At 33.6% G+C, this 138,120-nt stretch overlaps 5 protein-coding genes, 2 long non-coding RNA genes and 1 pseudogene across 8 annotated transcripts; 5 read left to right on the top strand and 3 right to left on the bottom strand.

Annotated features, from left to right (window-relative positions):
* The first annotated feature begins 1,621 nt into the window (after positions 1-1,621).
* On the top strand, positions 1,622-2,011 carry LOC145953838 (protein FAR1-RELATED SEQUENCE 5-like). The gene has a single exon (XM_083067599.1). It carries the CDS (start codon positions 1,622-1,624, stop codon positions 2,009-2,011), a length of 390 nt encoding a protein of 129 aa, XP_082923725.1.
* A 5,852-nt stretch (positions 2,012-7,863) lies between these two features.
* Positions 7,864-9,159, top strand: LOC145953833 (uncharacterized). Its single transcript, XM_083067598.1, has one exon. The coding sequence runs from the start codon at positions 7,864-7,866 to the stop codon at positions 9,157-9,159; it is 1,296 nt and encodes a 431-aa protein (XP_082923724.1).
* A 948-nt stretch (positions 9,160-10,107) lies between these two features.
* On the bottom strand, positions 10,108-13,370 carry LOC145953831 (uncharacterized). The gene is made up of 4 exons (XM_083067594.1): positions 12,693-13,370; positions 11,453-12,589; positions 10,869-11,371; positions 10,108-10,594 (listed from the first exon to the last, which is right to left on the bottom strand). Exons 1-4 carry the CDS (start codon positions 13,368-13,370, stop codon positions 10,108-10,110), a joined length of 2,805 nt encoding a protein of 934 aa, XP_082923720.1.
* A 24,422-nt stretch (positions 13,371-37,792) lies between these two features.
* On the bottom strand, positions 37,793-41,000 carry LOC145959066 (putative disease resistance RPP13-like protein 1 pseudogene; annotated as a pseudogene).
* Positions 41,001-69,355: 28,355 nt separating this feature from the next.
* On the top strand, positions 69,356-70,592 carry LOC109789725 (uncharacterized). The gene is made up of 3 exons (XR_002238858.3): positions 69,356-69,725; positions 69,853-69,894; positions 70,331-70,592. It is a non-coding gene; the product is annotated as an uncharacterized LOC109789725 (long non-coding RNA).
* Positions 70,593-74,963: 4,371 nt separating this feature from the next.
* LOC145953921 (uncharacterized) lies at positions 74,964-91,027 on the top strand. The gene is made up of 3 exons (XR_014431142.1): positions 74,964-75,430; positions 87,164-87,252; positions 90,413-91,027. It is a non-coding gene; the product is annotated as an uncharacterized LOC145953921 (long non-coding RNA).
* Positions 91,028-108,743: 17,716 nt separating this feature from the next.
* LOC109793158 (uncharacterized) lies at positions 108,744-111,070 on the bottom strand. Of its 2 annotated transcripts, XM_020352622.3 has the most exons (8): positions 110,898-111,070; positions 110,633-110,775; positions 110,247-110,305; positions 109,940-110,006; positions 109,775-109,826; positions 109,578-109,670; positions 109,363-109,446; positions 108,745-109,240 (listed from the first exon to the last, which is right to left on the bottom strand). In XM_020352622.3, the coding sequence occupies exons 3-8, from the start codon at positions 110,300-110,302 to the stop codon at positions 109,005-109,007; spliced, it is 588 nt and encodes a 195-aa protein (XP_020208211.2). In that variant the 5' UTR covers positions 110,303-110,305; positions 110,633-110,775; positions 110,898-111,070; the 3' UTR covers positions 108,745-109,004. The 2 variants fall into 2 exon arrangements, with proteins under 2 accessions (XP_082933193.1, XP_020208211.2); XM_083077067.1 differs by having other exon boundaries at positions 108,744-109,240; positions 110,247-110,775.
* A 10,463-nt stretch (positions 111,071-121,533) lies between these two features.
* On the top strand, positions 121,534-122,082 carry LOC145953920 (uncharacterized). The gene has a single exon (XM_083067687.1). The coding sequence runs from the start codon at positions 121,618-121,620 to the stop codon at positions 122,062-122,064; it is 447 nt and encodes a 148-aa protein (XP_082923813.1). The 5' UTR covers positions 121,534-121,617; the 3' UTR covers positions 122,065-122,082.
* Positions 122,083-138,120: the final 16,038 nt, after the last annotated feature.

The raw sequence follows: 138,120 nt of genomic DNA, 5'->3' as shown, positions 1-138,120 counted from the left end.
TCCGATTTTAAAATTCATTTTTGTACTAGTATTTCTTTCCATAGAACAAGTAAGAGTCTTTCTCTTACAAGACCACCTGCTGACATTGCGCACCCCTCTTCTTTCTCTTTGTGGCACTCCTCTTCTTCTTTTTTTTCCCCGCACCTCGCACACCCCTCTTCTTTCTCTTTCTGGCACTCCTCTTCTTCTTCTTCTTACTGTTACGGAAAGTTCTTTCCGGAATTATATAAAAATGTTCCGGAAAATACTTTCCATAATATTAAATTCTTATTCCGGAAAGTATTTTCCGGAAATGTTTTGTTACATAATTCCGGAAAGTACTTTCCATAATATTAAAGTTACTATTACAGAAATTTCTTTCCGGAATTATATGAACAATAATTTTACTATTCCGGAAAGTACTTTCCGGAATGCTAATGACTGTAAAAGTACTTTCTAGAATGCTAATGATTGTAAAAGAGCCTTTCTTATGCTGGTTATGGTGAGGCTAGTCCTTTTTTTCTATTCAGAATGACTGTAAAAGTATATTACTTAATGACATTGAGCGGAAAGAGACTTTGGGAAGAAGAGGGGTGTGGAGTGTGGGGTGCGGGGAAGGAAGGTGTAAATTTAGGAATTTTATATATTTTTTTTTAAAAAGGGGGTGTATTTATACGAGAGTGAAGGTGTGTTTATCATCAGCCAACTTCTTTAGCTAGTAGCTACTAAGCAAAGCCCATAAATTGAAACTAAAGCCCAAAACGTGGACCCAAATTTGTTATTCTTTGTTTACTATCCTAGTTAATTTTTTTAATCACCCCCAAAATTATTTAGTGCACGTCTACATGCTGGATCAAAATTCTCTGCCTCCAATTGTTGTTCCCAAACCCTGTTCTCTCAATCACAAAATGTCATCTCAAATAGATTATCACGTTATTACTTTTAATTTTAAAAAAATGTAATCGATTTTCATGTCCCATTACGATTTTTTTTATTTTTATTTTGATTCTCTCAGTCTTCTTTTTGTTTATTCCTTTTTCATGTAATGTTGTTCCTTTCTATTATTGATCATACTCTACCTTTCTTGCTTGTTGTGTGTGCCCTCCATCATCATTGGCCTGGTGTTATACAAATTGTTGCTCTCTAGCTAACATCTAGCCCCCATTTTCAAGCTCTTTGACAACACTTGTGCCTCCACTCATCACTCTTGTTGCTTTGTCTCTCTCTGACGAACAAATCTAAAAATACATTAAAGACTCTATTGACAGGGTTTCACATAACTCATTCTCATGTTTCTCATTACCTTTCGGTTTCTCCTACTCCTATTCTTTTTCTCCGGTTCACATTACATAATTTATGGTTTTCTTCTTGAATTAAGATTTATTTGATCTCTTTGAACATCGTGTTTGTTTCATTTTGTTTGACTCTAATTTTGTAGGATTGTTACATAAGTTCATTCTTTATTTCATGCATATTTGATTCTTGGTTACTTGTTCAAAGCATTGTGTTATGGTTGAATAAGAACATCAAAAAATGGCCATTGATAATGTTGATGAATTTGAAAGAAAAAAATAGATATGATACAAGATACAATTCCTGGTCAAATTTATACCAAAAGTTGGGATGGAGTTTGAGACTGAAGATGCAACATATAATTTTTTACAATGATTATGCTTATAGAGTGGGTTTCAGTGTGAGGATTAGCAAAGGGCATAAAGATAAATATGGGAAGATAGTTAATAGAGTATTTTGTTGTTCATGTGAAGGATATCGTGGGAAAGATAAGCGAGAAGATAATGTAAAAAATGCTCGACCAAAATCAAGATTTGGTTGTTTGGCAAAGATGAAAGTTAATAGTCGTTTAACAAGAAAGTATCGTGTAACTTCATTTATTGCCAAGCATGCACATGAGACTACAACTCCTAGTAAGAGTCATTTGTTTAGATCTCAAAGGAAAATGACAATTCCTCAAGTAGCCAAGGTGCATTTAGCTGATGATTATGGAATTACTCCGAAAGCAAGTTGTGAGTAAATGGCTAGGCGAGCTAGTGGTCGTGAAAATCTTGGATTCATTCTCGAAGACTATAGAAATTATTTACGTTCCAAGAGAACAATGCAAATGAAGTCAGGAGTTACAGGTGGTGTGCTAAAGTACTTGCAAAAAATGCAATTAGAAGATTCTAATTTCTTTTATGCAATACATGTCAATGAGGATGACTTAATTACTAATATCTTTTTGGATGATGTGAAGATGATGATTGATTATTCATATTTTGGTGACGTTGTTTGTTTTGATACTACTTATAGAAAAAAAATAAAGAAGGTCGTCCATTTGCAATGCTTGTTGGAGTTAATCATCATAAGCTTACCGTTATTTTTGGAGCAACATTATTATATGATAAAATGACCAAAAGTTTTATTTGGTTGTTCAACACTTTTGCTAAAGCTATGTCAGAAAAGAAACCAAAGACTACTCTTACTGACCAAGATGCAACAATGGCAAAGGCATTAGCTTTGGTATGGCCAGAAACATGCCACCGCCTTTGTATTTGACACTTGTATCAAAATGCACTAAAGAAATTGAGTATAGTGTTTGGGAAGTTTCAAGACTTCAGTAAGGATTTTAATAAATGCATCTATGAATATGAAGAGGAAGAAGAGTTTATAGTAGCTTGGAACAATATGCTTGAGAAATATGATCTTAAAGACAATAGTTGGTTAAACAAAATTTTGCTTTAAAGGAGAAATGGACATTAGTTTATAGTCGAGAGAACTTTTGTGTAGACATGACTACCACACAACGAAATGAAAGTATGAATAATGTATTAAAAAATATGTGAGTTATCAAAATTATTTACTAAGATTTTTTCATCATTTTCAGAGAATGGTAGAGGATCGTCGATATGAGGAATCAAAGGCAGATTTTAAAGCAACCCAAAGAAGTTTAATTATGTAATTGGATGTGGAAATTCTACGGCATGCAGCAACAATTTATACTCTTGCAATATTTAAGATGATCTAACACGAGGTATCATGTGGGTATGATTGTAGTATGTATATTTCCTCTCAAAATGGGGGAAGTTATTGAATATAAAGTTACCTCATATAAGAAGTTATTTCAACATACCATCCATTATGACTTCTCTGTTGGTTTAGTGAAGTGTAGTTGTAAGAGGTATGAGTTTGTAGGGATTTTATGCTCACATGCTCTCAAAGTTCTTTTTTCAAGAAATGTTATGAAAATTCCTACTATGTATGTTTTAAAGAGATGGGAAATGGCATACCAACTAACCATTCTATAATCCATGAGGACCCTAAGGCAAGAATAGGTATGAGCTATAAAGACATATGTAGGATGCAAGTTTAGTTAACAACAAAAGGAGCGATAACTGAAGAAACATATAATATAGCTATTGTTGAGCTTAGAGGAGCCTGAACTTGATGAAGATCAAGATTATCTCTGAAGCTTAAAAGAGTTTTGATGATCACAAAATGTATGTCGAGGACAACAACAAACACCAAACAACTTGGAAGACAAAAACAAAGTCAAAGAAAATGCTATGTAATAGGGATTAATATATAAATTGTTTTGAATGAGTTTATTTGTTGTGTGTGTTGTGTGCATAAGAAAAATCTATATCTAATCTGATTAGAGAGTGTATGATGATGAGTTAAAGGGACTAAAAAGTTATTTTGAGACTTAAAACGAAGTTTTGAAAACTAACTCAAAATAATCGATTATCATTAAATATAATCGATTATTCCAGCAACAGACAAAATGGGATGCCTTGCTGTAATAATCGATTATTTGTGACATAATCGATTATCCCAGAAATGACTCTCTGGAATAATCGATTATCCAGCAAAATAATCGATTAAATTGTTCTTGGTTGGTTTCCAGAAAACCTGAAGAGCAAAATAATCGATTATTCTTTAAAATAATCGATTATTTGGTTTTGAAACTTTTATAAATAGTTTGAACATTTTGAAACTTCAGAACAGAGTTAGAATTGATAATCAAATTTAGAAAAGCATTTTTGTGGAGTCTTTGTGACAATCTTGGAGAGTTTTCTTTGTGAATCCAAGAAGAGAAACGTTTGTGAAAAACTTAGAGAAAGGATCATCACCATCATCACATTCTTGAAAGGGGAAGATTAAGATTTGCTTCTAAATTCTAGGTGAATTCGTTCCTTAATTCTTTGTGAATACTTGTAAAATCTTGAGAAGGGTTTCTCAAGTGGTAAGGATTCTTATAGTGGGTTTCTACAAGAGGTGCTTTCTTGGGGTCAAGAAAGTGGTTATCTTTAGTGTTGAAGTATATGCATGTGTGGTGTGCTTGTAAACATTCTTCATTGAGATAGTGGAACAAATCTTGATCAGGTGCTGATTGAGGACTGGATGTAGGTCACATGTGGAGTGGCTGAACCAGGATAATTTAGACATTTTATTATCTTCTTCTACCTTTATCTTTTACTTTGAGTAATATCTTGATTGTACATTAAAGAAGATGATTCTTGATTAGCATGTGTGTGTGAATATTGGTGGTTTAAACTGAATTAAAAAATTACATTTGAACCTCATTATTTTATAATCAAGAAGGCATATAGAATTCATTTTTCCATAACAAGTCTTTAAGGAAACTTCATTGAAAATTCAGTCTTAGAAAAGTTTAAGTGAAATAAAGATCCTAAATACTCTAAAATTTTAAAAGGGTCATAGAATCCAATTCACCCCCCCCTCTTGGATTGTGCCATTCTTTTCTAACAGCTATTAGTTATTTGAGCAAGGTCATGAATGATATAGATGTTTGTCTTGAAGGTGTAGAGACAAGGAAGTTAGTACTAGTGATGGTTCACTTATAAATATTGAAAATGGTTGGTGTAGTGGGAATAATGATAATGTGAAAGGAATAAAGACCAAAGAAAGATTTTGAGGATCATCTACTAGGCCAAAATGTATTCTTGAAAGAAGAAAAAAGAAGAAAACTATGCAACAAGATGAACCTTCCATGAAGAACTTAGATAATGAATTACCTTCATCTAAATTTAGTCAGGTATTCTCTAATTTATTTTACTTTTTGTTTTTCATGCTAATTCATAATCTATATGATAATTTGTAATTGGTATTAAAACTGTATTATTTAGTTTTCCACATATGTTGCCAACAATACATTCATGGATTCAAGTAGTAACATGAGCATGACAGAGTTGTTACAGGTGATAAATTATAGTGCCTTCTATTTTTGTTAGTTTAATATTTTTTTAAATTACATTTGTAAAATGAGGTATATGTATATGTACAGGCAAAGAAGGACAAAATGATCTGTGAAGTAATTTCGTCATAGAGAGTTTTTATAAACATCAAGATGTTTCAATGATTCTAGTTTAAAATTTTGGTTTTATGTATTTTTCAAACTTTGCAAATACACTATTGCAATTTAGATATTTTTCTTGGCCTTGTATCGTAGAAATAAAATTTCTCACTTTATTAGATAATCTTAATATGATCAAATGAGAAATTCATTTGATGTTATTGTTAATGCAAAATAAAAATTATAACAATAAAATAACCTTTGATCTTTTTTATTATTAATGAATTTATAATACATCAATACAATTTTACTAGCTCATATTTGACGTTTACAATTGAGTACGTAGTTTGCAATCTTTACATATCAAAAGTCAAAATGTATTTTAGTCTTCAACAATCACATATAGTTGAAATTCAGAATCTAATGCATTCAGTGATGCATCCTTGTGTGTTTGTAGTCTTAGTGAAGCTTTGTGTTTGGTAAAGGATCCATTGATTTGAGTCTGCCCAATCATAGGAAAAATGTCAAACATTAGATTAAAAACAGAGGAAAAATGTGCGCTTATATATATATATATATATATATATATATACATACAATGACGGACACACGTTGGAGCTTTTGGGGGCAGTTTCCCCCACTAACTTTTCAATTTTGTTTTTTAATAATATATAAAATATTATATTATCTTTATTTAAAATTTAAAAACAAAAAAAATTAAATAAAAACTAAAAAAGTTATAAAATTAAAACTGAATTTAAGTTTTGTTGCAGGAACGGATGCACTAATTTGTGGTCCCCACTAACTTTTCAGTTTTTTTTGATAATTATATAATATTATATTATCTTCATTTAAAATTTAAAAACAAAAAAAATAAAAATAAAAACTAAAAAAATTATAAATTTAAAACTGAATTTAAGTTTTGTTGCAGTTATCTTTAAATGAGAAAGGAAATTTTTTTAAAAATATTTTAATATGTTATAATAATTAACAACAAATTACATGTTTTAAAAAAATGTTATGCATTTAAATTGTAAATCAAGATAAAAAAAATTATAAATTAAATAATATATGTGTTTTATGTTTTAAAAAAAATCATAAGTTGTTATTAACGTCTTTTTAGATATTTTATATCTTTTTTTTTGTTTTATTTTTATTTTTTCTAATTCTTTTTATATTTTGAGGTTCTCTTCTACCTCTAACATATTTTAAAGTGTAGAAGAGTAAAATTGGAAGAAAAAAATAAACTTCTTCTTCCATCTATACTCCTTCTTGTTTGAATAGCTAAACTATACATTTAAAGTGGTCTTTGAGGTTAGTGTATTTAAAGTTATTATTTTTATATTTCTTTATTTGAATTATTTTTTTTATTTTCAATGAGAAATTTAGTATTTTGATTTTGATTTACTCATTCTATTTTTATGTTTAGAAGAAACATTGTATATTATGAACATTACATTAATTAAAATTATATTGCTTTTAGTTGTAGCAATGGAAAGATATTTTAAAAGAAAATCATCTTCAGAGCAACCATCTTCTCCTCAAATACATGTTGAAAAAGAAGTCAAATTGGGTCCACCAGCCAAAAAAATATTTTTAGAATGTGATTTGGAAAGGCTTGTTGATGATCCTTGTTTAAGGCCAAAAATTTCAGATTATCATCCAAGTGATAGAGATGAAGTTAGAAGATATTATTTGCAAAAGGGTCCTTGTCAACCAAAAGAGATAAATTTTCCACAAAGACAATTTGGAGATACCATTCGTAAATTTAATCCGGATTGGTATTTAAAATATGGAAGTTGGTTAGAATATAGTCAAAAGGAGGATGCAGATTATTGTTTATATTGTTATCTTATGAGATCACATGTTGGGGAACATAAAGGTAGTGGTGATGTATTCATAACAGAAGGTTTTACAAATTGAAAAAAAGTGAGAGATTTCAAGTTCATGTTGGAGGTCCAAATAGTTTTCATAATCAAGCATGGAGGAATTGTCAATCTTTGATGAAACAAAAGCAACATATTGAAGTTGCAATGTGTAAGTAGTCTGATCAAACTAAAAAGGAATATCAAATTCATTTGACTGCAATAGTTGATTGCATTCGGTTCTTATTACGCCAAGGATTAGCTTTTCGTGGTAATGATGAGTCAATGTCATCAAGTAATAAGGGAAATTTTCTTGAACTTTTAGAGTTTCTTGCTGACCACAATGAAGTTATTCATAAAGTGATAAAAAATACTCGTGGAAATCTTAAGTTGATAGCTCCTACAATACAAAAAGATATTGTTAGATTTGCTGCTAGTGAAACTACTAAAGTTATACTTGATGATCTAGGAGATAATTTGTTTGCTATTTTGATTGATGAATCTTGAGATATCTCAGTGAAAGAGTAAATGGTTGTGGTTTTACGTTAAGTTAATAAAAAGGGACAAGTTATAGAGTTTTTTCTTGGCCTTGTTCATGTTTCTAATACTAATGCTTTATCATTGAAAATAGCTTTGGAGTCATTGTTTTCAAAATATGGATTAATTTTATCAAGGTTGCGTGGACAAGGATAAGATGGAGCAAGTAATATGCAAGGTGAATTTAATGGTCTCAAAAGCTTGATATTAAAAGAGAATTGTTCTGCATTTTATATTCATTGTTTTGCCCATCAACTTCAATTAGCTCTTGTTACAGTGCAAAAAAAACATGTTGGAGATGCATTATTTTTTAACTTGGTTGCTAATATTTATAATGTTGTTGGAGCATCATGTAAGCGTCGAGATATTCTTCAAGAAAGTCAAATTGCAAAGGTGAAAGAAGCACTGCAAAAAGGAGAAATCTCTAGTGGGCGTGGCTTGAATCAAGAAACTACAATAAAAAAGGCAGGAGATACTAGATGGAGCTCACATTATGATACATTACTTAGTCTACTTTCCTTGTTCCCTTCCACGATTGATGTGCTTGAAATAGTTGAGGAAGATGGCATGAGTTTAGCACAAAAAGGTGAAGCATGTGCTTTATTGAATTCTATTCAAACTTTTGAATTTGTTTTCACCTTACACTTGATGAAAAATATTTTAGGGATTACTCATGAGTTATCTCAAGCACTGCAAAGAAGTGATCAAGATATTGTAAATGCTATGAAATTAGTTTCAGTGTCCAAACAAAGGTTACAAGCAATGAGAGATGATGGTTGGTCTTCTTTGCTCAATAATGTTTCATCATTTTGTGAAAACCATAACATTGTGGTTCTAAATATGAATGACACTTTTCAAACACAAGGAAGGTCAAGGCGTAGGGTTGAGAAAGTTTCTAATCTACATCATTTTCAAGTTGAATTATTTTTTCAAGTGATTGATCAACAACTTCAAGAGTTAAACAATCGTTTCACAGAAGCAAATATTGAGTTGCTTCTTTGTGTAGCATGTTTAAATCCAAGAGATTCATTTTTTGCATTTGACAAGGAGAAGTGGATTCGTTTTGCTCAATTTTATTCTTCTGAATTTTCTCCAATTAAACTTTTGGCATTAGATAATCAACTTGAAAATTATTTCATAGATGTATGTTTTGACAGTGCTTTTTCAAAATTAGAAGGGATTGGTGATCTTTCTATGAAACTTGTGGAGACAAGAAAACATGTTGTATATGCATTGGTATATTTGCTTTTAGAGCTAGCCTTGATACTACCAGTGGAAATTGCATCAGTTGAAAGAGCTTTTTTTGCTATGAATATCATTAAGAATCGGATGCGCAATCATATGGGAGATGAATGGTTAAATGATTGTTTAGTTACTTATATAGAGAGAGAGGTTTTTGATAGTATTGAAAATGAGCAAATCATTCAATATTTTCAAACTATGAAAACTCATAGAGAACAATTATGATATGTATTTATCTTTATAGAAATTTTATTTTATATTTTGACAAATTTATGTATTTAAATATTGCTCCCACTACTTAAAATTTCTAGATCTGTCACTGTATACATATATATATATATATATATATATATATATATATATATATATATATATATATATATATATATATATATATATATATATATATATATATATGGAATACCACAATGATAATGGAAAAGAAAAAAAAATGGTGGAACTTATATAAACATATTATAGAAACTAGATTAATTCATTACTGACATTAATCTCAGCAAGTGTTGCATGTTGATAGGACCAAGATACATGGGAGCTGGTTGTAGTATTTAAGTCCAAGAGCTTTAACAGTGAAACATACAACCATTGAATTAACTACAAAAGACAAATCAAGCTTGCTTTCATATGTGCTTTTTGTTCTTGGAGACCTCAAATGCAATGGCGTAGTAGAAAAAGTTTGGACCAACAATTCAAGAAAGACATGTTTTATTACATATTCTCTACATAGTTTTGAATGATAATTATCATACCTAGTTAGATTTGATTACATGTCATATTACTAAAGTATAAAACCAAAAGCATATTTGTACAACTTTTTTTTATTAGTTGGTTTATGGTTACAAATTGTTATTGAAATTTCTCACTCAAGGTACTAACTATACCATTAAATTTCTCTAACATAAATGTGTTGCTTTCTTTTAGACAAATATTATATAAGGCATGTGGATGGAAGTCCTATCATTTTTAAAGCAAAAAGGAAAAGAGTGATACAGTCAATGGTCTTTTAGCCAATCAAGCTAAAGTTACAACTAGGGGTTCCCAAGCCACGAATGTTTTCTATGTGATTGGTGTATCTGAAAATTCAGTAAAGAGTGAAACAAATAAAGCAATTTGAAAAGTGATTGGTTTGACCATACTACAATCCCACAATGATGCCTATCTAATAAATTCAACATCACAATTTTCATCATTTTTAGCTAGATTTACAGCATGATCTAAGGGTTCACTTTGATATGATTGCTGGATATTTGGATTTGATCGTTCTTCCATATTAAAGAAATCCCTTGTTAAAGTCTTCATAACATAGTTTTTATTTGCATCAAAAGGATCTTGAACGTAGAAACATTGATGAACTTGAGAAGCTAATACAAAAGGATCATCCATATAACATCTCTTGTTAAAGAAAACATAAATAAGGCCATACTTATCCTTTTTAACTTCAAACCAATCACATCTAAAGAGCACAAACTTGAAGCTACTAAAATAATCCACCTCAATTATTTCAGTAATTCTTCCATAGTAAGTTACTGGCTCTATCCTTGGGTTTTCATCTTTGGAACTTGCAAAGATTTTGGTTACCGACTCAAGTGTCACACCACTATTTTGTGTTTTACGTCTAGCATCACGTTGTTTTGTATGAAATCTGTAACCATTAATGACATAGCCAGAAAAGCATCAAGCAACTTTATTTGGTCCTCTAGAAAGCTCCTTAAGTTGGTCAGAAACATCTTCCAACAAAGCACGCTTTTTAAACCATTCACCAAAATCTTTACATTGACTCTTAACTTCAGTCCATCTATTTCTTTTTCTAAGATTTTCATTCTCACTTTCATGCTCCTTACAATTAAAATTGCACATGTAAAATAATGAGAAAAAGTTCCTTTAAGTAATGAAAACTTACAAGTACAATTATTTACCTAATGAAATCTTGGACATCATCACAATTGAACAAGATGTAACGGTGGATTTGACTCCTTGACTGGCAATCCAAAGAAACTGGCTCACCTTTTTCCTTTCCTCCAATTGGATGACTAATGGTTGAAAAGAAACTTGGACTTTCAAGTTCATTAGAATCACATCTATCACTATTCCTTGTCACTCTATTTAGTCTTGTTTCCACACCATTATGCAAGTACTGTGAGCACATTGTCAAACATTCTTCAACCAAGTATCCCTCAGAAATAGAACCTTCAGGGTGATTTTTATTACGAACATAACTCTTCAATTTACCTAAATATCTTTCTGGAAAGTACATCCATCGAAATTGAACAGGTCCTCCCAATCTTACCTCATTCACTAGATGTATAGGCGAATGACCCATTACATCAAAGAAAGTAGGAGGAAAAATTGTTTCAAATTGGAAAAGTGTTTCTATAATCTCTGATTGCAAGATATTCAAATCAGTCTCATCAATAACTTTCTAACATAAACAACGAAAAAAGGAACAAAGACGTATTAATGGGTGGGCAACTTGGTTAGACAATGTACTTATCACAGCTACTTGAAGCAAGTAATGCAACATGAAATGTGCATCATGACTCTTATAGCCAACAACTTTTCTTTCATTAAGATGAACACATCTTGAAATATTTGAAGCACAACCATCTGGTAGCTTTGCATTCTTTAAGATACCACAAAAAATAGTCTTCTCACTTGCATTCATTGAAAAACATGCTTTAGCAAATGTTAGATGTTTACCTTGATTTGTCTCTTTAGGGTGGAGTTTCTTTTTGATACCCATTAGTTGTAAGTCAAGACGAGCATTCTCGTGATCTTTTGTCTTTCCTTTGATATCCAACAAAGTTCCAATTATATTATCAAATACATTTTTCTCTATGTGCATCACATCAAGGTTATGACGTAATGCATTGTGCTCCCAATATGATAACTCAAAAAAAATTGAATTTTTCTTCCATGGATCTTTAATCTGTTTTTGATTCTTACCAAACACATTGGTGAAGTTCTTTAACAACTCTAAGATGTCTTCCCCTTTCAACAATGTTGGTGGAGGCCTATATTTTGTTTTCCCATTGAAAGCTCTTGCATTTGATCTATATTTATGATCTATAGGCAGAAAAACACGATGATCCATATAACACATCTTAAAACTATTTTTCAAAAGCATTGAATTAGTGTCATAATTACAACAAGGACATGCTAATTTCCCTTTTGTACTCCACCCACTTAACATAGCATACCCAGGAAAGTCACTAATAGTCCACAATAGAGCTGCTCGCATTTGGAAAGTTTGATTTATTGATGCATCATATGTTTCTACTCCTAAATCCCATAACACCTTTAACTCTTCAATCAATGGTTCAAGGTACACATCAATGTTATTCCCCGGTGATTGTGGTCCAGGAATCAATAAAGATAAGATAGAATACTCAGCCTTCATGCACCACCAAGGTGAATAGTTATATGGTATCAATACCACAGGCCAGGTACTATGCTTCGTACTCATAGTTCTGAAGGGATTAAATCCATCACTAGCTAGTCCAAGTCTTATGTTACGTGAATCAGCAGCAAAGTCAGGATGACGTTTATCAAAGTCTTTCCATGCCTCTCCATCTGCAGGATGCCTCAACTTCCCGTCTTTTGAACGATCTTCTTCATGCCACCTTAATGAACTAGCAGTCTTTGAACACATGAACAATCTTTGGAGTCTAGGAATTAAGGGAAAATGTCTCAAAACTTTGTCATACTCCTTCATTTTGAATCCACCGAGGAGTATGACAAACATGACAAAAAGTGTCATTTTCATGGTTTCTCCAATACAACATGCAATCTTTAGGACAAGCATCAATCTTTCTATACTCGAGCCCTAAGTCCTTTATCATTCCTTTAGTTTTATTAAATGTGTTAGGAATGTTCAACTCAGGCATTGCTTCTTTTAACAACTCTAAGAGAGCGGTGAGTGATACATTGCTCCAACCATACAGACACTTCAATAGATATAGTCGAATGATGAATGTCAATCTAGTGAAGTTTTTGCAACCTGGATATAACTCTTGCTTGGCTTCTTCCATGAGATTATAGAACCTTTTGGCATCTTCATTAGGACCTTCATTAACTTTATGTTCTTCATGCACCACATTTCTAAATCTTTCATAGAGCAGTCCATCAATATCATCAAATTCATCTTCTTCATCAACCATGTCATCATCAAGATCGTCAGGGTTTATAAAATGTTCACCATGAAGAATCCAAGTATTATATCCTTTTTCAAACCCAAATCCTATTAAATGATTGAAGACTACTGCTCTTATCCTCCACAAAGCATTGTGACATTTAGCACATGGGCACAATATCTCTTGTCCTTGGGGTTTCCCTTTTGTGTATGCATAATTTAGAAAAAACTCAACACCATTAATGTACTCTGAGCTATCTCTTGGGAATTTCATCCATTCCTTATCCATTGAATGTACTAGATAAATTTCAAATAAGAAGACAAAAATTATCTAATTATTAAAAATATGCTACACTTTTCACACACTAAAGCACCCAAAATAAAATTAAAAAATAAGAGATTTAAGGAAAATCGTAAACAGAAAACACAAAATTCATACTCTTACACTCAATAGGAAATAATAATAAGTACAAAGAGATACAATTTAAGGGAAGAATTTTAGAGTACTAATAAGTATTTAATTAAACATTACCTTTGAAGCAAAAACCTTTGTTCTCGAATCTCCTAATAATGTCACCGACCTGAAATGAAACTACTTTTTAGTTGATCATTCCATCTTTATTTTAATAATTTAAATAACACTAAGTGCCAAAAATCAAATCATTCTCAATGAAGTGACTGTCACTATCAACTATATATCACAACTACACACACTAGTTACGTTATAATTAATTGCAAGAATAACCTTGTTGTGAAAACCACAAAACACAGCCAGTACTACTCGTACAACAATTAAAGCACTAGAATGGTATGCACATTTGTCAAGTCCACTAAAATTTTATCATTCAAACAAATTAAGTGCCCATATGTGCTAAAGATGAAACAAAAGGCTCTAGAATATTAAAGCACCAATATATTGGGGTTCAATAAATATGTGAAATAAATCAATCATATTTAAATAAAGAGAAAAGAGAATTTTGAGATGGGGTGGTGGATATCTAATTCCCTATTTATTTTAGTAGAAAAAATTTAGCTTAATTATTAAGATTTTCGTAAAGTGCACCAGGTATGTGTGATATATATAAATAAGGTGTTTAAATAAAGTTGCTGCAAATGTTGCAGCCACTGAACTAGTGCAGACTAGTGCAGCTGGTGTTGGCTCTCATGCACGTGCACCGTTTGAAGTTGATGTTGCACCGCTTGAAGCACTTGTAGCTGCAGCACATGATTTCCAAGGGATCCACCAATCCACAGGTGCAGCTGCCAATGTCTCTGATCCTACACCCTTTGGAGCTAATCCTGCACCACTTGCTGGAAAGGATGTGTCAAATTTTGTTGGATCCAAGGCTGCTGCTCATGCTTCCACTGCAGCAGGTGTAGTAGCAAATGAAGTTCCTGCACAGCTTGTAGCTGATTCTAAGGCTGTGTCAGATTTTGCTGCATCAAAGGCAGCAGCTCATGCTTCCACAGGTCGAGGTGTTGCTGCACCTGTGGCTGTGAAGGCTAATTAATCCAACCCGTACACGCATCATTAACAATTTCCATGCATCAAGGATTTATAAGTTAATTTATATATAATATAATATGAAAAGTATTCATTTTACGTCACTTTGTTTTTATGTCTTCTTTATATACTGCTAGTACATGTACATAAATATAAAATAATGATGCTTCGACACTCTCGGGCAAGTGGTTGGAGAAGAAACAAATGAAAATCAAAGAGAAGAGAGAGATAAATTATAATAAAAAAGAAAGAAATGGGTATAAAATAGAAAAATAGATCCTGAAAAAATATTAAGGCTGGTATTTTTTGTATGTGTATACATGATTCTCTTGCATATTACTAATTGCTAATGCATAAATTATTGTGGTTGAAATATATATGACGGAGGAGGGTAGCTACTAGCTAGGGCTTTATTATAGTACTAACCCATGGTGAAGGAGTTGAACATTTTGGCTAAGGCATCAGATAAGCCTTTTTAGCTTTTGTACATATGCAGCGAGTTATTTTTCTGCACTAATATTAGTTAAATAAATAGAAACTAACATAATTTAAAGAATAAAGACCATGCATATGAACATTAATATTATGGAATAGAACATGCTAGATTATAGGAAAAATTGTTGCACGAAATTGGGTCCTTCAATCTTCACTCTAATTACTCATGTATGGTTTGGGCAAGTCACTGGTTCTTGCTTGGTCAACTTTTCTTCCTAACAAATAGCATCATTGCGTGGAATAAAAGACCTCACTTTGAATCTTTGACTGGAAATACGAGTACTGGCTAGTGACTTATCAGTGCCGTGGGGTAGAAATATAGTGAGAGATAGAGAACCAATTTATTATGAAAATGAATTTATTAACTAAAGAGATGACTAAACTATATGTACATATCACAAAATTCCGATTACAAGTAATCATATAAATCTCTAAAAGTTTGTGTGGTCAAAGTCGAATTAAATGTACACTTTATTTAATTAGTGGAGGACCTAGCTATTGCATGCAACTTGGACACAGATTAAGAATTAATATTCATGAATCCAATAAAACACACGCATATAGTATCACTACAACATTTTCACCCTATAACAACGTGTATAAAGTGTTGCATATGAGGAAAGCCAAAGCTGTGGTGTGGAACATGATCCAGAGGCTGCAAAGGTGTTGCACATGGTTCTCTTGATCCGTCTCTAGATGGCATGCCATCCCTTGAGGATTTATCCAATGAGGAAAGCCAAAGTTGTGGTGTGGAACATGATCCAGAGGTTGATTCAAGTGATGGTTCACCCCCACTCAATCCATATAAGCCTTAATACAAAGGTCCTAGGACCTGGAATGAACTTGCAACTGGCTACTATGATGAAATAAGTCAATTTGGTTTTTAATTCTTATTTTTTTTCTTCATCAGAATATATCTATTGAAAAATTGGAACAGGGTTCTTATCGTAAGGCAACAAATTCTACTTAGGATTTCTCTTGTATTCTAAAAGGTAGCTATTACAATTATTTTATAACTAAAACTAGTCATGGATATAAATTGCGACTGTAGTCATAATTGTAGTGTATTGTAATGAGTTAAAAAACCTTTAGGTTGTCACTATAATCTGATTGCAGGCTGCAATTTAAAATTATGCTAATTACATTAAATATTCTTCATATTGACTAACATATGAGAGCATAACTGTAAGCTATAATCGTAAGTCATAACCAAACTTCAATCTTTATTTTCAGGACGCTTTATGCAATCACACCAACAACCAACAGGCTCAAAATGACAAGGACAACATATCAAAAAATAAAAAATAATGAATACAACATCCAATAGCTCAAACCAAATTTACTATCACCATTTCTATCAATAGAGCTCAATCTCCAAAACCACAGCAACACTCAGCAACGCCAGGGAAAACACAAAGCATACACAGAATCTACAAAAGCTGTGAAAATTTACAAAACCTCTCTTATCTAGCTTCTCCTTAAGCTAAAGTGCAAAAGCTTATTTGAGCTTTCACTAGAAGCTTTGTTCATTTTAGCTTCTCATTATCTTCTCCTATAAGTATCCAATGAAAAGTTTTATCCAAAAAAATCTTAATCCTACAATAAGAACTGATTCTTGCTTAGCAATGGGTTTCGTTTCCAAACTGAAACTAACCAGCTATCACCAAATGAGTAACTAATCTCTAGCTAAACATATTTAAAAAATGAAATTCACGCGAAGTATTTGGGAGAGAAATTAAAGATCAATAAGAGGAACTAGTGGTAAAACCCAAGATAAATGGCGTACATTAAGTAGAGAAGAATTGAGGAGAGGGAAAAAGGGTATAGGTGTGAATCAGAAAAAAAAAATATCGAACCTTTGTGGAGTTTGATGAAGAGCTTCTTAGGTTGGGGAGGGGTGGCTTTCTTGCGGGAGGCGAAGCAGTGACTTTCTTGCTAAAAAACCCTAACGGAACAATGCAGGCAAGAGGATATGAAAGTGTAAATGTGATGAAGAGAGGAGAGGAGGCAGCGTGCGAGAGAAGCTAGCAAAGAGGAGGGAAAATGTAAGTTTCGCACCAAAAAAAATTATAATATAGTAAAAAAATTTTTTTTTCTCAAATAGAACGGTTTTATAGTTTAATTTATTTATTATTATAAACAACGGTTTATAACTATTCCCATTATGATATAGAATGTTTTTTTAATATTTAAGAATGCAACAATTTGTAACCGTTCTATATAAAAATAAAAAATTCAAAACCGTTGCATATTTAATATAGAGAACGATTCTAAAATGTTGTCTAAAATTTTAAGACTTTTTAAGCCTACCACAACAATATAAAAAAACATTGTATATTCATAACTAAAACAACGGTTTTTTTGTTGCCTTCAGAAATGGCGTTGTTGTAGGGTGATAATGTTGTAGTGAATTCCCTAAAAGCAAGGATTCGTCTATTCTTGATCATTCCTTCTATCCCGACAATTGTCATTTCGTCATGGGAGAGTCTCGCTGTTTGAATCGTCGATTTGGGCATGTGATGCCCCTAATTACTAATAAGTGTTCCCCGATTTAATGTGTCGGGTTCGCATTTGATTACAGTAATTTCCATTATCTGGCTAACACGCACAAATTAGATTTCCCTTTTTATTCTTATTTATTATTTACAAGGAAGGCATGTTATCTATATGAAACGTAAAATAGGATGCGAAGACACTTGAGAATTTCAATGAATATCATTCTCATTGATTTTTGTTTAGAGAACATCTTTGCATACTATTATATGTGCCTTCCGTCTCTAATGGATGCATGCTAATGTACTATCCTAGGAGATGCATGATGTTTGTTTTCTGCCTAAATTTTATTATTATGTTTTTTTTACTAAAGGTTATGATGCATGATTTTTGCTATATATATATATTTTTTTATTTTTTTTTAAATAAACTACCTTATATGATGCTTTAGAGTTAGGGTATAGAAAAGAACGTTAGTTTTTTTTATTGATATCTGTTTGTTTGTCTGTAATTCCTTTCTATTTGAAATGAATAAAGAGAGAACACGACAAATGTAACACACATATGCTCAAATAAACGTATACCCGCGGACAATCACGTTCAAATCCTTGGTCTGTGGTCCCTATAAGAAAAGTGCATTGTATAGGACGGTTCGATTCTCACCGATCTTTAAGGCTCCCAAGGTGGCCCCATTATAGGGACCTAGTATCTTTATCGCCGTCACTTGACAAACTCTAATGTCTGTCGTAGTATTTCGGGCTAAAATAACCGGTTATCACATTGAGTGTGATTTCTGACAAGGCTCGCGGGCTCCAAGGCCAAACTTGGGCTGGTCGTACGTCAACCACTCCCTATGTTTAATACCCTCATGCCCCCAGGTGTAGGGGGAACTGTTGTGTGCAAAGGTTTGTGTACAATTTTTAATCAAAAAGATGCAGAATTTAAACAGACAAACAGATATTAAAGCCAAATAAATAAAATAAACAAAGTAAAGGGGAAAAATATTTAAATTATTATTTTTATTTTATTAACTTCATCAATTAAATGGGCTTGACCCTCTTTAAACGTCCCCAGTGGAGTCGCCATCTGTCGCAACCCAAAAATTTCCGATCTTGCGACATATGATTTAGACATTCTTTTAAAAGTCTCATTAATTAAGGAATGCCCGGACACCAGACTAATCCTTAATTAATGGTTTTGAAAATAGGTTTATGGAGTCGCCACCAATATTTTACTCAAAACATTGGAAAAAGAAAAGATTTTTAAAAGTCCAATAATGACCTTGATAACCAGAATTGATTTCGGGAGTCGATTACGTATAGGGAAGGTATTAAGTACCCCTACAACGCCCTTAATCGGTACCCTATGATGAAATTAGCATTACAAACAATAATAATATAAATATTAAATCCCCTTTTATTAATAACTATTTACATGCTTGAAATTTAAATTATACAATTAACCGTAAAATGTCTACATGATTATTTCTATTATAACAATAATTATTATAGATGAGAAATAAAAAAAGAGAGTAAGAAATTAATTGAAATACCTCTTGATTGAGCTCTATTGGATCTTCAAAATAGGGAGATTTTAGGTGCTTTGTGGCAACCTTTCGCACTACAATTGCCTCACAATACTCAAGAAATACGATAGGAGAGAGAGAGAGAAAAAAAAAGAAGAGAAATTTCGAGCTCTAAGGAGGGCTGGACGAAATTTTTGGGGTCCGGAGAACTGTGCCCAAGATGTCTATTTATAGGCATCAGAAAGAGTCCAGAACGACCCGTTCCAAAATCAGAACAGCCCATTCTGGATTTGGCCGTTATGTGTCAATTTCATAACTGGAACGGCCCGTTCTGAAACTAGAACGGCCCGTTCTAGAGATAAGATTAACACACAATTTGGTAGATTGGAACGGGTGTTCCAAACAAGAGATTTTAGGTCATTTTAATATCTCGGAATGACCCATTCTAATTTAGGAACGGCCGGTTCCGGTTAAGGTTTTTAACCCTTTTTTAGGAGCTTGGAACGACCCGTTCCAACTTTGGAATGGCCTGTTCCAATTTTGGAATGGCCCGTTCTAGCCTATTATTTTTAGGCCTTTTAGGAGTCTCAGAATGGCCCGTTCCAATTCAAGAATGGACCGTTCCAAACTTGGGAACGGCCCGTTCCGGGCCACTAGAAACAGTTGATTTGGGCTTTTGGCCCCTCTGATGTCCTATCTTGTTGTTTGTATGCCCCCGGATGAAATTGGGTGTCTACAGTAAGTGGAATCTTAGTGGGAATTTATGTCTTGTTGTTCATCTAAACTTATAAATAAGAACTTTTTTGTATCTAAACTTATAAATTTGAACCTTTTGTAAAGATTTCAATAGAGAATGAATTATTTAGAATTTCAATATTTTTCCAATTGAGAGGATTTTCTCTCTCTAGATTCTAAGGAACTACTTTTGATTCTTATCCCTGAATTTCCTAATTCAAAGTCACAAATCTTCCTCAACTTATCAATCTTCAGGGATTGTGGCATTATTCTTCCATTTCTTGCCCCAATCCATATTTTCCCTTTTTAATTTCTTTATTTTCTTATAAATTGTCAAAAAAAAATTCATGATTTGGGATGTTGTAATTATGATCCTATGGGGTTCATATCATTTGGTATTCAGAGCCAATTATAACACTAAAATTTCTATCTCATGATTGCGGACCTTATTTGTTATTGGTAGCAGATCATTTTGATTTAGCAATCCAATCAACCTAATTAAATTCGTTTAATGTCCAGATTTGGTGACTACATTGGTGTTGATTTGGTGTCTCTTGATGTCAAGTTTGTGAGTGTCTCCCTTTAATTTATTTTTATTTTGAGCTAATTTTTTAGTCTTTTATTTTATAAATGTCATGTCAAATCTAAATTGTTCTTAGATTTGCTTCCTATATTTTTGTGTTAGTAGTTCAGTTGTGTTGAAATACCATTTTTTGGTATTATTGGTGTATTTGTTCAAATCTAAAAGAAAAATTGGGGAAGAACATCCCTAAAGTTCTTGAGGCGTTCTTGATAATTTTTGGTGTAGAGTCATTGTTTAATCCAAATAAAATTTGTTTGGAGTGATTAAGGGTGTTTTTGCAAGAAAAAAAAAATTGAAGTTTAAAAAAAGAGAGAAAACGTATGTCAGTAGTATAAGCTATTAAAAATAAAAAGTTGAAAAAAAAAATATACACACATCTTTTTATTTATGAAATATTCATTTTTCTTTGTTACTGTAAAACATTTTACTTTAGTAAAATGAAGGAATTTTTTAAATCTTCCCTTTGTTCAGTAGATCTGTCTTCTTTCAAAAGGTATTTTTAGAAATTTTGTCCTTTTTAACCTTAAAAGAGAGCACAAACTATTTCAATATTTTTTAATACATTTTTCTTAAAAAGGCGTAAAAGTAATTTGAAAAAGGTTCTTACCAGATTGGTGTAAAACACATATCAAAGACACTGAAAGATCACTCAAGCAACTTGATTTTTGTGAGTATATTCTTTTTAAAAACGTATTTCATCTCACATTAAACTTGGATCTATCATCATTCAAAAAAGCATATGAGACAAACTAAGTCGTTATATCAGACGCAATAACATATGTATCCTATAATACCTAGATTTCACACTTGAGAACTAAATCAAAGCATGTAAATTCTATGTGAAATGGTCTTCATATTTCATAACTAAAATAAAGCATATAAGATAGATATAGCAAGGAGTACTTGTTTTTATCTATTTATTAAGCATATCAAAGTGTATCAGAGAATAATATATTGAATTTTATTAGAGTATATTAAACTACATCAGAGCATATGGGAACATTGTAACATAGCATGCTTGCATTAGAGTAAGAAAAATTTTGAGATGTATCAAAGCATGTGTTACCATTCAAAGCATGTATTTTTGTTTTAGCAGTCAAAGCATATATGATCAAATTCTATGAATCTACTCTAGATGTTTTATGCTATGCATAGGGGACTCCGTTGAAAACATGCATGATCTGATTAATAAAGCTTGTATAATATAGAGCAAATATAATGTAATCTATTCAGAACATGTGGTTTATAGGAAAAATAGAATCAATCAACGCAATGATAGTTGTTTGAAACTATAGAGAATAAAATTTTATTAACTAAATAAAATATAGAAAAAATAAAAAACACAAAAAGATTTTCACTCTCCCCCTTTTAGCACCAACAAAAGGCATTCCAAGTCTTTGTCTTCCTCATCAAAGCTCAAATGAATGTTGAGACGAACAAGCAGTTTGTTGAATTGTCATTCTTGACATGTTTGCTTGTGAAGGGCATGGTTTAGAGCTTAGACCAATGAGTCATGTTCAACTTCAGTGGCCATCGTAGGAAGAAGAGGGGAAAGTGGAGTGGACGGTGGTGAAGAAACACATGGAGTAAATGGTAACTGATAATAATGATTTGACAATAGATTCATTAGACTAGGTTGATCGAAGACTTGAGTCGTCATCATAAATTTGGCAATAGGAATTGTGTAGATGAAGGCTAAAGTCCTCAGCCAACCTAGTCAAATAATGTGGTTGGAAAGACATGGTGGAGAGTAAGAAATAATGAATGAAAGAGATATCTATGTTTGAGTTCATGGGAGAGGTTTGGTAAGAAGAATATATGAGATAATTAGAGTTTTAAAGATAGGGGAAAAGAATAAAGTTAAGAACGAGTTTGGTACGATGAGTCATGGGTTGGCATGGTGATAAGGTTCATAAGAGGAAAATTGTTGCTAAAATGATGAGTCTCTAGGTTCCTACTATTTCATGCATTATTTTCCCAAAAACCAACACATCTCATGATTCCATAAAGGCACCTAAAACTCTACCAAAGACTTAGACGATAGGTTAGTATTGATAATAGGCAAGATTAATGAAACAACACGTAAACATAAGATCATGAGTTAGATGATATATAGTAAGATGATGCATGTTCAGTATGACATACACTTTAGATGCAAATGATTTCTAATGAATCTAAAATGTTCTTCAACTAAAGCCTTTATAAAGATATCAACCCATTGATGATCAGTGTTAATAAATTTTATATCAAAAACTCCTTTTTGCATATAATCACGGATGAAATAATATCTTATCTTAATGTGATTTGCTTTATAATGTTGTACAAGATTTTTAGACAAATGAATGATACTGCCATTGTCACAAGATATTGGGATGTTGGAGTCTAGACTGGAGTAGTCTTAAAGTTGATATTCATTTAGAGAAGTTATGAACAACATCTAGGTGCGGAGATGTATTTTGCTTTATTTATAGATAGCCCAATGAAGTTTTGCTTTTTGCTTGCCCAAAAGATTAGGCAACTTCCTAAGAATTGAAATCCTCCGCTTGTGCTTTTGCTTTCTCTTATATCTCTTGCACAATCAACATCACGAAATCCTACCAACCTAAAATAAGGTTTCTTCTTGTAGAATAAATTAAGGTTAGTAGAACCTGCAAAATATCTGAAAATGTGTTTAACAGCCTTAAGATGAGAATCCTTGGGATCAAACTAGAATCTTGTGCATAGACAAACACTGAATATTATATTAGATTTTCTTGCGGTGAGATAGAGTAAAGACCCTATCATGCTTCTATAGATTGTATGATCCATAGGTTTACCTTATTCATCTTTTGACAAGGTTCTAGACAGATGCATGAGGGTGGGCATTGTCTAAACCTGAAAAATTCCGGTCTTGCCCACAGATGGTTTGGATTTCGTTTTAAAAATATCATCGGCTTTGGAATACCCTAAGATCAGACTAATCCTTCACCAATGGTTTTTGAAAAGGCTTGAAGGAGTCGCCACTGATATTTTACTCAAAACATCATAAAAAGAAAAGGGTTTTCAATAATTAATTATGGTCTTCATAGCCAAAATCAGGTTCGAGGGTAGGTTACGCGTGGGAAAGATATTTGACACCCTACAACGCCCTAGTTTGGTATCCTATGGTAAATTTAGCACAACAACAATTATAATTAAGTCTCAACCCCTTTTATTTTATTTATCAAATAATAATTTACATTAATTTACATAACATGACCTACATAAAAATCGTTAACTACATGCAAATAGGGTTGTAACTAAAGCCTAAACCCTATCAATTTAAAAACTTATTATCTACATGATTTATTGGTTTACCGCATGCAAATAGGGTTATGAGTCGAGCAAATATAGAGGAAAAGGGAAATGAGAGAGAATTAAAAACCTCCAAAGCAAGCTTTTATAGAAAAATCCTCACAAATGTGTATAGGGATGCATTTTGGTAGCCTTTCATTCTACAAAAGCTTCACAATTACTCAAAAATTTACAAAGAGAGGGGGAAAGTCAAATCTGACAGGTGTGTGTGCCAAGTATCAGGTGTATGGAAGAATCAACCCAGGGCACTCTTATATAGGCACCCAGGGCAGGGGAAGAATCATTCCCAAGACTAGAATGGTCTTTCCACACCTTAGAGAAACATATAAAACATTTATTTGGAACATTTGTTCCCAAAATAAGGTTTAGTTCATTTTTCAATTGGAAACGATCGTTCCAGGTTTGGGAATAGCCGTTCCACACCCCAGATTAGGATTTTTTGTGAAATGTTGTCTTTTGGGCCTCCAAGGCTTCATCTTGGTCCATTTTTGTGTCTTACTGAGCCCTCAAGGGCTATTCTTCTCATTCCAGAGGTCTCTCAGCCTTAGTAAAGATGGCCTGGACAAAAACTAGTGTCTATAGGCATTGGCTTGCAAACATTCATTCTAAACTTCTTTAGAAGTTCATTGATATTTTTTTGTTGATTAATGTATATCCCTTCATATGCTTGCTTGATCTAAAGTTCCACAAAGAAATTTAATTCTCCCATCATGCTCATCTCAAACTCAGTCTGCATTAACTTTGAAAATCATCACAAAAAGATTCATTAATAGTACTGAAAAATGATGTTATCAACATATATTTGAACTACTATGAGATTTGTACCAAAATCTTTTCTAAACAAAGTTTTTTCAACCTTGCCTCTCATAAAACCATTGTTAAGCAAGAAATTACTTAGTCTATCATACCAAGCTCTAGGATCTTATTTTAGACCATAAAGAGCTTTTTGTAGTTTGAAAACATGTTCCTTAAGCTTTGGATGTTCAAATCTAGGAGGTCGTTTGACATAAACTTCCTCTTCAATAAAGCCATTAAAAAAGTGTTCTTTACAACCATTTAAAAAAGCTTTATGTTTTTATGAGCTACAAAAGCTAGCATAATTTGAACAACTTCAAGTTTGTCAACAAGAGAAAAAGTTTTAGTGAAGTCAATACCTTTCTACTGATTATAGCCTTGAGCTATTAATCTAGCTTTGTTTTTTTTACCACTTTACCTTCTTCATCTAGCTTATTTATGAAGACTCATCGAGTTCGTATGACATTCTGATATTCTGGCTTTGGGATGAGAGTCGAGATATTGTTCCTATCAAACTAGTGGAGTTCTTCTTCATTAGCAATGATCCATTAATTGTCTACCAATGCTTTATCTATGCTTTTTTCCTCAATCTTAGATATCATGCATATGAAGCTAGATCCCTAAGAGTAGCATGAGTTTTTATACCTTTAGTCTTATCACCCAATATTTGATCTTGTGGATGATGATGTACAAAATTCTAATCCTTTTGAGATCTTGGAGTTTCGTTTGATTGAATCCTTTAATTTTCTAGAGGTTCCAACGTTTAAGTCACAACATTTTTATCCTTCGTTTATCTTACCTATAGCTTTTATTTTTCCTTTGTCACTTCCAAAAGACGCAAATCCTTCATGGGGTTGGAGGCTTGAGAACATAGACCTTTCTCTCGTCATGTTTCGTGAGCAACCATTGTCCAAGTACCAACTTGAATCCTTCCTTCTTCCCACCAAGGATATCTACAACAAAAAAAAAAATTGTGACTTTGGTACCTAGATTTTCTTAGGTCATTTCTTGTTAGTTCTAGCAACCCTTGTTTACCCCTTTTGTTTGCTTGGAGGTTTTACTCCTTGTCCACTGGAACAAAAGGTAGACTTAGGCTTGGTTTTAGATGTCTTAGGACCAAGATCAAAGCCAAGACCACTTTTGTCTTATTGAAGTCTTCTATGTCTTAAGACACATTCATCTTAGAGGACCCTTTCAAAATTTAGTTAGGTCCTTCTTGAGTTGAATATTTTCAGCTTCCAATGCTAAGATTTCAGGAGGAACTAAACCGACGATCTTGTCTTTTAGGCTTTGGAGTTCTACTTTAGACTTTAATAAACTTTTCTTAAGCTCAAGATTTTCTTTTTCAATAAACTTTAGTTTTTCTTTAATCTTCTTATACTCAAGAGAAATCATGTGGGAGTTGGCAAGTACAGTCTCATAAGACATTTCCTCATCAAATTTAGACAAACAAGAGTTAGGTTCAAAATTTACCTCTTCATCCATCTTAGTGTCTGTCATCAAAAACATGTTTACCTTTTCATCATCTAAGTCATTGATACTGTTGTCAAGATCTTCCCATGTGGCCATTAGGCTTCTCTTGATCTTTTTCTTGATAGACCACTGTTTCTTGAGAGAGGGGTAGTCAACCTTTACATGACTAGGCTTCTTGTACTCATAGCAGACGATGTCTTTGTTATCTAAAAATCCAAGCTTATTGGATCTCTCATTCTTTCGAGAAAATGTCTTCATCCTTCTCTTCTTTTTTAGCATATCCTTAAACTTTATAGACATGAAAGAAATCTCATCGTTTGTAGAGTTCTCAAAACTTTGATTTGAGCTTTCAGGTTCAGACTCAACCTTAAGAGCTTTCCCACACTCTTTATTTTTGTTGGGCTCACCACCTTTCAAAGCAATTGTGTCATTCGCCTTGTTGTGGTCCATATTATTGAGGTGAACTTCATGAACTCGCAAAGCACCAAGGAATTCATCTAAGGTTAAAGCCTTCAAGTCAAAAGCTTTAGAGATAGTTGTGGCTTTAGGCTCCCAGTTTGAGTAGGCTATCCAAGATCTTTAGATTATTCTGATCTTTTGAAAACTCAATTCCCATGGATTTTAACCCATTGAGAATTGTTTGGAAATGTCTAAACATTTCATCAATGGTCTTGTTCTTTTTCATGGAGAACAACTCATGGTTCCTCTAAAGAGTAGTTGTTATCCTTAGCCTCAAGTCTTTGGTTCTTTCAGGAGTTACTTTGATGGCATCCCACATTTCCTTAGTGGTGGAGTAACTGCAAAACTTATTGTAATCAGTTCAAGACAATGAGCATGCAATGAGGTAGCATGCATTCATGTTGTTTTGTAAAATGTTGTAGTCTTCATGAGTGTATTGTGTCTCAGTCTTTGTAACAGTAATGTCACATTGTGTTATTACCTTCCATAGGGGGTACTGAGTGGACTTTATGAACATTTTCATTTGGTTATTCTACTATAGGTAACCTTTTCCATTAAAGGTTGGAGGTCTTGTAAGATAAGCTCTTTTCATAGATATTATCCTTCACTACTTCCCATATGGACCTTTTTCCTTTAGCATGGTTAGATGCTCAATCTCATCAAAGAATGAGCTCTGATACCAAATTGTGGAGAAAAGATAGTCACTAGAAGAAGGGATTGAACAGTGAATGAAAAAAACTTGCACTTTTCCCAAGAGTGTCAAGTAGTATCTACAATAGACAAAGTGTTGGAAGAGTAATCGAAAGAATAGTGAAAAATTATATTAGTTCATCTCAAACACAGAGACTACATCCGATTCTTAATCCAACTAGGTTGAAATCCACTAACTTTCTTAAAGTTCCAAGTATTCTTTCCTGTCACAACCCAGATTTTTCCGATCTCGCGACTAATGGTTTAGACATCCTTTTAAAGGTCTCATCAATTAAGGAATGCCCGGACACCAGACTAATCCTTAATTAATGGTTTTCAAAAATGAGTTCATGGAGTCGCCACCAATATTTTACTCAAAACATTGGAAAAAGGAAAAGGTTTTTAAAAATATCCAATAATGGCCTCGATAACTAGAATTAGGTTCGGGGGTCGGTTACGTGTAGGTAAGGTATTAAGCACCCCTACAACGCCCTTAATTGGTACCCTATGATGAAGTCAGCATTATAAATGATAATAATATGAATATTAAATCCCTTTTTATTAATAATTATTTACATGATGGAAATTTAAATTATACAATTGACCCTAAAATCTCTACATGATTATTTTTATTATAACAATATTTAGTATAGAGAAGAAATAAATAAAAAAAAGGAGAAAGAGATTAACTGAAATACCTCTTGAATAAGCTTTATTAAATCTTCAAAACAGGAAGATTTTAGGTGCTTTGTGGCAACCTTTCACACTACAACGCCTCACAAAATCTCAAGAAATACAAAAGAGAGAGGGAGAGAGAAAAGAGAGAAATTTCGTGCTCTAAGGAGTCTGGACGAAATTTTGGATTCTTGAGAAATGAGCCCAAACTGTCTATTTATAGACTTTAGAAATGGTCCAGAATGGCCCGTTCCAAAATTGGAATGACCCGTTCTGTGTAAATTTTATAACTGGAACGGCCCGTTCTGAAATTGGAACGGCCCGTTCTAGAGATAAAATCAACACATCATTTGGTAAACTCGAACGGGCGTTCCAGACAAGGATCTTTGGGCTCTTTTTATAACTTGGAACGACCCGTTCCAGTTTAGGGACGGTCCGTTCTAGTTAAAGTTTTAGCCCTCTTTTGAAGAGTTTGGAACGACCTGTTCCAATCTTGGAATGGCCCGTTCCAATTTTGGAACGGCCTGTACCGATTTTGGAACAGCCCGTTCCAAATTAAGGTTATTGGCCTTTTTAGAAACTTGGAACGGCCCGTTCCAAACTAGGAACAGCCCGTTCTAGTTTTTGGAACAGCCCATTCCAGTCTTCTAAAATTAGCTTATTTGGGTTTTTTGGGCCTTCTAAAGTCCTATCTTGTTGTTTGCATGCTTCGGGAGCTCCTTCCCTTCATAACAGAGGTCCATTCCCTTGTTTGTATGCCCCGGATGAAATTGGGTGTCTACAGCTGCCCCTGTTTACTTGTCCTTTGCAATAGTAATGTGTTGCTTTTCCAAAGACAAGAAAAGACGTAGACATTTCGTTCGGGTCTTCTCTTTGTCTCTTTGTGTGATGCTTCTACGTTGCTTCCCTTGGATAAGTGTATTTGCTTGTATCATTACCTTTTAGAGCAGCTGAGTGTTGGGTTGCATACTATATGGGGTAACAAGGATGACAAACTATACACCTAATCTTTAGTCTTCGAGTAGATGCTCCATTGTTTTTTCTTGTGATGGTGTGTCCCTTTATTTGTAACTTGTTTAAGAGGGAGTATTTTCATAGCATCTCCAGGTCGTAGTATTTTCATAGCCTCTTCAGACCGTAGTATTTTCATAGCCTCTTCAGGCTCTAGTATTTTCATAGCCTCTTCAGGCCCTAGTATTTTCATAGCTTCTCCAGGCCCTAGTATTTTCATAGCCTCTCCAGGCCCTAGTATTTTCATAGCCTCTCCAGGCCCTAGTATTTTCATAGCCTCTCCAGGCCGTAGTATTTTCATAGCCTCTCCAGGCCGTAGTATTTTCATAGCCTCTCCAGGCCTTAGTATTTTCATAGCCTCTCCAGGTCGTAGTATTTTCATAGCCTCTATAGGCCGTAATATTTTCGTAGCCTCTATAGGCCGTAATATTTTCGTAGCCTCTTCAGGCCCTAGTATTTTCATAACCTCTTCAGGCCCTAGTATTTTCATAGCCTCTCCAGGCCCTAGTATTTTCATAGCCTCTCCAGGCCCTAGTATTTTCATAACCTCTTCAGGCCCTAGTGTTTTCATAGCCTCTCCAGGCCCTAGTATTTTCATAGCCTCTCCAGGCCCTAGTATTTTCATAGCCTCTCCAAGCCCTAGTATTTTCATAGCCTCTCCAGGCCGTAGTATTTTCATAGCCTCTCCAGCTCGTAGTATTTTCATAGCCTCTCCAGGCCGTAGTATTTTCATAGCCTCTACAGGCCGTAGTATTTTCATAGCCTTTATAGGCCGTAGTATTTTCATAGCCTCTACAGGCCGTAGTATTTTCATAGCCTCTACAGGCCGTAGTATTTTCATAGCCTCTAAGGCCGTCTGCTGGTAATAGGTTTTTTTTCTAAATTTTGTTTTCTTATCTTCGGTTTTTTTCATATTTGAAGCTTGCCTTTTTCTGCTATTTTTTTAAATGCTTCGACTTTTTCAACATGTATGAAGCTTGCCTTTTTTCTCATGTTGTTTTTGCTTTTTTATTGTCATCATTGGTGGAGGGATCTATTCCATGATGATGTTATTTGCTGAATCTTTATTGATGAGTATTATTTTGGAAGCCACTCCTGGCTTTGGTTAGGAAGACATTCCTGGTCTTGGCAGTCTCTTGGATCATCCTTCATTCAATTGAGGAGTAGGGCGCGATGGCCTCTTCATGCTTACAGACTTGCTTGTTTGGTCGATTTTATTCTATTCCACTATTGATATGTCTTTGCTTAGTGGGCACATAGAATCACTTGAGGTTGTTGTTTGCCACTGCTTGGCTCATGGTTGGCTATTTAGCTTGTGCTTCGTCCTGATGACTCTTTCTGACCCATAGCAAGTAGCATACATGGATGCATGGATGCAATGAAAATGCAAGAAAGGAATGATTCTTTTATTTATTTTTTTTGTGTAACGCCCTTCCATATGTCTCTAACTCATATGCATGCGATGCAGTTTATGCCCATGTATTTAGTCCTAAACATGCAATTGTTTTTTAATGTCGGGAGATTAACTTGTGCGCATTAAGGTTAAAGTTGACGATTCCTTTTTATTGGTGTCGTTTGTGATTGTTGTCGGGATACGATTTTTTTGAACTCAAGGTTTCAGTGGCTCCTTGATTATCTAGTCGATGTGTAGTCAAGCGTCTCCCAACTCTGTTCGGGGACACCTTGATCTTTCCTCTATGAGTATTCACTGTGCATTCTCCTTGTATATTTTCGGTACCATTTTAATGCCATAAAGGTCAAGAGAAAATACAGAAGCGATGTTTGTATTTTTTCAGAAGGGTTGTTAGAATGGATGTTTTTCCCAAAAGGGTGTTTTTAGAAGAATGGCTGGCCAAGGTAGGCTTTGGTGATTAGGGTTATTAAACAAAACGTATTTGCTGCAAGGAATCTATCATTGTGTTTTAGCCTTTTTGGAAAGTGGAGTGATGACTTGGGGTCGCGCTTTGATTGAATGATTCCCCTGAGCTACCTTTTGATCTTCAACTCAAGTTGCCACTTTAATGTCCTAACTTTTGCCTAGGTCACTTGGGATGTGTTTCCTAGCAGACATTTTTCTTTTGATCCTTACTTTTGCCAAGGTTACCCAATTTTGCTTGTGGGGTTGCCTAGCAGATCTTGTCCTAACTTTTGCGTAGCCCCCTTAGTGGGTTTTCTGTCGGGCCTTCATTTTTTGCAGCGCTCGTGAGGTATGGGATGTCTTTATTTTTATTAAACCCTAGTCATGTTTGGACTCCTGATTGTTCCTTTATTATCCTTTCCATGCTATTATTGAGTAACATCTTTGTCACAAATACATTTTTTTTATTAAGGGTTAATGGATGAGGCCTAGAGTGAATATTTAAAGGGAGAAGAGAAATGAAAGAATGTTATGGCATTTAAAACAGTACTTCCAATTTACACGTGCCCCTTTAGCAAAGCTCGAAGGCCCGGGCATGCCCCGAGTTCGTGATTCGTAGACAGAGAGATTAACCGAGGTTGCCCCCTAGAGAGGCATGGTTGACGATTGGTTAAACTACGTTAGGAACGCATTCCCACTTGCTTGAATGTGGGTGTTTCGACTTCAGAGTGAAACCTTTATGAATTCTTGTTTTCTAAAGAGAATACTCAAGCCGCCTTTTGATTTTCAACTTGAGCATGCATTGCTTTTTTACATATATATGTATATCCCTAACTTTTGCATAGGATATATCCTATCGGGATTTTGATTCTTTTACCCTAATTTTTGCCTAGAACGTCCTTTACGGGTTTTCATCCTAGCGAGCTTTTATCGCGCAATGTCTTTGCTCTTCAATTGGATTTTGTCTTGTAATTCCCTAGAAGCAAGGATTCGTCCATTCTTGATCATTCCTCCTATCCCGACAATTGTCATTTTGTCATGGGAAAGTCTCGCTGTTTGAATCGTCGATTTGGGCGTGTGATGCCCCCAATTACTGATAAGTGTTCCCTGATTTGATGTGTGAGGTTCGCATTTGATTACAGTAATTTCCATTATCTGGCTAACATGCACAAATTAGATTTCCCTTTTTATCCTTATTTATTATTTACAAGGAAGGCGCGTTATCTATATGAAACGTAAAATAGGATGCAAAGACATATGAGAAATTCAACGGATATCATTCTCATTGATTTTTGTTTAGAGAACATTCTCTGCATACTATTATATGTGCCTTCCATTTCTAATGAATGTATGCTAATGTACTATCCTAGGAAATGCATGATATTTATTTTCTGCCTAAATTTTATCATGTTTTTGGCTAAGGGTTGTGATGCATGATTTTTTTGCTATATATATATATATATATATATTGTTTTTTTTTAAAATAAACTACCTTATATGATGCTTTAGAGTTAGGGTATACAGAAGGGAGTTAAACTTTTTATCATATTTTTTTTATTAATATTTATTTGTTTGTAATTCTTATCCATTTGAAATAAATAAACACAAACAAATGCAACACACATATGCTCAAACAAATGTACACCCGCGAACAGTCATGTTTAAATCCTTGCTCTGTGGTCCCTGCAAGAAAAGTGCATTGTATAGGATAGTTCTAATCTCACTGGTCTTAAGGCCCCCAAGGTGCTCCCATCATAGGGATCAAGTATCTCTGTCGCCGTCACCTGGCAAACTCTAAGGTCTATCGCAGTATTTTGGGCTAGAGTAACCGGTTATCACCTTGAGTGTGATTTCCGACAAGGCTTGCAGGCTCCAAGGCCAAACTTGGGCCGGTCATACGTCAACCACTCTCTATGTTTATTACCCTCATGCCCCCGGGTGTAGGGGAAACTGTTGTGTGCAAAGGATTGTGTACAGTTTTATTCAAATAGGTGCAGAATTTAAACAAACAAAACAGATATTAAAGCCAAACAAATAAAGAAAATAAAGCAAAGGGGAAAAATATTTAAATTATTATTTTTATTTTATTAACTTCATCAATTAAATGGGCTTGACCCTCTTTAAACGTTCCCAGTGGAGTCACCATCTGTCACAACCTGAATTTTTCCGATCTCGCGACTAATGGTTTAGACATCCTTTTAAAGGTCTCATCAATTAAGGAATGCCCGGACACCAGCCTAATCCTTAATTAATGATTTTCAAAAATGAGTTCATGGAGTCGCCACCAATATTTTACTCAAAACATTGGAAAAAGAAAAAGGTTTTTAAAAATATCCAATAATGGCTTGATAACCAGAATTGGGTTTGGGGGTCGGTTACGTGTAGGAAAGGTATTAAGCACCCCTACAACGCCCTTAATTGGTACTCTATGATGAAGTAAATTATTTATATGCTGGAAATTTAAATTATACAATTGACCCTAAAATGTCTACATGATTATTTTTATTATAACAATATTTAGTATAGAGAAGAAATAAATAAAAAAAGGAGAAAGAGATTAACTGAAATACCTCTTGAATGAGTTATTGAATCTTCAAAACAGGAAGATTTTAGGTTCTTTGTGGCAACCTTTAACACTACAATGCCTCACAAAATCTCAAGAAATACAAAAGAGAGGGGGAGAGAGAAAAGAGAGAAATTTCGTGCTCTAAGGAAATTTTTGAGTCCTAAGAAATAAGCCTAAGCTGTCTATTTATAGACTTTAGAAAGGGTCCAGAACGGCCCGTTCCAAAATCGGGACGGCCCGTTCTGGATATGATCATTCTGTGTAAATTTTATAACTGGAACGGCCTGTTCTGAAGCTGGAACGGCCCGTTCCAGAGATAAAATCAACACATCCTTTGGTAAACGCGAACGGGCGTTCCAGACAAGATCTTTGGGCTCTTTTTATAACTTGGAACGGCCCGTTCCAGTTTAGGAACGGCCCGTTCCAGTTATAAAAAGTTTTAGCCCTCTTTTGAAGAGTTTGGAACGGCCCGTTCCAATTTTGGAACGGCCCGTTCCAAATTAGGGTTATTGGCCCTTTTAGAAACTTGGAACGGCCCATTCTGGTTTTTGGAAAAGCCCATTCCAGTCTTCTAAAATTAGCTTATTTGGGTTTTTTGGGCCTTCTAAAGTCCTATCTTGTTGTTTGCATGCTTCGGGAGCTTCTTCCCTTCATACCAGAGGTCCATTCTCTTGTTTGTATGCCCCGGACGAAATTGGGTGTCTACATTTCCCAAGCCACTTCTGGCCTACAACAAGTGCTCTTTGATTGGATTCTTCAAGCCATTACCCAAGTATTCTTTCAACAACAAGCCTTTTCAGGCTTAACCCAAATATTCTTTTAACAAAAAGCCTCTCGAGGCTCTACTCAGGTATTTTTTTATCAACAAGATTTTTTAGGCTCAACATTATAACAATGGTTATAAAGGCTAATGTTGTGTTCGTCTCACTTAGATGTTATACTTTGAATCTTCTTATATAGTAGCCTAGAGAAGATGACCATTGCAACATTTTGAGTTGAGCTCACAAGTTTGCTTCTTCCATCTTCATCGTATTCCCTAATGAAGGTAACCATTTGGCACATTTAATATGAGCATTGAATGCATTTCACCAATTAGTACCTCTTATCTGATCAAGGAGGCTACTTATCAAATTTTCATACCAAACGAGGCCATTGAAAGCAATGTCAACATAGAGTAGCTATAGTAGTGACTTTGTCAACTTTTTCTCTTAATTTCAAGGATTTGGTTTTGATGGAAAGCATGGTTTTTCTCTTTAACATATTTATGAGTTTTGAGATGGTCTTTTGATCCAATATGATAAGGAATGAAGTATTCAAAATAAATTAAATCATTAGTCTCAATAAATGATAAATAGTTAATGTATTTGAGATAGACTGTATTCTTCGTCTGATTAACAATCTTCTTACAGATGATCTGCGTCTTACACTTCATCTGATAAGCTTTTCAAAGATATGCTTCAAAGACAGTTTTACAGACATTTTTTCTATATAAAAATGTTTTGTTTGTTAGCATTAAAACTCTAAATTTTGGGGATTGTCTTTTGACTTAACAACCCTAACTAAGAGAAACCTTTGCTTTCTAGAAGTCCCTATCCCAACATGGTTATACCAACGTTTGACGTCATAGCCACAAAAAGCTCTTGGAGCTCTCACCCCCTGTGTGGAAAATACCATGCCTAATGGCTTCTATAAAGGGCAACCCACTCTCTTTAGATCTCCCACATCCAATGCGATTTCGTTGGCATCTGACACTATCAAGATAGAGAACTTCATTTTCTCTTAAGGACCATGGTGCTCATTGCAACGTGTCATTTGCACAAATTGCGAAAGTTGCACAAGTTTTCTCATTTCTAATCCATTCAAAATAGTCAATTCACAAATAAAAGTCTAATACTACTACTTTGTCCCATTGATTACTTATTTAGCAAACCAATTACTCAATCAATAATTCCATATTGAATCTTCAATCCTACTCTATAAAATTGGGGTTCTCATAGTACCCTAAAGGCTTTTTATAGGATTTTAATTCAACAGTCACACCACTCAATCAAGCATCATATAGAGCATAAATAATACTAAACAACAACAATAGAATTCATACAAAATTATCTCCTATGACACAATATTCAAGGAGATTCTCAAAGTTCCCTTTAGAACAACATAGAAGCAAGCAATGGAATTAGGAGATTAATAATCTCGGTACCTAACAATTGTCCACCACTCATGAGCGAGAAAACTCATTCCTTTTTACCTCAATAGAAGTTTGATGTCAACAAGAGGAATCTCCATATGACTTCCTTCTTTAGCCTTGAGGTTCTCCTCGTACGTTTTTTCTAATTTAGAGCAAGTGCTTGAAAAATGTAAGTATAAAGTGGTCCCATACATAAACTTCCTAATCTACTCAGGGCTCTTGGTTAAAAGAACTAATCAAAGGTCAAATATCTATTTTATTTTTCTTAATTAAATAATAAATATATTATTAACATTTTTCTTTTATTTATAATAATATTATTTTTATACACCATTTATAATAATATTATTAAAATTTAACTTCTTCTATTTTGATTTATTTTTTTCTTCTTCTCTCCTCATTCCAAGTTTCCTTTTGTTATTGATTACTATTCCAGTAGTATTCCATGTGGTGGAGTGGAGGAGAAGAATAAGGGAAGGGTCATTGTTATTACTATTTCTTTTATTGTTTCCATTTTTCTTTGCGACCATAAAGCCAAAGACAATCAGATTTGTTTCCTTTACTTATTGTTATTACACGAAGCTTTAAAAAGCGAAAAAAAATTATATTTACCATATAAAAATAAATAAAGAGACGTGTGTGATTAAATTTGTGTGATGTAATGGAGAGATAAAAGAACAAATTAATAAAAAATTCGTAAATAAAACTGATCTAATGTTCTCCTGATTTAATAATAGCTTTTGTGATATAATTGTTTAATAATTGATGATGTAAAAATCAATATAGGTATCCATCTAAGTGCAAAAATCTCATTTCCTCTCTTTTATTGCCCACACAGAATTTGTCGCATATCAAACAACTGAATATCATATCTTGGAAAATCATCATATCGTGAAATTAAAGAGTTTTCCAATTCGTTTCCTAATCCATGAAATAACTGACTTTGTGTTTGTTTATAATAATTTGGTTATGAAAGTTTAGCCAACCCCTAAAAGAATGAGACAATTTGTAATTGAAAAGATTGAATAAGAAATGAAAAGTTGGAAGAAAAGTATATTCTCCAAAAGGTTACTTTGCCAAATGCCAATTGGCAGCTTCGCAAGTGAAGGAGATTTTGTTAATAAAAAGGATTGAGAATTAGGTGAGCCACTCTTTGATCGTTTGAGAAGCTTACTTCCCTGTTATCATATGGAATTTCTTGCATGAATTTTTATTTATTTATTTATTATAATAATTTAAATAATATAAATAAATAAACAAAAACATTAGTTGACGTTAATTACCTTGTTAATAAGTGATCAAGTTTTTTTAAAATGATAAATATTTAATATATATGAGATAGATTGTATGTTTTGTTTAATTAACAATGACTTATAAGTAATTTGCATCTTACACTTCATCTGATAAGTCTTTCAAAGATATGTTTTAAAAACATTTTTTTTCAGACATTTCTTCTATATAAAAACACTTTATTTATTAGCATTAAAATTTTGAGTTTAGGGAATCATCTTTCGATTTAATAATATTGATTAAGCAAACTTACATGTTATTCAAAAGTAGCTTATAAACTCCTTCAATGTCTTGCTAAACACACTTAAAGTGTAAACATTATAAAATACTCTTTAGCTTTATTGTTCCTTTATTTAACAAAAATGTTAGTGTATATTTCACATTAGAGTCTAACCAAGTGAAATGGTAGGAGATAGTGAAAAAGTAAAGAAAGAAACTGATGATATATGTGATAAGTAAGGTAAAAAGAAAAAAAAAAGAGAGAGAGAGAGAGAGATAAGAGATACAATAGAAAGTAAATATATAACAAAGAGTAATAGTAATTGAAGAAACTTCCAGAGGTCAAGTCAAAAGCATTAAAGAACTATAATTGTCATATAAAAAATAAATTTTGAAACATCATTTGATAACTAAAAGTTACTTTAATAGTCTAAAGACAAATAAAAAAAGAAAAAAATAAAAAAGCAACACAAAAACACAATAACTGCAATACTCAAACATTTTATGTCATATTGTAAATCACTTACTATGGGATATGAGAGACATAAGTAAATTATTTTTATTTAGTTTTATTTCATTCTCTAAAAAATGGTGCACCTTTGCATCAAACCTTATTACTAATATAGTTTGGTTTATAAAATTCATTTTATGTTAACAATGTAGTTTGATATTTTTTTCAAATTGGTTATGGTGTTTATCAAATGATGTAATTTGATTTTAAATTTAATCTGGTTCATTTTGATTTTTTTTACACACTCCTACGTATCACCTTAAGGTCAAACCTCTCATATTTAGGCCATACAACGCAACATTGGATATCAAATCCATTTTCAACACGACATTGATTTCTTGAATTTCATCACTTAGACTAGAAAATCTCAGTACCACTATCAAGGATAAAACAACTTGGGTATGAACCTATCATGACATTAATATGCATCAACTAAACCTTTATGAAATTAACCTATTAACTACCCTCCAAATACTACGAACATTTCCAACAATTAATCAAGAATTTTACCTCTCAACTTCATACTTTACTCAATATGTTCACCTCTAAACTAATATGGCTTGACCTTGTCCTATATGGTATCAACTAAGGACTTGGAAGATACACAACACTCCCCTTAAAGAACTATCTTTCTCAAGAAGGATTTTTCAACATTAGACTCTCGAAACACCACAACATATATCCACATAGTGAGATATTTCAACTTTCAAAAATAACACTTTCTTGTTTAATTCTAAGTTCACAACATAATTCAATAACATGCATCTCACATAACACAACGAATTCAACTCAACACAACTTCTCAACTTATTAACACAACTCATACAACATTTATAATAATTTCCAATTCAACTTAAACAACTTAACATACTATATTTTCCACTTTCCAAAACATGTTACATCAATCATAACAACATAATGCAACACAACTTCATAATAGCTCATTTTATCACCTCAATATATCACATAAAACATTAAGTGCAAAAGTCATAAAATAGAGCAATCATTGGGTAGGCTAAGCTCTTTTGAGCTCCTTGTTTGGCGGCAAAACTCCTCTAAAGCTTACTGTTAGGCAGTCAAGAGCCTACTAAAAATAATATTAAAAATAATATTTTTATTTTTAAAATCCATTCTATAAATAAATAATATTTTTAAATCCAAATAATCTAAAAAAGTTAAATTTTAAAATTTTGAATTATTATAACGATACTAGAGATGTTTGTGTTGACATGGGCCGACATGAACATCGTCATCAAATCAGTGCCACACATAAAATTTCAACACTTACCATTGATGTTTTGTTTTATTTTTAAATTAAAAATTAAAGTCATAAAGTAGGAGTACTTGAATCTTCATAGGTTACCATCACAGGTGGTAATAGCTTTGCTTTAAATATCGTGGTCACGTCCCTTTGTTGCACATGCATGGTAGGTAGAACCTTCACAAACATCGATTCTCACTTATCATGTTTTCGTATTATTACAAAAATGTGTTGTTTTAATTATAAATATTAAAATATGCCTAAAGGAAAACAAAAGTAATTACTTAAATAAATGAGGTTTAAATCATGAATATGGATCCGTCTCTGTATGGAGGTTATCTTTTGTGGTTAGAATTTATAAACTTACATAATAGTTTTATAATTTAATTAATGTTTTAAGTAACATTTTTGACTTGAATATAGCAGTCGTGGTAGAAAGGTCCGCAAACAGTTTAACTCATACAAGCCCTCAAATCTCCTAGATACATCAAACTCCCTTGTACGAAATGTTAAATGGCTAACACTTCCCGGGAACTGACCACCAGATTCAAAGTAGCATGAACTTTTTCCAGATACTAGTTTAGCTAAATCATAAATGAGGTCATGCATTCGAAACTTTTCTCCAACTTCAGCTTTCTCTTTGTCAATTAAGGATCTAGATAAGAATTCATTAAAGCAATCATCACCTGCTGATTCCATTGCTTTCTCATTGTAGACCTGTTGAAGAAAGCCTTCAGCCATCCATAACAAAATCAATTCCTTCTCATCCAAAAAATGTTCGTCTTGGAAAAATTGAGCAGTAAGCAAAACATCTTTTCATATGTGCTGGAAGATATGTAGATAACTTATGCGTAGAGCAGGTAAAACATCATGTGCCCATAAGCTGCTGTTCAGAATTCTTTTCCATTCCCCAAGATCAACATTTGATCGCAAAAGGCCTCCCAATGTTTTAGCAGCTAGTGGTAGGCCATTGCATTTTCTTGCAATTTTCCTACCAATTTCTTCTAGGCTAGGATATTTGTCGTAACCTTCATTTCCAAATGCATGATTGGCTAGTATGTGCCAACAATAATTATCATCTGTAAGAGGTTTCAACTCACAAATGGGAAAAGTATGCGTGACCTGTGCAACTCTTTGTTGTCGGGTTGTGACAATGATCTTACTTCCTTTCTTCCCGCTGCTGAAAGGAGCTATTAGGTGATGCCAATCATTATACTTGTCATTCCAAAGGTCATCAAGCACAAGCAAAAATTTCTTCTCTCTCAAGCTATTCCTTAATTCAACACGAAGAACATCCAAATTAGTAATATGACTATCTTTCAATGTGAGAGATTCAACAATTTTTTTCGACACTCTAAAAACATCAAAATCATCTGACACCCATGCCCAAACTTTCAAATCAAAACGTTCCTGCACTTCACTATCATTATAAAGGGATTGAGCAAGGGTTGTTTTTCCCATTCCTCCCATGGCCAATATTGTAATTACTTCTATATTATTGTTCTTCTTTTCATCGTCATCAGATAGAAGCATATTCAGTAGCTTATCTTTGTCATCATCTCTTGCAACAACAATAGGTTCAACCAATGAATCTGTAGCTGTTCTACAAGAAACTCTCCTAGAAACACTTTGCAAACCAAGAATATCTTTTTGTTTCACAAAATGTTCTAGTCTTGTAGATATTTCTTCAAGTTTTGGATTCATGCTCCTATGGAATTGGTTAAAGGGAGATGAAAGAAACGATCTAACCTCGGCAGCAAATGTTTTATATTCTCCCTCCACCTTGCATCTCAAAGACTCAGTGTTGATTTCATCCAACAAATCTTCAGCATCATAGACAGCATCTTTCAACTCATCAAGCCATGCTTTCACTACAGGATCAGTGATCTGCTTCTCCTCAGCATCATTGAGCACAGTGTTAAGTGCCAACAATTTTATCTTCAATCCATCCAACACAGAAACATTTAGCTTTGTGCTGGAAAAGAAATGTCTGAACTCTCTGGAGGCCATCCTATCCAATAAGATCTCCACAGAATGCAGAGACAAGTGTGTTGAAAAGTCCAAATTGGCAGCTGAAAGCAGAAATCAATTTTGGCAGAAATCAAACTTTGAAAAGTCAAAATTGGAGGCTTGGCAGAATGCAAAATCAAATTTGGCAGGCAGACCACCGAATTCCAAATTGGAGGCACCGAATTTGGAGCGTTCACACTGCAATCGTTCCTTATAAATAGCAAGCCCCTCCATTCATTTTTGTATCCAACGAAAGCAAATACTTAGCAAAGCGTTTGTATAGAAAAATTGAGAGAGAAGTTCTTAATTTTTCTGGGTATAGTTGGGTCGTGGGTTGTGAGTGGTTGTGAGTATTTTGAGAGATTGTGAGTGTTTTGTAAACACTGTTTATATTTCCCTTTTCAGTAAAATATCTGCAGCAGCCCGGAGACGTAGGCAGAGTTGGCCGAACTCCGTTATCAATTTTGTGTGTGCTATTAGTCCACAATTATTTTTGCTCCATTCTCAAATCTGAAGTTACGGGAAAGATCAGCGTAATTTTTCCTAACAACTGGTATCAGAGCTGGTTGTTTCTGCTAAACTCTGGCGAGAGTACTATTCATATGAATAGTATTTTACTATTCACGTGAATAGTGAATAGTGTAAATTGGTCAGCGTTACCAATTTGTTGGCAGAAGCGATCCGAGAAGTCAGATTTGAGTGGGAGCAATGGCGGCAGATGAAGGAAAGGTGAAAATTGAAAAGTTCGATGGTGCGGACTTTAGCTTTTGGAAGATGCAGATCGAAGATTATCTGTACCAGAAAAAGCTACATCAACCTCTCGAAGGAAAGAAACCAGAGGGCATGAAGGATGATGAATGGTTCCTTCTTGATAGACAAGCCCTTGGAGTTATCCGCTTGACATTATCTCGTAATGTTGCTTTCAACATTGCAAAGGAAAAGACCACAGTGGGTCTTATGACGGCTCTTTCCAGTATGTATGAAAAGCCGTCAGCCTCAAACAAAGTTCACTTGATGAGGCGGTTGTTTAACTTGCGGATGGCGGAAGGCGCATCAGTAGCGCAACACTTAAATGAACTCAGTACAGTCACAACCCAGTTGAGTTCAGTTGGAATTGAATTTGACGATGAAGTACGAGCATTGATACTTTTGTCTTCTCTACCAGAAAGTTGGAATGCTACTGTCACAGCTGTGAGTAGCTCATCGGGAAGCAATAAGTTGAAATCAGATGATGTTCGTGATCTGGTTCTCAGTGAAGAGATCCGACGGAGAGAGTCGGGTGAATCCTCAACCTCTTCAGTATTACATACAGAGTCAAGAGGGAGGGCTCCAACCAGAGGAAATGGACGTGGAAAATCAAGGGATAACAGGTCCAAATCCAGAAATCATCGTAGTTCTAACAACTCAAAAACTATCAAGTGTTGGAACTGTGGGCAGACCGGGCACTACAAAAATCAGTGCAAGAATGCACCGAAGAATCAGGAGGCGAAAGCAGAGGCAAATATTGCTTCTACCTCAGGAAGAGATGATGCATTAATATGCTCTTTGGAGAGCAAGGAGGAGTCTTGGGTGTTAGACTCTGGAGCATCTTTCCACGCTACTTCGCAGAGAGAATTCTTCGAGAATTATGTTCCCGGAAACCTTGGTAAAGTCTACCTTGGTAATGAACAATCTTGTGAGATTGTTGGAAAAGGTGTAGTGAAGATTAAGCTAAAAGGGTCTGTATGGGAATTGAAGAATGTCAGACATATTCCCGACCTAACGAAGAACTTAATCTCAGTAGGCCAGTTGGCCAGTGAAGGCTACACAACGACCTTCCATGGTGATGATTGGAAGATTTCCAAGGGTGCAATAACGATTGCTCGTGGTAAAAAGAGCGGTACTCTTTACAAAACAGCAGGAGCATGTTATTTAATTGCAATTGCAGCAAATGACAATCCCAATTTATGGCACCAAAGACTTGGCCATATGAGTGAGAAAGGGATGAAGATCATGCACTCTAAAGGAAAATTACCAGGTCTTCAGTCAGTGGAAATTGACATGTGTGAAGACTGTATACTTGGAAAGCAGAAAAGAGTCAGCTTTCAGACAAGTGGAAGAACCCCAAAGAAGGAGAAACTCGAGCTTGTTCACTCCGATGTGTGGGGTCCAACGACTGTCTCATCTATTAGTGGGAAGCAATACTTCGTGACTTTTATTGATGATCACTCTCGGAAAGTATGGGTATACTTTCTAAAACATAAGTCAGATGTATTTGAGGCTTTCAAGATATGGAAAGCCATGGTTGAAAATGAGACAGGATTGAAGATTAAAAAGCTCAGAACCGACAATGGTGGTGAATATGAAGACACCAGATTCAAGAAGTTCTGCTATGAGCACGGAATCAGAATGGAAAGAACCGTGCCTGGTACACCGCAACACAATGGTGTAGCTGAGCGGATGAACCGAACGTTGACTGAGAGAGCCAGAAGCTTGCGTATGCAGTCAGGCTTACCAAAACAGTTTTGGGCAGAAGCAGTCAACACAGCAGCATACTTGATCAACCGAGGTCCATCGGTACCATTGGAGTATAGAATACCAGAAGAGGTATGGAGCGGAAAGGAGGTAAAACTCACACATCTTAAAGTTTTCGGTTGCGTAGCATATGTGCACATCAGTGATCAAGGCAGAAATAAGCTTGATCCCAAATCGAAGAAGTGCACTCTCATCGGTTATGGTGAAGATGAGTTTGGCTATCGCCTATGGGATGATGAAAACAAAAAGATGATTCGCAGCAGAGATGTAATCTTCAATGAGAGAGTGATGTACAAGGACAGACATAGTACTGATGCCAGTAACTCAGAAAAGAGTAGGCCAGTGTATGCAGAGGTGGATGATGTCCCAGAAAGTCCTATAGTTGAAACTCCTCAGCCAGAGGAATCAACGGAACAAAGTTGTGAACAACAATCTGACACACCAGAGTCTTCAACTTCAGCTCCTGTGAGGAGATCATCCCGGCCTCATGTACCTAACAGGAGATACATGAACTATATGTTGCTGACTGATGGAGGTGAGCCTGAAGATTATGATGAAGCATGTCAGGCCACAGATGCCAGCAAGTGGGAGCATGCCATGAAGGACGAAATGAAGTCTTTGATCTCAAATCAGACGTGGGAACTAGTTGAGTTACCCAGAGATAAGAAAGCACTTCACAACAAATGGGTGTATCGAGTAAAAGAGGAGCATGATGGCTCCAAAAGATACAAAGCTCGATTAGTAGTCAAAGGATTCCAGCAAAAGGAAGGAGTTGACTATACAGAGATTTATTCTCCAGTTGTGAAGCTCAATACAATCAGAACAGTGTTGAGCATTGTTGCTAGTGAAGAGCTCTACCTAGAGCAGTTAGATGTGAAGACTGCATTTCTTCATGGAGATCTAGATGAGGAGATATACATGCACCAACCAGAAGGCTTCTCAGAGAAAGGAAAAGAGAATATGGTGTGCAGGTTGAAGAAGAGCTTGTATGGTCTGAAACAAGCTCCAAGACAGTGGTACAAGAAGTTTGATGGCTTCATGCACAAAGAAGGCTTCCATAAGTGCAATGCTGACCACTGTTGCTACTTCAAGAGATATAAGTCCAGTTATATCATTCTGCTACTTTATGTTGATGATATGTTAGTAGCTGGTTTAGATATGGATGAGATAAGAAGCTTGAAGCAGCGATTGTCAAGAGAATTTGACATGAAGGACTTAGGTCCTGCAAAGAAGATTCTTGGAATGCAAATCACGAGAGATAAGCAAAGAGGGATTTTGCAGTTATCTCAAGCAGAGTACATCAACCGTGTTTTGCAAAGATTTAACATGGGCGACGCCAAGCCAGTTAGTACACCTTTGGCTAGTCATTTTCGCCTATCCAAGGATCAGTCCCCTCAGACAGAGGAAGAAAAATGCTTTATGGCTAAAGTTCCATATGCTTCAGCCATTGGAAGTTTGATGTACGCAATGGTCTGTACAAGGCCAGACATTGGCCATGCAGTGGGAGTTGTTAGCAGGTTTATGTCGAATCCAGGAAAAGCTCATTGGGAAGTAGTTAAATGGATTTTGAGGTATCTACGAGGCACCACAGAAAGATGTTTGCACTTTGGTAAAGGCAAAATAAAGGTGCAAGGATATGTAGATGCAGACTATGGAGGTGAAGTCGATCACCGAAGAAGTACCACCGGTTACATTTTTACTGTTGGTACTACAGCTGTTAGTTGGATGTCGCAGGTACAGAAAATTGTCGCTTTATCCACTACAGAAGCTGAGTACGTAGCAGTGACAGAAGCCAGTAAAGAATTGATATGGCTTCAGGGTTTGTTAACAGAGCTGGGATTCATCCAAGAGAAGAGTGTTTTGCATAGTGATAGTCAGAGTGCAATACATCTGGCAAAGAATTCAGCATTTCATTCTAGGACAAAACACATCGATATCCGTTATCACTTTATCAGATCTCTGCTAGAGGATGAGGTGTTAACATTGAAGAAGATCTTAGGAAGCAGGAACCCAGCAGACATGTTGACAAAGGTGGTGACCATTGACAAACTGAAGTTGTGCTCAACTTCAGTTGGCCTGCTAGAGTAACAGACCAAGGAAGGCTGCTGCATTGATTAAAGTGTGAAGACAGATTGAAATCAGTCTTCAAGTGGGAGATTGTTGAAAAGTCCAAATTGGCAGCTGAAAGCAGAAATCAATTTTGGCAGAAATCAAACTTTGAAAAGTCAAAATTGGAGGCTTGGCAGAATGCAAAATCAAATTTGGCAGGCAGACCACCGAATTCCAAATTGGAGGCACCGAATTTGGAGCGTTCACACTGCAATCGTTCCTTATAAATAGCAAGCCCCTCCATTCATTTTTGTATCCAACGAAAGCAAATACTTAGCAAAGCGTTTGTATAGAAAAATTGAGAGAGAAGTTCTTAATTTTTCTGGGTATAGTTGGGTCGTGGGTTGTGAGTGGTTGTGAGTATTTTGAGAGATTGTGAGTGTTTTGTAAACACTGTTTATATTTCCCTTTTCAGTAAAATATCTGCAGCAGCCCGGAGACGTAGGCAGAGTTGGCCGAACTCCGTTATCAATTTTGTGTGTGCTATTAGTCCACAATTATTTTTGCTCCATTCTCAAATCTGAAGTTACGGGAAAGATCAGCGTAATTTTTCCTAACAAAGTGCTTGTCCCACCATAGCTAATGCCATTTCTTCTTTTATTCTGCAAATTGGATCAGAAAACTGGAGCTTTTAACTAAATGATGTTGTTGATACATACATACTTGTGTAAATGAGGAGTTGTAGTATTATAATGCTTTAAGTCAAGTCAACTTGTGTAAATGATGCTGGCGTGCTGCATCCGTATACTGTTAGCATTGTATAATTTTAAAATATACCAAGTATATAATATAAATCTAATTAAAAATAATTTCTTCATCTCCTCAAGCCAATTATGTTTTTAGCTCTAGCCCACACATATATATCACCTCATCCTCATATAATACTCGAATTGTGTGCCATGTTGTTGAAGCCTTGAAGGATGAAAGCAAACTTGTTCATTTATTGCTTATTTCATCTCTGGTAGATATATATCGGACGAGTGACACTGCAATTTCTTAATATTATGCTATATTTACTTTAGATTATTGGAGAATTCCTAATTTAATTATATTCATCAGGAAATTTAAGCTCAGTGGTGCTTCATTGGGCTCATCTTCCTATTGCAAGTTCTTCACGGGTGACGAATAAAAGACCGATGACGCTGTATCATACTATCTTTGGTGTGCTTTTTTTTTTTTTTTTTGGTTCAAGACTTTCATATTATGTGAAAACGACTTTTGATTTGATATTCATAATAAAATGGTTGTGGCCTGTGGGACCGGCACCCTAATTAGTTAAGGGTCTTGTTTTATTATTATATTACGTGGATTTTTTTCATGTTTATTTACATTATTTTCTAAAATTATCCTTATAAATATAATATTTTTAATTCTAAAATTCATCTTAAAAATAAAATAACATTTTTAAATCTAAATAATATTTAAAAACAATATTATTAAAATAATATTTATTTTAATTTAAATAATATTTTTAAATTATCCTTACAAATATAATATTTATTTCCTATAATAGAAAGCTAAAATTAATTAAAAATATAATTTTTACACGGATAAAACGGCAAAAAAGGTAATACACTTCCATTATTCTTTCATATTTTGGTTACCGTGGGGAGAGAAAAACAACATAAATCTCAAATAATTGTTTCCATTTAGCCTATTTGTTAATTAAATATTCCAAACAATCCAATATATATAATTACTATTTTTTTTTATTCGGGGATGGTCCAAAGACCAAAAACGACATTTACTATTAATCAAGTGGGACGAAGAAGCCTCATAATTATTTTTTTATTTCTAGTGTTATTTTTTTTTTCTCTAGTGTTATTATAGCAAGGAAAACACTAAATTTACCCTAAAAAAATAAAAGACAAAGCATTAAATTTGCCTACACAAATTAAAAGTATGGAGACAATTCCAAAAAAATACAATTGAATAATTAAAAGTTGAGACCTATACTAAAACCTACTACTATTATTATTTCAGTTCCAAATTCTCTTACGTTGCTATTTTTGTCAACTTCTATCTATGTACGTATACAGCCGCAACTGATTCTTTCTCCGGAAAAGGTGCAATGATTTATTTTAGAAAAATGCTAGATCTTCCCTATGCTTTTTTCGAATGATCTTCTCATCATTTAAAAAACTTTTTTTCTTTTCAATTAAATTTATATTTTATTAGTGGATCAAAACACTTCACTTTTATATTTATTTAAAAGTGTTTAATAATTACGCATATTTATTAAATCAATTTATGTTATGTTTAATTCTTGAATTTTAAGATTTCTGATTCAAATTTTAATTTTATAAAAATAATTAATTTTTAATATTATTTTTTATTATTTAAAAATTATGCACGTAAAAACAAAAAATTTACTTTTATATAGATAGTTAAAAAAATTATACATGTTAATCGCAAATAATTTAAAAGAGTTTTTGGTTAAAATATCATAATATGTATGATTACTCTTTATTTTATGTTGAAAAATTATACAAAAGGGTTTAAGTAATAAGAACAAATACAACTATAAAGGAAGATTTAAGTAATAAGAACAAATACAACTATCAACACATCATCAACATACATTTCGTCGATTTTACATCATAATCATCAGCTTAACAAAATTAGCTTAAAATACCACAACATCCAGCAATAATAGCACACATCTCACATCATCAGCATACAACTCATCAGCCATACAGCATAACAGCAATAAAAACATACAATGCGTCGTCATGCATATCAACTCAGAGATCTCCTACAACAATTCAGCCTTTCGGCCTACATCACCTCAGCCTTTCGGCCTACAACACCTCAGCCTTTCGGCCTACAACACCTCAGCCTTTCGGCCTACATCATCCAATATCAACACACAGTTCAACACAACATATCAACTTACAACACAACACAACTTACCAACATACAACACATCTCAACATCTTGCAACACAGCTAATTATAGCTCAACATTATCAACAACATTATCTACTAATCATCACATCATATCCATCATTTTCAACTCAGCTTAACAATCTATAGTACAACAATATTTTAATTCAACATGAAAATCATCAATAACAGCTTAAAACAGCATGATCAACAACTTCACAACGTACAACATGTTCAACACATAATACGACCCAACCATCTTGTTTACAACTCATCTATCTTGTCAAATTACTCACCCAAACAACACCAATCAACCTAAGCACCTAAAACAACTCTCAACTTAACCAAATCACTAAATGTGAAATGACAACCTTCACAGAAAACAGCGCATCATGAGTTATACTACTCCTACCATACTCATCCTTATCTCATATGAAAGATAAGAAGATTTACTAAAACTCTCATGAAGACACCAAGTCCTAATTCCTTCATCTACCTTGTGAAAAATTCTAAAAACCGCAACAGCTATAACCAATGCTGGCAGCTTGACATCTCTTCACTAAAACAGCCATATCGGGAGTTTTAGAACTCCTTTGTGGGTGATTCCAATGTCATTGGAAAGCTAAGATCCAAGGCTACAACTTTCATGAAGACCTTGAGACCAAATTCGGTCATCAAGACCCACCTATGCAGCGCTCAATCCAGCGCTTTAGCTGTAACTCTGCCATTTCATTTTCCCTTCCACAGCTATGGCTGCAAATCCACGGCCATAGCTGCAAGTTTCTGCCACTTCAATTTTTTTCTCCACAGCTATGGCTGCAAAATCACAGTCATGTCTGCAACTCTCTGCCATCACATTTTTCCCCTTCCACAGCTATGGCTGTGAATCCATGGCTATAGTTGTGGGTTTCTGCAAATGCATTTTTCTTCCACGGCTATAGGTGTGATTCCACGGCTATAGCTGTGAGTTTCTGATCTTCCAAAAACTCCATGGATTTCACCTCCATTTTCACTCAAAACCACCATGAACCTACAATCCAAGGACCCACAGTCCATGCTACAACTCAAATGCAATACTACCAACCACATGCAACCCAAAAACATCAAAAATCACCACATGCATGCATCCAAAACTCAAGAAGAAAAATCATCAATGTTCAACCTTCCATTAAGAAACCAAAAACCCCAACTTTACCCACATGCAACCAACACAACCAGAAAATCCTCAAATTTTATCCAACCCCGAAAACACCCAAAAACACATTTTTCTTCAAGACAGCCCATGAATCAGCCAACATCAAACATCTAATGAGTTTCTAAACTCATTTCCAACCAATCCAAGCGAAAACTAGCTTCCCTTACCTCGGTGAGACGATTCCGAGCTCCGGGAAGAGAAAGGAAGAAGAAGGAGAAAAGAAATCCACACTCAGCTAGCTCCGCACGGCTTCACTCTAGAGGAAGGAGGAGAAAAACCTCCTAGGTGCTCACGGCTTCAGCTAAAGAGAAGGGGATTTGAGAGTGAAAATTCAAAGTGAAAGGAGAAGGGAAAGTATAAGGTGAGTGATGAGAGGGAGAAAAGAGAGAAGAATGCCACGGGGTCTCACAACCTCCCCAACAACAGGAATTTTCGTGCCCGAAAATAGACTCATTTGGGAAAAGGAACGGATACCGCTCCTTGCACTGCTGCTCCACCTCCCAAGTAGCCTCACCAGTAACTGCATCCCACAACACCTCCACCAGGAAATAGACTTGCCCCTCAGCTCCTTCAGCTTATGCTCAACTACAGCTACTGGCAACTTCTCAAATGTCAGATTCTCCTTCACTCGCACATCATCTAGTTCAACCACATGACCAGGGTCATGGACATACCTCCTCAGCAGGGACACATGATATACATGTTCCCCTTCTGCAACTCCAAAGGCTTACGCCTTTTATCAGCATATGATTTCTGCCTACTCCGAGCAGTCTTCATCCTCTCTTGAATCAGCTTCACCTCCTCAGTAGTCTGTAGGATTAGCTCCGGTCCCACAACCACTGACTCACCATCTCGATACTAGCACAGAGGTGTCCTACATCTCCTGCCATACAAGGCTTCAAACGACGCCATCCCAATACTAGCATGAAAACTATTATTGTAAGTAAACTCCAGCAGCGGTAGGACCTCCTCCCAGCTCGAAACCAATAGCCTTCTTAGTTCCCAGCAAACCAAGAAGCTTCACCAGCTCGACATCTTGCAACTGTTTCTATCCAACCTGCCTCAAGAACTCACTAGTTATGGTAGTCATCCCATATCTAATGTGATCTTGAGCTAACTCCACACAGAGATTCAAATCTCTGAACTTATCCACCAGCTACAGCTCTTTCACCATCATACCAGACATATGGATGGATTTCTTACTCAGCGCATCCGCCACAACATTGGCCTTACCAGGATGATACATCAACTGGAAGTCATAATCCTTCAGAAACTCCATCCACCGCCTCTACCTCATGTTCAACTTCTTCTGATCAAACAAGTACTTCAGACTCTTGTGATCACTGAAGACGCTAAACCGAGCACCATAAAGATAATGTTTCCATATCTTCAAGGCAAATACCATAGTTGTTAACTCCAAGTCATGAGTGGGATAATTCCTCTCATGATTCTTCAGTTGCCTTGAAGCATATGCCACTACTTTCCTGTTTTGCATCAGCACGCACCCCAGACCCTGGTAAGAAGCATCACAATACACATCAAAAGGCTCACCAGAATCCGGCAACACCAGCACAGGAGCAGTAGTCAACCTCCTCTTCGGCTCATCAAAACTCCGTTCACAAGCATCTGTCCAAATGAACGGCTGCTCCTTTCTCGTCAACTGGGTTAAAGACGCCACTATCTTGGAGAATCCCTCAATGAACCTCCTATAGTACCCCGCCAAACCCACAAAGCTCTGAATCTCAGTGACAGTTCTTGGACGCTCCTACTGCAATACCGACTCCACCTTAGTCGGATCAACAGCAATCCCCTCAGCTGAGATCACATGTCCCAAGAACTTCACCTCATCCAGCCAAAAACTCACATTTTGAAAGCTTAGCGTACAACTTCTTCACCTTCAAAATCTACAGCACCAACCTCAAGTGCTCACTGTTCTCCTCTGGAGTCCTTGAATAAATTATGATGTCATCAATAAACACCACCACAACTTATCCAAGAAAGGCCGGAAGATCCTGTTCATGAAATCCATGAACACAGCCGGGGTGTTGGTCACACCAAATGGCTTCACAACATATTCATAGTGACCATACCTAGTCCTGAAAGTAGTCTTCGGTATGTCACCCTCCTTCACCCTAATCTGGTAATAACCTGACTTCAAGTCAATCTTCGAGAAAACCGATGCTCCCTTCAGCTAATCCATTAAGTCATCTATTCGGGGAAGTGGATATTTGTTCTTAATGGTCAACTTGATCAACTGCCGGTAATCCACACAAAGTCGACTACCTCCATCTTTCTTCTTCACCAACAACACGAGAGCACCCCACGGCGATACACTCGGCCGCACCAACTGCTTCTCCAACAGGTCCTCCAACTGACCTTTCAGCTCAACCAGCTCAGTTGGGGCCATCCTATAGGGAGCCACCGACACTAGCCCCGCACCTGGAACCAAGCTAATGCTAAACTCCATCTCCCTAATAGGAGGCAACCCAGGCACCTTATCCGGGAACACCTCAGCAAAATCCCTTACTACAACAATTTCTGCAATGACCCTTTCGGTCTCAACACTCATAGTAGCAAGCAGAAGACAACACTTTACTCCACCCCTCAACAATGATTCAGCTTGGCCAGCTAAAATCAACAGCTCCTCCTCTAGCAGTAAGCATATGGTGAGTACCTCTCCACCAATGCTCAGCCTCCCCAACTAGCATGTAGACAACATATGCCAGCCCCCCCGAGAACATCCCAACACAGTGAAGATCCTCTCCAGCTCACAGATCCAGTGGTCAACTATCTCTGGGTCTGTATCTCCCCTGAACTGTGGAGGGCGGAATTTTCGAAACTCAGCTAGATCCCGGCTCTCCTGTGACCCCACAGGCCTTGCTGCACCAGCTGCAACTCTATCAACATCCATCCTAGCAAAATAAGCATTTTGTCGCTGCATAGCCATAGCCATAATCTCCATGGCACGGGCTATCTGCTCATTGGTTCTAGTCATTGTCTACAGAAGTAATAGCATCTTCAGTATACAATAACTAAACCAAACAACCAACAGCACAACAAAACATCACAACAAGACAGCACAACACAGAGTTAACACAACAAAAGCCTAAAGGATCCACCCCCAAAGAGTGTCCACTAGACTCGACCTGCTCTGATACCACTAAAGTGTAACGACCCGGCTGGCCACTACACTCACAACCACAGCGCACAGGAAACACTAGACAGAATAGAACGAGTATATAAATATAGGATCTAGAATATAAATATATACAATGTCCCAATCCGACTAGATTTAGGGTGTACAATACAAAAATACATCCAAAACCACTATATCAAGCAGATGAAACAAACAAAACATCAAAAGGAGTCAGTTCCGCCTGCCAGCTACAGACTCACCACTAGTCACCACCTATCCCTGCTCTGATCCCATACATGGTATGATCATCGCAGTCCAACCACATGGAAATAACAAAAGGGTAAGCTAGCATAAAAAGAAACAACATAAAGGAAGATTTAAGTAATAAGAACAAATACGACTATCAACACATCATCAACATACATTTCGTCGATTTTACAGCATAATCATCAACTTAACAAAATCAGCTTAAAATACCACAACATCCAGCAATAATAGCACACATCTCACATCATCAGCATACAACTCATCAGCCATACAGCATAACAGCCATAAAAACATACAATGCGTCGTCACGCATATCAACTCGGAGATCTCCTACAACAATTCAGCCTTTCAGCCTACATCACCTCAGCCTTTCGGCCTACAACACCTCAGCCTTTCGGCCTACAACACCTCAGCCTTTCGGCCTACAACACCTCAGCCTTTCAGCCTACATCATCCAATATCAACACACAGTTCAACACAATTGTACAGCTCAACATATCAACTTACAACACAACACAACTTACCAACATACAACACATCTCAACATCTTGCAACACAGCTAATTATAGCTCAACATTATCAACAACATTATCTACTAATCATCACATCATATCCCTCATTTTCAACTCAGCTTAACAATCTATAGTACAACAATATTTTAATTCAACATGAAAATCATCAATAACAGCTTAAAACAGCATGATCAACAACTTCACAACGTACAACATGTTCAACACATAATACGACCCAACCATCTTGTTTACAACTCATCTATCTTGTCAAATTACTCACCCAAACAATACCAATCAACCTAAGCACCTAAAACAACTCTCAACTTAACCAAATCACTAAATGTGAAATGGCAACCTTCACAGAAAACAGTGCATCATGAGTTATACTACTCCTACCATACTCATCCTTATCTCATATGAAAGATAAGAAGATTTACTAAAACTCTCATGAAGACACCAAGTCCTAATTCCTTCATCTACCTTGTGAAAAATTCTAAAAACCGCAACAGCTATAACCAATGCTGGCAGCTTGACATCTCTTCACTAAAACAGCCATATCAGGAGTTTTAGAACTCCTTTGTGGGTGATTCCAATGCCATTGGAAAGCTAAGATCCAAGGCTACAACTTTCATGAAGACCTTGAGACCAAATTCGGTCATCAAGACCCACCTATGCAGCGCTCAATCCAGCGCTTTAGCTGTAACTCTATGCCATTTCATTTTCCCTTCCACAGCTATGGTTGCAAATCCACGGCCATAGCTGCAAGTTTCTGCCACTTCAATTTTTTTCTCCACAGCTATGGCTGCAAAATCACAGCCATGTCTGCAACTCTCTGCCATCACATTTTTCCCCTTTCACAGCTATGACTGTGAATCCATGGCTATAGCTGTGGGTTTCTGCAAATGCATTTTTCTTCCACGGCTATAGCTGTGATTCCACGGCTATAGCTGTGAGTTTCTGATCTTCCAAAAACTTCATGGATTTCACCTCCATTTTCACTCAAAACCACCATGAACCTACAATCCAAGGACCCACAGTCCATGCTACAACTCAAATGCAATACTACCAACCACATGCAACCCAAAAACATCAAAAATCACCACATGCATGCATCCAAAACTCAAGAAGAAAAATCATCAATGTTCAACCTTCCATTAAGAAACCAAAAACCCCAACTTTGCCCACATGCAACCAACACAACCAGAAAATCCCCAAATTTTATCCAACCCCGAAAACACCCAAAAACACATTTTTCTTCAAGACAGCCCATGAATCAGCAAACATCAAACATCTAATGAGTTTCTAAACTCATTTCCAACCAATCCAAGCGAAAAATAGCTTCCCTTACCTTGGTGAGACGATTCCGAGCTCCGGGAAGAGAAAGGAAGAAGAAGAAGAAAAGAAATCCACACTCGGCTAGCTCCGCACGGCTACACTCTAGAGGAAGGAGGAGAAGAACCTCCTAGGTGCTCACGGCTTCAGATAAAGAGAAGGGGATTTGAGAGTGAAAATTCAAAGTGAAAGGAGAAGGGAAAGTATAAGGTGAGTCATGAGAGGGAGAAAAGAGAGAAGAATGCCACGGGGTCTCACACAACAAGCCAAATAAATAATACAATGTTGACAAATTGTTACTCCAAGGTCGCCTACATAAAAAAAGATCATCTACTACAGGTCCTACCACCAAGTGGCATCCAACAGCTCACAATAACTTATCCCTGTTATGCTCTCATACATAGTATGATCATCGCAATCCACACCACATGGAAACATACACTACAAGAAATTTTGAAATTACAGATGACCAAATTCGTGGGTATTCCAAAATATCCATGGGTAACACATTATTTTCGACGAATTACAGATGGACAATAATCCGTCGATAATTTGCTCGTCTGAAATATTTTCCGATGGATTATAATCCATGGGTAACTTTCCGACAGAATTACCCACAGATTCTATTCATGGGTAATTATCCACGGATAAAATTCGTAGGTATTATTGATAATATGTTTAAAAAATTATTTCGAAATTTTATTAAATAACACTCTTATTTAATGCAACATCTCTCATATCTAACCTTTCAACAACTCCACTCTACGACACTTCACGCAGCTCCTCGTTAGTCAAAACCCTTCACCGATCAGAACCCTCCATGGGTAACCCCTTTTGAGATATTTATCCGTTTTTAGGATCAAAGATTGACCCACAAACCCCACAAATCAACACAAGATTTTTCAACGTGCATTGTCGTCACTCGCACATTTTTTTGGAAAACTTCCCAGAAGGTCACCCATCCCTAAATTACTCCATGTCAAACATGCTTAACTGTGAAGTTCTTAAAGAATAAGCTACCAAAGAGTAGATGCATCTCATCGATATAGATAGTACAAATTAATTCCTTTAACATAAATTATTAATAAAAATAATTACGCATGGATACATCCGTGGGTAATTATCTAATTTAATTTTATTTATCATAACTACTTATGAATTAATTTTATAATTTTTAACATAAATTCTTAATAAAAAATAATTACTCATGGATTTATCCGTCAGTAATTACCAACGTATAAATCCATTTGTAATTACCCACGAATATATTAGTGGGTAATTATCTAATTTAATTTTTATTTATCATAATTACTTATGAATTAATTTTATTATTTTTAAAATAAATTATGAATAAAAAATAATTACCGACGTATAAATATGTCGGTAATAATGTCAGTAATTCCATGGGTATTTTTGATAATATTTTTTAAAAAAGTTATTTTAAAATTGTATTAAATAACAGTCTTGTTTTATTAAAAATAATATAGTTTAAAATTGGTAAAATTATTATAAATGTTAAGAAATTATCTTTCAATGTTAGACTATCATGCATCAATATCATTTCACTAATTATATATTTCTCAATTTAATAAAATTAACTATATAATATTAAAATATATTGATGATAAATTATTATTTTATACTAGCATTTAATTATAAATTTATATATATAATAGTTGGTATGGTAAATTAATTAGCATGAAAAAATTAGTTAAGTATTTAAGAATTTAATTTGTTAATCTTTTATCATTAAAATTTTAAGTTACAGACAAACTTTTTGCATTTTCTACGAACAATCTTTTAGACAGATAATCCGTGGGAAATCTTTGTCTAAAACATCATAATTTTCCCATGAAAAAAATTCGTGGCTAATATCTATCTAAAATTTCAGACGAAAAAAATTCGTGGGTAATATCCTTCAAAATCATTTATGTTTCAGAGGGACACATATCTGTCTGAAAAATCTATTGATAATGTCATTTTTCAGACGAATATTTATCCATGGGAAAAAGTCCGTCGGTAATGAGTGTTTTTTGTAGTGATACAAGGGTAAGCTAGTGAAAAAACTTTATATATATATATATAAGCAACTTACAACACAACAACACTTTCATCATCCTCAATGGATTCAACATACAACACATAACAACACACAACTCAACCACAACTTTACACACAACAACATATATACAACTTACATCAACACAAAATTAACTCATCAATAACTTATGTGTCGTCACACATTACAACTCAGAGATCTCTTACAACTTAGGTGAGTAGTCTAAGTGGCTAGGTCCTACCGAACCGACAACACAGAACCTTTTTGGGCTTGCTAGGTAAATAGTAAATTTGGATAAAAATCCACAACACGATAATAGTTTCTCAAACTTTGCCACTTAAATAAGGAAGTATAATACTATGTCAAGATAAGACAGTTGGGTTTAGGCCTACCACGGCATTAGCCAGCTTAACTAAGCCACCTATGGGATTAACCTACTAACTATCCTCCAAATACTACAACCCTCCGATACTCGATTAGGAACTAAGCTCCCAACTTCGTACTTTACTCGAATTGGTCGCTTGTAATCGGTATAGCTCGACCTGGCCCCTATACCGTGGTCGCTTCATACACGTGTGCCTTGACCTTGCCCACACATAGGATCAACTAAGTCCTAGAGGAGAACAACACGTCATCCACTCCAAGGGGCAACTTCCCTAGGAGGGTTTTTCAAAAAATTGGGCTCTCAGAGCACCACAACTATCTCAATCCACACAATGGGATAAGCAACCTCGAAAACATCTCCTCTAGTCCTAGTGATCAACAACTCATCATCACAACATAATAATCAACACAATTTTCAACTCATCATCTCAATCAACTTTCAACTTGAACAACATAGTCAACTCACAACTTTAACAACACCATTTATCAACATAGCAACTCATCAACACTGTTTAACAACACAACTTTAATCATATTTTTTTCAAATTTTTTGTATCTTAAATTTATTTATTTTTCCTGAAAAATTTTAGTATACTAACTAAAACCGCAAATAGAAGAGCCCTGAATCCAAATAGTTGAGGTTAAATTGATGAAAAAAGAAAGAAAATAAGAATATGGTAGTTACTAGATACAAATAGATGCGAAAATGAGTAGATTTTTATTTCCTTTGAAATATGAAAAATATTTTCAAAAACAAAGGAAAAATTAAAAGAATATTTTTTATAAAGATATTTATTTCCTATAATAAAAAGCTAAAATTAATTAAAAATATAACTTTTACACGGATAAATAGGCAAAAAAAGGTAATACACTTTCATTATTCTCATATTTTGGTTACCATAGGGAGAGAAAAACAACATAAATCTCAAATAATTGTTTCTATTTAGTCTATTTGTTAATCCCATAAACGACATTTACTATTAATCAAGTGGGACGAAGAAGCCTCATAATTATTTTTTTATTTCTAGTGTTATTATTTTTTTTTCTAGTGTTATTATAGCAAGGAAAACACTAAATTTACCCTAAAAGAAATAAAAGACAAAGCATTAAATTTGCCTACACAAATTAAAAGTATGGAGACAATTCCAAAAAAATACAATTGAATAATTAAAAGTTGAGACCTATACTAAAACCTACTACTATTATTATTTCAGTTCCAAATTCTCTTATGGTGTGTTTGGATGAAGAATTTATATAGGGTAATTCATTTATTTGAAGAATTTCAAATTCTTTGAGGTGAAATGCTTTGTTTGGATGAAGAATTTACAAAGAATTTGAAATCCAAACATTTGTGAAATTCCTTAAAATAGTAGAATCTCAAATTCTCCCAAAAATGGGAGAATTTGAAATTCCTCATATTTATTTTTCTTATTTCACCTATATATTTTATCTTATCTCTTCATTCTTTTAATTATTAGATATTCAAAAATATTTTTAAAATTATTAAATATTATCTTATATTAATTTTTAAAATTATTAAATATTATCTAATATTAATTTTTAAAATTATTAAATATTTAAAAAAGGATTAATATTTATTTTTATAAAATTTAATTTAAAAATCTCAACATATAAATATATTTTTAAAATCAATTTTACTATGATAGAATCAAATTATCATATTCAACCTAACAATTTAAAATTTAAGAAATTTAAATTGACTCATCCAAACAAAATATTTAAAGAATGATAAAAATTGAAATCAAAGTAATTCAAATACCAAGAATTTAAAAATCCTTGAATTTTTAAAATTCCTCGTCTAAACACACTATTACGTTGCTATTTTTGTCAACTTCTATCTATGTATGTACGTATACAGCCGCAACTGATTCTTTCTCCGGAAAAGGTGCAATGATTTATTTTAGAAAAATGCTAGATCTTCCCTATGCTTTTTTCGAATGATCTTCTCATCATTTAAAAAACTTTTTTTCTTTTTAATTAAATTTATATTTTATTAGTGGATCAAAACACTTCACTTTTATATTTATTTAAAAGTGTTTAATAATTACTCATATTTATTAAATCAATTTATGTTATGTTTAATTCTTGAATTTTAAGATTTCTGATTCAAATTTTAATTTTATAAAAATAATTAATTTTTAATATTATTTTTTATTATTTAAAAATTATGCACGTAAAAACAAAAAATTTACTTTTATATAGATAGTTAAAATAATTTTACATGTTAATCGCAAATAACTTAAAAGAGTTTTCGGTTAAAATATCATAAGATGTATGATTACTCTATATTTTATGTTGAAAAATTATACAAATTCTGAAATCTATTCGGAATAGATTAAAAAATTAATTTAAATTAAATAATTATTTTATAATAAATTTATTAAAAAACAAATATTTTAAAATTTCGAACGATGTCGGATTCTTTTTTCGGAATGAGTAGCATTTCTCTTTTATGTTTACCCAAACAAAAAGAAAAGCGGCTCTTGATTTGTCGTTGTACCATCATAACCGTACACGTCAAATTCCAAAGAATAGCATGCCATCAAATTTAGAAATAAAGACAAAATGAATGAGAACAACATATTGGTGGCAGTATGAGTGATAATTTTATTTATAAATATTTCATTTTAAATTATTTATTTTAATTTTAAAATTATTATTAATATTTTTATTTAAGAAAATGCATATTTTTTCTTTAGTTAACCTTTATATATATAAGATACATGGTATGATACGTTAGAAGAAAAAAGACTAACAATTTGTTTGGGGAGATGAGGAATATATAGTAGAGAAAAAAAAAGAGAGAAGAAGAAGAAGAGAAAATACAGAATAAAAAGATTTTTTAAGTTTTTAAATTAAAAAATCTAAGAGAAAATAGAAAAAAGGAAGAATATTATTTTTAAATGAGTTTCAAAATATTTAAGTTTACTATAAAATCTCTATCTATCAAGGGAATTTTTTTTATCATGGATTCAATATTTTTTTCATTTCTCTTCTGTTTCAAAAAATAAATAAAAATTATTTTTTCTTACACTTTTTTTTTATATCTCTCATCAAAATTATATCAAACAAACAATATGTAAAAGAAATGAAAAGTATTTATTCATACCAGAATATGATAAGATTTGGTATAAGCTCTCTTGATCTTTTTGAGTAGAAATTGTAACTTTGTGTCTAAGTAGATTTTCTAAATTCGTGTTCAATCTTTTTCTTAATTGTAACGTCGTGCCTTTTCTGTCACATTACGGAACAACAATTGAAACTACTATAAATACATATACCAAATAGTATATCAAGAGAATATATATAAATATATATACATCTATCCAACCATAAAGGCTCAACAAGCCAAATAAATATATACAATGTTGACAAATTGTTACTCCAAGGTAGTCTACATAAAAAAAAAAAGATAATCTACTGCAGCTCTTACCACCAAGTGGTCTCCAACAGCTCACAATAACTTATCCCTGCTATGCTCTCATACATAGTATGATCATCGCAATTCACATCACATGGAAACATGCATACACTACAAGAAATTTTGAAATTACAGATGACCAAATCCGTGGATAATCCAAAAAATCTGTGGGTAACACTTTATTTTCGACGAATTACAGACGGACAATAATCCGTCGGTAATTTGCTCGTCTGAAACATTTTCCAACGGATTATAATCCATGGATAACTTTCCGACAGAATTACCCACGGATTCTATTCGTGGGTAATTATCCACGGATAAAATCCTTGGGTAATTATCCACAGATAAAATTCGTGGGTATTATTGATAATATGTTCAAAAAATCATTTCGAAATTATATTAAATAACACCCTTATTTAGTGCAACATCTCTCATATCTAACCTTTCAGCAACTCCACTCTACGACACTTCACGCAACTCCTCGTTGGTCAAAACCCTTCACCGATTAGAACCTCCATGGGTAACCCCTTTTGAGATATTTATCCGATTTTAGGATCAAAGATTGACCCACAAACCCCACAAATCAACACAAAACTTTTCAACGTGCATTTTCGTCACTCGCACATTTTTTTGGAAAACTTTCCAAAAGGTCACTCATCCCTAAATTACTCCATGTCAAGCACGCTTAACTATGAAGTTCTTAAGGAATAAGCTACCAAAGAGTAGATGCATCTCATCGATATAGATAGTACAAATTAATTCTTTTAACATAAATTATTAATAAAAATAATTATCCATGGATACATCTGTGGGTAATTATCTAATTTAATTTTATTTATCATAATTTTTTTAAGTTACAGGCAAATTTTTTACGTTTTCTACTAACAATATTTTAGACAGATAATCTGTGGGAAATCTCTGTCTAAAACATCATAATTTTCCCACGAAAAAAATTCGTGAGTAATATCTATCTAAAATTTCATACGGAAAAAATTCGTGGATAATATCCGTCAAAATCATTTATGTTTCAGACAGACACATATCTGTCGGAAAAATCTGTTGATAATGTCATTTTTCAGATGAATATTTATCCATGAGAAAAAGTCCGTTAGTAATGAGTGTTTTTTTTATAGTGATACAAGGGTAAGCTAGTGAGGGAGATTTTGTTAATAAAAAGGATTGAGAATTAGGTGAGCCACTCTTTGATCGTTTGGGAAGCTTACTTCCCTGTTATGATATGGAATTTCTTGCATGAATTTTTATTTATTTATTAAGGCCTTTTTCCCTATTCTCACTTTTGACTTTTCCCTCCACGGTACGACCCACGAGCACTTCGTGGTTTTCGGCCATTCCCATTTGCACTTACAACCAAAAAAAAAATTGAAGTTTTATTTTATCGTTAACGCTGACAAAATTCTCAGAATGTGATTTTAAAATATTTTTTTAAGAATACAAGTGTATTTGGATAGATTTTTAAAAACTGAATTTTATAATATAATAATTCAGTTTTCTGAAGTTTATTTTTAAGTCGGGGAAAGACTCTAAAACTTTTCTTTTTTAATTATTTATAATATTTTTTAATATATTAACCAAAAATATAAACTGTCACATATATTTTTTACACGATCGAGACAATAGTTTAGTTTTATATTCTTATTTGGAATGATTGTAAAACTCTTCTTTTTGAGACTCAAATAAGGTAGTCTTCTAAAATAAGAAAAATTACAAAAATAAAAAATATATATTTAAATTCGTATTTTGTTGTTCTAATTAGTTCAAACATTAGTTGACGTTAATTACCTTGTTCACAAGTGATCAAGATTTTTTTAAATGATAAATATTTAATTTATATAAGATAGACTATATGTTTCATCTAATTAATAATGACTTACAAATGATCCATGTCTTATATTTTATTTGACAAGTCTTTCAAATTATGTTTCAAAAACGTTTTTCTAGATATTTCTTCTATATAAAAACATTTTATTTATTAACATTAAAACTTTAAGTTTAGGGAATCATTTTTTGACTTAATAATATTGATTAAGCAAACTTACATGTTAGTCAAAGTAGCTTATAAACTCTTTCAATGTCTTGCTAAACACACTTAAAGAGTAAACATTATAAAATACTCTTTGACTGAATTGTGCCTTTATATAATGAAAATGTTAGTGTATATTTCACATCAGAGTCTAGCTAAATGAAATGGTGGGAGATTGAGAAAATGTAAAGAAAGAAACTAGTGATATATGGGATAAGTAAGGTAAAAAGAAAGGAAAAAAAATTGAGATAAGAGATACAAGAGAGAGTAAATATATAATGAAGAGTAATAGTAATTGAAGAAACTACTAGAGATCAACTCATTGAAGAACTATAATTGTCATATGAAAATAAATTTTGAAACATCATTTGATAACTAAAATTTACTTTAATAGTTTAAAGACAATTAAAAAAAAGCAAAACAAAAACACAATGAACCGCAATACTTAAACATTTTATGCCATATTGTAAATCACTAAACTTTGAGATATGAGAGACATAAGTAAATTATTTTTATTTAATTATATTTCATTCTCTAAAAAATGGTGCACTAGTGCATCAAACCTTATTACTAATGCAATTTGGCTTCTAAAATTCATTTTATGTTAACAATGCAGATTATTTTTTATTTTTTCCAAATTGGTTATGGTGTTTTTAAAATGATGTAATTTGATTTCAAATTTAAACCCGTTCATTTGATCTACCTATCATCTTAAGGTCAAACCTCTCATATTTAGGCCATACAACACAACATTGGACATTAAATCCATTTTCAACACAACATTGATTTCTTGGATTTCGTCACTTAGACTAGAAAATCCTAGTATCATTATCAAGGATAGAATAACTTGAGTGTAGGCCTACCATGACATTAGTATGCATCAACTAAGCCTATATGAAATTAACATGTTGACTACCCTCCAAATACTACAAACATTTCTAAACTAATCAATTAAGGATTTTACCTCTTGACTTCATACTTTACTTAATTTGGTCACTTCTAAACTAATATGGCTTGACCTTGTCCTATATGTATCAACTAAGGACTTGGAGGAGACACAACACTCCACTTAAAGAGCTAGCTTTCTTAATAAGGATTTTTCAACATTAGGCTCGTAAAGCATCACAACATATATCCACACAGTGGGATATTTCAACTTTCAAAAATAACACTTTGTCGTCTAGTTCTAAGTTCACAACATAATTCAATAACATGCATCTCACATAACACAAAAAATTTCAACTCAACACATCTCAACTTATTAACACAACTCATACAACATTTATAATAATTTCCAATTCAACTTAAACAACTTAATATACTATATTTTCCACTTTCCACAACATGTTTCATCAATCATAACAATATAATACAACACAACTTCATACTAGCTCATTTTATCACCTCAGCATATCATATAAAAACAATTAGTGTAAAAGTCATGAAATAGAGCAATCATTAGGTAAGTTGAGCTCTTTGGAGCTCCTCATCTAGTGACAAAACTCTTCTAGAGCTTGTTGTTAGACAGTTAAGAGCCTACTAAGTGGTCCACCCTCTTTGTGGATGTTGGGGGGACCATATCTCGTTAGGTAACCATATCTCACTTGCTTTGAGAATCTTGAGCTTTCATAGGGTGACTCTCTAATTGATATTCAGTTCCTCAACTTTGAATCTTAACCCACCTACCACACAAGCAACTCAGGAGAAAGATCTAATCACTCTACTAAAGTGAAAATAAAGTAAGATATTCTTTAGGCCCAAACTTTATTTCTCTAAAACTTTGAGAAATAAACTTATGAACTTCAAGTTCTTAGAAAACTTCATACCTTCCCTCATTTTAGGACAACTTTGACCTTAAGACAAAACAACTTTCAATAAGTACTGACTCTTAGGAATTTCTAAATCCTTAAAGTTCTAAATTACCAAAGTATTACATCAACATAAATTAATTAAATATTGAAATTTGAAATAAACATACAACTCACAAAACAATGTTACACACCTTGTTTAATTGAATGAATCTCTTGAAGAAGGTCTGAAATTATGAAATTATCCCCTTTAGAAAACCTTTCTTTCAAATCTTCCCATGAGATCTTTGCATTATCTATGTATATGGTGATATGTGCTATCTGTGGACTTAACGTTCTAGTGATCCATGAACTCACCATAACATTGCAGCTCTCCCAACTAAAAATTCGCATCATTCTCGCTCTGAATTGGTATGAATCCCTTGATGAACTTCAACTTGTTCTTGGAAAACAATGCTCTTTTCATGGTCTGACTCTAGGTATGATAATCTTTTTCCATTCATATGTAATGTGACAAGAACCAATCTTGAATTTTCTCAAGAAAACAAATAATATGGACTGCTTGGATTTTCTGATTGATCAATTGATGCATCATCATCACTAGACATTGTGTTCTCTATGACCAAGAAAGAAGAAAACAAAACTCAAAAAAGAAGAAAAAAAGAATCAAAGATCCAAAAACCAAGTAAAAAAAAAAAACTGTTTCAGATCTTGTGCGGAAGAGATGCAGGAAAATGTCGCTCTGATGCTATAATAGAAAAAGGGAAAAATAAAATCGTATTTTATTGTATGTAGAAAGTTACAAAAGCATCCTTTTATAAGGACAAATGACAACTCCTATACCGTACATTATTACTCTTATTAAGAAAAATAATAAACTAATTATTGCTATTAAAAAAATAATTAAACTAATTTATTACTCCTACCATGAATTAGAAGTGTTTAGCACAATTGAGTGATAAATATAAAATGACATAAAAAATTATATTTAGTTATTTTTCAGATAACAAGATATTTCAAATAAATTAATTAATAAGAATAAAAATAAAATAAAAAACACAAAAAACTAGAGGTTCACATGTTAGTTTATTTTTAAAAGTTTCCAAGTAACTTATGAAAATAAGTTATGGGTTTCTAAACTAATGTCAAGCAAGTTTATATTGATTAAATAAACTTATATGCTAGTCAAAGTAACTTATAAACTCTTTCAATGTTTTGCTAAACATACTCAAAGTGTAAACATTATAAAATACTCTTTGACTTTATTGTGCCTTTGTATAATAAAAGTGTTAGCGTATATTTCATATTAGAGTCTAGCCAAATAAAAAGTTGGAAGATAGAGAAAAAATAAAGAAAAAAAATAAAGATAAATGCGATAAATAAAGTACAAAGAAAGAAAAGAAATGAGATAAGAGATACAAAGAATTCAAATGTATAATAACGATAAGTAATAATAACATATATTCTCTATCACACATATTTTAACACACTTTTTTTATTAAATTAAATTCTTTAAAAATTATAATATCACAAGAAAGATTCTTTAAATGAAATGTAGGACTAATACTTGACATATTTTGTGATTTTCAATCAATAAAAAGAAGTCTGCACAAAAATCAAAATAATATAATAGATTGAATATAATAGATAGTACCATCCTAGAATATTAATAGGCATGTACCGTTAATATAAATATTTTTATATTATTATAGAAGTAAATTTTTTTACCATGGAAAAGACCTTTACAAAATTAATTCTTATGAAATGCAACATTAATTCTTTGTGCCTTTCATAAAACGAATTTACACAATTATATAATTTATTTGATAAACAATAGTTAAAAAAAATGAATATGAAATAAAAATTAAAACCATGTAGAACGGGTGATTCTTATTTGAGTTTTAATTTAAAATAAAAATAATTCTTTGAAAGAGGCTCCACTGAAGACACAACTGATGGAAAAGTTTGGCAGAGAATCAATTTTTCTGTGAGAACCAAATTTTTTACAATAATTAAATAAATAAAAAAAATAACCTGTATAATGGTGCATGTTTGAATTTTACTCAACGTTTGTTGCAGTTCTTTAATTTAATGGAATATTATATGGCACAAACTAATTTGATAAATCTAAGCTTGGTTCTCCACGTCAAATACTAACGTAATGAAAAGAGATACATATTTTTTTACTTTCATGAATATAATATTTTAAAATTTTCTATAAAGTATATTGTTAATTGTCTTGAAGAAAAAATTAAATGTTAATTATAAACAAACTGCCGCTGGACAACTTGACCTTGTCTGGACACGTATGGCAGTACGTTATATTTTTAGACTTGATAAGAAAAAATGGGTAAAAGGATACAAGAGATAAAAGTGTATTTTTATCATTTGATTAAAGGGAAAATTATCCTTATAAATATAATATTTTTAATTATAAAATTCATCTTAAAAATAAAATAACATTTTTAAATCTAAATAATATTTAAAAAACTAAAATTAAAAAATTTGAATTTTTATTAGAAATACTTGAGTGTTTGACGATAGAATGTGCGTGTTGAGCATAAAACTACTATAGTATACAATTAATTACAATACAAAAGGAAAAGGAAATAAAAGAAGCATAGAAAACTAAAATGAAAACTAAAAACTTTAAAGAATAAAATGAAAACTAAAAAAGTTTTAAGAGTTTTTATTTTTTAAAGAAAACTAAAGAGGCACACTATAATTAAGAGGGGATTCTATAACACCAAGCGTGTGATTCAGCGGTAGAGGTTGATCCACGTTTAAGCAAGGTCAGGAGTTCGAATTCTGCTTTGTGTATGCAGCCGCGTTAAATCTTGGGGTCATATATCCCACCCTTTGAGGTGCCTCCAACGTAACGAGGAGATTAGTCACTGCTATCGGACATAGATACTCCAAGGACGAACAAAAAAAAAGAGGGGATCCTATCATAATTTAAAAATTTAAACAAAGAAAAAAGGCTTAATTGCATTTTTTTAATCCTTCAAGTATTGCAATTGTGCGATTTTGGTTCTTTAATTTTTAATTGAATAATTTTAGTCTCTCAAATATCATAATAATGCGATTTTAGTCTTTCTCATTAAAAATTTAATAATTTTAATATATATATATATATATATATATATATATATATAATGTTTTAAAATTAAATAATTATTTATCTATTCAAATTAACTTATATTATAATTTTCGATATTGTATCAAATGATTTGTATTTATTTTTATTAAATAAATAAAATTTATATATTATTATTTTTATAATATTATTGATAAATTAATATCAATAATATTATTAGTATATTTATAGATAAACTAATAATTTGATAAATATAACTTGTTATATATTAATATATTTTTACAAATATATAAGTATATTAATTAGAAATATATATCTGATCTTATATATTTAAATTTTTGTAAAATTATATTAATATATATTAAGTTATATTTATCAAATTATTAGTTTATCTATATATATAGTAAAAATATTATTAATATTAATTTATAAGTAATATTAAAATACTAATAATATATAAATTTTATTTATTTAGTAATAATAAATATATATCATTTAGTATATTAACAAAAATTATTATATACGTTAATTAAAATAAGCAAAAAATTATATAGTTTTAAAACATTATATATATATATATTACAATTTTAAAATTATTAAATTTTTAATGGAAAAGGACTAAAATTACACAATTATAATCTTTTAAGGACTAAAATTATTCAATTAAATCCTTGAGGATCAAAATTGCACAATTACAATACTTGAGGGATAAAAACACAATTAAGCCAAGAAAAAAAACACTTGAATCTACAACTTGCCCATCAAATATGCAAGTTTGTGACCTTTTAATCTCATCCATTCAATACAAAGAGAGTATTTTGTATGATCCTCAAGTTCCCATTGATTGCAGACACGTAAATTTCAACACCTACATATACGGTTTTGTTTTATATTAAAAAGAAGCACTAAGAGTACATCATGGGTGTGCGTTACAGTAGATAATAACTTTGCGTCGAATATCGTGTCCACGTCTGTTTGCATGCATGGAACCTTCATCAAACATCGATTGTCAAGTTTTCGTACTATTTCAAAAGTGTATTCTTTTTAATTATAAATATTAAAATATGCTTAAAGAAAAAAAAAAAGCAAAAGTAAAATAATTAACTATGTAAACTGTAAAGTTATTACTATTTCTTCAACATAAAATAGCTTTTTTCTCGCTTTAAAAATATTTAAAATTTCTTTTAAATCCTACTCCTTATTAAGGAAGTACAAGTCTGGAGCCATTCGTGATAATAATTGTTTTTTACAAATTGATAGTCTAAAGATTTTATATCAAAGTAAATGAAGTTTAAATTTGGAATAAAAGTAAATCTTTATAAAATAAGCACAATTAATTTGGGTACACTGTGCAGGGTCAAACTTTGTCTTATATTCGAACAAAGGTGTTCGCGATTATTTAATTGAGCTTGAGGCAACCTACATCATAAACCGTTGATTTCGCTTAATATCCAAACACTGTTTCCACACGTAATGTACATCTGCGGTTGTAATATAACTGTAGGACTATGCAGGTCATCTTTCGCGGTTAAAGTTTATAAACATATATATATTGTAGTTCTATAATGTTTTTAAAAAAAAAAAAAAAAAAAAAAGAGGATAGTTTGAATAGTGAAGTGGTGCTGAAATTTCATCTTTGAAGCGCTTGGTGCTGGAGCCATGTGGTTGCATTGTTTGCAGGGTTTTATGTGTTCCGTTGAATAATTTTCTTTCTATCTTTTTTTCCTTATCTTAAGAAAGAAAGATTCTCTTTTAATTAATAATGTAATAAATGAGTGTTGTGGTATTTGTGCGAATGCCCCTATTGATTCATTTCCTTATTTAAAGATAAACTCACAACCGTTGCGAAAACCAAACCCATTACTACTTGCTTTGGTGTTTTGTTGGACGCCCACCACTTCCCCAAATGACTTGGCCTATGGAGCTCCAAAACCTTTTAGGCTATTCGAGCTCCAAAGGCAAAGGAAAAAAACCCAGAAAACCAACAGAGAAACCCAAACAAAGTGGTGTGAAGCCTAAGGCAGTGAAGAAGAACTCCACGCTCACCATTCAATCTGATCTTTCTTACTCATCAGACCCTCCGAAGAAGAAAAAATGAACTTGGCATCTCCTCCTTGTCACCTTCTCACCCACAAACCCATCATTCATCCTATTTCTCTCTCTCTCTCTCTTTGCACCTCAACAGGGTCTCTGCACCTTTAATTTCCCTCTTCTCTCTTTATTATTTCCATTCTTTTTCATCTTTTTTTTGCTGTTAATTGTCGGATAAACTAAGATCCAGTTCTTGACTTGGGGATTTTGTTTGATTCACAGGAACATGGCCGCGGCTCTTTCTGTACTGAAGGACATCACAAGGTGATTTTCTTTTCCCTTTTCCTTCTTATGAGATTTCTATATGCTGTTATCAAAACAGTTGCAACAATTATGTTTTTAGCTACGTACTGTTGCATCCCCTTCTATGGTAAAATTGTGACATCGATTTTTCTTGTTGCAACAATGCTTCACCTCAGTTTAGTTTGTGATCAGTTTTTTTTTTTTGTTTTATTTTTTTTTTTAAATTTATTCTATTGATTTTTTTAAAAAAAAATTGTGAGAATGATGATGAAATTAGTTTTTATTTTCTTTTTCTAATTGAAGATATAGGTGGACAGGGAGATATGAAGCGCACCTGTGGGATAATTGTTGTCCCTCTCTTCTAATTGTCAACCTTTTTTAATGATTAAAAATGGTGATTTTTTTAAGAAAATTTAAAATAATTCTAATACCATCTTAATTTAATTATATTCATCAGGAAATTTAAGCTCAGTGGTGCTTCATTGGGCTCATCTTCCTATTACAAGTTCTTCACGGGTGACGAATAAAAGACCGATGACGCTGTATCATACTATCTTTGGTGTGCCTTTTTTTTTTTTTTTTTTGTTCAAGACTTTCATATTATGGTGTGTTTGATTCTACGTTCTTACAGTGGTACTTCAGTTATGTGAAAAAGACTTTTGATATGATATTCATAATAAAATGGTTGTGGCCTGTGGGACCGCAACCTAATTAGTTAAGGGTGTTGTTTTATTATTATATTACGTCGATTTTTTTTCATGTTTGTTTACACTATTTTCTCCCTTTCCATTCATTGATAGAGACACAGGCATGCAAAAAGAGAGTTCAAATTACGTTACCTTAGCAATAGAATTATTCAAAAAATTATATAAATATTTGTTAGTCGTAATTCTCAAAATAGAATGATTTTGAGATTAAAGTTATGTTTAGGTAGATTTTTAAAATAAATTAATATACTTGCAATGATATTTTCCTTTCTGTTTTGTGAAACTTGTTTTTCAAGTTGTGAAAAAAATCATGTTTTTTTTTTCAAAGTTTTTGTATCTTAAATTTATTTATTTTTCTTGAAAGATTTTAGTATACTAACTAAAATTGCAAATAGACGAGCCCTGAACCCAAATGAGGTTAAATTGATGAAAAAGAAAGAAAATAAGAATATGGTAGATACTAGATCCAAATAGAAGATGCGAAAATGCGTAGATTTTTATTTACTTTGAAATATGAAAAATATTTTCAAAAAAAGGAAAAATAAAAAGGTATTTTTTTTATAAAGATATTTATTTCCTAGAATAGAAAGCTAAAATTATATAAAAATTATAAATTTTACACAAAAAAATACCTCAATCCTTTCAAACTCACTCCTTGCCACCTCGAACTCATATTCAAGCTTTCCACTACAATTCTAAATCAACACAACTCACATTCATCACAAAAGACTTAGAAAATAAAACTCACATGCTACCTAAATCATAAAAAGTTAACATACAAGCACTAACTCCAGAAATCATCAACACTTCAATCTCTCCTTAAGAATACCAAAACTACAATTCTCAACATACAACCTCCTTGGATTCAATCGCTACAACTATAGATTTCAGAAACTCTACCAATCATAAAGTCTTAATACACTCGACAAATCCATGTCTCACCCATATCCAAGGTTCTAATAGTTATAGTTGGTTAGCACAAGGCTTCGTCCACTACTACTGGCACATATGCTCGCAACACGAGCAATACCACTCAACCACTACTTCTTACGTAAGCAAGAAGTATCAAAACAAATAAGCAATCATGAATAACATCAACTAAGCTATATCATGTCTTTCAACCAAATTTTGAGAAAACAATACACAAGTAAGCACAACACTAACAACACAAGGGAAACATCATCATTATCCTCATCATAATGCAAAAAATTGTTAGAGTAAACACAATTAAATAACAACAAACATAATCAATCATCATACTAGCATATCAATAAATTCCACAATCAATTCATTCTATCACTCATCTACCAAACAAGCATAGTAGACTCATAAATCACGGCCAATTAGATCAACCTGCTCTGATACCACTAAATGTGACACCCTTACTACCCCAACACATATAGCATAATAATGTAATTAAATTAAGGAAATAAATTTTTCAACACGGGTAAAAGGGTTCACATAAAAACCTTCACAAATGTTCTTCAATATCCAAAATGATTGAAAATGAACATTGAAAAATAAAACGTAAGAGTTTACAAATTATTTTTAAAGTAATAATTAAAACTCCAAATCCATATAAAAATCCATGTCCTAGAAATCCTCTGCCCCGATGTCACAATATCAGAGCATACCCACAATTCAACCGTTGGCATTCTAGATGTCACTCATAGCCGGATCTTCCTCACCTAAAACATCCACAATTGCATGGTGAGAAAAGAAAACATCTATATGTAAAGCACACAAGGAAAAACACAGCATAATCTCATCAATTAATGAAGTCTTTACAAGCATATCCATACATTCTAATTCTATCAATCATGCATCATATTCACATCACAATTTCACAATCACACAAATCTTGCAATTAACACTATGTCAATGGTCACGCCACCTCAAGGTCGTGCCACTCTAGACATAAGTGATACGTATTAATTGCCTCACTCATCCCACACTATGCCAGGGGCACGCCATTCCTGTAACATCACTTACACAGGGTCGTCTCATCCCTGGTCATATGTGTGAGGAACCACAATCACATCACAATCAAAATCATCACAAATCTTAGTATGTCAAGTTCAGGCTACCCTTCAGCCTAGGGTCGTGCTCACCCCTGACATAAAACTATGTCAAGGTCACGCTACCCTTTTAGTAGCCTAGGGCCATGCTCACCCTTGACATAACACTGTGCCAAGGTCACGCTACCCTTTTACCAGCCAAGGGCCCTGCTCACCCTTGGTCATCAGTATGAGGATCCGCAATCACATTTTATTCACATTCCACACATCTCAGTTCATAACTCAAATTCCATATTACATACAGATAAGTCCACACAATACAATGATTCACATACCCATCTAGCAATTCACCATGAATACACATCTATAACAATAATATAACAATAATATTTATAAATTAACATAAAAACCAATTAATTCACCAATTTAATACAACATTAAATCAAATAATAAAACTCCAAATTTTTCCAAAACCTAACTTACAGGCACTTTTCTACAATTTCGTTCTCTTTCCCAGATCATTATTCTTACAACTTAAATATATATTTCTAATCTTCAACACATACCGAATCTAATAGGATCATCAATTCTTCAAACAGAAATAATTCAATTTTTCCAAAACCTAGCTTACAGACACTTTTTTATAATTTCGTTCTTTCTCCCAAATCATCATTCTTACAAATTAAATATATATTTCTAATCCTCAATACATGTAAAATCTAATGGGATCAACAATTCCTCAAACAAAAATAATTATAAAATTACTTATAATCTTAAGGGACTCTTCCTCTACCCAATTCCCTCATGTAACTTTACATACAAATAATTCCCTTTTCCCCTGTACCTGGATAAAAAGTAGCTGAAACTAAAACAAAGATCTCCTTGGTCTCCTCCTTTGAGTGCCCCTCGATCTTCAGAGAGTGTAGAAGAAAAATAAGAGAATGTAGAAGAAAGAAGTCAGAACTAAAAGAAGTCAGAACTAAAAGGTGTGCCTTTTGGGAGTGTTAGAGGGTTCTATTTATAGGCCTCAGGCGTCGCCTGAATGACCCGTTTCAAATCTAGAATGACTCGTTCTGGACTCTGACGGCATGTGTAAAATTCTCATCCAGAATGGCCTGTTCTTAAACTAGAACGGTCCGTTCTAGGGTTGCACTTAACCCACAACAGCCATATCTGGAACGACTCGTTCTCAATTAGGGTTATAGGCATTTTTGGTAATTTGAAACGCCCCGTTCCAATTTGGGAACACCTCGTTCCCATCTAAAATTTTTAGACAATTTTTGTATTTTGGTAGACAATTCTGGGCTACAAAATCACTCTCATTTTAGTAGTTTGGAATGACCCGTTCCAATATGGGAACGACCCTTTCTGGGCTACTAAATCACCCTTATTGGGCCTTTGAGCCCTCAAACAATCTGTGAAAATTGGGCTGTTACACCTTTCACTCTTTTTGAATGTGAATTCTTGACTAATATTAATGTTACTCCCACATAGCTTTATCCTAATATATAGTTAGGGTTTTTTAAATACTTTAATTTATTCTCTTATGAATATCCAACTTACTTTACATAAGTTTATGCACTTTTACCATCTAAAGTAAAGCAAAGCTATAGGTTGGGCCTTATTAAATGAAATCCATTCTCAAGGCTTTTTTACTTTATTTGTCCCTCATATAAGAATTTCAAGAGTGAATTTATTAAGGTTAGTCCCCTTGATAATCATCTTGAAGTTGACAACATCTTTCACGTTGATGGGAAGCTTAAATTTCCCCTATATTAGCAATCAAACTCAATAAGGTTTACAAGTATTCATGATATTGTCCTTTCTCCTGTTGAGGAGGTCAACATAAATATTTTGTAAAAATTACCTTGTCCATTGGATTGTTAAGAGATTTTACATCTTCTTGGTTAAAGTAACCTTTCTAAAGATTTAGAGAGTGAGTGTCATGAACATTTGATGAGGTCTTCATTATTTCAATTAGAAAATTTTGAAGAATAAGTTCAAGTTAGACCCCTAATTCTTTACCTGATAGAAATGCTAAATTGGTTTAAAGGAAAGGACTTGAAGTTGATAATGAGAATTCATCTCATCATGTTCCTAATCTTCCATGCTAGAAAAAGAGAAGAGTTACTATCGACGTTCGCGATCAACCTGAGAGTGGAGGTGTAAGAGTCTAAGATGATTGATAGTGCATAGGTAATACATATTTTAGTACATTACATTAGAATTATTTGACATTTTAAGTGTCTTAAATTGATGAATTGGTTGATATTTCTTTTAGTGGACTATTTTGGTTTCAATTCTAAATTCTAGTTAATTTTCGTGATTTTTTTCCACTTTGTTGTGTTGTCTTGCACAGGCCATATTTGGAGCTCCCAAACTCAGAATGAGATGTTCTTGGTGCCCTTGGAAATCTAAGACAAAAATCTACAACTTCTCTATTAGAAGTTTCACCCAATTCAGATGTTTAAGGGTTCAAATATGAGCCTCAATATTACACATATGCACTTAATTTTAGGTTTACTTTTTGAACTTATTGTATTAATAAGCTTGTTAATTAGTTGATTAGTGGGTTGAGTCTTGTAAATATTTTGATTAGGCACACTATATTAGTCTATTAATAGGTTTTGTGAGATTTGTTATGTACATTTCTCTCATTTTCCAAAATTTAGAGTTTTTTTCTCTACAAGTTTCTCTAAATTCTCTCTCTCTCTCTCTCTCTCTCTCTCTCTCTCGATTTTTTCTCTATATTTTTTTAATGAAGGAATTGTAGAAACTCGATGGAGATGTGTGACTAGTGCATTAAATCGATTCAAGATTACATGAATTGTGGTAAAATTCGAGTTCCTGGTTTATTTTTACCATACAAATTCTCTTCATTTTTTTTTCTCCATTCTAGATTTAATTTTTTTTTCATGATTATGAATTCTATTTTAATTAGATCTAGAACTGAGATTGAATTTTATTTTTGGATCTAAATCTAGATCTAAAATAACCTAAATCGCCTAACTGTTCACTATTCTTGAATTTCATGAAATTTGTAAGTTCGCGGTTGCATTTCACATTTTTATGAAATTCAATAGATATAGATTTAGATCAATATTCTAGTTACCTTCGTATTGATTTAAAGTTGATTGAATTTCAATTATTTTTTGAATCGTGAAAATTTTACCATAAGGGTTGAAATTTTGAATCAATACATTTTTCAATTGAAATTTCCATTTAATTTTTTCTATTTGCAATTTTAATTCTTGATTACTATTTTGCTATTCAAAAGTTCCCATTCCAACAATACGTGATAAATTTGGATCATATTGACTTGTGTCTTCGAGAAGAACGACCTAGGTTGTTTCCTGTATTACAAATCCAAGGAGAAAATCTAGTAATTTTTTTATAGTGATTCAACAATGTTATTAATGATGTTCCCAATGAGTGACTTGAAGGGCGACTTTTTGTAGAAGATATTGCTACTATTACAAAGTTAATGTGACTCAAGAGACTAATGATCTTTAGTCTATAATAGCTATAACAAATCATGAGTTCCTTGATTCACAAGTTGTTAAACATCAAAGTTCACCTACCAATGTTGAAGGGGTTATGGAGCCAAGTAACTTTGCTATTGGACTCAACAACTTGTCCAATAAGGACTCTATTATTGAAGAGGATGTTAGAAATGGTCATGTGGGTGAGGAAAATCTCCTAGTTGATTTTGTTAAGTTTGGATTGAATGTTTTTGTCCTTGTCACCATAGGAATCATTGTTGTTGGTGGGCATTCTACTTTAGCAATTTCCATGAAACAAGTCTTTCGAAGGTATGATACTTCTCATCCTTTGGGGAGATTGGGTCATATTTCCATGTCCTCTAATGCCAAATCATCGTGGAACCCTCAACTTACTACTAATAACATTTTCAAAGAGAAAGAATTGGATTTATGTGATAAAGTAATAATTTAAAAGGTTGGTCCCGTAGTTCGCCTTGACTCTGTTCAAGTGTTTTTACAACATTCAACAATAATTGGAAGAACATGTTCAACAAAAATGATGGATAAGAAAAAAAAAATAGAAGTTGAAAATGGTTGATAGAAATATTTGATGATTGAGTTACTTTCACTCGCCATAAATTAATAGAGAAAATTGTGTTGTTGGTCACAACCACCAAAACCGATGAAACATTTTCTATCAAGATTAACAATATGATCAACAAATTCTATGCTTTAAGGGTGGAGTTTGACCAAAATTTCTTTACCTTTCAAGAAACCATGAAGAAAGAGGTTGCAAAGAAAGTTGGGGTTATTGAGGGTAAATTACAACATGTTTAAAAAAGGATGAATGGATGACATGGTGTCATTTTGGCCAACATGAAGAATATCATAGCTTTGACAGTGAACTTGACAAGGTCAAAATGACCAATGTTTTTTCATATGAGTTACAATGTATTGAAGCAGTTTAATTTTGTAAAGAACTTATTGATGATTATCACCAAGTTGTCTTGGAACATGAAAATGGTTTCAATAAAGTTATTCAACAATTTAAATTTTCCCCCCAGTCTTTAAACTTCCCAATTTGATATTGATAAGGATGAGGTAAATGGGTAATTGATTATCGAGGACGAATCATCTTCAAATAAAGTTGAAGATGATGATAACAATGTGTAAACATCCATTAGTTATAAGTTAGATATGACCATTATTGGTCTAAGCTATTTTTCTTGTTTTTGTATTCCTTGAAGTCTATGACTTATGAAACATATGCACGAATAGCTTCGATAAAAACCTGGGTCCATGGTTGAATCATCAATGACCTATAGGCTTGCCAAGCATGGTAGGCAAATGCAGAGATGATCCACAAGAGAGTTCCACAATAGCACGATCCATTTTCAATGTTTGAATCTCTAGATGTTGCCTCTTCAAGAAGTTGGGAGTTTGACCATCTACCCAAGGTGGGTTAGATAAGTCAACCTCCACATAGACACGCTCCTTAGATGGTAGACATTTAATAGTGTGCAGTATGGGAGCATCTCCCAAATTTTAGCTCTCAAATGTATTGAAATATATTATATGAGTGGTGAAAGCCAAGTCATCGGGAGAGGGGCTCCAACTTCCATCGAAGTTTGTGGTGCCCTCCTCATGCAGATGCTTCATTCCAGAATCTACATCGTCTAATTCAGAGTCAACAACCTTTGAGGGTGGAATGGACAAACTGAAGTCCTTAGGTGCAGAGGAAGAGGGTTGGACCATGGAGCTATAAAAAATGAGGAGGGTAGCCGAGAGCACTTTAGTTGACACCACCAGATCATTGTCACGCATAGGTTTCGCAAGAGTGGGGAATGGTGTCAGATGAATTATTGCCCTCAATGGTAAAATCTAACTGTAGGCTTTAACTTCAACTTCATTGGCTATAGAGGGAACTTCCTCCTCATTTGACACCCAATCTTCAATGGTTGGACCGTCGGGATAATTTGTCTGTACTCTAGACGATTCTGCAACAACAACTGCCTTTGGGGGCTCCTCTTCAACAGTTTAAATAAGAAAGTCTAACAGAACCCCTTGGAAGAACAAGTTTATAGACAATGACTTCTCCTAAGTCTACAAACATTATTTGAGCAACTGGTTCCTAAAGAACCTTTATGGGTGCCTTCAAGTCCTACACCTTGTCTACAGTCGTGACAGACGCACTTGGCTCCTCCTAAGCGAGGGAAGATGAAACTTGTACTCCAACCTCTAGAGAGGATGGCTTGCATAGGGATAACTTCAGAGCAGTTTCCATTTGTTCCTACTATAGGGAGGTAAAGGCTTCATTGATGATTGCTTGTTTTTGAACTTCAGTAGTAGAGATAAGCTTGGCCCTCTTCAATTGCCTATCTTCCTCTATCTAAGGCTTGAATCCTCATACCAGATACTTCTTCCTTTTTAATTGGGGGTCAGGTTGAGGTGTAGAGTAGGTAGGTGGAGTTGGTGATTTATGTGTAGGTTGAGGAGGTTAAGGTAGGGCAGTTGGAGTTTTGGGAGTGGTAGTGGTAGTGGTAGAAGATGGTCTGGATGGTTGTGATTTACAAGTTAGGTTAGTAACAGGCAATGGTGGAGTATTACATTTGAGTAGAGGTGTCTCATCATTTGAAGGGGTGTCAAAGATTTGGAAGGTTTTGGGAATGATGGTGAGGTGGTCGGTATTTAGGCTTGGGTGGTGGTGATGGTGGTTTAAATGAAGAGGTGGATGATGGTGATCGGGGTTTTGGCTGGGTAGGGTTTGGTTCGCAGATGTTGATGGAAGAGGAGGCAATCCAATGTTTCTTCTACAGTGGCTATGCTCTGATTTCACTCTTGACCTTAGCAAAAAGGTGAGAAATCCCCATTTTCTTACCATGGTGTTCAAAATAATATTATTTTATTCCCTCTATATATTATTTTGGTCCCTTAAATTCAAAACTTGTAATTTTAGTTTTCAAAATTTCAAAAATCCTTATTTTAGTCTCTTTACTCTGTTATGTTATTGGTGGCCTTAAGGGACTAAAATAATATTAATTTAAGTTTAAAATACTTTTTTAGTCTTTATAGTTTAACTTACTTTACCTTTCAATTGCTATAGTTTAAAATAGGTTTTTTTAGTCCCTATATTGATATTTATTAATCCTTTTTAGTCTTATGGTTTAAGATATACTTTTTAGTCCTTATACTTACTTTTCTTAATCCTTTTTAGTTTTTATCATTATATTTTTTTTTTGCAATGTCATCTCTTTTTTGTGGTAAAGGTAAAACCAAAGAGTCTCTCAACAATGAACATCGTAAGTAAGGGTAAAAAAGAGACACGGAGCATCGAGGGCCTAATTTAGGGTAATTCTAATGAAATAAATTCTACATCAAACACACAAAGTTGAATTAATACCTTTGTCACATCAACATAAAAGAAACATTACAAAAATATTAACAAGAAAAACTAAAATGATTACAAAACTACAAGTATAGGAACTTAAATTATCTATCTTAAACTGTAGGGACTAAAAAAGATTGAAAAAAGATAAGTATAGGAACTAAAAAGATATATTTTAATTTATAGAGACTAAAAGGTAATGTTAGTGAAACCATAAGGATCAAAAAACAATTTTAACCTTATTTTAAATTATAAGGACTAAAATGATCAATTTTAAATTTGAGAAACCAAAATAATAACTTTTGATAGTTTAGAGACTTGAAACACAATTTTTAAATTTAGAGAACCAAAAGAACATGTACCACAAATTTAAAAGGAATAAAAACTAAATTAAGCCTTAAATTTTATACAACCTACCCAAATCTTCCGCTATTAGAATAACTAAGTGAATTGCTTAATTATTTTTTCTTATCTATTTCATGAATATTTCAAACAATAGGAGAAATTTATTTCTTAACTACTTTTTTCTCAATTATTTCAATTATAATAGAGGAAGCATAAAATTCGCATTGCTGGCTTTTTCGTAGAAGCAGTGTAATTTTGCTTTTTATGCATGTTGTGGTGATTTACGATATATTTGGTGATGTTTTGAGTTATTATGTTATGCTGATAGTTGTTTTGTAAGAGCTCTAAGTGTTAAGGAATCCTTAAGGGTTAAATTAATTAGAGTTGTCAAAGATAAGGTCAAAGTTGATCAAGGAAGGGGGAAGATATATAAGGGTTTTTCAAAGAGAAGATTTTCATTAGGTAATTTTTGAAAAACTTAGAGAGAATGTCTAGAGAGAGGATCTCTGTAATCAAAATGTCAATTTTCTCCTTTAAGTTCCTTATCCATCCTTGAAGTCGAGATTGAGTTGTAGAAGTTGAGATTCGAGCTGGAGAAGCTTGATTTGCTAGAGTATGTTGACCTTAGAGAGTTCTGTATTTCATTCCTTTCTCATTTTTAGCATACAAGCGAGGTAAAGGAAACTCGTTGTTTGATCTAGTGGAGTTGTATATGTTGTTATCTTTATCATTTATCCCATCAGTGGCAACTGAATTAAAGATTTTGATGATTGAAGTTGAGTTGGAGATTGGGGGTTTTGGGTTTGAAGAACCAAAACTCCAAAGTTGAATAATTTATGATTATTCGTGAATGAATGTTGTCTTTAATTTTGTTTTTGAATTCGTTAAGTCGGTTAAAGTTGTATTATAGAGTTTCATGTTGATCTTACAGGTTGTGGTGGCTAGAAAAATCTGGGAAAATGTGTGCACCAAGGTGGTTCATCACATTCTCGCTCGAAGATAGGTGTAGCTCACCGAGTGACCTTTTGAAATTAAAGGCTAAACACCTAGAAAACCATTTTTTCTCAACAAAGAGTTGGTCGCTCAACTAGAATGCGTATTCATGAGAAAACTTGAATCTATGTCGAGTGATGTAGAGAAAAGAAAGACACTAGAAGCGGGGTTGAATAATGTAAACCAAAAGCTCACTTTTTTGAAACAGTGAAGTAGTAGTGCAACTGTAGGAGTGTAGAAAAAAGAGTAAGTTAGAAGAACACAATATTTTTATATTGGTCCATCTTAACCACTGTAACTACGTCCAGTTCTTAATCAAACTCAATCAAGTTTAGTTATCTTTTACAAAGATAAAAGTATTTTAACAAGTTACTTCTGGATCAACCTAAATATTCTTTAATAAGCCACTTCTAGGTCAACCTAAGTATTATTTGACTTGTCTCTTCAAGCAATTATCCAAGTATTCTTTAAAACAAAGTCTTTCCAAGCTTCAAACAACCAAGTATTCTTTTACAAACAAGTTTCTCCAGACTCAAACAAACAAATATTATTTTACAAAAAAGCCTCTCCAAGCTCAATGCAATAACATAAAGTTAAAATTGGATAAGATAATTGTTTTGTTCATTTTACTTTAAAGACGTGATACAACATTATTAAGTACAAAGCTTATACCTAGAAAGAATCAATGTCATTTTACAATATGTGTTTCTTTCATCTAAGATCTCTTTCTCTCTGAATCTTCAAGCTTACTTATATAGGTGTTTTCAATGAGGATGATATTGAAAATCCTTAAGCCTCTCTCACAGGCTTGCTTTATTTGTCTTCAATTTTTGTTCCTTGTGGAAAGAAGTGTTTTTTGGTGTATTAATTGTTAGCATTAAATGGGTTTCCCCAAATTATCACCTCTTATTTGATCAAGGAAACTACTTATCACCTTTTAGGTATCAAACAAGTGGAGCCATGCGTGTGTTAGTTCAAAATAGATTTTTTTTAGGATTTCCATGATTCAAAGTATCTACTTGTCTTTTTTTTATTTTTTTTTACAAAAAAATGTCATTCTTCTCTTTTGTTATTATAGATACTGAGGAAACTATTTTACTTCAATTTGCTAAGGAATCAAATACACACAGGTTGATTTAGTTATCAAACATCTTAAATGATATGAATTTAAAATAAATGTCTTACAGAAGTGTTTCATCTGTTAGACTTTTTATGTCAAGATAATTGAACCTCTTAGTACATTTGTCTTATACTTATTCGTCTTATTAAATGATCTAAAAACTTTTCTCTTGAAAAAATTATGTGTTTGTTATTAATAAAACTTATAACATGAGGAATCTAAGATCGTCTTTTGACCTAACAAATGACACTATCATTTTTGGGTGAGCTTGAGTTTCTATGGGTGGTTTAAGTTGAGAGATCGCCTAAGAAGCTGGAGCTTTCCCAACAAGGGGACCCATAGAGAGTTTTGCTCTCTCAACAACCTATCATCGGTTAACAAGGGGACCCACAAAGAGTATCACTCCCCCAATGAGCTAGAGTTCTCCTAGAGAGAAGTAATAGAAAGTTTCTCTCATTGAGCAAGTGTAGCTCACTTAGTGTGGAACCCTAGTGAGGGCTTGGGCACCCAATGACATGAAGCTCACTCGACGAAAGGCCTAAATGAATGATTATTGATGTTGCATTTGAGATGATATAATATGAATGGTGTTGGCTTACAATATGTTGTTTGCATGGAAGTGTTGAAAAGTTATGAGTTGACTTGAGTTGTTATGTTGAGGTGTGGTGCATTGTAAAATGCTTAGGTAATTTGGAAGTAGTTGACTAAGTTGTTGATGCTTGTTGCATGTTTTTCTAAGTTGTAAGTTGAACTTAGAAACTAAAAGAGAGTAGGTTGTTATGAATGAAAGATCCCATTGTAAGGATTTGAGTTATGGTGCTTTAAAAGCCTAATAACGAAAACCCTTTAATGAAAGAGTTGGCTCTTGAAAGGATAATTGTTTTTAAAATGTTGTCTCCTATAAGTTTCTAAGTTGAATACAATATGGGGGCAAGGTCAAACCCTACTTGTTAGAAATGGTCAAATAAAGTAAGGAACGAAGTTGGGGACCAAAATCCTTAATCAAATGCTGGAAAGGTTTGGGAAACAAAAAGGACAAGCGACAAACTAATTCCAAATTGGCACGTGGTTAATGTATACCAATGTTATTATAGGCCCACACCAAGTTGTATTATACCTGATGGTTGTACTAGACCTTCCTAGTTTAAGTGGTGACACTTAAGAAATTGATTAAGCTGTGTATGGCCACTAAGCCCACTTGAGTTGTTAATATGACCTAAAGAAGAAATGTCTACTACATTTTAGGTTATGTTGGGTCAAGTCACTGAAACTACTTACTTATGTTGTTGGGGATCTCCTAAGTTGAAAATGCGTGACAATGTATTATGTTGTTGAGTTGTATATTATGTTGCTAAGTTACATATCTACGTTGTTGAGTTGTATATTTATGTTGCTAAGTTACATATCTATGTTGTTGAGTTGTACTTTTATGTTGCAAAGTGGTATAGATGTGTTGAAATTTAAGTTGTCAAGTTGTTTTATATTGATATCATGATGTTCCAATGAAGTTTATGGGTGTTATGATGTTGTTTGAAGTTGATATAGTTTGTTTTTCAACTTTTTATTATATGTTATTTTTGTTAGCCAAGTTTACCTTTATTTTTCTTGTATTGGAATGCAATGATCATACATGATATGTGAGTAGGTCAGGATTAGTAGGAGGGCGGTCTTGGAGATTTTGAGAGCCATGTTGTTTATGACCTTTGGTGGAGCTGTGCTACTACAACCTCTAATTTTAGAGTTAGCCTTTTAGCTTTTTATTATATGTTATTTTTGTTATACAAAATTACCCTTATTTTTCTTGTGTTGGATTACGATGATCATATTTGGTATGAAAGGATATTAGGATTAGTAAAAGGGCAAGCTTGGAGGTTTTGAGAGCCATGTTGAGAGTGGCCTTTGGTGGAGTTGTGCTAATGCAACCTTTACCTTTAGAATTGTTTGACTAACAATTTAGGATTTTATGTTTTCACATAAGGGGCAAGAAATGTTTTTTTAAGCTTTTCAATATCCGTGTATATATATATGTGTGTGTGTGTGTGTGATGTGTGAATATCCGTGATTATTTGCATGAGAATCTTAGGTTAATTGATTTATGTTTTCTGCTGTATGGTTCCGTTGTTGTGTTATGTCAAGTGTAATGACTTGTCAAATTGTTATAAGTAGACATGATGACAATCCTTGACTTTGGCATGCCTTTCTGTAAAGATGGAATATCACATTTTTTTATCACATTTTTATCATTTGACTAATTGAGAAAATAGAAAAGGCTTTTGAATTTATAAAATAGTAAAAAAAATTAAATTACAAAATGAGTGATTTAAATCGTATTACAACAATATATTATTACCTAAAATTATAATTACAAGCAACAAAATAAGTTTTTCTTTGGTCATAAATATTAACCACAATCATTAATTTTTAAATTTATTTAAGAGTAGATTTCTCACCCCTTAATTAATTACTTACTCTATTTCATATGCATTCACTTATTATAATTTATAAGCAATATTAAATATAACAACAACTTAAAACAAAGGGTATCTTTGGAATACAATTAAAATTTGACAAAATTAATTAAAAATAATCAATTTAATTATTTTTATTCATCTTAATGATTTGTCCAATATCGCTTATAATTATTTCACCTATTTTAATTTCAGGAATATTAATAACATACTCTTCATAAATATTTTTAAAATCAAACCAATCATTGAATTGATCTACACATCAGTTTAAGATTCGATAGTTGAACCGTGATCAAAACAATATTGATAAATAATGATAATTATTATTAATACGAAAATAATATTAAATATATTTAATATCATAATTTTATAATATTAAATAAAAATAAAACTATTCATAGATTTTTAGCCATCAATGTATATATAAAAGTCTAAACTAAAAAACTATTTAAATTTAATTTTTAATAAAATATAATGATGCTCATTAATAATAACATGTTTACATCTCAAGTTAAAAGTATCAAATTAATATATTTTAAATTATAAAAATTCAACATATAAAAATTGAAAATTACATAAATGATTTATTTATATATATATGATTTTTTTTATTAAATATGTATTTTATTTTATTAAAAAATCAAAATTATTTTTAAAATTAATTTAAAAAATAATTTTTTATAGGATTTGTTCTATAATGACCCGTCATGGTCCCTATGCACTAACTACTAGTTAACTAAGAAAATATATTAAACTAGATGACCAAATACATACATGTATATAAAAGTAATAATAAATTACATTTCTATGCACACAATATAATACTTTGTGTGTGTGTGTGTATATATATATATATATATATATATATATATATATATATATATATATATATACATACATATATATATAGTCATCCAAAATAATAATACTCTCCTAGTGCTAGTCACGCACGATCAAACAGTTATCCAAGATGGTAATTCTGGGGAGAGTGTTTTAATTAATTAATTGGGAAGGGAAAGGGGGTTGGGTTTGATCTGACCCGTTGAGAATTTTAAATGGAGGGGTTAGGTAGAACGTAACCTAACTGCCTTTCATTTGTGAAGAACATATGGAGAAAAGGAGTTAATTGAAAGCTCTGAGGAGAAGTGCTAAGATAGTCCTCTAGCTACATCAATTCATCCCAGATTATCATAATTAATAAGGTGTAGGGGTGAGAGTTGTTCATATAGTGGGTATGTAGAGAACAATCCCTAAGTCCCCTAGGGTTTTCTAATTTTAATTTAGTTCGGTTAGATTGTTTTGAATTCATGTTTTGTAGTAATTATTTGATGTGTTTGATGATTTAGTTGATGAAAAATGTTGAATTGGGGTTCTTTGAGTGCTATATAGGAATGAGGGGTTTTATGAGTTTTGATGAACACTATGAAATTGAACGAATTAAATATGTTTGTAGCATTTTAGAATGTTTTAATGGATTATGTGGCTAAATCGATATGATTGGTATAATTGAATTCATTGGGATGTGCTCGGTAAGTTAGGGTTCTTGTAGATTGATAAACACCCTTAATTATATGAATTAATGAGTAATTGAGAGATTTTACTTATGAATGTACCTTAGTATTTTTATAATATCTTTCTGTGTGATTAACCAAATCAATCTCCATTTATTGAACTAGAAAGTATACATTGGGGCTATAATTTATACTCTAGAATCATGTAAAAATGTTAAGAATTGATTGAGTTATGCGAGTTATAAGTTTAGTTTCTATTCTAGTGCGCGAAATATTAAGTTTTGTGTTGTTAACTAAGCAAGATGACCTTAATGACATTTTTAAGCTTCGTGTTCTTCACAAAAGTTGTAGCCTTGGATGTCATCTTTCTAATGGCATTACAACCACTCAAAAAGGATCTGTATAACTCATGTTATGGTTTAAAAAGTGAGTAGAGGTCAAACTATCAGGATTTATGGTGCTCAACGCAGGTGTTTTGTTTTAGATTGCGTTTTTGACGTTTTGTGACCCCTTTTTGGCATGTTTTGTGATACTTTATTATTTCTTAGTGATGTCTTATAATACTTATCATATGATTGAATGAGAATGATATGTGAATGAGTTTGATGTGGGATTGTGAAATATGTGAATGACTTGTGAGAATAATTTATGTATCATATGGCATGAGGTTCATTGGGTATGATGATAGTTATGTGATGTTCATGGAATTGTGGCATGAACCCACTAGCATGTGTTGTGTATAATAGTCGCGTGTTGTATGGGGTACCATTGGCATTAGTCATCTATAACAATGGTGCTTGCTAGATTAAAATAGAAATTGCTACATGTGAGCATGGTGAAGTAGTCTAAGGGAACTTGTAAGGCTTGCCCATTGTGCGACGTTCTCGACCAAGGTTTCTTAGATTGTGTGCATTTCATGGTTGTGCCTATGCATTACTGGCATAGAAGAGGTATGCTTCGGGCATGCTTTAGGTTGTGCCTACGTGTTACTAGCGTGTAGAAGAGGTACACTTCAAGTATGCTTATCATGCAAGAGTCACATTGTATAACATTGAATGGTGTAAATGAGAATGTTTATGATGATGATTGTTTTTGGATGCCATGTGATGATCGATGGTGTACAATGCTATGCTATATTTAACTACGATTTCATATGTATATGTTGTACATGGTGTGGGTGTTTTCGGTGTACTTATATCATATGGGTGTGGTCTCTCACCCCTATACTTCTTTTCGTGTTGTTTGGGATGCTTGTCCTTAGGTGATGGTGATGAGGGGGGCAAAGGCACTCATAATGTCGAATCATGAGGAATTAAGGTTGTGTTACTCTGATAGGATTGTGACATCGAGGTAAGGATTTATTAGTAATCATGTTTAAGATCATACATTTAGTTTAATTATTTAATTTCTATTTTGATGTAAACTGTGACATCCATTCTACCCCTAACAAAAAATATAAATATTTGAGAAAAGTTTAATTAAAACTACAGGTAAAATAGGCTCACATGAAAACTACCTCTAACATTCAACCAATTTGAAATGAAGTTATAAAGTATAGACTTTAGAATAGTTTATAAATAAAAAAGAAAAGGTATATTCAAATAATATATAAACTCCTAATCTAATTTCATTGCCCAAATGTCACACTATCATAACAACCTATAACTTCAACTCTTGACACCTTCAGTGCCACCCACATTAGGATCATCATTACCTAAGATAACCACAAAACATACGAATGAGAAAAATAAGCATTCATAAGTGAGAAAAACAAGCGTTCATAAGTGAGATACAAGAAAGAATTTCCACCTAATACAAAGTCAACCCACATATAATCAATAATAATATCTAATCACAACTTTATTATCAATTTTCAAATCTATCCACTGTTATCCTCATTACCACATTGCAATACAGCTATGCACTATGCTCAATTTCATACCAATGCTTATGTAATGCAACCTCCTAAGAAGCATTGACTCAAAGCGCCGTATAATGGGAAAACTTTATCAATCTCCTTAGGCACCGCCATGCATGGCTACACTATTAATCACCACATAGGCCAATGTATAAAATATATCATGCATTCCCTGTTAATCAGCACACAGGCCAAGATAAGGCATTCCCTGTTAACCACCATACAGGCTAGGGTCAGTATATATATCTCATGCATTCCTTGTTAATCACCACATAATCGAGGGTAATGCATATGCATATGCCCCAATGCTTATGCTAATGCCACCAAACTCATTCCTCATCTTCATTCATGCTAATCCAAAATTATTAAGTAATTCACATACAAACACATTTATACATCACTCATCCAAGTACAAACTATTCATACTCAAATATACTCAGCCAAATACACGCCATTTATATCTATTCATATAATAGTAATTACTGGACATCATACAATTCACAACCATCATCAAAATTCATCAATAAAATACCATATTTCACAATCCCGCATCAAACTCATTCAATCATATTATAAGTATTATAAATAATCACTAAGAAATCATAAAGTATCACAAACATGCCAAAAAGGGGTCCCTAAACGTCAAAAACGCAAATTGAAATAGAATATCCGCGTCGGGCACCGTAAATCCTAACAACTTGATCTCTACTCACTATTTTGACCATAAATTGAGTTATACACATCCGTTTCGAGTGATTCTAATGCTATTGGAAAGATAAAATCCAAGGTTACAACTTTCATGAAGAACACAAAGCTTAAAAATGTCGTTACGATCACCTTGCATGACTGACAACACAAAACTTAATATTTCACACACTAGAATGGAGACTAAACTTATAAATCACATAACTTAATCAATTCTTAACATTTTTACACAATTATAGAGTGTAAATTACAGCCTCTTGTATCTACTTTCTAACCCAACAAACATAAATTGATTTAGTTAATCACACAGAAAGATAAATACTAAGGTACATCCATAAGTAAAATCTTCTAATTAATCATTAATTCATATAATTAAGGATGCTTATCAATATATGAGAACCCTAACTTACAAAGCACATTTCAATGAATTCAAGTATCATCTAGATCATCAATTTTACCAAACAATATAACTACCACATTTATAAATCAATATGAATCACTACCCATTCTCTCCCACTACCCATTCTCTCTTTAATCCCACATATGAATCACTCATTTCCCTCCTCATACCTTGTTGTGTCAATGGGAACAATCTGATGTAGTTTCAAATGGTTTTAAACACTTCTTTTCAAAGCTCCCTTCTCCTCTTCATTTTCTCTTCTAACCTTTTAGAATACAAAATAAGGCAGATATGATTAACCCTACTTGGCCCTTTTCTTAAAATTTCATTAGGCCGGGTTAATCCAACCCATTTCCCGTCTTTCCATTAAAATAAATAAATAATATAAATATCTTCCTACCTATAAATATAAAAATAATTTTGACTAAAATATAATAATATATATAATAATGTTATTATTTTAGAAAATAGAGTGTTACATATAAACCCATTAGTCGTTGTAGTTTTATTTTGTTGAGCTTTAGTATTCTAATTTCTGTTAAAACTATTTTATTATGAGATGCATGTGAACTTTTCTACTATCAATGGATTAAATTCAAATTTTTATTGAATTTAGTTTTATTTTGGGGTAGAAGGGTGTCACATCATCTCCCTAAAGCCCAACCAGACAACATTGTTTTCAGGAATTGATATTGGGCTCATGATATATACATCTCCTTTTTTTTTATAAGTACACCTCATTTTTTTTAAAAGAAATTAAATTCCTAAAATATTTTTTGTTTTTATTTTTTTTAATTTTACACCCGTAACATTTAATTTAACACTTTTTTCTTCTTTTTCACACACTTTTTCTCTCCTCTTTTTAGTTTTGACATGCACCTCTTACCTTTCCTTCACTCCTACACTTATTTCAGTAGGTAGTTTTAATTCTTTTGATTTTACATTATTCTCTTCCCCCCTCTTTCAGTTTTCACACTATTATCATATCCCTTCCATCTTTTAGTTTTCACACACACCTGAAACCTAAAACTAATTTTCAACAGCATTATAGGAACATGTGGCTTCCTCGACATGTCGAAAGTGCCAAGTCAAATGTGTGTTTTTTCTTTGAAAACTTTCCCCCATTTACATGCATAGAAAACACATCAAATAATTTTAGTGTTCTAGAATATACTTTTTGAAATAGTAAAATTAGTGTTCCTGAAAATATTTTTCAGAATTGTGTTTTTAATGTACTTCCGAAAAGTAGTTTTTGGAAAAATAAATCTAATGTTTCAGAAATTACTTTTCGCAATTATGTAAAGCAAGACACTTTCAAAAAATACTTTTCGGAACATTAATTTTACTATTCTAGAAATTACTTTCTGGAATATTAAGTTTATTACTCCGGAAAGTACTTTTCTGAAGTATGTTATTTCATATAATTATGAAAAGTTCTCTTTGGAAAAATAAATTTAACATTTCAAAAAGTTCTTTTGATGGAGTAGTGTGGACCAAGGGTCCAACCACCAGAGTCATGGCTAAGAGGATACATGAAGATTTGGCTAGTTCAGAGCCTAGTGGGCTTGGTGGGCCCAAGCTGCTCTTCACTTGGGCCACATTATGAGACACACTATTTGTACATATTATATTAGTATAAGATTCATATATTTCGGTCTTATGTTGATTATTTTTATTGTATAATTAATTTGAAATATACAATAAAAAGTAATTTTTGTTATATATTTGGTCCACATAGACACTATAAACAAGTTTTCATTGTGTAGTCAAATACAATGAAAATTAATTGCTATTGAGAGTGATTTTGTAAAAGAAAATACAAAATATAGACTATTAAGATCAAATTTATCAATAACATATGCCTTCTTTTCTCTTTCGAAATGGGCTAGATGCCTTATGCTCCAGAAGGGTTTTATTAGTGTGCTTAGTAAGGAAGACAATGGAGCACGCCAGGTACAGAAAGTAATCTTCAATTACTCCACTCCTTTTATTGCAAACATCTATTTAGTGAGATAAGAAATAACATAAAATAAAATAAAAATATTAAAAAAAACATATCTATATGTAAAATAATTTAATAACATATTTATATTACAAATAATAATTATCAAATATATTTATATTAAAAATAAATTAGACTAATTTGTCAAATATAAAATAAAAATATTCTTCCACATGTACAAGTACCTTACTATATGTTTTCATCCAATTAACAAATGAGTACCTATTTAATTATTTTTTTAATCAACAATGGGTTTTATATGTAGGTATCGAGAACACGTTTTGTTTTTGTATCCCTAGTGGTAAGTGAGATCAAATGACTCGTGCATTTTTCAAATCTTACTAAATTTAGAGGTGCATTTTTCAAATCTTACTAAATTTGGAGTTGGGACACCTATAACTTTCACACGTTAACATATAAGAAATAGAAAGTTGTCATATCCTTAAAGGATGTTTGATCTTTTCTCCTCTTATAATAAGTGTTGTCTTAGATTATTTTACACAGATAAAAGAAAAGATAATAAATAGATAAAACAAAATAATGATTTTACATAATACTATTAGGAGTATAAATGGAAAAGAAATAATTAATACTACATTGAAAAGTTACCATAACACTTATTTTGGAATGAGTTTTTTCTTGTAATGCGATACTTAATATGGAACGAAGGAAATAGATGAAATCCTTTTTCGTTATGTTTCTCAAGGATTTTATTTATTGGGAATCATATTTTCTATAAATGTAATAAACATGTTTAGTATGTCTAATTGTGCTTTGAAAGAAGCACACCCAAATGCACGGTCATGTTAATAAGTACGTGCTTCCTTTAGAATGCTCTTGAGCAACAAAGCATGCTTGGTCATCCATAAGCATTGTTGTGCTCCTAGTCTGATGAAGCATGGCCAGGTTATTAAGCATAATCATGATTTCTAAGATGCACAATCATGCTTAAAAATCCACCCTGATTATTCTTATCACGGATAATTCATTTTCTTTGTTTAATAGATTATGGCAACATGTGTGGCTAGTCCTTATATTCTAGGATTGTGATGTAATTGTTCCTATTGAACACCAATGATGAATTTGTGAATTATTTATGTTAATTGTTATATTATTTTAGTATTGTGTTTCTTATCTTAGTTAATTAGAAGTGCGTGATCAAACTCTTTTAATTAATAGAAACCTAAAATAATTGAATTTTGAAAATTGGCATGATCAAACTGTTTTCTTAATTTTTAATTGAATTAATTTATTAATTTTCTTCTACATGCATATATATGCATTATTTTTAGAATAAAACTCTTATAATCAATTTGGGTTTTTCTTAAGATAAAGAGTTGAACTTTCTAAATCATAGGGTTATCAACAATTTTAAAATTTCAGAAGTACAATTGGCAATATTATTTTATAATTTATGAACTTTATCTTAAGGGGGATTTTGGACAATAAGTCACAACTTTAAAGTTTTTACCTATGAATTTTAATAACAAAGTTTTAATCTTTTGTTTCAATTTTTAAACTACTATTCTCTCAAACCAATTTTATTTTTTCAAACTGTTGGAATTCATTATTAAGTTGATGCTGAGATAGATTACTTGTCAAACACTATAACCCCTAGAGGTTATGTGTGAAGTTTGAGTTCCTATGTTACCTGGGGACACCCTATATTAAGCATCAGTACTCAAGGATGGAAAAATAACTGTTACCCATGGTCAAAACTTGTTATTGATGGGCATACTTACTTTATGTTTCACAGATATTGGTTATATGTTTCTCTCAATTTTGTTATGGAATACTTGCTCTTTGAGATGATTTCTCTAAGTTTCTTTGAAAGCAAATATCTTTGGTGACATGAGTTGACGGGGTCATGTGAATTGTTTCAATTTTTGAGTATTTTTGTTTGGTTATAGTACCAAAAATGATGTTCAACATATTAGAAAAGTTTGCATAATAGAAAATATTTGGGAGATACTATAACATATGATATTTGTCATGTTTGATTTTTTTTTTATTGTATTATATAGAAAATATAATAATGATTAATTAGTTCTTAGATCAAATGAGACAACTCATTAGTAGTTGTACCACTACTCTTGGTTATATGGCAATAACTTGGAGATCAACTAAATATAGTTATTTAGAGTTTTGTTGCTTTGGAGATGGTTGATAAGTGCTATGATTTCATTAAGTTTATGGCCTAGTTTGAAGTACTTATCTTAATTTTCCTTGCTTTAGACCTTATTTTTAACTCAAAACATCTCTAAAAGTATTAGGTGATCACATTTTGTCTTTGAATCATGTTTTTAGGTAACTTACAAGTATTTGGTTTTTGTTTTGTAGTTTTGAAGAAAGCTAGGAAAGAAGGAAGGAAGTCAAGCACAAAGTGGTGAATTTGAAGTTGAAGGAATTTTTGGTTAAGTCCCCAGGCTAAGCCCCAGATCCAGGCTTAGCCTCAGCTTGGCAGAGAATCCCTGGAACAGAATTTTGATCCCCACGCTGAGCGTGGAACTGAAGCTGAGCTTAGGAGTCCCAGAACCTCAATTCACTCCAGACCTATCCCTAAGCTTAGTGTGGCTCTCACGCTTAGCGTGGATTGTGCTGATACGTCATTATTCACATAAGACAAAAGCTTTTATGACCTAAAAGGGGGATTTTCGAGGAGAAAAGCAAGGAGGATCATTCTTGAACTTTGTGTGGCGGCTGGAGAGCTCTGGAACCTTCAAGATCAAGCTTCTTCCTTTCTTCATCATTTTGTAGAGTTCTACATGTCTATGTGTAGCTAAACTCACCCTTGTTGGGGTTTGATGTAACTAAACCCATTCTCATGTGTAAACTCTAAGCTATCAATCTAAGTTGTTATTCAGTTTTATTACTCTTTTTCTGTGCATAATACTTGTTATGGCTTGATCACCCTTAACTTGAACTTAAGGTTTTTAAGAGATTGAGAAATGATTTTAAACCTTTGACTTGAAATAGAGCAGCTAATGGGGCTTATTGCTAGAGATAGAGTAAATGTCATTGGTCTTTCTTAAGATCTTGTTTTTAAAGCTGGTTGATTGGTTAAACTATGCAAGAGATTGATAGTTTAAGTTATCAACTTAGATGCCAACTTGTACGAGATTAGGGTTGGTTACTTTTGAGAGTGATTGATAAATTCTGAATAATAACTATTGTGAACTTAGTGATAAACATGAGAGGAAGGTTTAGTGAAGTCAAATCACAACAGTGATGGAATAACACTAAGGCCGAGAAGACCAAGAGGTGATATATTAAAGGAGGCAAGAGGAATGGGTTAGTGAGGCCACTTTTGGACCTTAGCTCCTAAGTTCTTTTTAATCATAGAATTTATTTTACTTGTATTTCCAATTTTACCCTTGTATTTTGGGGTGTTTAGGACTTAGAATTTATTTTCCCTTGTATTTCCCTTTTTACCCTTGTATTATGGGGTGCTCTAGATGATTAGGGTTTTTAATTTTTGGCTAGGGTGTTAACTAGAAGGGTGACACATTTTTTTGGTGTTCATTGGATCTATTTTTTGTGTTAGAAAGGCTTAGGCCCAAGTGGAGGGCAAAGGTTGCATGGTCTTATCATGCACCTAGATATAGCCAATCTAAACCCAAAGATTCCATCCTTGGCCACCAAGTTGCATCTAGGGTTCATTTTCATTTCATTTGGAATGCATTTGCCTACTCCAAATGCAACCCTAGATGCCTCCCCTCCTATAAATACCCAACACCCCACACCTTGTAAATACTTTGGATATTGAATATAAAGAGAGCCTTTAGTGCCTTTATATCTTTCCTTAGTCACCCTTGGCTATTTTCGGCCAAACCCTACCATCTCCACCTTGAGAGAAACAACCCTAGAAGTGGCCTTCATCATCATGAAGTGAGCCAACCCTAGAGTACCATTCTCAAGCATTTCCTCAAACAACTTCTACCCAACCTTCATTTTCATCCATTTCATCATCATCCACCCTAAAACCTTGGTCCACCTTTGAAGAACTTGATCCTTGGAGAAGGCGTCCTCCTCCTTGCTCATCATCTCAAGTTCATGCAAGTAAGGATGCCATCAAGTGGTATCTAGAGCCTTGGTTCTTCAAGGGTAACAATCTCTTTATCTCTAAAAATATTCGGTCATGTCATGTCTTCCTTACATGTCTCCTAAGTGTGCCTAAATGAATCATCTTAATTGCCATATTTTGATGATCCATAAATCTCTTCTCATGTGTTGATTCATACCATATGTTCTTTGTGAATCATCTTGGCATTTTAGGCTTTCTTATTTAGGTTCTTGCTTTTTTCTTTAAATTTTTGAGTTGCTGGAAATTTTGGGCTGCATGTTATACATTAATGTTTTTATTTTTTTTAATCCATCCGGTTTTTTTATAAGCTTGTCTCTTTGAACTACCTTGAAAGAAATTCCAAGTTTTTTATGCTTAGCCTTTGAAATGAACAAAAAATGACATGCATGCCACTTGTTTGATAAAATGGCCGTGAGTCCTTGATGTGCTTTAGAGAGTCAATCATGCATGCTAATTAGTTCTAGCATGTTCTACATCACTTAAAATATCATGTGTGATTAATTCCTTTACACATACTTACTTCAAATTTTCGGCCAAATTTTTGTGTATTCCTTGGTGAACTTGTATGCCTACATGATGTTTGATAATTTGAGTGTGAAATTGATTTCAATATGCCTATCTTTGCTGCTGGACGTGGGCTATTAAAAACTTAAGAAAAACACTCAAATTTTGTCTCATTGAGCTAGTGTAAGTTGCTAAAAGAATACTCCAAAAAGTTGCTAACAAAACCACCAAAAACAAGTGTATATCTTTGAAGGAAAAAAGCTTATGTTTAATCTAGATTTTTTTTTTAAGAACATCATACAAGTAGCATAGAAAAAAGACAAGAAAAAAAATGATTACTAATTTTGTGAAAATCATAAAAGAAAATGCTCTTAATCATGGTTAGAAATCTGATGCATGGATGTTTATGTGATACAATCATGGAGCTGAATATTCAAGAACAAAACTCAAATTCATGTCACTTTTACTCAACTTATCAATTTCTATCAATTTGTCTTTCTCACTTAAATGCCATCACTAAAGAATTAATGTTATATTAGAAATTCAAAAAAAATCTAACCACCAAACCTGTAACATATTAAAGTAAATCACCACATTGTCTACACCATTCTAATGTTAGAAATAGTCCCTAGGCCTAGTTTGATTGAGCATTCAATTCTATCTTGGTACCTTTTGACATAACAAGTTATAAACTTGGTCACTGTACCTTCTTCATTCATTCATATATGTGCCAAATTGTTACATTTCTAACATAATTAATTTAAATGAAGACATTTTTTTTCTTTCATTTTACTAGCTACATCTAACAATCGAAGTATTAAAGTATTGGTAGATAGATTGTGTTTCTAAAATGATGAGAAGTGAATTGCAGGAAAATGTTGGGTTTGGAATTTAGTACTGGAATTTCCATGGCATTGAATAAGTGCCCTATTGTGTTTTGTTTCTAATGTATAATAAGGAAATGCATGTGTCTCATATTTGACAAATTAAGTATGCAGCAAAATCCAAATCAAACTTCCATTTGTCACAATATTAGTTCTCTCCACATCCACGTGTGCTCACGCCTTTTTCTCCATGTGCATAATGAACATACGCTATTTTTCTCATGAAAGCTAACACAATAATAAATGGGGAATTTGAATTGTACAAGAAAAGGTTCGAATCGATGTGAAATCTAGAAAAGGAAGGATTAATTGTGAGGTAGTATAATGAGACAAAAACAATTCACCTCTTCAGTGCAGCTCAAAAGGAAGGGCCCCTCACACCATAATGCAAAATGTTGAATTTACTGTGATGTACATAAACAGTCAGAAATAATTAGTGATACATGAATTGCAAAAATGCTTGAAATTTGTGAAAATAGTTTTGAGGCCCCGGTTCCAATTTTTTCTTCACGCACCTACTCTAAACCCTCTCACATACCCAAACGAAACCCATAACCCATAATCGCAATGAACCCATAACCCATATAGGCATAGACCTATAATCGTACACACACACACGTACACTTATGAACCCCATAACCCACACACTCAATGCACAACATCTAAAGCCTCACGGAATGGAAGAGATAAAAATAACAGCAATCACACACGGAATGGAAGAGAATCATACCTGAGAGGTGCCCAAATAGCAATCGTAGAACAAATTGCTACACGTGACGAGAAAGATGATGATAGGGAGCAACGTTTAGGAGACGAGAACACACAGAGAAGCAAGCATGCAAATTTTAGGGATTCTATTTTTTGATTTTAGGAGAAGAGAAGTCCTTTGTTTCCCGCGAATTAATATTTTCAGAATTAAAGGGAGAAGTTTAATTTTTTTAATTAATATTTCCCGCGAATACGAAAGGGTGGGTGTAATCATTAAGCAACGTTTATAAGTGTTGCCTATTAACTTTAAAGAAATAAACTTTCCATTTTAATAATAAAAATGGTTAATAATATATTTGGGAACATTTTTTATTGTGTTGCATGATATAAAATAAGCAATAATTTATAAATTGTTGCCTATTATCAATTTTAAGAACAGTTTTTAAACTGTTGGGTAGAGAAGTGGCCACGATTAGAAATTTGTTGCTTGTTTCATATTTCAAGAACAGTTTTGTTAATATTGAAAAGAGAATAGTGCACGCTTTGATCAAGTGTTGCCTATATGCGCTTTTGGGAACAGTTTTATGATTGTTGTCAAACAAAGTGCCAACAGTTTACAAAATTGTTGCCTATTCCATATTTCGAGAACACTTTTTTAGGCGTTGCCTAAAAACTCGTTGCCTAATATAAAAAATGTTGTAGTGTGTAAAACCCAAGCAAAGGAATAGTATAAAATTCAAAAGAAAAGAGAGAAAAGTGGCTGGACTTTGAACAAAAAAAAAAAAAGCCAAGACTTGGACAAGCCCAAAAAGAACAAAGAAACCAAAAACAAGAAAAAGGGAACCTTTGCTAGACTTGTGGAGTTTTGGACCAACTTTCATACCATAGCACTTGGAGTTAATTCTTGGACCATTGGACAATACTTAATGGCCGAATGAGACAATAAATCAAACATGTTAAGTGCATAATTTTTCTTTTAAGCCTACTTGCTAAATTCTATTCTAGTGCCATTCTAGGAATTACTCTTTTGTGTGCTTTCCTTTTATTAATGTGCCTTAATTTCAGTTTTTGAGTCTTTCTTCTACTCTTAAGTTTGTCTCATAAAATTCCATTTGAGTTTAGTCTTTTCTTAATTGTGCCTTTTTAGTTTTTCTTTCTTGGCCTCTTGTACTCTTGGGTTGTGTTTTCTTCTTGATCTAGGTGGGGAAAACTTCTAAAACACTACACACTTTCTTGGTGGATTGAGTGGAGGGGTTGTCCGATTGGAGTTCAAGGAACTTTGGAGGATCACACCAATTCAAAGGGTGCAAACACCATTTCAAGACTAACATTGGGTGTTCATTGTGAAGGGGTGGAGAATTTAAGACTTGGAGACTTCCTTTTTTTTTTTCTTCTACTTATTTCTTTCTTGTTAAATTTCGGCCTCTTGTGTTTTTGGCCTTGGTTTCATTCATTTTTGGTTTGTAATTGGCCATTTTTAAACCTTTTCAATTTGGTGGTAGTTTCGTATAGTTTGAAGGTGATTTGAAAACCTTCACCTAGGAAACCGACTAGCATATGCTTTAAGTGCTTTCCTTTGCATGCTTTAAAGCTTTGGTAGTATATTTGCCTAGGACTTTACATTGTTTATTTGTTTCGTTTAGAAGGCTTCATTTGCCTACGAGGGGGGCGTGCACATCACACACCTTAGTATTGTGAAAATTGTTTTTGTGAGAAAAGTGTGAAAAGGCTTAGTGATTTTTACTTGAAAAGGTTTGGTTTTTAAGTGATTTTTAGTAGTCCACCTCCCTTGATAGTTCACTTTGTACACTTAGGCCTTTTCATACCTATCTTGCACCTTGAAAATCCTTTTTTGTGAAAACCCTTTTATCACTCACTCTTTGTGAAAACTTTTTAAAACCTTTTTGAAAACACTTTGTGAAAACCTTTTTGGATCAAAGATGAGTGATCATTCTAGTGTCCATGGTCATAACTCTTGTAGTACTAGGTCTAGTGTTAGGGAAGAAATTAGGCAACTCAAAGAGTACCTAAGAAAAAAAGAAGCGGAAAATATAAAAAGAGAGGAAGAATTGAGAAGAAAAGAAAAAGATTTTGAAAAAAATAATGAGGAAATAAAACAACTACTTGCAAAATTAGTTGAGAGGAGAGAAACTAGTGGATCCCAACCTAGGATTGTTCCAACTAGATCTCAAAAAGGCAAAGAAGTTAGAGTTCCTAGGAGTATGCATGAGCAAGAAAATACAACAAGAGAGGAGGAACTTAGAAGGAAAGAAAAAGAAAAGAAAATAGAAAAGAAAGAAAAAATAAAGAAAAGTATAGAGAAGGTTAAAGAGTGGCTAGAAAATGAAAAACAACAACCAACACTCTTAGAGAAGAGTAAGGAGGATAATGTTTCTTCCAAAGGGCTTATGCTTGAAGAGAGTCACTTTCCCATTGAAAATGATTTTAAAAAGACTTTCTTCATTCATCAAGACCTTAACTCTTTCTCTCACGTTGCCACTAGTCATGAAGTGGAAATTCAAAAACAAATCCTTTTTAAAGAAAAAGAATCTCAACTTCAAGATTTAGTGAAGAAGAAGTGGACTTCACTTAGTCCACTTCTTGTGCTATTTCCTTGGTGGTGCCCAAGGAAGATAAGCCTTCTTTCTTTAAGACTCTTTCTACTTTAGTTTTCTTCATAAAGCACCCAACTTTTGGTTTGTATGGTTTGTTGGATACATCTCATGGTGTTGTATCTTCTATTTTTGATCTTGAAGGAAGTTCAAACTTATTTGAACTTAACTTGAATACTTTCCTACAAGACAAACTTAGATTATATGAGTTTCCTAGACTCCTCTTAACACCTTTTTTCTCATATGTATCTAACAAATTATGCAATACAAAGTTGTTTAGGTAATTTTTTAGTTAAGTTTTCTTTATTTTCCAATACATACCTAGGTCATTACATTGGGCACTTCCAACAAGATATTTTAGTTTTTAGGACTAATACATTAGTGTGCTATAGTTTTAGTCTTTTTACCTTTTTAGGTTTTAGTTATACACCTAGACTTCACCATGGGGAGGATCCTATCCTTAACATTAGAAAGTCTAGTCCTTTTAATTTAGACAATCTTTTTAGCATTTTTAGTAGAACTCCTCTTAGGATACACTTTCCATTTCTATCATATACTATTACCTCTAATGCTTATTTTTATGTTTTTGTTGGTCATAATGCCCACCATGAGGAACCTCTTGATTTGAGGTCAAATCCTTTTCAAGAGGGAGGGAATGATGGAATAACACTAAGGCCGAGAAGACCAAGAGGTGATATATTAAAGGAGGCAAGAGGAATGGGTTAGTGAGGCCACTTTTGGACCTTAGCTCCTAAGTTCTTTTTAATCATAGAATTTATTTTACTTGTATTTCCAATTTTACCCTTGTATTTTGGGGTGTTTAGGACTTAGAATTTATTTTCCCTTGTATTTCCCTTTTACCCTTGTATTATGGGGTGCTCTAGATGATTAGGGTTTTTAATTTTTGGCTAGGGTGTTAACTAGAAGGGTGACACATTTTTTTGGTGTTCATTGGATCTATTTTTTGTGTTAGAAAGGCTTAGGCCCAAGTGGAGGGCAAAGGTTGCATGGTCTTATCATGCACCTAGATATAGTCAATCTAAACCCAAAGATTCCATCCTTGGCCACCAAGTTGCATCTAGGGTTCATTTGCATTTCATTTGGAATGCATTTGCCTACTCCAAATGCAACCCTAGATGCCTCCCCTCCTATAAATACCCAACACCCCACACCTTGTAAACACTTTGGATATTGAATATAAAGAGAGCCTTTAGTGCCTTTATATCTTTCCTTAGTCACCCTTGGCTATTTTCGGCCAAACCCTACCATCTCCACCTTGAGAGAAACAACCCTAGAAGTGGCCTTCATCATCATGAAGTGAGCCAACCCTAGAGTACCATTCTCAAGCATTTCCTCAAACACCTTCTACCCAACCTTCATTTTCGTCCATTTCATCGTCATCCACCCTAAAACCTTGGTCCACCTTTGAAGAACTTGATCCTTGGAGAAGATGTCCTCCTCCTTGCTCATCATCTCAAGTTCATGCAAGTAAGGATGCCATCACTACTTAGTGATAAACATGAGAGGAAGGTTTAGTGAAGTCAAACCCCAACAGTTTATAAATATTGCATTAGAATCAAGTTTTGCACTCTAAGTGTTTACCAAAATTCCAAAAAGAATTGTTATTGCTTGTTTATATTATTTATTGCAGCAAATCAAACTCTTATTGCTTTTCACTTGCCAAATGAGATAACAAGTTTCTGGCGCCGTTGCCGGGGACTTGCGTCTCAATACTTAGGCAAAGTCACTTGGATTACTAATCTAGGCTTTGATTCATTTATTCTTTTACATTTTGAAATTACTATATTCCTTTTCTTTTAATTCATTGTATCTGTGTTGCTGACCGTTTGTTGTAGCTTTGTGATTCTGCTTTATGCGAGGTACTGTTCTTGCTAGTGATTTAGCTTACGACCTGGAAATTGAGAAAACAGCTAGGAGGAACAGGGGATCAATAAGGAAGCAAAGGTTACTAGCCAAGCAAGCACAACATAGAGAGGCTATTTCGTCCTCTCTCAATCATTCTCTATCTGAAATCTTAGAGGAAGCAGAAATGGCAGAGGAAAGACAAAGAATTACTCTTGGTGATCATCCAGTTGCTACTGGTACTACTCATTTCTCTAGCATTGCCACTCCTGCAATTGCTGCCACTAATTTTGAGATGAAGCCAGCACTATTGAATCTGATTCAGAACAATCAATTTACGGGTCTTGATCATGAGGACCCATATCTGCATCTTCATACTTTTATTGAGCTTTGTGGCACAGTGAAGATGCATCAAGTTCCTGAAGAGGAGATTCAGATGAAGTTGTTTCCTTTCTCACTACTTGGTAAAGCTAAGATGTGGCTTAATGCTCTACCACATCAAAGCTTAACCAGGTGGTCTGACATAGAGACAAAGTTCTTGGCAAGATTCTTCCCTATTGCTAAGATCAATCAAGCGAAGAGTGAGATTGTCACATTCTCTCAGAAGCAAGATGAACTTCTTCCCGAGGCTTGGGAGAGTTACAAATCCTTGTTGAGAAGATGTCCAAGTCATGGATTTGATGACCTTACTCAGGTTAATATTTTTCTGGGTGGATTGCAGCCACGGGTGAAAATTCTATTGGATGCCTCGGTTGGAGGTAGTATGCGTTTTAAAATACCGGAGGAGACTATAGAGTTGATTGATGCTATGGCAGCAAATGATTATGATTTACCTACTGAAAGGGAGTCAAGACAGAAAAGAGGAATTCTAGAGTTGGGATCTCAAGATGCTTTATTAGCTCAAAATAAGCTCTTATCCCAGCAAATTGAGGCTCTTACCAAGCAACTTGCTCGAATTCCATAACAACTACAATCCACTCAACATCAACTTCTAAGTTGTGATCTTTGTGGGTTGAATCATCCTCACGGGCAGTGCATTGATACTTTCCCATCTCATGGAGAAGAGGTGAATTACATGGGGAATCAAGCTCGACAAGGAGGAAACTATGGTGGTAATTATGGGAAGAATTGGCAATCACACCCTAGCACAGGGTGGAACCAGAATGATATTGCTCAATCTAGTACACCTCCTATGCAAAGGCCCAACTTGTATGATAGACAGTCTAAATTAGAAGAAATAGTGAACCAGTTCATGCAGGTCTCAATCTCTAACCACAAGAGTACTGAAGCATCTATAAAGAATTTGGAGATTCAAGTGGGGCAGCTGGCCAAACAATTGGCTGAAAATTCTGGTGGAAATTTTTCAGCCAATACTCATACTAATCCAAAGGAGAATTGTAGTGCAATTACAACAAGAGGTGGTAAGAGAGTGGGTGTGTTGGAGGATGAGGAAGAGCAACAAGAAAACAAGGTTGAAGAGAGAGAGGGAGGTGAAAAAAATAATGAAAAAAATAAAAAAATAGAAAATGCAAAAGAGAATGTCATAGAGGGAGAAGAGTTGGCTGAGGAAGTTGCTGTTAAAAAATTAAAGAGCCAGCTAGCAAGAGAATTGAAGATGAAATCCAAGGTGTCTAGTACCAAGGATATACCATATCCTCCAGCCCCAAGCAAGAAGGATAAAGAGAGGCAATTTGCACGCTTCATGGAGCTTTTTAAGAAGCTTGAAATCAACATTCCTTTCTTAGAGGCATTGGAGCAGATGCCCACTTATGCAAAATTCATGAAAGACCTCTTGACAAAGAAGAGAAAGTTCATTGAGAAGGAGACTATTGAGTTGGAAGCGCGGTGTAGTGCCATAATTCAAAAGAACTTACCTCCTAAGTTCAAGGACCCTGGAAGCTTTACAATTCCAATCACTATTGGGGACCTATCAGTTGGAAGAGCACTGCTAGACTTGGGTGCAAGCATTAACCTCATGCCCTTGTCTATGTTAGATAGAGTTGGCCAAGTGGTAGTAAAATCGACCTGCATGACTTTGCAACTAGCTGACCGGTCTATCAAGTATCCCTATGGTGTGATTGAAAACATGCTTGTTAAAGTTGACAAATTCATCTTTCCAGCTGATTTTGTGGTTATGGATATGGAAGAAGACTCTGCTATTCCTATTATCTTGGGGAGGCCATTTATGAAGACTGCACGAGCAATCATTGATGTAGAGTATGGTGAATTTAAATTGAGGGTCCATGATGAGGTGATCACTTTTAATGTATTTGAAGCTATGACCCATCCGAATGATAAAGGTGTTTGTTTCCGAATGGATGTGCTGGATGAGGTAGTGCTTGAGGCTACACAAAAGCTAAAAAAATCATCTTCTCTTGAATGTGTGTTAACTGATACTATGGATGAACTCGATGAGGAGGATGTGATTGAAATGTCTGAATGCTTGAAGCACCTAAATACTTTCAAGGAGATTCCACCTAGTGATGCCAACCACGAGGAGTTAAAAGGTGACAACACACTAGTGAGCACTAAGCCTGAGTTGAAGATACTTCCAATTCACCTCAAATATGTCTTTTTGGAGCCAAATGGTGAAAAACCAATCATCATTAGTAACTCCCTGTCTCAACTGGAAGAAGAAAAATTGATTAATGTCTTGCAGATGCATAAGGAAGCTATAGGGTGGTCCATTTCTGACCTTAAAGGCATCAGTCTAGCTTACTGCATGCATAGAATAAACATGGAGAGTGATTATAGGCCAGTAGCTCAGCCTCAAAGAAGACTAAATCCCATTATGAAGGAGGAGGTGAGAAAAGAGGTTCTAAAGCTCTTGGAAGCTGGGATGATATATCCAATTTCAGACAGTGAGTGGGTGAGCCCCGTACAAGTCGTGCCAAAGAAAGGAGGAATGACTGTGATCACCAATGAGAAGAATGAGTTAATCCCAACAAGAACAGTAACATGCTGGAGAATGTGCATAGACTACCGGAAGTTAAATCAAGCCACTAGGAAAGACCACTTTCCTCTTCCTTTTATGGATCAGATGTTGGAGCGACTAGTTGGTCAAGCGTACTACTGTTTCTTAGATGGGTACTCAGGGTACAACCAAATTGCGGTTAATCCCGAGGATCAAGAAAAAACTGCCTTCACATGCCCATTCGGGGTGTTTGCTTACAGAAGAATGCCCTTTGGTCTTTGCAATGCACCAGCTACCTTCCAGAGATGCATGCTGGCAATTTTTGCTGATTTGGTGGAGAAATGTATTGAAGTCTTCATGGATGACTTCTCTGTTTTTGGGTCTTCATATGATGTGTGCCTGGAGAATCTTGAGCTAGTTTTGAAGAGGTGCATTGATACTAACTTAGTTTTGAATTGGGAGAAATGCCACTTTATGGTTCAAGAAGGCATTGTTCTTGGCCATCAAATTTCAGCTAGAGGAATAGAAGTGGACAAGGCCAAGGTTGATGTGATTGAGAAATTGCCTCCCCCAATTAATGTTAAGGGTGTTCGTAGCTTCCTTGGGCACGCCGGTTTTTACAGGAGGTTCATCAAGGACTTTTCTAAGATCGCCAAACCTTTGTGCACCTTATTGAACAAGGAACAACCCTTTCTCTTTGATGAAGAGTGCATGAAAGCATTTTTGACCTTGAAGAACAAACTCACCACAACTCCTGTGATTGTTGCTCCGGATTGGAGTGAGAGCTTTGAGTTGATGTGTGATGCCAACGACTATGCTGTTGGAGCTGTCTTGGGTCAGCAGAGGAATAAAGTGTTTCACTCTATTTATTATGCCAGTAAAGTGTTGACCGAAGCATAGTTGAACTATGCAACCACAGAGAAAGAGCTGCTAGCCATTGTGTATGCCTTGGAGAAATTTCGAGCTTATCTTATTGGATCCAAGGTCATCATTTACATCGACCACGTAGCCATTAAATACCTGCTCACCAAAGCTGAATCAAAACCTCGACTAATCCGTTGGCTCTTGCTACTACAAGAATTAAACTTGGAGATAAAGGATAAGAAAGGTTCTGAGAATTTAGTGGCTGATCACCTCTCAAGATTAGTCAATGAAGAAGTTACTTGCAAGGAGGGTGAAATCAAGGATGAGTTTCTGGATGAAGCTTTGTTGTTAGTGCAAGAACGTCCGTGGTTTGCTGACATGGCGAACTTTAAAGCAATTGGTATCATTCCGGAAGACTACTTGGCAGCAAAAGAAATTTTTTTTCCGTGATGCCAATTACTATGTTTGGGATGACCCTTATCTCTTCAAGGTAGGGGCTGATAATCTACTAAGGAGGTGTGTAGCTCAAGATGAAGCCAAGAACATATTGTGGCACTGCCATAATTCCCCCTATGGAGGTCATTTCAATGGTGAACAAACTGCAGCCAAAGTCCTACAATCGGGGTTCTTTTGGCCAACATTGTTTAAGGATGCCTATGATCATGCAAAGAGCTGTGATAGATGTTAGAGAATTGGAAATATTTCCAAATGCCATGAGCTACCATTGCAAAACATGCTTGAAGTAGAGGTCTGTGATTGTTGGGGGATCGATTTCATGGGGCCCTTACCTTCCTCTTACTCAAATGAGTACATATTAGTGGCTGTGGACTATGTTTCCAAATGGGTCGAGGCTGTGGCTGCACAAAAGAATGATGCTAAGACAGTGATCAAGTTTCTCAAGAAAAACATCTTCTCCAGGTTTGGTCTTCCAAGAGTTTTGGTCAGTGATGGGGGAACTCACTTCTGCAACTCTCAGTTAAAGAAGGTGTTGGAACACTATGATGTGCGACACAAGGTGGCTTCTCCTTATCACCCGCAAACAAATGGGCAAGCAGAGGTCTCAAATCGGGAAATCAAGTGTATCCTTGAAAAGACAGTGAATGTAAGCAGGAAAGATTGGGCTCTCAAGTTGGATGATGCACTTTGGGCCTATCGCACTGCCTATAAGACACCTCTTGGACTGTCACCATTTCAGATGGTTTATGGTAAAGCATGTCACTTGCCGGTTGAGATGGAACATAAGGCATACTGGGCTATCAGGTTCTTGAATTTTGATCCAACCCAATCAGTTGAGAAAAGACAATTACAACTGAATGAATTAGAAGAATTGCGCCTCAATGCTTACGAGTCAGCTAAGCACTACAAGGAAAGGAAAAAGTTGTATCATGATCGGAAGATTCTAAAGAGAGAATTTCATTCGGGACAACTTGTGCTCCTTTACAACTCCCGGTTGAGACTCTTTCCAGGGAAGCTGAAGTCAAAGTGGTCAGGGCCATTTAGAGTTAAGCAAGTTAAGCCTCATGGAGCAATACAAGTAGAGGATGTTTCCTCCAAGGAGAGCTGGGTGGTAAATGGCCAAAGACTTAAACTCTACTTGGGCGGTGAAATTGAGCGAGCTTATTCCACCGTTGCATCGGAGAACCCCTGAAGCTTTGGTTTGTCAAGCTAGTGACAGAAAACGAGCGCTTTATGGGAGGCAACCCATCATTCTTAATCCCAAAACAAGTTAGCATGCCTTTAAATTCAGTTATTTTGTGTTAGTGTGTTTTAGGTGTAGGTACATGGTTTATCATTGTGTTTGCTTCTTAGTCGAGAAAGCATTGTGATTGTGAGGGCTTGAGGAACTTCATGTTGAGCTATGCTTGAAAAATTTGAAAATTTGCAGAAAAATTGAAATCCACGCTTAGCATGAAGTTCCAAGCTAAGCTATATCAGTGCAGAGGTAGAAAAATAGCTCTCTGGAGGTGCCAGGCTAAGCCTCAGTCCCACGCTTAGCCTCAAAACTTAAACTTGGAAACTGGGAGTTCTCTCTGGAACTCCCATGCTTAGCTTAAAACCCACGCTCAGCATGGACGTGGCAGAGTAATTGGCTCCTGGAGCTCCCACGCTAAGCCTCAGTCCCACGCTTAGCCTGGGAGTTCCTTTTTCATTAAATGCTGTCACACTCTCTCTCCAGATGCCTATTGTTTTTCTTTTACCACTACTCAACCCCTCACAAACATTCTCAAACCCTAAGTCTCTTTCTTTGCTTCCTTGGCCGTGTTGCTCTTGGTGTGGGTAGGCTCCATTTTCTCTCTTGTTCATCAAAGGCGCGAAGGTAAGTTCATCTCCTCTAACACTACTAGAAAAATTAAAATTAGAGAGGGAAAAAATCCGTCACTAAACTTCAAAAAATCCATCACAAATCAGTTAGTGACGGAATTTGTGACGGAAATGATTCCGTCACAAAATTTGGCGTCACAAAATATTTAGTGACGGATTATTTTCTCCGTCACAATTAGTGACGGAATTAAGGCGTCACAAACAATATAATTTCCGTCACTAATTTGTAACAATAAATGTTTAGAAATTAATAAAAATCCGTCGCAATTTGTGAGGGATTAAATCCCTCGCAATTTGTGAGGGATTAAATCCGTCACAAACTGTGATGACTCTAATTAAGTAGAATCCGTCACAATTTGCGAGGGATTAAATCCCTCGCAATTTGTGAGGGATTAAATCCGTCACAAACTGTGATGACTTTAATTAAGTAGAATCCGTCACAATTTGCGAGGGATTAAATCCCTCGCAATTTGTGAGGGATTAAATCCGTCACAAACTGGGATGAATCCCTCACTAACTGTTGATGCCTAAATCTGAGGAAACCATTGTTTTTAAGAGTCTGGTAATCGATTACCTATACATGTAATCGATTACCAGACATCATATGTTCGAAATTTACTTATTAAAAGGTTCTCTGGTAATCGATTACCAATTTCTTGTAATCGATTACCAGAGCCTATTATTGAAAAAATTTCAATCAAAACAAAAATATCAAGTCTTTTTTATGAAAATGCATGATATCATTTAAAATGAAGATAAAAGAACAATACAGGCATCAAGAAGAGTTCCCAAGATTAATGATGTGCTTAATCGGCAAGACAACACATGAAAAATAATGAATGGCCTCTATCAGTGTAACTATGACAATAAAGCTTCATTGGAGTATATCCATAGCCATGATACTTTTCATCATTTAGAGATCAAAATCCACAAGGCACACATTTAGGCAAAGAAACCCCTTCAAACAATACACATGAAGCAACCTAATTTTACTAAGCTAGATTGCTTATATAGTGATGACCTTATACCTATCTACCAAACATACAATTAATGCACAGTTTGATCCTAACAGGGACTATTTGATCCTAACAGGTGGATGGGGTATTTTTTTTTATCAATAAATTCTAATTATATAGGTAATGAGAATCAAAATGAAATAAAAGTTGAACAAATTTTAGTGAAACAGGCCAAATTTCAGACTGATTTGATCTGAAATCTATACAATACACAATCCTCAAATTTAGAGCAAGGTGCAAGAGGATGTATGTTCTACTAGGCAGTAGACAATAAAAAATAAATGTAGAGATAGTGCTGCATGAATGTTAAAAATAATGATATAATGCACAGTTTAAACCAAAAAATGACATGTACTGAAATAATAAAAGGTTTACAAAGTATGCAGCTTGGATGAGACTGAGAAGCAAACGAGTTTCATTTATATTTTGGTAACCCATGCAAGCTGTCAATACAAGCTGACTGCTATCAAATGTGGACCCAGCCAATGACTGAAGTAAAGTAACTGCATCTCCAGCATCCTTTGTTGTTACCAATGCTGGACCTACAAGACACAGTGAAGTGAAATTAAGTTCTGTGAAGATATGTAAGGCTAAAGCATTGCTAGTTTACTTTTTCAAGAACTACTAAATATAGTTTGAAACAAAAAATAGTTTTAGCCAGTACCATATAGCTCCATTAAAGCAATTGCAGTTCTAAAGAGCATGACTCGGTTTCCTTCAAAAAGGAGCACATCCCACACTTGAAGAACTGAAATCCAAATAATTACAATAGATCAGAAGAAAGCTCCAACAATAGTGTACAGATGCACATTTGACATTGGCACTTTTGTGAAATAAGTCTAAGCTATTCAACTCAATAGATATAACATTAAACCTGACCACTTTCCCAAGGAAGCATGTTCACAAAAATGGACAGGAACCATGGTCCAGTAACCCATGCTACCTGCACTCCCAGATAATCAAGATGATTGGCTGCAAAAGAAGTACACACAAGAATATAGCAAGAAATGGAACATTAGAAACAAAATTCACTTGGTGAGTTCAAAGGCAAAAATGAATTAAAATAGTTTACAAACCCAATTTGGGAAACCTCTCCCTCACCAGCTCCTCAAAAACAAGTTGATCCACCTGATACAATGAAAATGTATTTGAATGAATATGAATACAGGTCAAAATGTCTATAATAGTTATTCATGTACATTGTTTAATTTAATCAAGAATATAGAGTAAAGAAACAATACCTGGGATTCTATCATTTCCTCTGAATAATAGCCATCAAAATAATCATCTAAAATGCCCATCAAGGTCCTGGGGAAAACCATAGTTAATGATGAAACAAAAAATTAGTTCACATTTGTAATGTAAAGCAGCTAAAGATGGTGCATAAGCATAAAGCAAGCAGTGAGGCATTCCTTCAGTGCAACAGTGCTCATCAAACACCGCACCAGTATAATAATGATGCTATATTCATAATTTATTTTGAAAAGTGCACATTCTGTGCATATATATACTCTAGAAATCTACTCATGTAGTTATCTAAGGACATACCAAAAGACATTTTCTTCAGGCATCAAAAGTAGCAATAAGCCAACAAAAAAATTCATGGCCTGCAATATAAATTATTTCAACAAGCTAAATCAGTGGGTTATAGATGCCATCAACAAATATCATGTCATGTGAGAAGGCATATAATAAATGACAGACATAAATTATTTAGTTATCCATTTTATAGGACAGATTAATACTATTCATGAATCATACACATCACACGTGTGAAGGGTGCCTGTGTGGCATTAGAGCCCTTTGTTGCTTCAGTTGAGCATGCTATCTTAAAACAGCTCTTGCCTGGTTGAGGTAAGCCACAATGTAGTTCCTAATTCTTCTAATCAATTACAACTTCAACAAAATGTTTGAGAGGATGTGCATACACAAACCTTCTATTAGACTTGGTACGCATTTCAAGCCCAAAGGTCTTTCACAATAGAAGGTTTGTTTTGGATATCAAGTATACTATTTCTATACCACAATGACGCAGATCATCTTCAATTCATTCTCGTTTGCATTAGAGAAACAATCACTGCCACAATAATGAAAAATAAAATCAAACATGGTGCCAAGAAAAGCCATCTGGAGAACTAAGATAAACATAAATTTATTTTCACCAAACTAAACAGTTAACCAAGAAGAATTTAAACTCACCTAAACCCCACTGTCTTAAGCAACATCTTGAGAAGCTCAATGGCCGAGCACTGTTTCTTATAACTATCAGCAAGCACTCTCAGATTCGTTCCTATTTTACAAATGCGTTCTCTCAGCACCTCAGAGAAGTCCTCAACAGAAGCTTCTATGGCACCTTCAAACCCCACACCCAACAAGATTCGCGCCACCGCCTTCTGTGCCAGCTTCGCCGCTTGCTCAGGCCCAACCACTCTCCCACTCCCCTCACTTCCAAGTTTCCCACGGCCCAAGCTTATCAATAACCTGATTGTACCAGGTTTCAGGGAGTTCAGATTCGACGTACCTGGATTCGGTGGCTTTGGATTGATTCTGCGTGAAATTAGAAGAAAAAGAAAAGAATGTAAGTGAAATAGGAAGAAACAAATTAACGGCGAAAGCGAAAGTGAAAGCGAAGAGGTAGGGTTTTTGTTTGGAGGACCTTAGAGTCATGTTGCGCGTTGTCGAGGGTGAAGTAGACGTCGTCGGCGTGCAATTGAAGGTAGGTAGGGTTGAGGAGGTGGAAGGAGGGGTTAGGGTTGAGGGAGAGAGAGGCGAAGGCTTTGTCGAAGAGGAGGGCGCGGACACGGAATTGGAGAGGGATGTGAGTGGTGGAGCTGATGAAGGAGTCCCAGGCGAAGGGGGAAGAGAGGAAGGGGGCGAAGTTCGCGTTGGTGGAGTCGCCCAGCCATGTTCGCCACACGCCGCACGGAGTTTGGGTGATTGTTGATGATGAGTCTTTGGACCAGTTGGGGTTGGGGTCGTTGAGGGAGGAGGTGGTGGCGCGTGTGGAGAGGGCGCGGAGGGAGGGGGTGGCGGGGAGGAGGAGGCAGCGGAGGGAGGGGGAGTCCGCGAGGGAGATGCGGCGGAGGAACGAGAGGGCGAAGAGGGAGGGGGGTGGCAGCGAAGGGAAGGGGAGGCCACGAGGGAGATGCGGCGGAGGAACGAGAGGGCGGAGAGGGAGGGGGTGGCGGGGAGGAGGAGGCAGCGGAGGGAGGGGGAGGCCGCGAGGGAGATTTGGCGGAGGAACGAGAGGGCTGAGAGGGAGTGAGGAGCAGTGGCTGAGAGGGAGAGGGAGCGGGAGAGGAAGGGGGTTAGGGTTCGGGTTTTGGGGAAGACTGAGTGGCGGAGAGGGAGAGGGAGAGGGATAATGGAAATGCAAAAATATATTTTTAGGGAGAGGGAGCGGGAAAAGTAAAAGAGGGAAAATGATTAAAAAAATTTCAAGAAAGAGTGGTGCCTCTCTTTAGGATTTAAACCCGTTCCTCTCCTCTCTGTGCGTTTTAAAAATATATTTTTTATTTTAAAAAAAAACTACCATTTTAACTCCTATAAATAATATGAAATAAATATCTTTAAAATACAATTTTTTTTAAAATTACTACCTTATATTTTTATTAATTAAATTAATATATAAATAATATTTTGAATTTAAACTTGAAAATAATGATTAATATAATTTAATTTAAATGCAAAATCGTAGTATTTCAAATTTAAAATAATAATATATTTATAATAACAATAATAATAGTTCAATTTTGAAATTTTAACAAAATTTTAAAGTTTTATGTACAACACTTTTTCTTTGGATATAAAAAAATGATATTCTCTCTAAATAACTACATAAAATCTTCTAACAAAAACAGAAGATCGAGTAATACCTGTCATATTAATATTCTCTCTAAATGATTTAACACAGCTGGAGGTGTGGTGGCCGGGGAGAGACTGTTGGAACGGTTTAACACAAAAAGAGGTGTGGTGGCCGGGTGAGGGACTGTTAGAATGGTTAAAATTAATTAAATATTTTTATCAAACAAACTCATTCAGATTTTAAATTTATTTACTATCTTTCATAATCAAAAGAAATCCAATATTAATTCAAAAGATAATAAAAATTATAACTAAAATCTTTATAAATTTTCTAATATTACATTTAGTATATATTTAAATTAATTAATTAAATATTTGTATTTAAGAAATTGTTAAAGATTTTAGATTTTTATTTTAAAGTTTTTATTTTATTAAATTAATTAAATTTTATCACTTTTTAATAAAGTGAGTGAATGATAATGAATTAACTAAAATTCAAAAATATATTTTAATTAAAATATTTTTTTGGATAATACAGTAACTAAAAAGTATTATAATAAATAATTAAACTAAAAAAATAAATTTTATAATGGTTATTTTTTTAATGATGTTAAATTAAATATTTTAATTATTTTACAATAAATTAAATTATAATAATAATAAAATATGTTAATTGATATTTTAAATAAAATATATTAAAATATCATAACCAAAAGAAATCAAGTATTATATCGAAAGATGAATAATTGATTTAGTATGTATATACCTAATTTTATTTAAATTATATATTGAATTTAATTTTTACGTATGAATTTTTTATTACCGAAACAATTAAATTCTTTGTTTAAATATATTTATATTATAAAAAATATAAATTGTTAAGATAATTCTATAAGATATAGTTTAGATATACTAGTTTATACTCTCTTAATTTATTGTTTAGTTTCCTTAGTCAGTTTTATCTAAATTCCTAAACTTTAGGGATTGATTATGTTTTATGTCTATTTATTTTATTGTATCCATCAATTCAATAACATGAAAATCATTCAGATTCAAGTACTAAGGAAACTAAACTAGAAATTAGGAGAGGATAAACTAGTATATCTAAACTATATCTTATAGAATTATCTTAACATAAATATATAACAAAAAACACAATATTTTTTTAAAAATAATGTAATTTACTCTACTCACATACAAAAATTAATAAACGTACAAAGTAATCAAATATAAAGATAATAAAATAATTTAATTATTTTACAATAAATTAAATATAAAGATAATAAAATAATTAATATTATAATTACTAGCAAGAAAAAGGCACTTCGTGTCTGCATTGTATTAAAAAAAATTAAAAGAAAAAAAATAAAAAATTACTCATAAAAAAGTAGTTATTAAAAAATAAATAAAGGATAAAATAATTCATGTAAAAATAAAAAGTAAAAGTAATTATTGTAAAAATGATTTATTAGTTTCAAATTCTTAAATTTGATTAAAAAAATTTTTTCTAACTTTTTAACATAAAAGGGTATAATGGTCCAAAAAAAAATGGAGACCAAAGTAGTTACTGAAAATTATATTCCCTTTATATATTAGTATAGATATTAAATTTACAATAATATATTGAAATTATATATACTTTTATTTATCTTTTTAAATATTAAACTTGTTGATTTATATAATAAAGTGAAATTTATAAGTCTAAAAATTTGTATACTTTTATTTATCTTTTAATCAATATTAAACTTGTTCCAGACATGGCTGTTGTACCTTAAAATGTGATTCCAGAACGGGCCGTTCTGGATATACATGCTTCTTTTGTTATTTTTCTTATATTTAAATATAAATGTATAATTTTAATATCTCTATGGTTCCTATGAGAAACCTAAGGGAATGCATTTGTAATTGTAAGAGACAATTATATGAGTCAGATGTTTATTGTATGGATTAAAGTGCTCTGTGGGTTCTTAAGAGAACCATGAGAGAAACAAACAAACTATACAAGTTTATATTTTACTTTTTGATTGTTCTGTTGTATTCTTTGTTGCATGAGATGTATGAATATCTATTTAATTTCACAAATAGATGAGTTTTGATTTGAATTAAACATGTTTGATCTCTTATTTCATTTCAACTTTTGAAATATATATATATTATTTATTTTATATTTTTCAATAAATAACTAAATTAACACTTTTGAAATATATAAAATTAAAAATTATGAAATTAGAAAGATATTTTTTAATAAATAAATAAATTAGTTAATTATTATTTATTTTATATGAATTAACTGAAATTTTGAAATATATTTTTTAAAAAATTAATTTTTTAGTCAATACGGTAATTAAAAAGTATTATAATAAATAATTTTAATTATATTTTATCACGTTTTAATCAAGTGAGTGAATGATAATAAATCAACTAAAATTCTAAAATATATTTTAATTAAAAATAATTTTTTGGTAAATACGGTAAGTAAAAAGTATTATCATAAATAATTAAATTAAAAAAGAATAAATTTTATAATGATTATTTTTTTAATGATATTAAATTAAATATTCTAATTATTTCATAATAAATTAAAATAAAAATATAATAAAATATGTTAACTGATATTTTAAATAAAATATATTAAAATATTATAATGAAAAGAAATTTAATATTAAATGAAAATATTATATAAATCATAACTAAAATTATAATAAATATTTTGATATTAAAGAAATATGTTTTAAAGTTTTATAATAATTATTAGTATTTTAATAATGAATATTTATGAAAATTAATTTTTGTAATATTTTGATTTTTAAGTAGCTAGAACGGGTCGTTCTCAAACTGTAACGGGTCGTTCTAGACTACTAAAATAGCCTATTAAAACTAAAGCAGAACAGGTCGTTCTAACACATAAATTTATGATCAATACGCAAATACAGAATGGCCCGTTCCCATAGTGGAACGGGCCGTTCTAATCTAAACTACTAAAATAGTCAGATGTTTATTGTATGGATTATGATGGGTCAAAAAATGTGACCCGGCCCACTTTTGACCCGGCCCACCCGAGTTGAACCCGTGGTGGGCCGGGTGACCCACCTGACCCACTTACCAACCCATCCCCTAAACCCACTAACAACTCACTTAACTATTTATTATTATATATGCATTATTTTAATAAGATATCATTTTTTTTATCGATAAAGATATATAAAATCAATGTTAAATAATATGACATTACTATAAATTTATCTATCCAAACCTCTAATAAAATTTAATATTCATGAATAATCACTCTTATGAAAGATTTTTTATTTTTAATTTTTTTAATTTTTTAAAGTTGCACACTTATTAATTTAATTTTAATGTTGTACCCATGATACTTAGTTTAAAAATTTTTACTTTACATCAAATATTATTTTATATTGAAATTTATTTTAAATTATAATTTTTTTAAATAAATAAGGCGGGTTGGTGGGCTGCCCGTTTAGCCCACCAACCCGTCGTGGACCGGGCCGGGCTACAAAATTTTAGATAATAAACTTGGTGGGCTGGGCCGGGTTGCCCCATTTAAAACATGGGTTGAGGTGGGCCGGGCCAAACGGGCCGGGCTAGCCCGTTTTGACAGCTCTTGTTCAGGTATATAAAATTAGAAACATATTTTGCAATAAATAACTAAATTAGTTAATTATTATTTATTTTATATTTGTGGATATTATCTTCTTATAGTTATTTTAATGACTTTTATAGAATGTTTTAAAGTATCAGTTATTGGTCATGTAATCGATTACCAGTGCATGTTTGCTTGTCCTGATATATGTAATCGATTACGGAGAAGTATAATCGATTACCAGTGCTTATCCACTTATCTGGGCATAGTGTAATCGATTATCGCCTACTGTAATCGATTACCAGTGCCAAAATGCAAAAGAACTCAAAAGGGTGTAATCGATTACCATAGGCAGGTAATCGATTACGCGACTCCTCTGCACTTAAAAAAGTGCAGTTCGTCTTCTTCCTCACGAAAGAAAACCCAAAACCCTCTGCGCCCTTAGATCTTCAAATCCCCATATCTTCCTCAAATCTTAACCAAATTGAGCCCCGTTTGTTCCATTCTTCATCGTTTTCAAGTCTCTTCAACTCTACCGATTGCATTTTTCAAAACAAACACTCAAATGGCAGAATCATCCAAACGTCATAAGGGTTCTTCGTCTCGTTCAACCACCGCCACGCGCCGCCAACAGCCTCCCTCCGACGACGCCCCTACTCCTACGAATCCCATTCCGTACGCTGGACGTGCTCTCGCTCTGTTCTCCACAGACGAACAACGAGATAAGTACTACCAGTTATTTTCTGAGAGAAATATTGTTGATCCCAAATATATCAGTATTGATTTTTTTGAGAATGAATCTTTTGAGTGTTATACGATTTTTAAGAATTCTGGGTTAGTAGATTTTATGGCTATGAAAAACCCTGTTTATCCAGAATTAGTTAGGGTCTTTTACAGCAATTTGGAAATTAGGAATGGAGTTCTTTACAGCGAGGTTAAAAAGATTCCAATAGTGATAAATCAGTCTCTGTTCCGGGATTTATCAAAATTAAAAGATCAAGGTACTCTGTTTGAGGGCACGATTCCGGATACATGGAAACTAGAATATTCCCATCCCAATGCCCGAAGTATGATTTGTGTGGATAATGTTGACATGACTGGAAGATTATTGGCTGGCTCAATGAAATTTGATTATAGAATCATGCATTACATAATTGTTCGGGTACTACTTCCACGCACGACTAACCTTGCACAGGCTTCAGAAGAGGACTTAATTTTGATATGGGCTCTAATCACTGGCCGGGAATTTAGCTGGGCTCATCTGATTAGGAGTCGAATGAAGAAGGCCTTGCGGGTTAATGCTTCTCTTCCATACCCACATTTTGTAACTACTATTTTGGAACATTTTAAAGTTCCTTTGGAAGATGAAACCTGGGTTCCAGTTAAGAGGGTCTTTGAGATTGGAGCAAATGCAATTGCTTCCTTTGGGTACAAGAAAACACTGGACAACACCTGGGTCAGGAAGCGGGATTTTCAAGCAGTAGACACTGACGATCGAACTCCGTCACCACCTCCTCAAGATCCTTCATCAGCACTTCTCTCGGATGTTCTCAATGAAATTAGAGATCTCCGGTTCTATGTTGGTGAACGTTTTGATTCTCTTGACACTCGCATGACTCGTCTTGAGGACGAAGTAAAATCTCTTAGACGCCCTTCCGAGTAGCTAGTTGACTCTGATTCTGTTATTTGCTATTTTAGTTTATCTTATGTTTTGGACTACTTTTTAGTCAATTTTTGGATCTTTGATTAGTATGTTTTAGATTAATTCTGCTCGCTTGACTCTGACTATTTTGCTTATAGGACATATTTTACTTTTGTTTCTGAATGGTGTTTGTTTATCTTATTCAATTTTTTTTTATATATTGTCTCATTCCTTTTGATGTTGCCAAAGGGGGAGAGAAAAGGGAAAGAAGGGTCCTGATCAAATATTAGATATTTTGAATTGAACAATTTAATCTGATCATTACAACTGTCTATTTAAAGTCAAATTTTTACAATATAAAAATTAACATCAAACAATGATTTATTAAGGGGGAGACTAAAGGGGAGTGATCAATATATACTATTTTATGTTTCTTTCCATCTAAAGTATGTTTTCATCATCAAAAAGGGGGAGAATGTGGAAGAACGTATCTAAAGGATTTTGATGATGCGAAAGAAGTTAAAGAAAACAAGAGGTCAAGTTAAAGCAAGGTGACCAAGAAACAAAAATTTCAAAATATTTTAGATAAGTCTTGTCAACCTACCTTAATATGTAAAAAAAAATCTTTAGAAATATTGCATAAAGTTCTTGGCCATTTAAAATAAAGAATTTCAAACAAAACCCAAATATGATTTATATTAATAAGGTTTTGAAAATAAAGGTTTTCAATATTTTAAGTTTTAATAAGGCAATTATTGTTTTTAAGACACTGGTAATCGATTATCATTACTCGTAATCGATTACCAAAGATGAATGTCATATATGAAAAGTTACTCTTAAAACGTGCTCTGGTAATCGATTACCCATTACATGTAATCGATTACTAGAAGAAGAAATCTTCAAAATTTGAATTTAAATTTTTAACGTTCCAACCATTGTAATCGATTACCAAGTACGGTAATCGATTACCAGAGCATTTGTGGAATTCTTTAAATAGTAGAATTTCAAATTCTTCCAAAAATGTAACACTTTGAAATTCCTCATATTTTTTCCCCTTATTTCACTCATATATTTTATCTTATATCTTCATATTTTTAATTATTGAATATTTAAAAATACTTTAAAAATTATTAAATATTATCTAAATTAATTTTTAAAATTATTAAATATTTAAAAATTGGTTAACATTTTTTTTTAATAAAATTTTATTTAAAAATCTCAACATATAAACTAATAATTTCATAAATATAACTTATTATATATTACTATAATTTTACAAAAATATAAATATACATATCTTATCTACTATATTTATATTTTTTTAAAAGTATATTAATATATATTAAGTTATATTTATCAAATTATCAATTTATCTATAAATATACTAAAAATATTATTGATACTAATTTATTAGCAATATTAAATTATTAATAATATATAAATTTTATTTATTTAGTAATAATAAATATATATCATTTGTTACATTAATAAAAATTATAGTATATGTTAACTTAAATAAGCAAATAATGGTATAATTTTAAATTATTATATATATATATATATATATATATATTTATTTATATATTAAAACTTTAAAATTATTAATTTTTTAATGGGAGACATTCAAATTACACAATTATAATATTTGAGAGACTAAAATTGTTCAATTAAAAATTAAAGGACTAAAATTGGACAATTACAATTCTTTAGGGACTAAAATTATCCAATTAAAATCTTAGGGATCAAAATTGCACAATTACAATACTTGAGGGATCAAAAATGTAATTAAGCCAAAATTAAATTAATATTTTTTTTATTATTTTCACAAGTTTTTTTTAAAATATTTTTAATGATGTCTTAGTTTCTTATGTTCAAAATTGACAATTTTTTATTTAATTAAATGAATTTCATAATTTTTTCAATCCTTTAATGAAATAAAATATTTTTAATTTTATTATTTTTTTAAAAAAAAATAACATATTTTCTTTAATTATGCATAATTCTTAAATATAAAAGTTTCATAAATAAAATTTAATATTTTGAGAGGGAATAATTTGTCACAAATTTTTTCACAAAATATTTTAACCTATTTGTGACGGAATTTTGAGAGGGAAAAATCCGTCACTAAATTTTTTCATTTTAGTGACGAAATCTGTGACGGATTTTTTAGAGACGAAGCTCATTCCGTCACAAAATCCGTCACAAACATTTTTTTTAATTTAGTGATGAAATTTGTGACGGATTTTTAGAGACGGAAATTTTTCCGTCACAAAATCCGTCACAAATATTTTTTTTTTGATTCAGTGACGAAATTTGTGACGGATTTTTAGAGACGGGATATATTCCGTCACAAAATCCGTCACAAAAGTAATTAAATTCTTGTCCGTCACAAAACTTAAAAATCCCTCACAAAATTCGCCACTATTTGCGATGCTATTTTTTCCGTCACAAAATTCGTCACAAATATTAATTTTTCTAGTAGTGTAATCTTGTGTGGTTCCTTCCCTTGTATGTTTCTTGGTTCCCATTCCTATTTTTCCCTAATCATCTAATCTCCCCTACCCATTTTCGTGCAAACCCTTGTATCCATGGTGTTCTTGAGCTTATTTTCATGATTGTTGTTCATTGATGAGATTTGCACATTTGGGATGGTATATTTTTGAATGGGTCTTCTTAAAACCCTTGGAAACATTGCTTTTGTGAATGCCTAGTAAAAGATCTACATTTTTGTGTGTTTTTGCTTTTGAAAGATGCGTTCTTGGGCCAAAAAGGGGAGCCAGGTACTGCAACAATGACGCTGAGCATGGGGCCTGACGCTCAGCGTGGCTATGGCAGCCCCATCTCATTTTTCTGCACTTCTCACCCTAGGCGTGATAATGGCGCTGAGCGCCCCTTTTGGCAGCCACATTTGGCCTCTGTTTGTCATACTCTTGTGCTTTAATGGGTGAATTTTAGAAGCCTTCTTTGTTTGCACTTTAAATTGAGCTGGTGGTCATGTTCACTTTGCTTCATTGTGGTTCATTGGTTGGTTTTAAACTTTACTTTCATTGTCGTTGCACTTTCATGTTGCCCAATTTTTCAGGATGGCTCCACCAAAGACACGCCCGGAGAAAAGAATTAAAACTACTGTAGCGCGACCATTTCGTGGCCCTTCATTTGACTCCCACACCTTCCATGACAAGGAACTTCAAGAATTTTATCCCAAGTTGGAAGAAAGAAGTCTTTGGATGGAAAAGATGGTCAAACTCAAGCCAACTGAATATCCAGAATTCCAAGCAAAAATACAAAGAAGGAAGTGGGAAAAGCTGGCCTACTACATGGCTCCTGCTAACATTTCTGTTGTGCGGGAATTTTATTGCAATGCTCGGGTTCTTAGCAATGATTTCCCTGAGTACGCTAGCTATGTTCGGGATATCATGATCAGGTTTGATGCGACCATTAACACTTTTCTAGGCACTCATCTGACTGAAGGCCTCAGGTACTATGAGTATTCTGATTGGGTAGCCCGCAGCAAGAATTATAGGCTGGTGGAACGCATGGTTTGTAAACCAGGGAAGGGATTTCAATACACAAGCAGGGGGAAGATATCTCACATTCTCCGAGAAGATTTGATTCCAATGGCAAAAGTTTGGGTGGCTTTTATTCATGCCAATCTTTCTCCTTGTTGCCACACTTCTGATGTCCTGGAGTCAAGGGCACTACTTCTATATGCTATTATGGATAGAAAAGCTATTGATGTTGGGGCCCTCATAGCTGAAGAAATTAGACATTGTTCCCAGCATACAGGTATCTTGGGTCATCCTTCACTCATTACACATCTTTGTCATCGATCTAGAGTCGATGTTACTGAAACACCATTTGAGAAGTTGAAGATGCCCATCAACAAAGTTTACATTGATACCTACTACTACAAGGAGACTAATAGGAGGACTGCTAGTACTTCAGCTTCTTCCTCTCGAGCACCACCACCAGTTAGTGATATGGAGTCTCGGCGGTGGGAAGATATTAACGTTGCTCTGCTTCGAAATGAACAGAGGGATGAGGCCATGTTCAGAGCTATTACTATGGTGATGGATAGTGTTCGTGATCTTTCCATTCATGCACCAGGACTCGCCCTAAATTTTCATCCATCTTCAGCTGCAGCTTATTCTGCTCATGTAGCATGGCCAGGGGGCCTTGCTCAACAGCAGGGGGAAGGTGATGCAGCTGATGATGCAGCTGATGATGATGAGGAGTCTGAGGAGGAATCTGAGGAGGAGGATGACGATGAAGAAGAAGAAGAATCGGATGAGGCTAAAGAGGATGAGGAGGAAGACTAAGCTGTGTCACTTTGAAAGATTGTGTTTTATTATTATGTTCTGTTATTTTGTTTTGATTATCTTGTTGTGTACTTCTTATTAACCCTTTACCTTTGGTTGCATACATATTTCAATGCCTCTGACTGTTTAGTTTTAATGCATTTTGAAAACTAAAAAAAAAAATCAAATCAGGTGTGCATGTATCCCTTAGTGAACAAAGGTATTTTTAGACACAAGATCAAAAATGTTTGTGGTTGCACTCTAGGGATGATTAGAGATAGTGTGTGATTGTTATTTTTGTGGTTAATGACTGTGGCATGATACTTTTGAAAAGTTTTGAGCACCTTTATTAGCCCATGTGAGTTTTGGCCCTTCTTGTTGTTAGAGTGTTACCACTTGATTTCATGCGGTTGATTTTGCTTGAGTCTCTTTTGAGTTTGCATAGCATATGTTGTTTAGAGATGATCAAGGCAATTTTTCTTGTAAATTTGAGCCACTTGACCAAAAATCCAACCTAACAAAAAAGTGAATCCATTGCACCCTACTTTGAGCCAAACAGTGAATTTATTGAGAACCTTGAAGCCCTTAAGAAAAACAAAATTCTCCCACACCTTAGGAATAGGAGAGCAGTCAAATTGATCATAAGGGGAGAAAAGTCTTAAGTTTGGGGTATTTTAGGGTGATCATTGTTGCTGAGCATATGGATAATTGTTGCATGTTATGGTTGTACCACTGTGGCCATTAGTCAATTGTTATTCAAATCAAAAAGAATTTTCAAAAATCAGAAATCAAAAAAAAAAGGGAAAAGAAAAAAAAAATCAAACATCAATAAGTGATTAAACTGTGTGAATAAGTGTGTTGTATGATCTATATGCTTTGGGTGAAGGTAGTATCTTGGGACTTTTGGGAATAAAGGAAGGAAGAGGAATTATACATGGTGGTCATTAAGACTTGCTCTTCTACTCGTATGGTGTCTTTTGTTTACCCAGAAAAACCAATTTCTCTTGTTAGCCCAGCCACATTACAACCCATGAAAGTGTTGGGATTCATCCCAAGTCCCACATCGGTAAAATGAAGGAACATTGGCTAGTTTATAAGTGTCCACCATTCCACATAGTATGAGGCCTTTTGGGAAGGAGCCCAAAAACAAAACCGTGCGGGCTTGGGCCCAAAGCGGACAATATCATACTATGGTGGAGGAAAAAGGTGGACAATCGGGCCCAACAAGTGGTATCAGAGCCAACGGTTCGACTGGGTTTGATGCGGGAAGACCCTCAGTGTTGTGCCTCGCGATGGATTGTGTCGAAAGTCTTCCTGATATTGTGGTGTTCAGGCGGCGTGTCCCGTAGAGTTAACGGCGGTACAAGATGGTGACGGATTATCGCTTGAGGGGAGGAGATCACGAGACATGTGGTCCTTGGTCTGAGGGGAGGTTTGTTGGGATTCATCCCAAGTCCCACATCGGTAAAATGAAGGAACATTGGCTAGTTTATAAGTGTCCACCATTCCACATAGTATGAGGCCTTTTGGGAAGGAGCCCAAAAACAAAACCGTGCGGGCTTGGGCCCAAAGCGGACAATATCATACTATGGTGGAGGAAAAAGGTGGACAATCGGGCCCAACAGAAAGACCTTGTGATCTATGCATGATTATGTGACTGTTTGAATTTGATTGAGATGTAAAGTAAAGTTGACTTGTGTGATTCATTTGCATAAATTTGAGAGATTCCCACCTAAATACACTTGTGTGATGAGAGAAACACTGATCTTGGTGAGGAAGAGGTTGTTCACTAATTTTCATTAGTATCACTGCCATGCTTGTTAATCCCTTTGGAAACTATTGCAATGCACTTTTGATATCAAATTGTGTGGGCACCACATTAATTGGCTGATCAAGTGTAAACATTTTCTGGTGTTCAACTATTGGAAGACATGTATGCCTGTTTTGTGTGATTACCAATTTTCAAATCGTGTTCAATAAGGAGATTAGGTTGTGTGTTAACTTAGTTGCTTTATTTTTCTTTGCTTGAGGACAAGCAAGATCTTAATTTTGGGGTATTGATAAGTGCTATGATTTCATTAAGTTTATGGCCTAGTTTGAAGCATTTATCTTAATTTTCCTTGCTTTAGACCTTGTTTTTAACTCGAAACATCTCTAAAAGTATTAGGTGATCACATTTTGTCTTTGAATCATGTTTTTAGGTAACTTACAAGTATTTGGTTGTTGTTTTGTAGTTTTGAAGAAAGCTAGGAAAGAAGGAAGGAAGTCAAGCACAAAGTGGTGAATTTGAAGTTGAAGGAATTTTTGGTTAAGTCCCCAAGCTAAGCCCCCGATCCAGGCTTAGCCTCAGCTTGGCAGAGAATCCCTGGAACAGAATTTTGATCCCTACGCTGAGTGTGGAACTGAGGCTGAGCGTGGGAGTCCTAGAACCTCAATTCACTCCAGACCTATCCTTAAGCTTAGCGTGGCTCTCACGCTTAGCGTGGATTGTGCTGACACGTCATTATTCACATAAGACAAAAGCTTTTATGACCTAAAAGGGGGATTTTCGAGGAGAGAAGCAAGGAGGATCATTCTTGGACTTTGTGTGGCGGCTGGAGAGCTCTAGAACCTTCAAGATCAAGCTTCTTCCTTTCTTCATCATTTTGTAGAGTTCTACATGTCTATGTGTAGCTAAACTCACCCTTGTTGGGGTTTTATGTAACTAAACCCATTCTCATGTGTAAACTCTAAGCTATCAATCTAAGTTGTTATTCAGTTTTATTGCTCTTTTTCTGTGCATAATGCTTGTTATGGCTTGATCACCCTTAACTTGAACTTAAGGTTTTTAAGAGATTGAGAAATGATTTTAAACCTTTGACTTGAAATAGAGCAGCTAATGGGGCTTATTGCTAGAGATAGAGTAAATGCCATTGGTCTTTCTTAAGCTCTTGTTTTTAAAGTTGGTTGCTTGGTTAAACTATGCAAGAGATTGATAGTTTAAGTTAGCAACTTAGATGCCAACTTGTAAGAGATTAGGGTTGGTTACTTTTGAGAGTGATTGATAAATTCTGAATAATAACTATTGTGAACTTAGTGATAAACATGAGAGGAAGGTTTAGTGAAGTCAAACCCCAACAATTTATAAATATTGCATTAGAATCAAGTTTTGCACTCTAAGTGTTTACCAAAATTCCAAAAAGAATTGTTATTGCTTGTTTACATTATTTACTGCAGCAAATCAAACTCTTATTGCTTTTCGGTAGCTTAGTTAGTATAACAAGTGAAATTGCAAAGTGTTGCGCAAGTCCCTTGGGAGACGATACTCATACTTTCATTGAACTACTTATACGATTTGGTACACTTGCCAAACGAGATAACAATGGCTGATTATGAGGACTCGGTGGTTGAACAATCTCTAAGAAAAATATTTCTTTGGGATTGAGAAATTGTGTGGTAAAATTGTTAATTAATGTATAAAAAATTATTAATTATGTGAAGTTAATAATGGATTCGGTTGATCCTCTGACTTTAAATCCCCTAAAGCAAATTTTATTTATGAAACATCAAGCGTTATTTATAAATATTGAGGGGAATGAGATTTTATTAAGTCACTTGGAAAAAAAATACAATGATGATTACCCAATCTTTATGGTTGGAAATCCCATGAAGAAGGTTCAATAAGAAGAACAAGTCACTTGTTAGTTTTTTTAGCACTAAAATTGGTCTTAATCAATCTTAACTTTTCAATCTCTTTTTATGATATGAGAAAGTGCTAAATATTGCATTAATGAGAAGATAATCTTTATATATAATTAAACTTTATATGTTTATTAGAAAGCTTGACCACTTATAAATATTTTATGGATGGTGTATGATTTGTAGAATATAATTAATGAAATCACCTATATGAATGTCAAGTGGGGTTGATTGCATGAGATCTTAACAAGATCTCTAGAGCATTGAAGATTACTTAACATGCACATTACTTTGTAGCACAACACAATGATAATGACAAGGATTGTAAGAGTGTATTGTGATTTGTTAACCGCTAACACATGCTAAGTGTTCTGGATTCAATAGTTTGTTACACTTACTACATTATGTGTTAAGTTTTATTAATTTAGGTTTGGTTTAATAGTTTGCTATACTAGGCTCAATGCATTACATTTCATTATAATCCAAAATTTCTTTTATTGTCAATATTTCTTTCCTAACTTTTGAAATATGTAGAAAATTGTTGTATATTTTGAGAAATATTTTAAAATGTTAATTTATTCATGAAATTATTTTGAGTTTAAATTTAAATTCAAAACTTTTACTTTATTAATTATTGATTTTAATTTCTTATTAATATTAGTTTTAATGAGATATAATAATCTAATTATTGTAATTCTAATAACTATTAAATTGTCGATGTTTTAAAATTAATTAGTTTTTATTTTCACAATTAATTATTGTCAAAACATTCAAATACTTTTTCTATGAATAATATGCACCCAAAATCATTATTGTTCTCTCTTGTATTTCTCACTCTTGACTCACTCTCCTTGTTTTATTGTATATCAAAGAAATGAATAAATCATGATAGTATATATTATTGCATGCTTGAAGGAGTTAACTTTATTCATGTTCACCTTTTAGTATTCATATACAACATAAGATGCTTATAAAATTAGATAAAGAGGGTAAAAGGGATACAACAATATTGATATGTACCCAATACGCTTTCAAACGAAAATTTTCTAATGCTTTGTGTTAAATTGTTCAGTTAGTTTGGTCATTTTATTTTTTGTTTCTTGAACTTTGTCATCACCTGAAAATTGTAATAAAGAGATTTTATCAGGATGGTTGCTCAAACAATTAGTATCATTCTGAGTCGAAAAGAGTTTCATTGAACTCCACGGTAGAAAACAAAGTGTTATGGTATGAAAAAAGTCATAGGATCACTTAATTAAGGATTGCCTAACTCCAAAACACTCTAAAAAATGTGATCCTACCTTTCTCCTCATGAGCCTTAGATTTTATACACAAGCACTTATACATTATGATCCCAATTTTTTGTGGGAAAGCTCCCCATGTTAATGAATAATTGTCCACCATCATTAATTTCTACTAATTTTGAAAGGTAGTAAGGCAACCTATTTATGTCCTCGTAACCGACTGTTGGTCAAAGTTAGGTTTATAGTACTGACGTAATGAGATTAAATTATTGAGATCACGGTCGAATAACGAATAAGAAAGCTACACTATCAAATAAACAAAAGAAAAATAAATCCTCAACAGTAAAATAATTAATTAATAACGTTCTCGAATTATTATAATCTCAATTAATTTTCGTATAACAAAGTATTATCAAGTTTTATTTAAAAGTTTTATTTAAACTAAGGTTGATCTACCGATGAGAAGAAAGAAGGTTGAGATAATATAAGGATGATTTTAGATTTTTTTTTTTTGTTCATTCCTGGAGTATCCACCGCCGATAGGAGTGACTAATCTCCTTGCTACGTTGGAGGCACCTCAAAGGGTAGGATAGCTGGCCCCAAGATTTAACGCGGCTGCATACACAAGACAGGATTCAAACCCCTGACATTGCTTAAGCGTAGATCAACCCCTACCGCTGAACCACACGCTTGGGGTTGGATGATCTTAGATTTGATTTCTATTGTGGTCATTATATAATTATTATGAAAAAAAGTTTTATTTGTATATTAGAAAATTGGACCGGATGTTAAATAATAATAGGTACCTAAGGCATATAAACAAGTGATAACTTAACTGAAGAAAAAAAATCATCAAAAAAAGGATCAGCATGAATAATTATGTCACAAGGAAAAACATTAACCGAAAAACCATCAAAAAGTCAAAAAGAAGAAGAAAAAAAACCAAACAGTATAGATGACGTGTTACAAGAAAGCACCTTTGAGAAGTTCTTCAGTGCCACCATATATATGTTTCCATTGATGAAAATGGAGAATGAAGAAGGATATGGGATTTGGGGGGACATAAATCCATTTCTTTGGGGGTGGTGACTAACAATAAGAAAGAGAATGTTGGATGGTAATTTTCTCTTTCTTATCATCCTTCTTTGATGGCTGAATAGGTTTCTTTTCTTCTTTGAAGGTGGTGTAGTCTAAACTTTTTCTAATGTCAAAAGGTTTGCTTATTTGGGGAATGAACGAAAAATAAATAAATTCAATGCAGAAGAGATGTAATGTTTTGATCCCTAACCTTTTGTTATGTGAGAAAAATGTTAATGCTAATCATTGTTTAAATAACAAATGAATAACGGCAACTCAATTGGCATAAACTTAATGTTACCCCCAAATGTAACGGTATTTCCTAGTGGCCAACCAAAAGACTAGAACAAAATGATAATGTACCAAAACAAAACCCTTGATCGTACACATTGTCCCCAAACTTAGTTGTCCCTCTTTTATGAAGGTTTACTCTTGTTGAAAATTTAGGTTTTCATTATTTTAGTAAACAAAAATGAATTTAATTGTATTGCACTTTTTTTTTTTATTTCATGGAGTTGATCTTGATACTAAAATGTCTACAACACTCAGAAAATATTCAATGTATAAAAAAAGCGAGGTATGCATAAATTATATATTCAAATTATAGTGTTATCATTGTTATTTCCATATATCATATAGTAATCCCAACTCATTAATCCAGCTTAGATGTAGTAATGTAATCTGAAAGTATTTTACACATTAAATAAGAATTAAATACGAAGTTTATCATCGAATAAATTATTTATACAACATACGAGTGTAAAGTATTTAATTACTATTGCAAACCCATTGCGTTATAACTTAATAACATTTTTTTCACATAAACTTTAATAACATTTTAATTCTTTCATATCATTTTATTTCATTTTCTTATCTCTCTCTTGCACAATTATTTTTATGTTAATTTTTGTCTTTTATTCCTCCACCCAAAAATAGAATACACATTTGGTTTCTTCCAAACAGGCACGGTCTGGTTAGAATAGAGTTTGGTTTCTTCCAAAGGGTTAGAATAGAAGTTTGGTTTCTTCCAAACGGACGTGGTTTGGTGTTGATGCTCAAGGCAACCTTAACGCTAACGCTAGGGATGTTTAAATTGTTAAATTAAACTAAACTAAAAGAAAACTAAACTGAATTATAATAAATAGTTCACCAAACTGAATTGAACTAAAATAAATCATGATTAAATTAAACTAAACTATTACCTAGTTTAGTAGACTATAGTTCTAGGAGTTTGAACTAAACTATAATATCAACTAAATTAAACTATTATTAACTATAAACTAAATTGAACTACATTAAAAAAAACAAATTTAAAATCAACATTTTTAAATTGAGCTACCAAATTATTGATATTAATTATGAATTAAATTTAAAATAGTTTGAAATGTAAAACAAGTATAACATTGATAAAAGTCCACGTGATAGATCTTTCATTCATATTTTTGGAAAATCAATCAAATCTTATTAATTTTCAATCAATTTACTGATCTTATTAATTATTAAATAAAAAGTTTAAAAATAATATCTAAATATTACATGTAACTATTTTTTTAAGTTAATACGTTCTTTATAAAATAGTATGACTTTTAAAAAATATTATAAAAATGTATACCGTTACTTTTATAATGTTGTAAACTCAATTGTTAAACTCAATTAATTAATATTATAATTTTTTTTACTAAAATAATAATATTTTTTAGCATCAAAAATAAAATTATTTGGATAATAAAGAGAGAAGTTTGTACATACATATATAATACATTTTTTTTAATTTTTATAATAATTATATATAAAAATATTGAAAGAGTAATAATTACGAAAGGTATATAAATTTTTATTCAATTAATAAATGAAAATTAATTTTTTCTTTTAATCTTGTAAATTAATAAAAAAAATGTGTAGTTGTGCACAGTAGCACTAAACCACTAGTATACTGACTCAAAAGTGGGCAATAAGCAAAATTGAAAAGCTACGAAAAAGGTATTAATAATAAGAATTCAGTTTTATTAATAGTTTGGTCTAACAAACTACTCTTTAAAAAATAGTTTTAGATTTATAAAACTGAACATAAAATTCATTTTAGTTCAATTTTTATACAAATAATTTAGTTTTTTTTTTCTATTTTAATCTAATATAATTATTTATTAGTTTAGTTCTAATTAATTATTTAGAACATTTCCTAATTATAAGTTTTTTTTAATAATTAAAGTGCACTAAACTACTTTTTATAATAGTTTAGTTTTTAAAACTAAACTTCAAATATAGTTTAGTTTAGTTTTTATAAAAATTAGTTTAGTTTTTTTATAGTTTAGTTTAGTTCAGTTTTTACAATAGTTTGGTTTAATATAATTTTTTGAACACCTCTATTTAACACTAATCGACGAATAGGATTTGTTTCTGTATGTCATAAAGAGGTTAAAGCCAAAATGAAGATTAGAAGCCAAAATCACTAAGAGAACAACCTAGCTAACAACAAGACCAATGTTGAAAAATATATACCTCCTCAAATCCAATGCAAGGGAATATCCTTGTGGACCCATATCAATCCATGTTATTAAATTTAAGAGGGGTGAGACATCTCGTGCATCTAATAGTTACATATATATATATATATATATATATATATATATATATATATACTAGAAGTTACGGATAATTATTAAGAGAAAATATAAGAATTCTTTTTTACATTCAAGGTGTATAATAGTCCACTAAAAAGTGGAGACTAAAAACGGTTATATACATGTCCTGTATCCCTTTTATAATAGGTATAAATTAGTGTCTCTAAATATTTTTTAAAATAAAATAAATAAAAATATCATAGTGTGAGCGGTTATATAGAGTTAGATAATGGTAGTATTACTAAAATTATTTTCTTAATAATTGAGGATATAATTGTCCACAAATTGTGGAAACGAAAAAAGTTATAGAAATAAATATTTTCTTTATAAATTAGTATAGATATAAGCTTGTTTAGATACACTTATAAAAAAATTAAAAAAAAATTATAAGTTACAATTAATTTATGCATAAGATATTTTATTAAAAAACTTTTGGTTAATTTTTTTAAAATCTCATTTTAAATTCATATGTAAACTATTTTTAACTTATAAACAAATTGTTTTAATTTTATTTTTTTATTTTTCTCTTAGAGGTACTTTTGGAAAAAAATTATTTAAACAAATTAATGTATGAATTTCTTTTATTTCATCTCAAAGGTTTTATTGGTGTGGCTAGAAGAGAAATGACCATACAATGTATGTAAACTAGGAATATCAAATAAATTCAAACTCAAGAATAATGTTTGAATCTGTCCTAATTTTAATGGGAAATATTTGGTTTGATAGAGTATAATTACAGGTACATATAATATCTAATTTATTAAATTGGGTACGAGAATGAGGTTTGCATATATACTTACCTGTCTTGTACTCGTGTTGGTTCCCATTTCTACTTTAAATTTCTAGAAACTTAATTTACTTTTTTAGAATTTACTTTAAACTTATGTAATTCTTACTCTATTTTAAAGAGTTTTTTTTACTCAAATAATACTTTTAAAAAAATTACCCAAATAGCAACTGTGCAAATTTATTTTCCCAACTAGCAACTGTAAACACCCAATTTCGTCCGGGGGCATACAAACAACAAGATAGGACATTAGAGGGCCCAAAAGCCCAAGTCAACTATTTTTAGTGGCCCGAAACAGGCCGTTCCAAAATCAGAACTGGCCGCTCCCAAGTCCGGAACGGGCTGTTCTTGAATTGGAATGGGCCGTTCCTAGACTCCTAAAAGGCCTAAAAATTGTAGGTTGGAACGGGCCGTTCCAGACCAGAACGAGCCATTCCAAACCAATTAAAGGGCCTAAAAAACTTGGTCTGGAACGGGCCGTTCCAAAAGGTTAATTTAGTGTATTTGTACCTTGGAACGCGCCCTTCTCATTTTAGAACGAGCCGTTCTGGTTTCCTGAACGGGCCGTTCTGATTTCAGAACGGGCCGTTCTAGGATGCAAAATTAACACATAACGTTTAGATCCAGAACGGGCCGTTTCGAATCCAGAACGGGTCGTTCCGGCCCACATCTGATGCCTATAAATAGAAATCTCGGGGCACAGTTCTCAAGGCCCCAAAAATTTCTTCCAACACTCCTTAGAGCTTGAAATTTCTCTCTTTTTCTCTCTATCTCTCCTATTGTATTTCTTGAGTATTGTGAGGCAATTGTAGTGCGAAAGGTTGCCACAAAGCACCTAAAATCTCCCTATTTTGAAGATCCAATATAATAGAGCTTATTCAAGAGGTATTTCAGTTAAATTCTTTCTCTCTTTTTTTATTTCTTATCTATAATAATTATTGTTATAATAAAAACAATTATGTAGACATTTTAGGGTTAATTGTACTATTTAAACTTCAAGTATGTAAATAGTCATCAATAAAAGGGGATCTAATATTTAATTTATTAATTCTTATCTCGTTAACTTCATCATAGGGTACCAATTGAGGGCGTTGTAGGGGTGCTTAATACCTTCCCTACACGTAATCGACCCCCGAACCCAATTCTGGTTATCAAGGCCATTATTGGATTTTTAAAAACCTTTTCTTTTTCCAATGTTTTGAGTAAAACATTGGTGGCGACTTCATGAACTCATTTTTTAAAATCATTAATTAAGGATTATTCTGGTGTCCGGACATTCCTTAATTGATGAGATCTTTTAAAGGATGTCTAAACCATAGGTCGTAAGATCAAAAATTTTTGGGTTGCGACAGATGGCGACTTCATTGGAGACGTTTAAAGAGGGTCAGGCCCATTTAATTGATGAAGTTAATAAAATAAAAATAATAATTTAAATACTTTTTTCCTTTACTTTGCTTGCTTTATTTGTTTGACTTTATTATCTGTATGCTTGTTTAAATTCTGCACATGTTTGAATTAACAATTGCACACAAACCATAGCACATAACAGTTCTCCCTACACCCGGGGGCATGAGGGTATTAAACATAGGGAGTGGTTGATGTACGACTGGCCCAAGTTTGGCCTTGGAGCCTGCGAGCCTTGTCGGAAATCACACTCAAGGTGACAACCGGTTACTCTAGCCCGAAATACTGCGACAGACCTTAGAGTTTGCCAGGTGACGGCGACAGAGATACTGAGTCCCTATAATGGGGGCACCTTGGGGGCCTTAAGACCAAAGTAAGGATAATTAGAACCACCCTATACAATGCACTTTTCTTAACAGGGACAACAGACCATGAATTTATACGCGATTTTTTGTGGATTGTATGAGCATATGTTTGTTGCATTTTGTCTATTCAAATCATTCATTTATTTTTTATAATTCCCTTAAGGTAAAGAAAAACAAAAAAAATTAAAAATGCATTATCATGTGAGAGAAAACCTAGTGTGAAAATAAGATCCGTGAGAAGCATACATTCCTTCTTTTAAAAAAAAAAGGGGGCATCATGCATTGTCTACAAAATAAAGAATATAATAAATAAAAGGATAATAAAAAAAAGGGAACATGCATATCATATATTTTGGATCACAAGGAGATTTGTATCAAAGACGAGAAATCAGTGTGACCTCTGTAACATCATAAAATATTATGAAGAGGAACACCGATAACTCACCTCTCGACAAGGATGAGCCATCAAGTCTTTGATAGAAACTCCCTTCATGCATTACCATTTAAATAAGTTTAATAGGAAATTATCTTATCCCTCAAAGGTGGTTTTTCAACACTCCATACTCACGAACGCTTAGGGTGGAAGAGTCATGGAAGCTTTACAAGAAGGAATTCGTGTACTTTTTAAGGAGTTCATACAGCTCAAACAACAAATGGCTAAGACGTTTGAGACCATGACTAGAATGCAACACGACATCGATGACATTAGAGGCCATCTAGGTGCCCTAGAGGAAATATTGAGAACCATTGAGGACCACAAATTTGGCGGTAAAAATGCGATTGAGACCCACCTAATACAAGACATCCCATTCGGATATGAAACCATAGAGCCCTCACCGTTGGACAATGGTCTGTCAAAAGGGCTTTATGAAAAGAAGAGGGAAAGAAAGGGTCCACGCTGTCATCTTTGCTCCAAAGAGTCAAGCTGCATCACAGACAAAGCCTAGAGATGACAAGGTAGTAGACAAAATCCCCATCACATATGCAGAGCTACTACCCCAACTCTTGGAGGCCTCGATGTTAGTACGACTTCCTCCAACGAAGAAGACGAACCCTCCTTACCCATCGTGGTACAAGCCTGAGGAAAGGTGTGACTATCATTCTGACTCTCCGGGGCACTCCGTGGAGCGATGCAAGGCCCTACAATTTCGTGTGCAAGGACTTAGAGACGCCGGTTGGTTGAAATTTGACACCAACACACCCAACATCAACAAATACCCATTGCACAAGCACGATAACAAGTGACCTTGGAATGCAATGTTGAAAGGCCATTGGGGGCAGGGGCTCCATTAAGTTTTGTTTTCTTTTTGCCCATAACTTTCGCCAAGGGTTGTGGGATCTCACAATAAGGGCTTGTTTTTTTTACATTCATCAATAATATACGTCATTTCCATAAATCTCTTGTGTTTATTCTTGTCCCCCTCTTCCCACATATTAAATTCTAAATTCAATCACAATAAAAAATAAACATGACCGAAGATAATAAAATTAATCAAAGCTTCGAATGTCTACAACGCATTATCTTACTCTAAGGTAGATAAGAATATCACCTCCTCGAAACACACAAAAATAAGAAAGTGATCAGAAGAGTCTTACACAAGATTCTCATTGCATAAGAAGAGTCTTGCAAAAAAAAACTTTCACTCAATTTGGCCGACAAAAGAAGCACAAATCTCGGCTCATGAAAGAACTCTCTCTCAACACCCGTAGGTTGGGGCAACATCTTTCTCCTTGGTGTACGGGAATGGGGGCAGTGTTAATCATCAAAGGTGCTGGTCCTCCCAAACGTGGATGACATAAGATTTTGTCAAAGTAAAGAAGTGTTATGCCAAAAAATAATATCACTTGCAAAATACTACTAGGATGAAAACCCGCAAAGGGCATCTTAGGCAAAAAACAAAATCGAAAGTTCCTGTTAGAACACGTCCTAGGCAAATATTAGGGATCTAAAAAGGATAAAAATACCAAGTGATGATTCTCATATTTGAAAGCTAAAAGGCGGCTTGAACACTTCTACAAGGGGCCAAATTCTGCGAAGACTCTGCCGGAGACTCAGATATGTAGTTCAAGATAATTAGGAGAATGATTATAATAATTATCCAAGGAAATGTTTGTTTAAAAAAAAAAAACTTAAACACTCACCTTTCTCAACTACCCATTCTTTCTAAATCATCATACCTCCACTACCTATTCATTCTAAATCATCCTACCTCTACTAACCATTCATTCTAAATCATCTTTTTCTTTCCTTTCTGTCTTGTCCAATCTTAATGACGTATATTGTTGATGGTTGTCAAAATTTAAATAAGTACAAAAAAAGAGAAACAAAAAAATGAAAATGACCCGCTGGGATGAAAACTCGCAAAGGGCGTCCTAGGAAAAAATTAGGGCAAATGAAAAAGCAAAAAATAGCCGCTAGGATACATCCTAGGCAAAAATTAGGGTTTCTAAACAAAAATAAAAAAGGAGCCCCAAAATGACTCAATACACCAAACGGCCAATATGACTAATGTTGCACATGATCGAAGCAGTCTCTTCGTGAGAAGGAGAAAAGGAGAGCCACCTTCTAAAAAAAAACGAAAGAAAAAAAACAAAAATCAAAACATGCATTGCACGCATCCAAAAACATTTCACACACTTATAAAGCTTTCTTTATCCAAGGGGGATTATTAAAAAATAAATAAATAAAAATCTTGCATGAATAAGCATCCAGCATTTTTTTTATTTTCTTGCATCTTGACAAAAGAGCAAAACAACGACATGAGAAAAAGGCAAGCTTTGTACATGTTGAAAAACTCGAAGCTAAACAAAAAATGAAATTCAAAAAAAAAAAACCTACCACAAGCAGATGCCTAGAGAGGCATCACAATACTCATCTTGACAAGAACAACAACAAAATCTTACCAACCATCCCATAATAAAGGTGCCTGGAGAGGCATCACAATACTCACGTGGCAGGGGCAACACTGAAATCCCTGTCAGCCATCCACTTCTCTGCCCACCAACATATGGGCACAACAAACATCTCTTGCCCATCCACCTAGGGGCAGTCTTTCATTCCACAACCATCCATCAACAATCAAACAATCAATCATCGAAAGGACTCAGCATTGCACCTGGAGACGAATCATAATACTCACATGGCAGAGACAACACTAGAATCTCTATCACCTATTTACTCTTTTTCCCACCATCACAAGGGCACCACCTACCAGCAATCCTCGTCTTCATCAGACATCCTCCCAAAGAAAAGTAACAATCACATCATCAACATCAGCAGCCAGCCTGGAGAGGCCAGACATAATAATACTCAACATTTACTCCTTTGCCCACCATCACAAGGGCACCACCTACTAGCAATCCTCGTCTTCATCAGACGTCTCCCAAAGAAAAGGGGCAATCACATCATCAGCATCAGCAGGCAGCCTGGAGAGGCCATACATAATAATACTTAACATTTACTCCTTTGCCCATCATCACAAGGGCACCACCTACCAGCAATTCTCGCCTTCATTAGACGCCCTCTCAAAGAAAAGGGGCAATCACATCATCATCATCAACAAGCAGCCTAGAGAGGCCAAGCATAATAATACTCAGCATTTACTCCTTTGCCCACCATCACAAGGGCACCAAGTACCAGCAATCCTCATTTTCATCAGACATCCTCCCAAAGAAAAGGGGCAATCACATCATCAACATCAGCAAGCAGCCTGGAGAGGCCAGACATAATAATACTCAGCATTCAGCAGGCAGCCTGGAGAGGCCAGGCATAATAATACTCAGCATTTACTCCTTTCCCACCATCACAAGGGCACCACGTACCATTAATCCTCGTCTTCATCAGACATCCTCCCAAAGAAAAAGGACAATCACATCATCAAAATCAGCAGGCAGCCTGGAGAGGCCAGGCATAACAATACTCAACATTCAGCAGGCAGCTTGGAGAGGCCAGACATAACAATACTCACCATTCAGCAGGCAGCCTGGAGAGGCCAGGCATAACGCATAACAATACTCACCATTCAGTAGGCAGCCTGGAGAGCCCAGGCATAACAATACGCAGCATTCAGCAGGCAGCTTGGAGAAGCCAGGCATAATAATACTCACTATTCAGTAGGCAGCCTGGAGAGGCCAGCCATAATAATACTCCCTCTTAAACAAGCTACAAATAAAGGGACACATCATCACAAGAGAAACAATGGAGCTTCTACTCGAAGACTAAAGATCAGGTGTACAGTTTGTCAACCTTATTACCTAATAGAGTACGCAATCAATGCTCAACTACTCTAAAGGGTGAGGATACGAGCAAATACACCTATCCAAGGGAAGCAATGTAGAAGCATCAACACAGAGATGAGAAGAAGACTCGGACGAAATGTCTACATCTTTACTTGCCTTTGGAAAAGCAACACGGCTATTCCAAAGGACAAGTAAAGAGGGGCAGCTGTAGACACCCAATTTTTCCCGGGGGCATACAAACAACAAGATAGGACATCAGAGGGCCCAAAAGTCCAAATCAACTATTTTTAGTGGCCCGGAACGGGCTATTCTCATTTTAGAATGGGTCATTCTGGTTTCTTGAACAGACCGTTCTAATTTCAGAACGGGCCGTTCTAGGGTGCAAAATTAACACATAACGTTCTGATCCAGAACGAGCCATTCTGAATCCAAAACGGGCCGTTCTGGCCCACATCTAATGCCTATAAATAGAAATCTCGGGCACAGTTCTCAAGGCCCCAAAAATTTTGTCCAGCACTCCTCAAAGCTCGAAAATTCTCTCTTTTTCTCTCTATCTCTCCTATTGTATTTCTTGAGTATTGTGAGACAATTGTAGTGCGAAAGGTTACCACAAAGCACCTAAAATCTCCCTATTTTGAAGATCCAATATAGCTCATTCAAGA

The sequence above is a fragment of the Cajanus cajan genome, chromosome 1 (assembly GCF_000230855.2).
Source record: "Cajanus cajan strain Asha chromosome 1, NIPB_CcT2T_4, whole genome shotgun sequence".
In the NCBI taxonomy this organism is placed as follows: Eukaryota; Viridiplantae; Streptophyta; class Magnoliopsida; order Fabales; family Fabaceae; genus Cajanus; species Cajanus cajan.
The sequence above is the reverse complement of the archived record's forward strand: the minus strand, read 5'-3'. Positions and strand labels throughout refer to the sequence as shown.

Bases quoted from the DNA above. Each gene is read 5' to 3' on its own strand.
- LOC145953838 (XM_083067599.1), top strand. From the start codon at position 1,622: ATGCAACATATAATTTTTTACAATGATTATGCTTATAGAGTGGGTTTC.
- LOC145953833 (XM_083067598.1), top strand. From the start codon at position 7,864: ATGCAAGGTGAATTTAATGGTCTCAAAAGCTTGATATTAAAAGAGAAT.
- LOC145953831 (XM_083067594.1), bottom strand. From the start codon at position 13,370: ATGGATAAGGAATGGATGAAATTCCCAAGAGATAGCTCAGAGTACATT. The intron at 12,590-12,692 runs GTTTGTCATACT...ATGTGTTCAAAG, and splicing joins AAAATGACACTTTTTGTCAT to ACTGCTAGTTCATTAAGGTG. The intron at 10,595-10,868 runs GTAAATAATTGT...TAATGGTTACAG, and splicing joins GATGTCCAAGATTTCATTAG to ATTTCATACAAAACAACGTG.
- LOC109793158 (XM_083077067.1), bottom strand. From the start codon at position 110,302: ATGAATTTTTTTGTTGGCTTATTGCTACTTTTGATGCCTGAAGAAAAT. The intron at 109,827-109,939 runs GTATTGTTTCTT...TCATTGTATCAG, and splicing joins AGGAAATGATAGAATCCCAG to GTGGATCAACTTGTTTTTGA. The intron at 109,671-109,774 runs GTTTGTAAACTA...CTTCTTTTGCAG, and splicing joins GGAGAGGTTTCCCAAATTGG to CCAATCATCTTGATTATCTG.
- LOC145953920 (XM_083067687.1), top strand. From the start codon at position 121,618: ATGCCCATCAACAAAGTTTACATTGATACCTACTACTACAAGGAGACT.